The sequence below is a fragment of the Halichoeres trimaculatus genome, unplaced genomic scaffold, assembly GCF_033239565.1.
Source record: "Halichoeres trimaculatus isolate MK-OKI-2021-1 unplaced genomic scaffold, fHalTri1.1 fHalTri1_scaffold_5, whole genome shotgun sequence".
Lineage (NCBI taxonomy): Eukaryota > Metazoa > Chordata > Actinopteri > Labriformes > Labridae > Halichoeres > Halichoeres trimaculatus.
Window position 1 is genome coordinate 31,327,847 of NW_027437183.1, and position 144,179 is coordinate 31,472,025.

Below are 144,179 nucleotides of genomic sequence, written 5' to 3' on the forward strand. Positions count from 1 at the left end.
TTTAGAATGCATGTTTGGTCTGGTTCATTCAGTGTACCACGCAAAGCACAGCTCACTGGAGTATGCCACAGCAGAGAAGTGTACCATGCCCAGCATGGAACACTTGTGGTCACACTGGCCAAACTAAGTGGCCATGGGGATGAGGTGTGCATCGTATGCGCCATATGGGTGGCCAGGGTAACTGTGCTCTAAAGTCACACACAGTGATGTGTTATTAGAGCACACTCTTACAGTCATAGACCAGTGTGTTGGACTCTCCATCCCATCTCAGTCAGCAGATGTGTGCTTTCTTTTTCATTTGGCTGTTTGAATTTAAAGTATCAACAATATTCATTGTCTATCAAACATGACTTTTGTGTTGTTGAAGATTGCTGCATGACCTGCCCTGACGGTTGGTCAAAATATGGACCCCGCTGTTTTCAGTTAATCAATGACCCAAAGACCTGGAGTGATGCTGAGGTACTCACAACACTGTTACAAGAATCTTCATGCAAATTTTTTCTGTAACCCTTTATTTGGTGATAATATTACAACTTGTAATTCTGCCTCTTACTTTGTTCACTTCAGGATGCATGCACACTTAAAGGTGGCAATCTGGCTACGGCCTATGATGATGAGGTAGAGTGGTACAGAAGTTTGGTGAAACAGGTTACAGGCGGACCGACACGAATTTGGTTTGGAGGCTTTCAAATCGACGTAAGTGAATTATATCAGATTATTAATATAAAGAGAGATTAAATGAAAGTCACTGCAAAGTGTTGGCACTGGAGGTGGGCGGATCAATCCAAATATCGATAATATCGATACCAACGTCAGTACTGATATCAATACCAACATCGGTATTGATATCGAATGATACTAGTGTAGAAGGATCGATACCCAATTTTTTTTCTCCCCCATGCACTGACTGCTGCGGTTCTATAAAAGAGGTGACCTGACTGTGTCTGTGTAAATGCTGCTGAGTCACAGCGCGGAGCAGCACACTCTTGCTCCCTCTCCTGTGTATTGATGTTGCACTGTCACATGGCTCAGCGGCAGCAGGGAAAAAGTAAGCAGGCTATGCCAGGCCCGCCAACTCTCCTCTCTCTCACACGTGCTGAGGCGCCATACAGAGAGACGGAGACGCCGCCGGTGCAAAATAATAGTGGAGAAGAAAAGTAGTGCCATGTACTTAGGGACCGAAAATGAAAGAACGGCCAGCTGTGCAGCCTGTGAAAAAGGCCACAAGGTTCAGCGGGAACATCACAAATTTGTTTGAGCATATGAAAAGTAATTTGTAAGAAAACAAAGAACTACAGAAACGGAGAAAAGAGGACAGGCACCCCCTACTCCCTGGCTCTGACAGACCCAGACCCCCACCAACCCCCAGGCAGAGGTTGTTAACCCAGTCCTTTCAGTCTGGCCGAGATTATCCAGGTAGATATGAGTTGTCATCTCTGCCATTGGTTAGCATTAACTTTAAAAGTGCATGCTGACTTGAGCCAACTCAAAAATTGTGCCAAATCTTGATGAAATACATTTATCCAATCAAAAAGTGGTTTTTCATATTAGGTAAGATAATTCTTTATCCATTCTAAAATGGGAAAATGTACAAAATTACAGTAGCAAACAAACAGGTGTATAGTGCAAACAAAATGAAAATAAGGATATATAAAGATACAAGATAAGTGTTACTGTAAAGATCATGAACAGAACAATTGATCTACAAGAAATATTTACAAAACCATACACATGTAAAATATGAAGATACTGATATCATAAAGGTAAAAAAAGAATAGATAAAAAAAATAATAATAAAAATAAAAAATACACTTACTGAAATTGAAACAAATATACTAAATATTATATGGCTCAGACTTGATTTAATGAAATTACTATTTTGTGTTAAACTGTGAAATAAAGACTGAATCATTACATCCAAGTTAAAGACTTACTTTATTATAACTTTTTAAAAAATTACAAAAACACCTAAAGGTCAGCAGTTTGATGCTACATTGACCTTAAGTATTAAAAAGTATCTCCAAACTGGCCCTGTATTTTGTATTTACTTGGTATCAGATTGATAAAATTCCCAGTATCGCCCACCTCTGGTAGGCACTGCACAAAGAGGACAAAAATGCAAACTTTAGAGGATTGGACTTGGGACAACAAAATGCTTATTTTCCCAATGTGTTTTTTTTTCTCTTTTAATTCAGAATAGTGATTGGAAATGGAGCCAAGGTGTCCCCTTTAAATTCAGAAGTTGGGGCAAATGTGAACCAAACGACCAAAAGGGACCAGAAGGCTGCATGGAGATGATGCACATTAACCAACATGGCGGTACAAATTAAATTTTCATTGCTCTTTTATTGTGAGATCTCTTGGTTGAACTGATTCTAAAATGAACCATAAAAAATAATTAACTGATAAAGGATCATATTCTTTATGAGTGGTGGCTACTTTCAATGAACACTGTCATGGTGAACTAATAACTTGAGATGGTTGCTCAGCGTGGTGTCTGATCACTTGCTGTTTTGTCTGTTTTCCTACAGAGAAGCAGGCCTTCAACGATGCTCCATGTAGTGTCAAGAAGGCTTTCCTCTGTGCCCGAGACCCGATGCCAACCAACTAAAAACACATCCTCAATGATCCTGATGGCAATCTCTTCACTGCCGTTCTTGATAACATCAGTGTTTGAAGATTTTTTGACATTACGGATTATTTGAAATGTTTCAATAAATCAATTCTCAGCATTCATTATGACTCCCTTTTTGACTTCTCTGGAACGCCAAAGATCAAAATGAAGATCAGCTCAGAAGTTAGAGTTAGACAAGAACAACAGATTTAATCATTTAAAAATCAAAGTGAGAAAGTAACACCTGAAAAAAAAAAAAAAAAAAAAAAAAAACACTAGAGCACACTTAAGTAGTTTTTATCATAGAGGGAAAATCAACCTTAGTGAATAATGCCACAACAGTCCTGACTGTAAATGAGTCTGAACAAAGTGTTAGATGAACAAAAACTACAACCATTGAAACGGTGCCTTCAATTAATCAATTATCAGCATTCATTATGACTCCCTTTTATTCAGCTCACAACATAACTTCCTGATTCAATTATCAATAGCGTAAATATATTAAAGGGGCTGTGAGGACTATCTGTTTGAAGTGGATTACAGAGACACCTTTGATGGAGAATTCTTACCAAGGTGTGTGTTTGTTTTGGAAATGAATGGATATTTTTAACACTTCTTTCCTTTGTACAAAACAACTTTAAAAACAGTTATGTAGCACTGCTGTTTGAAACGTGACTTGGGAAGTTTGTACCATTGTTTAATAGCCGGCTCTGCCCAGTGGTCTGAGACATGTCTACAATTAGTGAATCCTCCTGCTAGTCATCTACCAAGCAGAGCTAACGTAACCTCACTCTTCATTTTATTGACAGACTCCCAAGTTTGAACAGACCACTGCAGAATAACTGCTGACTGTGGGTTGGAATCATCATTAGCACACACAGTTTAGCCTGTGTTAGCCATTAGCTCGTGCTCTATCACTCTCCTGTTTATCATTCTTCTGGTCTTCAGTCCTTTTTCTGTCTGACAGTTTGGCTCCAATGTCCACCATTGCTACAAAGTTACTCAGACTCAGATGTCCCTTCTTACTACTTAAGAGTAAGTCAGCTGGCGTGGTGTTGCCATAGACTTCAGCGTGCTGTAGCTAAGAAATAGTATTTTGATATAACCTTTATCCATGCTGATGATCTTGTTTCTAAGTTGTGGATTACAAACGGGCAAGTATATTTGAGGGAGGCTTTTTCAAGATCACTTAGAAAGTCCTGACAGTTCTTTTAATAATAATGATATTGATAATAAAAAAAAGCAAAAAAAAGTTAACTTAAAAATTTGACAATGACATGTAGCAACAGTATGGCAAACATTGTAACCTAAGCACTGTTCAACCTTTTCATGCAACTACAGTGAACTTACTCAAAAAAAAAAAAAACCAAAAAAAAACATCCTTTGCATTGTACATCAGTCTTTCCACAGCCTGTACTTACTTTTCAACAAGACCATTGGACTGTGAGAAATGAGGACTTGGTGTAGAATGCACAAAGTTTAAATGTGTCATTAGCAAACTGATGCCTATTGCCTGTGAAGACCTTGCTTGCCTCACCATGTCTGAAAAAAAGGCTTTTCTGACTTTAATTACAGCCTCTGCTGTTGTGGTGTTCCGCCCAGGGGCGTCACTAGGATTTAGGGACAGGGGGGGCTTCAGCCCCAGGAGATGCAAATGATCAAATGTGTAACAAACGAAAAACAACACGAAGAGTTAATAACTGCTCATCATAGAGGCTAATGCCATGACTTTTGCAGACAACACAATAATAGTTTTGTATTTTGAAGTCAGAGTGATAAAACTTTGGCACATAAGTAACTTGAAAAGATTTAGAATAGAATTTAAGGTTCTTTTATTAGTCTAAAAAAATCTCCTAAAGGTCTTGCTCTTTTATATTTATCAGATTTGCTTTTATCATTGAGCCAAGTAGGGCTCTCAGGTCATCAGGTAGTCGACTTTAATGGTACCTGAAACACTTGGAAGCCTCTTTCTATTCAATGGTTGTATTATGTCCCCCATCTGTGGAACAGCCTAGCTCAAGACCTGAGGGTAGCTCCTACTGTTCATATTTTCTAAAAGTAAACTCAAGACCTACTTTTGTAGTCTGGCTTTCAGCTGATTGTATTTAGTATAATTTATTGTTATTATTTTATTTATTTAGATCCTCTTAACCCGTTTTATTTCTCCTTTTTAGACCAGATCTATCGCTTCTAATTTTATGACCTGCTCTGCTATAGCTGTTTTTATTACCCACCGAGTTAGGCTATCTCATTTTTACCATATTACTTATTCAAATTTTATTTTATTTATTTTCAGTGTCCTACAGACAAATGACTCTATCTTTAGACTCACCTTTCCAGTGGAGGTCTCTCCCCTCTCATTCCCTGTGCTCCTCTGCCCTGACTCCTACAGATCAATAGGGATGGTGGAGTGACTATTGTTACTGTATTATTATTGTTATATCACAATAATATGATGATAACAATAATCATAAACTACTGTTAGCGGGGGGGCTGGAGTCAATTGTTAACTACCGTCAGTGATAAATACTTACTTTTTGGAAAAACTTCCTGATATCCATTCTTTATTGAAGGCTTAAATAAAGACTTCTTGTGTCTTCCTTTACTCCTGAGTCCATGACAAGAGGATAGCCTCCATCCTTTTGACTGTCCGTCCAGTAACAAGGAAGAAGAGACGGATAAAGCCTGCCCACCGCTCCTAGCTTAGCTCAAACGCTGGGAGTCAATATGAAAGTTTAGCTTGTCTCTGCCTCAACAGATAAACTCTTCAGCCCTCCAAACGGTCTTGAGTGCCCTTTGTGAGTCGATTTTACCTCATTAGTTAAGCTAGCTTCTACTATCAAAGTGTTATTTCCTTCCACTACTAAACAGAGGCTTTGTTTTGTAACTTTTGTTGTCCTAGTACCGGGATGGTTTTCGCGGGAGATGGGACGTTCTCGAACGAGTCGACACTTTTGGGCAGCGCTTTTCAGTGAACAAAAATATTTGATTCACTGCTCTGTGTCAGCCCTTTGTTTGCAGGTCATGCAATACTGAATACAAATTGCTTGCACATTTCAGAACGAACACCTCAGTCACGACTGTCAATTGGTTCTCTCCGTTCATTTGAAAAAGCTATACAAAAGACTCGACTCGTTTGCGATTTCACATCTCCCGCAAAAACCACAGCGGGTTTGAGTAGTATGTTGAAATCACCTCAAATCATTTATGGGGGCTTGATGGGACTTTAGGGGGGCTTCAGCCCCTCAAATTAGGCCTAACGACGCCACTGGTGCAGCCTACAGGCTTCTGGGTAAATGAAATAAAAGTCTGTGACTATCATGTAGTCTTGTACATCACAAACAGTTCAGCACCTACCTTTTGATATGGTCTCCTTGGCACTGGGTGTGGCTTCAGCAGCTCTGCAGGATTGTTTGCACGATATTTCAGACATTGTGCATTTCAACACCTCATTTGTGATATCCTGGTTAATCTGCAGCCAGGACATTAACCTCACATGCTCTTGTCTTACATTTATCAATCCCTAAATGGCTTCCATGTGTCCTCTGTAACATTTCCTCACTCTCTCAGGGATGATGATCTTTATTGTGGTATATTCTTGAGGCATCTGCAAGGTCCACACAAGTTTCCGTATTATCAGGCACATCCAAAATTTTCTCACCTCAGCGTGGAGACCTACGGATAAACAAGAGCTCCTCGTGTTGGAAGTACAAAAACACTGGCATTTATCTTATTCATCAAACAGAGATCAACACAAAAACTGTACAATGAACAATTTCTGGCATGAAATTGTGGCAACACTCAGCAAAGAAGAGGTATTGGTGAAAATATTGTTCTTAACAGTGTAAACAACTTTTACTCTAGTTTAATACTGTGGTAGACGTGCGTTTGCGATACACTGTCCCCTTCAAAACTGACAGGTCTGCTCTAGTCTCCCTCCTACATATATGCCTTATTGTAATCTACACTTTAAAATTAGATTATCAGCACCAATATTACAGGTTATTTCAAAATGCTTCCAATCTTGTCACGCACCACTGGTCCCTGTAGTCCGGTTTCCACCAAGCAGTCTGGCTCAGATCAGTATGGTTTGGTACGGATTGGCTTGGTTAAGCTTGGTCATGTTTGCGTTTCCATGGAGGGCAACATCTAAGCTGGATGCCGACGGCGGCATCGGTAAGATCATAGCGTGACACCATAGCAGTGCAACCATAGTCTGTAAAAAAAAAAATGGACGTCATCTTGCTCGGGTCGAAGTGAGGTCGCCACAAAAACTGCTTCCCCTGGTGACTGGCTGCAGTATAGGTCAGAAAATCAGATTCTCCAGTCATTCCAGATGGGCTGTGGTCAAACTTTAGAAAATCAATACACCTCGTAGAAATGTTTCTTACGTCCAATTGTTGTGGTGATGTGAAGATATCATTCGGCTGTCTTGTATTCAAGTCCTCTTTTTTTCTGAAAAGGTTTGTTTTCAGTAGTTACACAAGGTTAAAAATTAGGTTTCACGTAAGGTTTAACGATGACTGACAGCTGCCATTCTCATGTATTCTTTTCGGGGATTGTAAAATATGTTGGGTGGTAGAGTCAAGAAGTGATCAGACTCTCAAAAGAAAAAAACTATTATTATTTTTGTCACCCAGCTCCACTCAGATTTTCCCAGAATCCCTCACAGTCTCTACTGCGCAGACTCTGGCTGCACAACTGCTACAATGGCTGCGCCTGTGACTGCGATATTTTGGCTTCAAAACCGTGCAATGGTAAATGGCAGAGCCACACTGTCCACTCTTTGTACAGTCTTTCAGCGCGACACAGTGTACCCCGCTAATAAATCCAACAAGGAAGAAAAATGTGACACAGTTAAAAAGAGCAACGATGGACAAAATCCAGCATTTCGTCCTCTCTGTGATTGACATCTGACTCTTTGATACAAAGAACAATAAAGAACAAACAAAGTCTGTGTGCTGCCAGGAAAAATGCAGCCACCATCACAGGGTAAGTGACAATTCTTTCAACCAATCAACGGCAGTGTTGTAGCTCCACCTTCGGATCAGTGATCGGATCAGTTTAGTCTGGCACCTCTACGTAAGGACGCCAAACAGTGGGACTGATAATGCTACATACAGCCAGCTAATACATTTGCTTGAAGTCACGTTCCAAACCGTAGTGCTATGTGACTTTACTGATGAATACCTTACTTCTGTATCCAGTAAAACACTGTCTTAAACAAATAAAATTTGTTCAGATCCGATCTCCATTTTATTTGCGAAAAGAAAAAAAAGAGCTTCACTAAAGGTAATTTACGACAGTGTGCGTGGGACTCTGGACCAGTAGGTGGTGAGGCAGTCCAATTAAAATGGATCCTCCTCGTAGCATCTTTAATTCTGGTTAGCATTTCATCTCTATCAGTTGCTCGCCTGCAACTAGTGGTGTGCTTGAGATCATGTCAATAGAAGTATCAACTTCCATCCATCCATTTTCTCAACAACTTATCCTGTTCAGGGTTGCGGGTGGCTGGAGACTATCCCAGCTGTCAATGGGCAAGAGGCCGGGTACACCCTGGACTGGTCGCCAGTCAATCACAGGGCTGACACATAGACAGACAACCATTCACACACACAGTCACACCTACGGACAATTTCAAGTGACCAATTAACCTGAGCATGTTTTTGGTCTGTGGGAGGAAGCCGGAGAACCCGGGGCTGTTCATCGAGAATCCACTTGAGGCTGGCTGTAGAAAGACCAGAAGTCACGTACACAGCCAGCCATAAAAACAGACTTTAGCAGCATTAAAAAGCATTTACTTTACAGCCCGGTTAAAAAAACAGCTTGGGTCTTAAACATTGATTTCACTATTGGTACCCACTGTACGATGAATGATTGTTTTCCTATCTCTGAGGTTTAGAAGTTATTAGGATTGTTTAATTATTGAATCAGAGGCACAGCTCAGGTCATGCCACTGGCAGGCACCCTGTAGTTGTTTGAAAGGAAACTCACAGCCGGCGTCATAGCAAATGTGGCTGCGTTCGTGGATTGGCTTCATTTCACAGTTTCAGAGCCGGACAGGTGATGTGGCAGATGCTATGTCTATGTTTCAGCTATGGCCACTATGCATAGCTAACCTGGTATGTCCACAACATCTCACGTGTAGTGTTGATTTTCTGAATTCTTGGAGGACTGTTGTTCAAAGGCTTTCTGAACAGAGGGATCAGAGGCTTGTGGTCAGTTTCAGCAGTTGCTTGCACGACACAAGCTGATGGACTCTTTTACTTGAGAGAACTGTACTGTGCTGTTCCTTTTTTAGTTTGGGTAAATAGTATCTTTGAGCCTACTTAATATTAATCTGTACATCCATCCCACACAATGATAATGTGTAGCTCTAACATAACTTTCCTCTTTATCCTAACTATTGCCCTGAGGACCAAAATGTTTCAATCAAATCAAACTGTTTAAAGGGGTGGAACCAAGTTACAAAAAAATCCCCTATACAGTGTGTGCCTATGAAGAGATTATTTGTTCATCAACAACGCCGGATATGCACGCAACTTTGGTGCAGAAACAATGTGAAGTATAATGGTTTGTCAACTGATGTGGAGGAGTTAACCACCAAAAAACACATTTTTAAACTAAACATCACTTTTGATGGCCCCCAGGTTTGTGAAAAAGCAGTGAGTGGACAGAAGAGATCAGCAAGTGGACAGATATTAGTCCAGTTAGCTTGGTGGCTATTAACTCCAAAACACTGGTTGCTCTGTGACAGTCATAACTTGATAGCCGTTGCCTCTGTTGTATAGTATTGTTGATAAAAACTGACCACAGAACAACCATACATTTTTTTTCTGATAACAGGTTGAATTTAGTGTTTAGAAAACACTAACTCAACTGAATGAATGGCACTAAACGCTGCTTCTGTGGTCAAGATGCGTGCATCCTTATGATGATGTAGACTGATAATTCCTCTATAGTGAAAATAGTGATTCAGGCGGGAGACATTTTTAGTCCCAGGCTGTAAATACGTTCATTTGTGATTTGAAAAATGCCTTTCTTTGGCTTAGTGTGAGGTGTGTATATACCTTCCAGAGCCAGCCTCAAGTGGACACTCAAGAAACTGCAGGTTTTAGCCTTTCCACACACTGCTTGTGAAACACAGAGCTTTGAGAGCTCGCCATGGTCGTGCCCTTTGGCAAAAAGAAATGTTAAATGCCAATTCTGAAATAATTGGCCACATTACAAACACATTTTAATACGTGTTAACATCAATGGTTCCTTTGTGACCACATTTTATTTCTCAATGTGGCAAGTGTCGACTGTTTTTATAGCCATTCAAGTGTATAAATAAATGACATGACAAAGCCTTTAAGTTTTGCAGTGTGTTAATTTGATAATAAGTGAATAATGACACTGCAAGCACAAACATATCACCACAATTATCAGGTGACAACTGATGACTTATTCGAGTTTGTGCCTAATATGCAAATCAGATGATTATTTGGGACAAAAATACAGAGACCACATGTTCAGAAGAGGTACTATGTTGGTTTATGTTTACAAGTGTTAAGAAAAATTTTCAACTCGGTAACTATAAAAAACATCAAAAAATGGTACAATTTCATATGGACAAATCTAAGTGCACTTGAAATATTAAAGAAGACATCAATAGTGACATGACATGACCACATTTCTGACTACAATAACACTGTGACTATATTAAATACTTAATTATCAACAATGTTTCAAGTTATCTATGATAAAAGTTGAAAGAGGGATAGGGGACAGAGCAGCAAAAATTATGTGATTATGTTATTTTTAAAGGTATTATTTAACTGGCTTGAGTGGGCCAGTGGAGCACACAGTCAGGTGACCTGGAGCCTTTCAGTTGTGCTTCGAGCCCAGCGAGAGTACTGTGGAGCTCTGATCTCAGGAGGAATCAAAGGGCACTAAGGGTGCATCCGAATAGTCCTTTTTTGATAAGGAACCTTCCTAACTGAAAAAATGACCCGGAAGCATTTAAGCGTCGGCCATGATAAGTGCTGTTTGAATTCTCCAAAAGTTAAGGAAAGGAGGGTTGTTGCTTCCTTTAATATCTCCTTTAGCTTAGGAAACACCGGACCACCCTTTTCAAAAGGAAAGATGAAGAAACGCCCCGTAATGCCTTGCGGCACGTGACGTGTATAAATACGGCTCCTGTCAAAAGTTTACGGAAACTTACGATGGAGAAGGGACAGAAATTATTTGAGTACTGTTGCCTTTCTAACATTTACTAACATGTGTCTGCCTGAATGTATTTATTGTGTTCACGATGTATGAATGTCAAAAAGATTTATAACCCAAAACGTTGAGTCACTAGTGATAGAAGTAATAATGTTAATTAAAATCAATAAAAGAAGGACAAATCAGGACTTTTACAATATTCATATATAATAAATTCAAACAATGTTTATAATGATATAAGTGAATGAAACAGGGGGTATAGTGTTTCTGACAGTCTGCTGTTTTATCCAAGACAGTCCTCTTGTGTTATCAGGCTTCAGATTGTCAACATTTATAGATGCTTTCACGAAGCTCACAGCTGTGAGCAGGAAACACACACTGCATGACCACAGACAAAACACCATCACAGGTAAATCCTCTGATCATGGATTGTTAATGTTAACCGGTCACGAAACGACCCAGTGAGATAAGGCAGGGGACAAATGTGTTTCTTGTAGTTCATTTTCGGAACATTGTAGTTTGTTGTGGCTTACCTATGTCACAAGTAATTGTTGTCACATAAATATGACATCAAAGTGAAAGTGTAGTCAAATTCCTCTTTGGCCGCAGTTCTCCTTTCCTCTCATCTTTTCCCCTCCTTCCCTTGACCCTGTGACGTTTTTTATCGGGGTTAAGGTAAAGTGGATAGGAAAGGACTTAGGAAGGACTATTCGGACCCACCCTAAAAAACAGAGACGGCAATGGCTGTAGCAGTTATTTGCAGCGAGAAAAGTAAAAAAAGACAAAACGCATCTGGATGAAGATGTGCTAAGCGGACAATATGAGCTGTCTGAGCGTTTGTTGTCTGATATTCGGTCTCTTATAAGGTCTCTGATTGGTCTGATTGGCTGTTGTTGTCCTCAGAAAGAATGAATGGTGTAACCATACCGATAAATATCAAACATGTTTAAAAATGATGGAGGCGGCTCGTACGAGTCCGTGTGACAATCATGGGGCTTGAGATCGATCTGTCACCTGCTCACACTTGAAGACAATCTGGACTGAACATTGGGCCCAACTTTGGTCCCGGATCAGTTTTCTCTGGCAGTTGTCGGGAGGGCTGAATCTGAGTTAAATCCAGTTATGTGAGCCAGGCTTTAGGTGTGGTCTTTGTGTAATGTTTTTGCCATGGGTTGTTCCTGTTTTGTTGCAGAGGTATATCTGTTATCTCCCTGAGAAGTTGTCACATAAGCTAAATGCTAACCTTAGCCTCTCTGTCAATGAAAGCCACTACCTTTACCATATTTGCTAATTATCATCTAACATATTTGAGTATGATTTATGGTGCAAGCTTCTGTGTACTTAACACGATCACTCCAGATCAAAGAGTCTCCTCAGGAGCTCTTTTTTTTTTTTTTTTTTTTTTTTTTTCTAGCAGGGCCTGTTATATCAGCAACTAATCCCTAATAGTGGTTGTTCATGCCTGTGCTCTCAGCAGGGCCACAGATGTGTCAGTAGTTGGTGATTAGTGTATTGCTTGAGTCTGTTATAATTTATTAAATCTTAAAATCTCTTTCTGGTTGATGTCCTGCTGAGAGACTATGAATGTATTATTACATTATGATCCTTTCTTCTATGTCAGGTATGGCAAAGTGTACAAAAAGAAGTTCAAGTGTTCGTCTAAAACAAAGGACTACATCTCACTCTGATCTCCAGGGATTTGGAATTTCTATTTTTTTTTTTAATTCAATTTAGTTCTGTGAAATAAGCTTGATGTGGTGATCTTGGCCACCCATGTGGCCCTGTGGTGCACCCGCCAGCTAACCCTGGTCTCAGCAGAGAGCAGACCAACGTCAGTCTTTTTGGAGTGCTGTCCTCCACCACTCACAGCAGAGGCCTTGTAGAAACCAGTTCCTCACTTGGAGGCCCCGCCAGAACAAATTCCAGCCCCTCTCTCAGCTCCAAGGCTGATGCCAGTTTCAGAGCCAGTTCTTTTCTCAGCTCAAAGCCTGGCTCTAGCTCCATTGTTGGGTTTATCCTCTACTCCAAGGCCAACTCCAGTTCCAGCTCCGATCTATGATCTGTTCCGAGTAGGAATGGGTACCAAATCAGTTACTTTTATAGGTACTGTCCGACTTCTGTCAAAAGTACCTGGTAACAGTTAACGGAAAATCAAAAGGTACCATGTTTAGGTACCTAGATGCATCATTCTGACTGTGAGGGACATAAACACAGCATTGCAAAGTTATATACTGAAGAATTAATATGTTAAATTGCCAGGCTGCCAGAGCCAGTGATGTCTCCTCTCATTTCCCAGCATCAGCCAGTGTTTAAAAGAAAGGTTAATTGCACAGTCACACACATATCACACTTTCATGCTGCCTTATTAAAATTGTTGTCTCCTCCCAAGGTACTTTCTATTCTCTATCTGTCTCCAATTCAAGGCCTTCCTGCGTTTCACATCACACACAGCACACTCAGCAGTTATATTATGCCGTTATCTGCTGGAAACTTAAAAGAAACCCTCAGCAGTTATTTGATAAGTAGATTGGTTATCAAGATGGATCATTTAGCTTTTAAGCAAAGCCTTTCCTGTTAATGGTGTCCATTCTCCCTTCGAACTGAGTGATCTGTGTTCTCTCAGCAGCTCTGCTGCAAGTACACATATGATCACATGGCCGCAGTAAGCACAAATTAACATAAAGTTATTAATTAGAAATCATCTTCCTTCAATAGACTGGTTCATCATTTCATAATATTATTTTGCTTTGATCATAAAATGTTTCTGTTAAGTTTTAATTTAAGTTTTTTATTTTATAACTGCTTGCTCTGTGACCAACGTTGCCTCTGTTGTATAGTATTATTTCTGTCAACTGACCACAGAACAACCGTACATTTTGATTTTGCTAACAGGTTGAATTTAGTGCTTAAAAAACATTAACTCATCTGACTGAATGAAACTAAACGCTGCTTCTGTGGTCAAAATGTATGCGCATCTTTATGATGACGTAGACTGATAATTCCTTTATGGAGAGTTAAAGGGTGTTGTGGAACTTATAAATGTAAATTAAGAATTTGAATTCTATTACAAGGACATGTAGTAAAATAATGGGACCTGATTTCATAGCACTGATGATGAGCGCCAATGTCCATGTCGGCAGAGTTACCCCTAAATTCCACCGCACGCGTAGTGCAGCAGAGTGCCGCAGTCTTGCTCCAATTGTCAAACCCCACTGGAAGCAGAGCGCTGCATCACAGACTCTCGTGTGAATAGCGATATGACACGATCACCATCCACTCCCATAGCTTTTGATATGTCAGTCCACACCTTGTTCTTTCTGCCTTTATCCCTATAAAAAGGATGTTTGGGATCATACAGAATGTTGAACTTCTCCACTTCCAAGATCAGCTTCTCTTCATCCATAGCGTCGTGTTGCATCTGGGACCCTCTGACCGTCTGTTTACCTGATGCACCTGCCTCCAGATGTGACATATTTATAACATATTGGGCAAATTTACTTTACAGTTCGTGCATTGCGTTTTATTTTTAATCTTCTGGGTGACTTTCTGTCTAGTGCTTTCTTACCAACAGTGAATTTACAAGGTTTGGAAGCGGCCACGCAGGAAAAAAGACCTGAAGCGTATTTCACGTGCTGGCACGCGCCAGCGCTTCAGCAGCACAGGCAGTGGACTTTGCCTGATAAATTACAAAGGAAGCTAAGTGCTCCGCAGTATGCTACAAGGGCGCGGCGTTGCGCTTCACGTATGTTAAATACTCTCCTTTTTTTTTTGTACAGATTTGGGCTTTGAAAAGAAATTCAACTGTAAAACCTAAATGATTTCCAGTTTTCTAAAGTTAACGTTGAATAGGTTTCCTGTTGCGGAGAGTCTTATTGATGTTTATTGGTGGTGATGGCTGAGGCCTGACTGTGGAGCTCACTGTTCACCACTGGTAAAAGTAAATTGCAAGGTGTTGATTTAATCATCACTGAATAATAACTCTGCAGGCATTAAAGTCACAAAAATTATCAGGTGACAACTGATAAGTTATTTAAGTTTTTACCTAATATGCAAATCAGATAATGATTTGGGAAAAATGATAATTAGACCACATAATTACAGGAGGACTACGTTGGTTTATGTATATGTGTGTTAAACAGTTTTCACGGCATGTTTGCTCTTAGTTATTCTTGTTCCTAGAATCATCACAGATCAAAGTTCCCTCCAAATGATTTATAAGTGCAATTTTAACTAATAGCTGCTTTAATACGCTCATTAACGCTGATTGCAGTATCAATATTGTCCTCTGGATACCTCATAATATGCAAATATCTGAATCTAAACATCTGTCGAATGTATAAAGACTCTGCCACATCTAAACAAATCCAGTCTGATGTGATCATCAGGAAAAGGTAAGGGTTTGGTTTTAATTTACAATAATAGATGTAAACTAGAAGACATTCACCAACAACAGGGAATCAGATATTGTTAAGTTCCAGCTTCAGAGGTGATTTCTCCAAAGGGACGTTTGAGAAGTCATGCGGTGAAGCTTCTCTCAGTCCTGTCTTTCTCTCAGCTCTATTAGTTAAGATGACATTTCTCTTTCTGGCTGTTCAAATGGATCACTCTGCTCTCATGCTATGCTAACATTTAGCTCTTTCTGTTTCCTGCAGATGGCACTCACTTATCAACTCATTGTGCTCCTTGGCTTGAGCAGTGGACTGTGGATGGGAGCAGATGTAAGTCTTGTTGGATTCTTCTGGAGCTCTGTGGGCTGAGCTGTGTGCTCCAAATACAAATATCTGATCACAGATCATATTGGTCACGATAGGGAAATTTTCAGAAACTCCTCAATCAGATCTTAAACCATACATTTTTGGAAAGTGAACATGTTTATTGATGACTGTGGAAGCCAAACTCCCTCAGTGGTGACTTTGTCACGGCTTCTTTTTTCTGTTTCTTTGTTTAATGTCCTCTCCAAAAATCCCCAAGTAATCTTCTTTTCAGTTTAGCCACCAACATCATGTCTTCAGCTTTAATATTGAGAGTTAAACTGATAATAGTCTTTTTCTTGTGTTCACAGGCGGACTGTAAAGCAGGTAGGTACTGGCCTCTCTGTGTCATAATGGAGTCATATTTAGTGTCTGCAGCCAAGCATCAGATGGTCTCCAGCTGTCAAAGTGCTCTGAAGGCCTGAGCTGGTCTCAGTTCTGGTTCCAGTCTGTCCTTGAAATAGTGCTGTATAGGTTGTCTGAGCAGCAGCTGGAGATGAAGCCGTGTTCAGGCTGAGTCCAGCTGCAGCTTCCAGCAGCTCTATCAGCTGTGATGTAGTTTAAGAGAGAAAATAAAGTGGAGGGAGGAGTTTGAGGTTATATCCTCTAAAAACACACACAGGGCTCATAGAGCACACTCTCACAGTCAGAGACCAGAGGGTTTGATAACTCTCCATCCTTTCTCAGTCAGCTGATGTGCACTCTGCGTTATTTATCTGTTTGTATTTAAAGGATCAACAATTTTCATTGCTTTTCTAACTGATATTTGCGATGTTGAAGATTGCTGCATGAGCTGCCCTGAAGAATGGATAACATACAAGGATCGCTGTTTCAAGTTTTTTTACGACCCAAAGGAGTGGAGTGCTGCCGAGGTACTCATAACACTGTGTTTACTGCATGGCTTTGTTACAAGAATCTTCATAGTTATATTTTCTATAACACTTTATTTGGTGATTATATATAATTATAATTCTGCCTCTTACTTAAGACGAAATGCGTGTCCGAAGGAGGCAATCTGGCTTCACCCCGTGACGCTGAGGTTGATTATTACAGAGGGTTGGTGAAACAACTTGCAGGCAGACCAATACGAACCTGGTTTGGAGCCTTTAAAATCAACGTAAGTGAGTTATGTCAGATTATAAATATAAAGAAATATTAAATGAAAGTCACTGCAAAGTGTAGGCACTACAAATATCCACAAAAACACAGAGGCTTGGATTTGGTGTGATATTTCTTTCTTTTCTTTTCTAACTTTTTTCCCTTTCTTTTTCATTTCCCTTTTTTCAGGTTGGTACATGGAAATTTAGCAAAGGTGACCGCTTTGTTTTCACGAGTTGGGGCAAAGGTGAACCAAGTGACACCGTTGGAAAAGAAAACTGCATGGAGATGATGGACACTGGTACAAATGATCTTTTCATTGCTCTTTTGTGACTCTTGTAAAAATATTTGGTGCACACTGAATATTAAACTGTTTAAAACCTTTTATGGATGAAAAAATATCTGATCCTTCAGAAGTGCTGACCTTCAATGAATACTGTCATTATTAACTGTTAAATGAATTAAGATGATCTCTCAGAGCGTGGTGTCTGAACACTTGCTGTCTTGTTTTCCTACAGCTAAGCAGATCTTCAACGATGCTCCATGTAGTGCCAAGAAAGCTTTCCTTTGTGTCCGAGACAAGATGGCAACCAACTGAAAACACATCATCTTCATAGATCCTGATGGAAATCTCTTCACTGCCGTTCATGATAACATCAGTGTTTGAAGGTTTTTTAAGATAAGGGATTATTTGAAATGTTTCAATAAATCAATTCTCAGCATTTATCATGACTCTCTTTTTTCACTCCTCCCCAACGCCAATGATCGAAAATGTTTACAGTAAAAATCGGCTCATCTCTCTCAACACTCAACGTTTCCTTCTCTCCCTTGTGGTTTTTCTCTAATTCTCTTATTCTCTCTGATTTGGCTGAGTGGGTGTGTGGAGATGAGAGTGGCTTGTTTGGTTGAGCCTGAGTGAGTTCTTGTGAACGTGTTTTAAAACTTTATTTTAGCTTATTTTTGTGGTTATATTGTATTATTTCTTTAAGGGACAGTCCAAATAACTCAAGAATTGTGCAGCAGCTTACTTATACTAAGGATTGTCTGCAGCTTAAACTTAGCTGCCAGTTGTCCCTCCTGCCCCCTCAGCTTTGAGGTAGGAGTAAACAGAATCGTTTACAGTTTAACAGTTTATTAGTAAAGTGTGGTCTAGTGTGTGTGTGTGTGCTAACATAGCACCATATTAATAGTTGAGGCCTGTTAGAGCCCGATGTATAATGACAACCCAAAATGTAGCAACAACCTGAAAAAGTAATAAATATAAAAATAAAGAAAATATATAATAACACCCAAAAAGTAATAAATGACCCAAAAATAAAAAAATGCTTCATTGTAGGCAAAATGTCACAACATTTCAGGCGCAGATTCATTAATTTTGGGGTCAGTTATTACATTTTGGGTTTTATTAGACCTGAGGCTCAGCACTCTTGATACATTATTGCCCAGTGATGGTGCTCTGCAGTGTGGAGGAGTCCAGACTGGTTGTGGGCAAAGTGGCCAAATATGAATCTGTTAATATAGCTTTTGGGTTGAAGTGAGTTTAATGTACATATTCACACCTCTGCTCCCCAAAGAAAGTCCTGCCACCAAAGTTATTCTTTCTACTGCTCCGCCGTTTGTTAAAAATAAAATGCTGCTGAAACAACTGCCCTGGTTTGGACAAATAGTACCACAAAGTAAACAGTCTCGCTTGTGTTTAAGTAACAGAAACGGAAAAATGTTGTGTGTCACTTAAAGATCTAAACCTGTATTTTTCATTTAGGCTGGATGGTTTTAGTTACACTGTGCTTCTGAAAGCTTTAAGTCCTTAGGTTGTGGGGCGGAGGGACACATGGTTCAGTCTGGCCCAAAGAGGTACTTCTATGTAGCCCCAGATCACAGCACAAACACTCTAAGGTTGCCACTTTTATGGATCAGGGCCTGTCACAGAGCATCCTGAGGCTAAAACTAGCTCATAGTGGCGTCATTCTTAGAAGTGTTTGCACCTCTTTAACATGCTTTTTACATGAGTTAACAGGACTGAGAGGAACCGATTCAGTGGAATGGCCCATAAATAAATTACAGTTTGTTTGATCATTACTGAATAAAGATGCCACAGTTATTAACAGGTAACCACAATCATCAGGTGACAAGTGATGACTTGTTTGAAATTGTGGTTGAAAGGCAAATGAAAAAAATGATTTTGCTAAGAAAAAAAAAAAAGTGCACATGATCAAAGAGGCCCTAAGTTGTTGTCATGCTGTTGTTTAATGTAAATACCCCATATCCAAAAAGGCTGGGACATTGCAAATGTCAAGAAAAATTGAAAACAATTACACTGCCTGATCAAATAAAGTCACCACCTGGATTTATCTGAGCAAATAGGTATGAGCTTCCTGTTGGATAAATTATCTTTCAGCTGGCAACAAGTTATTCAGCCCCAAGTGGTGCAATGAGTTGCTTCTCATTTCTTCAACAACCATGTGGAAAGACACAGCCCATGGTTGTGGAAAAGATGTTTGAGAAAGGTCAAAATCATTGGCATGCATCAAGCAGAGAAAACATCTAAGGAGGTTGCAGAAACCACTAAAACTGGGTTAAGAACTGTCCAACGTATTGTTAAAAACTGGAAGGATAGTGGGAACCCAACGTCTCCCAGGAAGAAATGTGGCCCTAAAAAACCCTGAATGATTGGTGATCACTTAAACGTTTGTTAAAATCTTCAATCAAAGAAAAACAACTGAAGAACTCAGGGCTATGTTTAATATTTAAAGTAAGAGCATTTCCACATGCTCAATGTGAAGGGAACTGAAGGGATTGGGACTGAAAAGCTGAGTAGAAAACCACTAATCAGTGAGGCTAACCAGAAAAAAGGCTTCAATTTGCTAGGGAGCATAAAGATTGGACTCTGGAGCAATGGAAGAATGTCATGTGGTCTGATGAGTCCAGATTGACCCTGTTCCAGAGTGATGGGCCATCAGGGTAAGAAGAGAGGCAGATAAAGTGATCACCCATCATGCTTAGTGCCTACTGTCCGAGCCTGTGGGGGCAGTGCTATGATCTGGGGTTGGTGCAGTTGGTCAGGTCTAGGTTCAGCAACAGTCTGTGCTCAAAGAATGAGGTCAGCTGACTACCTGAATATACAGAATGACCAGGTTATTCCATCAATGTTTTTTTCTTCCCTGATGGCACAGCCATATTCCAAGATAACAATGCCAGGATACATTGGGCTCAGACTGTGAAAGAGTGGTTCAGGGAGCATGAGACATCATTTTCACACATGGAGTGGCCCCCACAGAGTCCAAACCCTAACCCCATTGAGGATCTTTGGGATGTGCAGGAGAAGGCTTTGTGCAGTGGTCAGATTCTACCATCATCAATGCAAGATCTTGGTGAAAAGATAATGCAACACTGGATGGAAATAAATCTTGTAACATAAACTTATTGAAACAATCCCACAGCGATTGCATGCTGTAATCAAAGCTAAAGGCAGTTCAACAAAATATTAGAGTGTGTGACCTTTTTTTTGGTGGCAACGTTTTTTTTGGCCAGGCAGTGTATTTGTAACCCCATATTTAATTTGTAGAAAACTGACAGCATAAGATGTAAAAAAAAAAAAAAAAAAAAAAAGATTTCACCATTTTAAGAAAAAAATAAAGTAATTTTGTATTTGTGGCAGCAACACCTTTAAAAAATAAGGTTGGGACAGGACCTTGTTTACCTGTGTTTAGCATCTCTTCACAGCAGTATGTAAACATCTGGGGACAGAGGAGACCAGTTCATTGTGACCAGTGCATTTTTGGTGGATCCCTCCCTCAACTCCCAGAGTGGCGTTGCTGGTGCTTTCTCAAACTGGTACAGTGCCAATCATCCTCCACTCACTGAACACTTTCATGTGTTATAGTAAGACATCATGTCTGTATCCAACTTCACCTGTACCCTAAATACCACATTCTCAGACAGAAAACTCAGTTTTTTGCTGTGCTATCCTGTGTTGAAATCATGCAAATATATGTTTGCGTTTACAGTGAACTGTTGATTTTTTGTTGCAGCTAGTGAGCACTGGGGAAAAAATCTCCCAATGAACTTTCTGTTCATGCTGAAACACCGAGCTTTGAGAGCTCACAGTGACTATGCCCTTTAGTAAAAACTAAAAGACAAATCTGAAAATATTTGGCACACAGCACCCAAACACGACTCTCTACCTGAACAGCATTAATGAGTCCTTTGTGACTATCTCTTATTCCTCAGTTTGTTTTATATGTTGAACTATTTAAGTGTACAAATAAATGATGAGCCTCGAGGAGTTGCAGAGTATTGATATAATCATTACTGCCAGCTTTAAAGTCACATCAATTATCAGGTGACAACTGAAGACTTATTTGAGTTTGTGCTTAATATACAGATGAAACCATGATTTGCGGAGGAAATTAAAGAGACCACACGATCAGTATATATGTATACTGGTGTCGGAAACCTTCTCAAGACATGTTTGCTCAGACTTACTCTTGTTCCTAAAAATGTCACAGAGCGAAGTTCCCTGCATTTTTTTGTATTTATTTATTTAATTTTATTTTTTTAAATTACAATCTAAACGAATGGCTGCTTTTGTGCACTCATTAAAGCTGATTGCAGTATCAATATTGTCCTCAGTATACCTCATAATATGCAAATTTTTTGAATCCAAACATATGTTGAAAGTATAAAAAGGGCGTTCCTTACCATGACTTTACCACATCTTGACAAATCCAGTCTGAGCTGATCATCGGAACAAGGTAAGGGTTTGTTTTTGTGTGGTTGTTTTTTTACCCAAGCTTGAAATGAGCTTTTTTTGATCACCAGCCACTGTGGCTGCTAAGTTTCTGAAGTTACCTGCCAATCAGAATTTCAACAAGCCACTATCTTCCCGTGCCAAAGAGACATTTTATGAGAGCAACTAAATTCATTTGATCATTTTAGTAACTAAAGCTTTAAAACTCAGGTGCATACAAACATTATCCTTACATTTATCTGTTTTCTCATTTGGGAGAGGAACTTAAAAGAGATTTGAGACAGTGGCTCAAAAGGGGGTCACATCAACGTGCATAGCACCAGGGGCAGACTCGGCAGTGGTGTTCAGGGGCAGTTCAGTGTTTTCTGACTCCTTTGAGAAAAATCTTTATCGGTGGGATGTGCGCAAACACAGACCTCCCTCTGCTATTATTATTATATATTTCCTAATGTCATCATTGTGTTTATTTACAAACATCACCTTTTAACTAAAGCTGCTGTTTGCACATTTCTTACTTTCAGTCAACATAATAAATTCAGTTAATGTGTTATTTGATTTCTATTTTTAAAACTAGTGGGGATCTTTATTGTTGTTTCTGGATTGCTTATGTATTAATTCTATTTTTTAATAATTAATTAAACCTTTTTTTGTACTGACTGTCAATTGCTGCTGTTAACACAACAATTGCCCAGTTAGGATCATAAATTCTATTCTATTCTATTCTATTCTATTCTATTCTATTCTATTCTATTCTATTGTGCTAATCTGTTCTAATAAAATGCTATTTAATGTGTTAAAAAAAAAAAAAGTCATAGACCTGAACTGCAAGTGAATAAACCTTAAATTATTTCTGCTGTGATCTGACACTGCAGAAAATAAAATCAATGAGACTTCCAGACTTTATTATGGAGCGCTGGGAGAGAATCAGGCAGGTGTCATACAGGCAGCAAAGCAAGTCTAAATAAGCAACCATACTTTAGAAAATAAGTCCAAATACCCACAACCCAGAAATGTCAAGATTTGTAAGCCACTTTACAGAAAGACAAGCCCAGAGTCAAATAAATAAGCAGACATGGCAACGCTGCAGTTCATTTGAAAAGAGGGAGGACTGGGCTACTCTGTCCGACGATGATGACGACTGACGAGTGACTGACACTTCCTGTCCCACCCAGAGAGGGGCGCACCAGTGTACACCAAGATGTGTGATGTAATACTGGAAAGCTGCGTTTCCATAGAAACCACACACAAAAAAAGTAAAATGTCTTGTTTATCACTGGCGCACCAGTGTACACCAAGATGTGTGATGTAATACTGGAAAGCTGTGTTTCCATAGAAACCACACACAAAAAAAAGTAAAATGTCTTGTTTATCACTGGCAAAGCTAGCTTGTGAGTTTTTTTCTTAAACCCAGTGAAATTAATTTTCACCCACAGTTGTAAGGTGCTGGTTGAAGCCCTCAATAGTGCGCATGTGTCAAACCACTCAGGGTGTCTGTTACCAATGCTCCTGTTTGTTACTAACTTTTTAATTAATTATCTTCTTCTTTCTTACGGCATATTTTTATCATTCTTTTCTTACCCCCTGGGACTAATAAAAGATTTCTTATTCTGTTATATCCTCTACTTCAGCTTCTGCTCCATATTATGTATTCTTGATCTGTGCCACACTATGCATATTCATTTACAATAATAGATGTAAAACTTAGAAGAGGGACTACGTTGGTTTATGTATATTGGTGTCAGACAGTTTTCATGGCATGTTTAATTAAGTGCAATTTTAACTATTAGCTGTTTTAATACCCTCATCAAAGCTGGTTGCAGTATTAATATTGTGCTCTGGATACCTCATAATATGCAAATGTTTTAATCTAAATATCTACTGAAAGTATAAAAAGAGTGATATCTTACTATGATTTTACCACATCTAAACAAATCCAGACTGATCTGATCCTCAGGACAAGGTAAGGGTTTGGTTTTTACCTTCTACTCCAGCTTCATATTATATATTCTTGATCTGTGCCACACTGTGCTTATTCATTTACAATAATAGATGTAAACTGGAAGACATTCACCAACAACAGGGAATCAGATATTGTTAAGTTCCAGCTTCAGAGATGATTTCCCCAAAGGGACGTTTGAGAAGTCATGTGGTGAAGCTTCTCTCAGTCCTGTCTTTCTCTCACCTCTATTAGTTCAGATGACATTTCTCTTTCTGACTGTTCAAATGGATCACTCTACTGTCATGCTATGCTAATATTTAGCTCTTTCTGTTTCCTGCAGATGGCACTCACTTATCCACTCATTGTGTTCTTTGGCTTAAGCTGTGAACTGTGGATGGGAGCAGATGCTGGTTTCCATCCTGTAAGGGGAATTTTAATGAAGTCTTCAATTAGATTTAAAGGTCCCATACTATGCTCCTTTTCTGCAGTTTAACATGTATCATTGATGTCTTTATGAAATGGTAGTAGCATGTTTTGGTCCAAAAAGCCAATAAATCAAGCACAGCAGCATTGTTTCCAGGCTCTCATGGCCCCTCTGTTCAGAACGCTCTGATTTTGTGGGCGTGGCCTTCATATGTAAATGAGCCACCGCTGATACCGCCCGCTCTTCAGCATCACTGAGAGCGGCAGCACGAGCTCCGAGTGCACAATGTTTAGAAAACAGCGAAGCTTGTTTACTGTAACATTACAGGCTAAAACAACAGGCTAACCGCAGCTAAAGTTAGCATCCTGAAGCTAACACAGAGACAGGGGACACTGAGGAAAAGCTCATCTGCTCCACAGCACACAGCATTTAAAATACTCACATTTCCAGGGTCTGAGGTTTGTTGGAGGATGGTTGGTAATGCGCCTGGATTCAGGACCAGTCTATTCGCTAGCCCTCTGTTGTTCTGTCCAAAGTTGGAAAAGCAGTCGGCCGTGAAGTGACTAGCACACACATGCACAGTTTTACTGAGTGTAGCTGGAGCATTTCCTGATAAATGAACTCTAGTCACTTTGTCTTGTCTTCTTCTGAGATGGGAAGCTTGAGCTTGGAACTATTAGGCTGTTTACAGCCAAAACCGGCCACACTCGTTTTTTCTCTCCAGCAGTGGGGAAAGGAGTGGGCGAGGAGGGGGTTTCGGGGGTATCCGCGCCGGGGGACCAATCAGGTCAGACTTACTCCTGCTTGGTCAAAATAGGGAATTGCTAACGTCGGCAAATCCCCAAAATCAAAAATCAGCTCCTTTTAGGTCAGAATTTTACATTCACAAGCACCACTAAGTACAGGTTTTGTTATTAAATATCACATTTTGTGGGCTGGGAGGAAAGCCAAAGACCCACAAATTTCACTAAAAGACTTTATAAAGTGATTTTTGCATAATACAAGACCTTTGATCCATACATTTTAGGAAACTGAACATGTTCAATGAAGACGGTTGAAGCCAAACTCCCTCAGTGGACTTTGTCACGGCTCCTTTTTTCCATTTCTTTGTTTAATGTCCTCTCCAAAAATCCTGAAAGTAATCTTCTTTTTAGTTAAGCTGCCAACATCATGTCTTCAGCTTTAACTTTGAGAGTTAAACTGATAACACTGTTTTTTCTTGTGTTCACAGGCGGACTGTAAATCAGGTAGGAACTGGTCTCTCGGTCATAATTGAGTCATATTTAGTGTCTGCAGCCAAGCATCAGATGGTCTCCAGCTGTCAAAGTGCTCTGAAGGCCTGAGCTGGTCTCAGTTCTGGTTCCAGTCTGTCCTTGAAATAGTGCTGTATAGGTTGTCTGAGCAGCAGCTGGAGATGAAGCCGTGTTCAGGTTGAGTCCAGCTGCAGCTTCCAGCAGCTCTATCAGCTGTGATGTAGTTTAAGAGAGAAAATAAAGTGGAGGGAGGAGTTTGAGGTTATATCCTCTAAAAACACACACAGGGCTCATAGAGCACACTCTCACAGTCAGAGACCAGAGGGTTTGATAACTCTCCATCCTTTCTCAGTCAGCTGATGTGCACTTCATTATTCAGGCGTTTATATTAAAAGTATTCACAAATGTCACTGTCTGTCTTACTTATCATTTGTGTTGTTGAAGATTGCTGCATGGCCTGCCCTGACAAATGGTTTGGCTTTAAATCTCGCTGTTTCCAGTTTTTTTACGGCCCAAAGACTTGGAGTGAAGCGGAGGTACTCATAATACTGTGTTTACTGCATGTCTTTGTTACGGGAATCTTTCTGATGTTAAGATTTGATGTGACCCTTTAGTCGGTGATTATATTTCTGCTTCTAAATCTGCCCATCACGTTTTTGTTCACTTTAGGAGGCATGCAAAAGCGTAGGTGGTAACTTGGCTTCAGCCCATGACGATGAAATCCAGATGTACAGACAGTCAGTCAAAGAGTTTGTGGGCAGACCAGCTGGAACCTGGTTTGGAGGCTATCAAATGAATGTAAGTGAGTTATGTCAGATTATAAATATAAAGAAATATTAAATGAAAGTCACTGCAAAGTGTAGGCACTACAAATATCCACAAAAACACAGAGGCTTGGATTTGGTGTAATATTTTATATTTTCTTTTTAAATTCAGGAGGGTGTATGGAAATGGAGCACAGGTGACCGCTTTGGTTTCAAGAGTTGGGACAAAGGTGAACCAAGTGACACAACTGGAAAAGAAAACTGTGTGGAGATGATGGGCACTGGTACAAATGAACTTTTCATTGCTCTTTTGTGACTTTTGTAAAATCTTTTGCGCACACTGAATCTTAAATGAACTGTTGAAAAAATATCTGATCCTTCAGAAGTGCCAACCTTCATCAAATACTGTCATGATGAACTAACAAACACATTAAGCTGGTCACTCAGAGCGTGGTGTCTGATCACTTGCTGTCTTGTGTGTTTTCTTACAGCTCAGCAGTCCTTCAACGATGCTCCATGTAGTGCCAAGAAAGCTTTCATTTGTGTCCGAGACAAGATGGCAACCAACTAAAAACACATCTTCAGTGATCCTGATGATAAATCATTTCACTGTAGTTCTTAATAACTTCAGTGTTTGAAGATTTTTTGACATCACAAATTACTTGAAATGTTTCAATAAATCAATTCTCAGCATTCATCATGACTCTCTTTTTTCACTCCTCTCCAATACCAATGATCAAAAATGTTTACAGTGAAAATCAGCTCAGAGAGTTTGACAAGCAGAACAGATCATCATTAACAAACAAAAGGGGGAAAAGTAAAAGTAAGAAGTAAATAAAAAAACAAACAAACAGTACAGCACACCTCAGTAGGCTTCATCAGAGGGAAAATCAATCTTAGTGGAAAAATGCGTTAAAAACATATATTTCCGTCTGTAACAAAGTGTTGGATAAACAAAACCTAAAATGACTAAAACAACTGGCATCTTCACTAACAGTTTACAGACACAAATATGTGCTTAAATTGTGCGTAAAAACATTGGAAGCACAAATCTGGGGTCATCAGTATTTTCTCACTTGACTTTGTTCTCACATGAATGAAAACTGTGAATTGACTAAATGTATTTACTAACCATGAAATTGATGCCTTCTCACCATTATCGTACTTGAGATGTTAAATTTTTAATTGAAAAGTTTACAATTAAGAAAATGACTTTTACCTTTTAAAAAGTCACATTTCGATGTCTCTTAGATCATGGACCACTCCTTCCAACATAATAAACACAAACAGACTGAAGACATGAAATAACTGCTTCTCCCTTGGACTCTATACATATTCTGAGCAAATGACACACACACACATACAACTTTACTGTTTGCTCGTACTTATTTGTTTGCAAAAGTACCCAGAAACTGTTTCAATGTGTCGTTTGTGTTTTAAATACCTGCTGCAGCCTCCCTCACAGCACCCAGGAGAGCCAGCTGACTGTTGATCACCTTGTAAAGACTCCAGTGAGTGGCTGGGAGAGTGGGCTGTGAAGGCAGACTTGGAGGCCGATGGCGCCTCTTCTACCTCGGCATCATCCAGGTGGACAAATAGAAACATTTATTCCGATTAATTGTTACACACAGCATTTTCATTTGAATGAAAAACGTTTGTTTCTGATTGATTTGCATGTTAATTGAAAGCAGTCGATTGTAAATCTCAACGCTCGTTAAATAAATAATCGTTCACCTTAATGTGGGGTACTGGTTCCTGATACAGAGTATCACCCAAGATGCACATCATCCATTTCTTCAGCCCGAGCTGTTAGATCAGGTGGTCCTTGTCATTCACCAGTTTCCTTTTTCTCTGTACTGCTAGTCTTCTCTAATTTATTTATGTATTTAATTTTAATTATTATTAATTTTGCCTCATTTTTCTAACACACACCCACCTTTTTTTTTTTTTTTTAACATGGTGCCTTGAGCTGATGCACTTCAAAACAGTGTTGGTTTTCTTGCCCCAACCTCTGCAACAGACACCCTTTTTTTTTTTTTTTTTTTTTTGCCTAGGTGAAATCTTTTTCCTTTATTCAACTTTAACTTTATTATCTCCTGAAGGGAAATTTGTTTTGCAGGTGGCCAGGGGAAAGAACACACAATCATATCTAGACAACACACTGAAATTGACATGTGCACAGATAACCCAAAGAATAACTGGAGGCAGCACCATCATTACAAACAAAAGCACAACAATGTTCACCTCCCATAACTTGATAGATTTTGCCTCTGTTGTTCAGTATCATTTTTAAAAACCGTATATTTTTATGCTGATAACAGGTTAAATTTAGTGTTCAAAAATCGCTGACTCGTCTGAATGAATGGAACCAAACGCTGCTGCTGCGGACAAGATGCGTGGGCACCTTAATGATGAAGTAGACTGATAATCCCTCTGTACTGTAGATGTTTAATCAGAACTACACCACAGTAATAAATTAGTTAAGCCAGTCCATTATTAAACAGCACTGTCAGTGGCTTTATTTAGCCCTTCACATATTCCATTGATAAATCTATTACCCCATTGACATATTCATCCTGAAAACAGGTAAAACAGGCAAAGAAACAAAAAAAAAATCAGCAACAACCAACCTGAGCTCTTTTTATTGTAAGTATAACGCAGACAGTATAAGACAAAAAACACAAACTTTCACAAATAAACAGAGTTTTTTTTTCTGTAAACACATTAATACTCACAGAGGTAATAACCACTGTGGACGGCATTCTCCTTTATAGTCTCAGCTGTTCTCCTTTGATTTATTCCAAGTAAAGCTCTTAGCAGGTCGTTTAAACTGGCGTCTTTGCCCGCTTTCTCCATCCAAATAGTCAGCAACTCATGGATCTTGTCCTCATAGTTAAGGTGCTCTTTGCTTTTGATGACGTTGTCAGGTAACCCGAGCTGGCGGAAGAATCTCTTATGGTAGTCAACGTCTATTTCTTCAAAATACTCAAAGCATTTCCTCAGAGACTCTTGACCTGTGAACAAATATTATTTTACTAATTTCAATATTTACGTAAATGTGAAGTTTACAAGCTTTACAAGTATTTTCAGAAACTAATGTTGATTATTGACAGTAGCACAGGAGGATCACAGGAATTCTTGTGCATCAAAGGAACATAAGGAGTAGACTTAAGATTTGAGGCAAATATAATCCATATAGATATATATTCAAAAATTACCATTCACAGGGACAAGCTTGGGAAATTCTTTATCAACCTAAATGACAAAAGAGAGAAACAGTTTTAAAACTCCTATCTGTTTTAATTGTTCATAATTTATAACCACAGAGATCACGCGTCATGTCTTATTTCTTGGCATAGTAAAACCCATGCTGCGGATGTTGAAGTACTATTATAGAATTCATGTTCAGTTGTATTAGAGGTGGATATCAACTTGATCATGAAAATCTTTCAGAAAAAAAAACTCTTAGAAACAGCGATAGTTACCGCCAGCTCTCAGCTGCTAGGCTGTTGGATGCAGTGTTTGGAAAATGGCTGTTAGTTGCAATGAGGCTCATTTGCTCATTGTTTAAGCATATTTGCAAAGGTTTAGGCACAAAAGATGCAAAATCCTACAATGACTCAGGCCCTCAGTCTTGTTGGCCATTTACAGGATGTAGACAGTTGGAACATGGGTATTGATAAAAAAAGCAAACCTCATTCAGATCATATAAACTGAGAGCAGGTTAGGAAGCAAAATGGAAGCAGGGACAGAAAAAGGGCGGTGGTCTCACCGTCCTGTGTGACTGTAGAACCATGAGGCTGGCTCGGGGTGGAGATGAGGGCGATGCAGGGGAGGACAAGCAAGTTAGACTTTGCTGGGAGTTACTGTTTGAGCTGTTAAGGCTTTCACACAGCACTTTGCACTCATCCTTAGAGGAAGGTTTGGTTCTCACAAGTTGCTCAGACAGGATCAGAGTGGAGCAGCTGGACCTTTGGGTTCCTGTTTTCCCCCTCTCCTCAGTGAGGTGGCTGTCATGGCAACGCTGAGGAAGAAAGATAAGACAGGAAACCCGAAACCCTTAATAAATAAAAACACTTGTCACCTCACTTCACAAACAGAAATTAATTCTCAAAATTAAGATAATCTATTACTAAACTTTAAGGAAACTGTATTCTTTGTAACTAGTTGCTTTGAAAGCTCTGGTTTAACTATTAGATTTCAGTTATATCTGCTATATTGTAAGTATTTACCTGTTTTTTGAGGCCAACAGGTTGATTTGAAGAGCCTAAAGAAAGAATATGAACAAAGAGTTATATCACTCATAGGAAAAAAAAAAAGTCAATGTGAACAAAGTTTATCAAGGATGCAAAAAAATGAGGTGTCACCTGCAGACCTTTGTGTCCTCTCAAACAGCCAAATTACAAAGAGCCTCTTCAACTACCCTTTTGCGAAGTTCCTTCTTTACTCCACTTTTTAATTTATTATTATTTTTTACCTAATTAAACAGGAACATTTATTTTATTTTATTCATTTATTTATTTTCAAAAAATCAATTCAATTCAATTCAAGAATATAATCTTATAATGATTCAGCACAAAGTGTGAAATATGTAAAGCTTTGCTTTCTTAATTTTTCAATGTGATGATTGTGGCTACAGTAAATAAAAACACTTAATTAAAAATCAAATTAAATTAGAATATTACATAAGAACAAAAAAATAAAACTGAAATACTGTCCTTCTGAAAAGTATGTTCATTTATATTCATTCAATTTTCAAAAGGACCTTGTTGGGGATCACATCGATACTCTCTGGGTTCAGGTCTGGACAGTTTGCTGTCCAATTCAGCGCAGTAACACCATGATCATTTCACCAGCTTTTGGTAGTTTTGGCACTGTGGGCAGGAGCCAAGTCCTGCTGGAAAGTGAAATCAGCTTCTCCATAAAGCCTGTCAGCTAAAGGAAGTAGGAAGTGCTCTAATGTTTCCTGGTAAACGTCTGAATTGACTTCGGAATTCAGGGAACACAGTGGACAGACATGCCACGCCATCACTGACTGTAGAAACTTTACTCTGGACTTTAAGCAGATTCTGAACCTCCCCACTCTTACTCCAGACTCTGGGTCCTTGATTCATGTGAGCAATGCTCCAGTTCTTTTACTTCTTAGTCCAGGTAAGAGTCTTCTGACGTGGTCTTTGGTTCAGTAGTGATTTGGCTCGAGGAATGAGAAAAATGTGGTTAAATTATTTGATTGTCTGTGCGTGGTGGATCATAATGCTCTGACTCTAGACTTAGTCCACTCCTTGGGAAGGTCTTGAAAAGAGTTTTTCTTGACAGTCCTCTCCATCTTTTGGTTTACCCTACTGTTTGTTTCTATACCACACTTTTAGAGGTCAAAAAAGCTGAAGCAACACTTGTAGTTTAGGAAACAACTTCATTTGACCAACGCGTTTCGGCTTGTGGCCTTCATCAGGGTCAACAGAAATGAATTAAAAACAGCACTTAAAAAAAGTGCTGTTTTTTTAAGTGCTGTTTTTAATGCATTTCTGATGACGTCTTCCCCACATGTCACTTCCCACTCTCACTCTGTTTCCTGCTCTATCCACTTTCCTGTCCTCTCTGAATAACTGCATTAAAGAGCCTGGAAATATAACTTTGAACACCAAAAAGGCTGGTAAAAGAGATCCTGTTATTTTAACCAGGGCCCTCATGGATATATTTATTGGGGGGGGGGGGGGGGGGGGGGGGGTATATAATATTATCTCATCCAAGACCCTGGCAAGACTGTCAGCTGGCCTGTGTTGAAATTTGTGCCAATTCCCTCCAGACTTCAGTCTTCTTGAAATTAGTGAACTGCTTTATAGTTTTGGTGTCAGCAAAGCTTGGGCCAGGGATTTGAATGCAGAGATATCTGCAGAATTTTGGGAAGGAGCAAAGTCACAGGTTCATTGTTGTTCTATTAATTCACACTGTAGGTTGATTCACTAAAACGTGATGCATAGACTGCATTTCTCAACTGCTCTCAATTGCAACTTTTGGACTTCCATTTTCAAATGCTTCTCAGAAGCATATTCCAGAGACATTCAAACCAAACACAACCTGCCCATCTTTGGGTGCTCTGCAGAGACTTGCAAACTATCCCATGATTTACAGATTGCACTGCTTCTAGAAATAGAGGTTGCTTAAAAAAAAAATAATTCTCCTCACATAGAAATCTACCTCAACACCCTAATTCTTGTACCAGCTTACAGACATGCCATATGTTATACCAATGGAAAAACTGTGTTTACACAAACCCAACACAGAGAACAAATTTCAGAGAGTATGACCTGTCTTGGCACATTGTGATATTAATTTGCTTTCATAAGATGGTTTTGGTGATCCCAAAGTTATATCTCTTCTACCATCTGCACGTCATTTACCTCATTCCTGAGTGGTTAATCTTGTGATAACAACTTTTACCGTTATAGATAGAACTTTATTTGTTATTGCAACAAGTACAACGAAATTGCATTGACGCACATAACTATGAACTGGCAGCCATGTTGAATTTCTTTTTTTTTCTTTCTTTTTTTTTGTGTGTGTGTTTGTGTGTGTCCTGTATTTTACTGTTTGTGTTTATTTATGTATTTAGTCTGAAATGTGTTCTTGGGTATTCTGTTACCAACATGCTGATTTGTAAAATGAAAAATCTGGAAAAAAAAAAATACAAAAAAGTCAACTAGTTCATATTTTTTATACATTTTTTTAAGTGGCTGTGTTTTATCTTGGTATCCTGGTGTTCTTGTTCTGTTCTCACTTACCTCTTGTTCTCCGTTTCCATACCCACACAACAATCAATACAACTAAACCCAGACAGGCAGCTGCAATCAGTATCCCAGTCACTGCCATGGATTTCTTATCTGATTGAGAAAAAAGAAGCAACTTTTACTTTGACTAAAATATAAAGGCCCAGCTGGCAGTTATTCCGTTTCAGGTGATGGATTTTCACATGTATTTATATTTAAATAACAAGGATGCATAATTTGACCACAACAACGAAAAAAACAGGTATAACAGATAAAAAAAAAAACCTAACAGGCGTACCTGCGGTGAAGCCAGGATTGAGCTGGGTTTTCTTGCACTCTGTGTTGGCTGTTGAACTGCAGTTCCTTATCATTTCCTCATCTTTTTCACACCTGGGTTGGAGGAAAGAAAAAGATTAATTCAAAGTTTGAGGAACTGAAAGGAGCAATGCTGTTTCTTTAGAAAAAAAATCCCACTTCACCGTGGGTCCATATTACCACAACACAGTAAGGAAAATAAAAAATAAACCCAAAACTCAAAGCACGTCTCTTCTCATCAGTCCTCATGTGATCTGGAGTCACAAAGACTCACCTTGAGCACGTCTTGCACAACTCACAGGCTTGGTCAGGAGCACAAAACCTTCCAGATTTGCACTGACATTCAGTGTTTTGTGTGTGGGTGCACAGCCGAACAACTTCCTGGTCTAAGAGAGAGAACAGAGCACGAAGATGACGATGTTTAATCAAAGTGTATGCTTAGAGACATTAATGTAAGGAAGTTAAGCTGAGTAACCTGAGCGACACTGGGTGCATCTGAAACACTGTGGCAGGTGGTTTGAGTGCTCAGTGTATGTTCCATCGTCACACTCCTCACATCTTGTTCTCTGTCCTCCTGTGGTGCATGGGGATGTCAAATAGTGACCTAACAACAAACAAACACAGTTATGCTGCTTATTGATCTGTCTAAACATCTAAAAGGGAATAAGAAATCACCATATTCAGACTGGGTCTGCTTCCCCACTCTGGTCAGAAAGCAGCTTGTGATGGTGCTAAAAGCAGAGCAGAATATTTGAAATGTGTCTTTGTGTGGCTCACCAGCTGGACAGTTCGGACAGCAGATGTCACCACTCAGATACTCCTCTCCTCCACAGTGGTGGTCCAGTCGAAAAGCTCTCACAGGTTTGGGAGGCCAGATCAAAACCATCCAAACCTTTGATGATAGGGGAAGAAGAATTTAACTTGAGGAAAACTAGCTGCATTGTTTCAAAACTAATGTTTTGAGCCAGAAAGCATACAGTTCATTATCGCTGGGGATGGAATGGTTGGCGAATTTGGATGTCTCTTCTCACTTGGTCAGCTCTGTTGACACTGCTAAGCTGTGTTCACTGACGCACTGTGATGAAAAGGACTTTTGGTCTATGCAAAAATAAAAAACTTAATCAAAGCACTTATTCTAAGAAATAGCATTTAGAAATAACCTTTTTTGGTGATGATAATCTCATTTAAAATTGTGGATTATGAAAAGAAAAATATATAAAAGTGACACTATTCCAAGATCACTTTAAAACTCCAAACAGGGCCTTTAATACTTATGACAGTCTTCAAGGTTTAGAATTAAATTTAAAATAAAATAAAATAAAGTATTTTCATATCTTAATCACAAGGTACTGAAAACTGCATCATTACATCACTCTTACTGTAGCACCAACTACTTTTGCTCAACAAACACCTCTATCAACATCTTCTGTCTTCTTTTGAGGATTAAAGAAGCTTGTTGATAATAAATCCAGTATTGATTAAAACATACACTAACTAAAACCTATCAGACAGAAACTTAACTTAAATAAAAGTAAGTACAGATGTGTGGGGCTCATAGGTCTTCGGACATGGTTAAGCTGAGAAATCTGTACCTGAATTTCACTAGCATGGAAAAAAATCGACTTTCATTTTTTTTTTTTTTTTTCTGTGAGAAAAAGAAAAAAACAGCGACAGGTATCACGCTGGTCTTTTGATGACCTCTCAATCTGTGACAGAGCAGGGTTAAACTTTTGGAGGACACTTACCACAAAAAGTGGGAACTTTGTCATGCTTTTGTAGAAAAGTCCAAATCCACGGGCACACATTTCATCATCATTCCCACACCTGTTTGTCAACAAATTACTTTCTTCCCCGACGCTCTACGTCCTCCTGTTCTTACGTCTTACAGCACGTGCGACGGCGTCGAGTGAATGTCAGTGACGCGTTGGGTGGGCGGGGCCACACCTTCTCCACCACAGACTGGACTCATACTAGTGATGGAAGAACAAGCTTTTTGCTGTTCAAAAATAGCGATGAGAAAACGTCAAACCTCCCTCTTCTGTTTGTCAGTTTAACTTAAAGAAACTATCAGTGGCCTGCAGCGCGCAGATATAAAACAGGAAAGAGAGACAGTAACTGAACATCCTGAGCTGGGACGTGGAAAACTTGATGTAGATGATTTGATTGACAGTTCTTAGTTTCACTTTGTAGGTTGTGATGCTACAAACACACTGGCAGACCAAGAAAAACTCCACCAGTCTCATCATCTAAATAACTTTTACAACAAATCACAATCAAATCATTGATAAGGGGGGTTTTCATTATTCTCCTCAGTGGGCTTTCATTTATAGTTATCAAATTACATTATGACAGTCCACTGTTCTTTGCATGTTGTTTTTTCTTTTATTTTCTCAGAATCAGTCTTTTGACTCGTGACATTTTCAGGAATTACATTTTGCAGTTCTCAACTGCATGCTGCAGGAACGTGATAAGAGCAGGGTGGAGGCTGAAACCCACAAGACTGTTTTACTGAGATAAGACAAAGAACATGAACAGGGTTTCTTTTTGCTCATAGGTTGCTTAAGAGTAAAGCTAAATTGAAATAATACTTAAAAATTGTTTTGCCCTCTCTAAGAAGGTCTCAAGTCTGTGAATAAAACTGAAATTGTGCTGTGAATGATTTTTTTTACTAGCTCACTTTTTAAACTCCATAGAGAGAAAAAATCAAGCACATGTTTAACAGTAAGAGCTTTGTGCTGCAGGTTTACTTTATTGGGATCTTAGCAGACACAGCCTAGTGAAAAGGGCACCAAAATATTCTATACAAGCACAAGTTAGCACAGTTGCTCTGATGAAGTCAGTAAAAATAAAAGAAGTGGTCTGAAAATAAAGTAAATTTCAAAACCTGAAATTGCTGATTTCGTCTTTTTAAATCAGGGGGTGTGGAGTGAAAAGGTACATTTAGTTTGAAAATCCTGAATATTTGAGTTTCCTCTTTGACTCTATTTTACACTTTGGAGTCGCCTCTTACATCAAGTCACAGCCTGCTGTAAGCTCAAAGTGTTCAACATGAAGTGTCCGGATTGCAGGACGGCTTGCTCTGATCAGAATCAGGTTTAGGGTCACAGTCGAGGTGACTGTGGTCAGGAAGAGGTGTCAGCTTCATCAAATCTCTGTTTCTCAAAGCAGTTATTGACCTGAAGGACCAACCTGTGAGAGGATTTGTTGTGATATCAGCATGAACAGTGTTTTCTTCTCCTCCTCTACATTAGTTCACCTGATTACTGGACCAGGGATGTCAGCCAGCTGCAGGCACACTGTTGATGGCTGTTGATGGGCTACTCAGTCACAGTTACTGGAATGAATGTAAACTGTTACTTGTTAAAAAAAGACACACAATGAAATACCGTATGTGACATCAAACTAAACCAAAGAATTATGATCTTCTCTCACCATGAGCAATAAAACACTTGGAGACAGTGCCAAAAAGAAAAACTGTCATTTCAGTGACACAAACCTCAAGAACAGGGCAAAACTAAGCCCAGCAGATAAAACATTCCAATGAAAAACTATGAAATGGTTTAACCCATAAAGAAACCATAGGGCTAAGGAAATAAAAAAAAGAGATAAAACTAGAGGTTAATTTTAGGAGAGCACAGAGTCATATGAGCGATATTTGTAGAGAAAAACATAAAGAGTTTTTGCAAAAAAGTGAGCTTCAGATGCAATGAGAGGGTTGAGCTCAAACACTTTAACACTGAAGAAAAAAAAATGTTGTGGGGAATCTGACGCAGACAGTACTGAATGGGTCAACTTTAATAATGGAAACAGAGAGGCTTTTGTGTAATTAATGGAAATAAAAACAATTGAACATGTAACCATGAAAATGATATTAGAGTCAAACAGAAGGCGATGATAATAATTGGGAAAACAAAAACATAAACAAAACAAACAAACAAAAAAACCCAGGACAAAGTGTGTCAAAAATAAATAAATAAATAAATAAAAAACCCTTTAGGAGCATAGGAAGGTAAACAACAGAAAAAAAGACAAAAATCTGACACAGAAAGGACTTTTCTCTGACAGGACCATCAGACACAGGTGAGACATCCAGACACAACTGGAACTGATCAGCATGGAGGGAAAACCCATAAGGACAGAAAGTAAAGCCAGACCAGACCCACAAGAGGCAAAAACTACAAAATAAAAACACAAGGAAACACAAAAGACTGATTAAGAAAGATAAGATTTAAAAAGAAATACACATGAGACAAACTTTATTTCATCTAGTTTATTTCATTTTTTCATTTTTTGGAGGATAGCCTGTAAAGATGCAATCCATACTTCTCACCTGTAGGTGGCAGTAATGCACTTCAAAGTTGTTTTCAAACTGTTTATTAAAACACAAAACAGAGAAGAAAAAATGACTGATGTTTCTTTTAATCTGACGATTGGTTGATTAGCCTTTGCTCACTCCCTTGTGACTGAGAGCTAGCATGACTTCAGATAAAGAGGGAAGAGGAAAACATAAATCTGTCTGTGAAGTGTTGACAGGTACATGTCCGGTTCAACAATAAAAAGCAAATACGTTAAAGAATTGACCTGAAAACCAGAAACAAGATCCAGACTAGGCTTTTACACCATGTTTAGATTGACTCTTGAGGATTGGAGGTATCTCTTCACCTGGACTGCTTGCAGACATCATGAACCTCCAGAGTCCGGCCCCAGTGTGACGTCCGCAGCTCCCCGAGTGATCAAACAAGTGAACTTCTTAGTTTGTCAGTTTTCTCCTCTGAATTCCCTCTCTCAGCCTGAATGTTCAGGGACAGAGTCCTGTGTCTGATTAGTTTGTGTGTTGGTCCTGTGACTGAGGCCATACCCCGGCTCATTGTGGGAGCATTTGGGCTGGATTTTGTCAATTTCTTCAAGGGCACTGGCAAGAGAGTCAAGGTCAGTAGAGTCCTGGTGGAGAGCCTCCCATAGGCTTAATATGACGGCTGACGGGCTCTGCTGCTTGGCAAAATAACCCAGGTTCCTGCAGAGGAGCACACACAGCTGGATTATTATGAGTGATACAGAAGGAAAGATGAAACAGTTGTGCACAGTAATTTTAGATTTTTTTTTTGGACTTTTGTTAATTTATTAAAAACAAATAGTAAACTCAGAGAGAGTTGTTTGTGTTTATTTTGGACTTAATGGCAGAGTGACTTTGCTGTCTTTGTTTAAGATTATCTGTCACTTTTGATTGAAACTTTATGTATCAAAAGTATAAGTGGTATAGGTACTTGGTATTTGTGAATACCCGAGAGGGAGTATTCTTACTGGTATCGGTCTGAAAAAAAGGTGGTATCATTTAGTAAATGGGAAAGTAGAATAGCCACTCTTTAACTAGCAGCTCACAAACATAGTAGATTAAGTCAGCTCTACTTTTTTATGAACACTTTGTAACATTTTTATTTGACTTAGCACTTATAAATGCATTTTAAGGATCTTAGAAACATGTATAAGTAACAGAAGCATTAAAATTGACTTCAATGTTCACAAAATGTTTTAGAGAAACAAAATACTTTACAAGCAACATTTTATATCTGAGGGCTACACTGACAACATCTTTTGAACTCTGGGTTTTATGACACATTATGGACACCAACAACTTAATCCCACTATAAAAGTCATTAGAGAACTCACTAAATGTGTCTTTAGACATGATACAGTCTGTGATTCTTAAACAGAAGAATTTTCAGCATGCTATAGCATGACTTTAAAGCATAAACTGGACGTAGTCTCACCGACGTCACCCGTCTGTTTCTGAAACAGAAAATGAAGCACATCGGCTATAGCTGCCATATTGGTAGTGGCAAGGGCTTTGTGTACTGCTATAGGGCACCTGTCGGTCACATGACCTGGGCTGTGCCTCCGGTTGAGCAAACTCCCAATCTTAATATCCTCTGAACAGTAGAGTTAGAAAAAAAATCATCTCTGTACAGTGGGTGCCGTTAGCAAATTAGTGACTCAGACAGAAGATGATTTTTGCACCAGGCTGTAAATGGATTAATTTCTGCTTTAAGAATGGCTTTTTTTAGCTTGGTGTGTATGTGACTTCAGGTACTTCTGGAGCCAGCCTCAAGTGGACACCAGAAAAACAGTGGATTTTAGCACGTAAGCATTGTCTCGTATTCTTAGACTGGAGGGTGGTGCTTGGACAGAAGTGACAGCATTGCATGGGGCCATAAGTAATTATATGATCCTTTAATACATTGAAAATGTTACATGTTTTGATAATTAGACAATCCCTACAAAGATTTTTATGCAGTATTTTATGTTAAGATTTACTCACACACACACAATCATAAAAATGTCTAAAATGATCATATGATTTCTATAACTTCATATGGTCAAAAGATTCACTACCCTCTGTACTGGCACAGTGTATCTGGTTTAAGGCTCTATGAGCCACCCTGTATGTAAAAACAAAGATGACACTGGGGTTAGTTTACAGCTCTGCTGCAGGGCTTATCCAGCACTGGTTGCCTTTAAAGTTGTTCCTCATAATGACCATGCGCCCTCTAGTGAGCTCTTTAAGTATTACTCCTCAGTCTCAGTTTATTCAAACACATTACACTATAAATATAAAAGATATTCTCACTGAAATACAATTACTCTCTTCTCTCGCTTTATTTTATTATATATAATTAACCTTTGATTTAACGTATCTATTTTTGTATTGCTTCTGTATCTTCACCACTGATTTATTGATATAATTACACTTCATCTGAAAAACTTGAATTATCAAGATGTGCCAATGGCTTGTTCAGTACATTTATACTATAGGAAAAGATAAAAAAAAATCCATTAGCTGTACAGTAAACGGCAGTTTGGAAAACAGCCCAGGCCTTTAAAATGATGTTAACCTAAAATTAATTTGAAGCACCTATGCTTGACTGCTTGTTAAGTACTAGAATCTAATGGTAATAAGCAGCAAATAGAGCCTACATTTCTTGTATAGCTTCATAAAACACAGTTTGCCCTATTCAATAAACTTAAAGATATTTTCCCTATTTAAAATACAGATATCTTTTAACTATTATCACCAATCCAGGGTGTACTTTCACTTGTAATATCTTCCGTCCTTTTGTCGTAGGACTGTTATCAGTCTGTGTGTGTTAACGTCCAGGTCACAGCAGAGTTGTGGACGTGGTGTCAGAGCAGACATGTATGCACTGCTCACCGGTTTAAGTTGAGTTTCTGGGCTAAGAGCTGCCAATCCTTGCCCTTGGCGTTGGCAGCATCAAAGGTGGCGCAAATCCTCTGGCGAATGGATAAGGGGATTTTGAAGGCCTCGGGCCCCGCCTGAGCCATGGCGGTGCAGTCTGTCTGGATGAAGAAAGGAAGTGATGCCTTTTCAGGCTAAATGGGGGGAAAAAAGGATGATTATGAGTGTGAAGTGATCTGGAAATCTTTTTGCTGCTTATTTCAAGCAGTCTGAAGAGCCTGACAGATTAGACTTCAATTAAACGTGATCATACAGTATGTATCTGGAAGAGTCTTTTAACACAAGAGAAAAATTGCATAAATTTACGTCAAATTCTGTCCACACATATTCATGTTTGTGTTTGCTGAGGAGGGGGAAGTATGTCTCTAGGCAACTGGGAAAAACTTCTGTGGAGGACAGATGCAGCTGTTGGTACCCTGATACTGGTGTCACATGACTGCTAAATGTGGGTCCTGCACGTTTTGGTCCAGTCCTGAAGCTCTCACTGCAGTAAATGACAAAGTGAAGCCTCTTTTTGTACTGTCAGCATCCCTTCAGTAAAATCTTTGAATCATATCTTCCCTCTTCAACAGTTTTATTTCTCAGATTCTCTGTGGCTTTTTGGAAAATAAGTAATGAAGTAATGTCCCTAAATCCATGTTTTGGTTCAGTTTAGTTTGAAATATCTTAGTGGCCTTGAGGAAGAAAAAGCACATGTGTAGATGGTTGTATTTGGGGCTTGTAAAATCGATGGGCTGTGCGTTTTCCCTCCAACAAATACAGTCATTGCGCCCTGAGGAAACTCTTCTTTCTCCAAGCAGCTGCAGTAGAGCTGCTCTGCTGCTGACAGAAGATGGTTTCTGTACCCTGCAGCTCTCAGGAGATAAAGACATTTGAAGGCTATTTGCTGGGACACATTTCTTTCTGAGCAGGTAAGGTTAGAAAAAGCAGACAGCTAAATCTGTGACTACATCAAGATGTTGTGAATAAACGCGGATCTCCACAGTAACAAGGAGAGTTTGAGTGTCTTCACTCTGTAAATACACAGTGCCAGCTCAGGAGAGCTCAGGCTTCAGTCTGTGGACACACGCCAGGAAGGTTACACAAAGGCTGAGCATGAACACAACCCCACTCACCTTCACACACCCACACATACACTCACGAACACACACTGTTCTCTCCAGCAGAGCCTCACCTCAGCCACTGCAGTGTAGACCTGCAGAATCTGCTCGTGACCTCTGACCTGGCGTACGCTGATTTTGCAGGAGAGCTGGGCAGTGGCGAGGCTGTATCTCTCCAGAGAAAAGGCACAGAACAAGGGCTGCTGGTTGGTGTGCCACACTTGGGGGAAGGAGAACTCCTGATGAGGCAGAAGTAGAAAAGAAACTTCAGGAACACAGAGCAATACACAGCAACGCTCACATAAAGTTAAACAACTCTGTTAACTCTCAATCTGTAATCTGAAAACTAAGACTGACAGTAGATTTAAGACCTGCTGAAGCGAAGTGGTTCCTGAGTCCAGTACAAGATTTCATTTTGGATGAACCTAGGAGTAGATTTGTCAAAGACTCTCATTGCATGTGGTTCTGTTTCATTCCTTCCTGACTGCCAGTGGCAGTAAACAAAGTGAATGTGTCTTCTCGCACTCCGTGCAGGTCAAGATCTAATGTAAACAAAGTCACGTGAGTGACATGTAGGCTACCTGTCCACACCTCTATAAATACCACATGGTAGCCTACTTCTGGTCTCTTTGATCTTCTCCCTGTTAACCTGGTGTGTACCACGGGTTAATCGCTCCATAAGGTCCGTAGTCCAGTTCTTAATTCTGCAGGTCCAGGAAAGGTAAGAACGATTTGTGTTTTCTTTTTGGGTGCCTGATAGTCTGCCTGTGACTTCTCGTCGGAGCGCAAATTATTGTCCTCCAAGGCGGGGGCTATCAAGCAACCCTTCCTTTCCTGCCGGGAGGATTTTACGGTAAGTACCGGACGTTCTGGTCGAGTCTCGTGGCTAACGGTCACTTTTCTCGCTCAAATTCCCCAGCTGTGTACATTTTCTTTCGAGTTACGTTAGCTTTCTAGCTGTATGCTTATACATCCACATGCAGCATATGGTTATTTATTTATTTATTTATTTATTTTGCGTGTTGGAGGTTCTGGTCGTGTTCAGTGGCAGATAGTCACGGCTCCCGCTCAGATTTCCTGGCTGTATGCATTTTCTTTAGCTTTCTAACAGCGTAGTTATATAATTTCTTAGTGATTATATATTGCATTATAGCTTTATTTTCTGGGTGCTGGAGGTTCTGACGGTATTGAGTGACGGACTGTCACAGCTCCCGCTCAGATTTCCTAGCGTCACCCTTTTTCTGCGTGTGTCATGGCCTGTACTTCGTGTGAAGCTCAACTGCATGTTGAGGATGGCCATGATTTGTGCCCCAAGTGTCTGGGTGTGGGTCACCTGAGGGAGGCTCTCTCAGACCCTTGCATTAACTGCAGCATTTTGCCTCTAGCAGTAAGAGAGGAAAGGTTGCAGCAGGTGGAGAGTCTCCTGTTTGGGGATGATCATCCACTCTCTGGGCACACGCAAAAGAGTGCTGTCTCCTGCAGTAAGCGGCATGGGAAGCGAAGAGGAGGGGCACAGGAGCAGGGGCACCTGCGCCCCCTGCAGAGATGGTACAACAGCCTCCACCTGGACCCTCGACTGCACAGGTGGGTCAAGATCAAGGTCACCAGAGGGTGTCTCACGCATCTGCACCGGGAGTGGCGGGAGAGCACCTTTCTTCTTCACGGGGTTCCTCTTGGCTTGGTTCCTGCAAGGCGGGAGGTTGTAACAACAGATGCCTCACTCCAAATCTGGGGGGCAGTATGGCAGAAGAGAACAGTCCAGGGGGTCTGGGGCCCTCGGTGGAAAAGGCAACACATCAATATGTTGGAACTCTGCACTGTCTACTTGGCGCTCAAGCACTTCTTACCCTCTCTCAGGGGCAAGCATGTGCTTGTCCGAACAGACAGTACTTCGGCTGTGTTTCATGTGAATCATCAGGGGGGAACCAGGTCACTGGGGTCTCTGAGAGAGGCCCAGAGGCTGTTGAAGTGGGCCCATTCTCGACTTGCATCCCTAAGGGCAATTCATGTTCCAGGCAGATACAATTCAGTGACCGATTACCTCTCACGCAAGACCCTGCCCCCCAGGGAGTGGAGGTTGCACCCTCAGGTGATAAAGCTGATCTGGGACCAGTACGGAGAGGCACAGGTGGACCTGTTTGCTTCAGAGAGCACAACACATTGCCCCCTATGGTTCTCCTGGGCAGAAGCCAGTGCTCCACTGGGAATGGACGCCCTCGCCAATGCTTGGCCGAGGGGGCTTCTGTATGCATTTCCACCGATCCCCTTGATAATGCCAGTCCTCCATAGGGTGAAGTTGAATGGCCACAGGGTCCTCCTGGTAGCACCCAGATGGCCATCAAGGATTTGGTTTCCCATACTCCTCAGTATGTTAGAGGGAGTCCCCTGGCAGCTCCCAGTGAGGACCGACCTCCTGTCACAGATGGATGGCAGGGAGTGGCATCCATCCCCGGGCCTACTTCAGCTATGGGTGTGGCCACTGAGGGGGAGCGGCCACTAGTTGACCTAGAACCTTCAATTTGGGAGACTCTGCATAATGCAAGGGCTCCTTCAACAAGGTTAGTATACAGGAGCTGTTGGTCTGCATTTTCTTCTTGGTGCAGAGACAGAGGGCTGGATCCTGTATCATGCTCAGTACAAGATGTTCTTCACTACTTGCAGCATTGTTTTGAGGCTGGCCGCGCTGCTTCAACTTTGAAAGTTTATGTGGCAGCAATATCCTTACATCATGGCCCTGCTGATGGCAGACCAGTGGGATCACATTATTTGGTGTCACAGTTTCTCCGTGGAGCTCGGAGGCTGCGCCCCCCTAGAATTAAACTTACAGCCCCGTGGGACCTTCCTCTAGTCCTGCGGGCTTTGAGCCAGGCACCCTTTGAGCCTATGGCAGGGGCAGCCCTGAAGTATTTGTCATTTAGACAGCCTTTCTCTTGGCGATTACAAGTGCCAAGCGTGTACGCGAGCTCCACGCCCTCTCCATTTCTCCCACATGCCTTCGGTGGAAGGCAGACTACTCGGGTGTGACACTGTTACCAAATGTTTCTTTTTTGCCAAAAGTCTTGTCCCATGATTATGTTAATCAAGCTTTAGAATTAGAAGCCTACTGTCCTCCTCCATTTAGATCAGAGCTGGAGAAGGTGGCCAATTTATTGTGTCCCATCCGGGCACTGCGCTTGTACATTGAGGCTACACAGAGCTTCAGACTCTCAGAGCAGCTGTTTGTCTGCTTCAGTGGACGAAATAAGGGGCGTGTGTTGTCTAAGCAGCGGCTGTCCCACTGGGTTGTTGAGGCCATTAAGCAGGCTTATGAGGCTTCAGGTTTGTCTGCTCCTTCAGATGTTATCTGCCACTCCACCAGGGGCGTGGCTACATCTTGGGCGGCGATGGAGGGGGTGTCTCTTTCAGAGATCTGTAAAGCGGCATCCTGGAAGGCGCCTTGTACATTTTCAAGGTTCTATCGCATTAATGTGGCTTCAGAGTCCACGCTGGCATCAGCCATACTTCCATTGGCATCTACATCTAGTCAGTAGGTGGGTCTGGTTCCTCGTGACATTGCTGGCATACTTCATCCACTTTGTTTACTGCCACTGGCAGTCAGGAAGAAATGAAACAGAACGGAAGTTACAGGGGTAACTATGGTTCTGTGAATTCCTGGATGACTGCCAGTCATTCAGGTCACTCGGAACTTTTCATTGCGAGAAGATTCTGAGAGACCAGAAGTAGGCTACCATGTGGTATTTATAGAGGTGTGGTCAGGTAGCCTACATGTCACTCACGTGACTTTGTTTACATTAGATCTCAACCTGCACGGAGTGCGAGAAGACACATTCACTTTGTTTACTGCCACTGGCAGTCATCCAGGAATTCACAGAACCATAGTTACCCCTGTAACTTTTGATAAGTGACCTCTGATTACGCTTATATGTAAGCTGGTTTATTTTCCTCTATTTATTGCTGAGAAATATATTTGTGGGGTAAATAAAATGTAATAACTGAAGATACACTTTTAGAGAATTATTTTTAAAAAGGTGTATTTTATATTTGGTCTGTATTATTTACAAAAAGTTTGCATTAAAATGCTGGTAAAATATAAGACATAATTCAGTGTCTATCCAAAATGTCAACAATTTTATTAAACATATTGTTAAAATGAACCTGTTTTCTTTTTTTTTTTTAAAGAATACCAGTAATAATTATACCTTAACATTCAATAAATAAACAAACAAACAAACAAATAAATAAATAAATTACTTAATCAATTAATAAAAAGAGGATTTCACAATAAAACACAAGAGTCAAAAATATAGATAGATAAATAAAGTAAAAGGACTTTGCAACTAAACTCAAGCATTATCAATAAAAATAAATGAATGAATAAAAAAATAAATGAATAAAAATAAATGAAAAAAAATAAATAAATACACAAATAAATAAATAAATAAACATATTACTATATTTTGCTAATTACATAGATCCACAATTAACTCACAACTGAACATACACAACGTGTCAGATGTTTATAGTGCAACACTTTGCTATTTGATGGCAGCAACACCTCTCAAAAAGCTGGGACAATGGCATCAAAAAGTGAGTGGTTTCAATAAAAACAATTTGAAGTGCATTTTTCAGAGTTGACTGGATATGTAAAGATCATCTTAGAGAAGCTGAGTGAAGGGGCCTTCACCTCAGGAGTGAAGATGAACAGTGGTTCACCAGCCTGCGGAAAACTGTCAAAAATTGGGGAACAGTTACAGAGAACTGTTCCCCAGCTGAAAATTGTGAAGACTTTGAATATCCCGACATTTACAATTCATAATGTCAACAAAAGATTTTAATAATCTGGAGAAATGTCTGTGGAAAAACAAAACGTGTGTCTCTGCAGGCAACCAGTCTTTGGTTATTTCTGACTGAAGGAAGGCTACGATCAGGGCTGACTTAAAAAAAATAAATGGATAAAAAGACAAAATTTTCTAAAAAGGAGTAAAGGGTTTTACGTTGTGGTTACCTGACATGTAGTAAAGGGTTTTATGCTCCACAGAAACTGTTGAACATCCTGAATAAAAACCTGGAGGCTGAGGGTATTCGCCTTGAAAGGCAATGTCTTTGGCTCCTCGAGGAGATGACCTCCTCTGATCCTTTCTGCCACCACCACTCTCTGGAGACAAATGAAACATCCAGTGAGGGGTGGAAGCTAAAATACAAAACACTCTGCCAAACTGATACACAGAATAGTAATTCTTCACTTTTATTCAACCTGAGAAAGATATATTAACACAGAATGAGACAGGGTGATGCTGTTGAACTAGTCAGTATAAAGATTTGTGCTTATACTGGATATTAGCTTGGGGGGACATCCCCTAGTAATATCCCTGATAAAATAAAACTATTAAATTGCAGGTATTCATCTTTCATCATTGTTATATTTCCCGGTGGGAGTTTTTTTTTATTTTTTTATTTTTTGTCAGACCTTTCTTTACAAAGAAAAAAAACAAAATACTGTTACTGTTTCTCAAAAAACAGGAAAATGATTAAAACTGTGTTAATAATTTGTCAGTGTCTGCATATATTTAATAAAAGTACTCTATGACCAAATACAGTGCCTCCTGATGAGTGTTTTATTAGTAGCTAGACTTTATTTGTTTGCTTTTCCGGTCTGCATGCAGGTTACCTGGATCTGGAAGTGTTAGTGTTGTGGAGAAGGGTAATTCCTCTGTCCTTTATTTTAAAAATGGATTTAGGGTTACAATGCTGGATGGTTGTGTTAAATGTGTGAAAATTTGTTAACCGCTACATAATCATAAGTAGTAGAAATCCTTGAATCTGTCTGTGAACAAGATCTTGTCAAGATCTTTAATAGACTTAAGCTGGCCAATCAGAGGTTAGGGGGTTTGCGGAGTGAGGAGCCTTAAAGAGACAGCAGCTAAAGCAAAATATGTTCAAAGGAAGCTGAAATAAGGGTTCACACCACCAGTGACAGAAAACTGAGTCCTTTATTGGACACACTACAGGACAAAATGAGCCAAACACTCACCTGAAAGGCGTGTGGCGTGTCATCCACACAGTAAACCCGCAGGCTGTAACTAAATGAGCCTGCCTCCATTCTTCCAAACACGGCCACTTTCAGCCTCTTGACAGCCGCTTGCGTCAGGGGCTCACCCACCAGGGCGTATGAGCCCGGCTGGTCCAGGAGCAGGTGACAGCTTGATGAGTCCATCTGACAGTAACAGGAAATAGACTCCTGCTCCACTGACATCACTCTCTGTAACAAAGGAGGGGTGATGATGAGGGTATTGTGAGTGTTTCAGACAATAGCAACTGCTTTCATCATTATTATTATTAATCATGCGGCTCAAACCAACAGAGACAAAACACATGAGACAGAGAAGAAGAAACCCTTTTGCCATGAGGAGCCCAGAGCCGTGCTGTGACACAGTACAGCTGAGCAGTGTTAGTTATGTGTAGACCACAGCACTCACCTCCCATTTGCTGTCCTGGGTTTTCCTCTTGAGCTGGACGTTCCAGTTTTCAGCATCTAACTCGATGCAGTGAGCGACGGTCATGGCCACTGGGCAGAAGAGATCCAGACTCTGAGGACCATATGATACCTCTGGACCCAGGAGGATTTCACAGCCTTCATTTGTTTGGACACTGAGCACATTAGGAAGGGAGAGGAGCCACATTTAAAAAAGATTTAAAAGCTTTCATAAAGTGACAGGTCAAAAGATTGACTCAATGGTATCTTGTTGATGCACTGCAACTGGTGTGATTTTTTTTTTTTAACTGTTTTTGATTTGTCAAATCAATAAAAAAAACAGAGGACTGCTTATGAAACACTTAATGAGCACTTGTTTCCTGACTTTTTAACTGATCTTTTAGGCGTTTGAGATACTTAATTCTTATTGGTCAAAACTCCTTCATGGCACTTGTAACCTAGCTCACTAGAGACAAACTGATCACGTCATGTTTAATCAATCCACAGAACAGAGTTCAGGAAGTTTAGCTTTTGTTTTTCAACACCACGAACCATGAAGTGAGGTAATACTTTTAGCTTCTGTTAGCATTGTTTCGCCAATATGTTTGAAATATTAGTTCAGTTAGCATCATATTAGTGAAAGGATGTGGCTGAACATTTGTTTCCTCAATCACCATATTGGTAAACAATATGGTTAAATGTTAGGTTAGTGTCATACTGGTTAACAATGTGGCTAAACTTTAGCTCTTACTAGAATAAACTTTATAAACAATGTGCCTAAACAGTAGCTTATATTAACATTTTATTTGTAAACAATGTGGCTGAAACATTTGTTTTAGTTAACAACATACTAGTAAATAGTAAACAAGCTTATATTAGCACCATATTATTATTATTATCATTATCATTATTATAATTATAATTATAATAATAATAATAATTATTATTATTATTATTATTATTATTATTAATATGGGTCAAACATTAGATGAACAACCATCCAATCAAAAAACAAACAAAATTAAACAAACCAACAAAAACAAACAAACAAAAAACAAAACAACAACAACAAAAAAAAAAGAAAAAAAAGAAGGGTACCCCACCAACAAAACTGAGAGCATAGATGTGCAAGTATTTGGGATTAAATGCTGCAGCACCTCAATCTTCTCCTGTTACTGTTTAAAGTTTACAAAAAGATGAGCTTTATATTATTGGAAATAACAACATAGAGGTATGATGATATCATTTGTTTACCTGTAATGTTTTTTTTTTCTCAGATTGATGATATATTCAGTTAAAAGTGATGGATTCATCACCAAGCAGCAATCACCAGCACACACAGTATCTACTCATGTTGCTGCTGTGGGCTATTTGTTCATAGGCAACATGATTGAAAAAAAGAAAAAGAAAAAAAAAGTGTGTGTTTACTTTAACTCCTGCATTACCTTTCCTCTCCCTGATGAATCTCCATGTACACCTCTTGGGACATTTTTTCAGCCACAGCTCCATGAGGCACGAGCAGACTGACTCCTGGAAAACAAAGAAATCATGTCAGCAATCAGGGTAAAGCAGGTCTACAGAATGTTGTCTTTGTAAGAGGATATGTCAATATCTATGTGTGCTTTACTTTATGTATCCATATGAGTGGAAAGGGCTTTAATATAATACAAACTTATTCAAAGTGTCAAAATAAAACAATGTAAATGAACTTTGGTGAGTAATTTGATGAATTTCTGGTGGTGTCTTAAAATGGATTAGCATCTATCTTTGAAACTAAATGATTTTCCTCTGAAGTTATCAACTTGAGCTCAGTTTGAAGAGAAGTGAATGTGTGCTGTTATCTAAAGTGAAATGACATGCACGCCTCAAGTAATCTCCAATCGTTATGCTGTCATTTCTTGTTTCATTATAACCTTGAGGAGCAGCCATGTTTCTGACGAGTATGTTCATCATAAAAAGTGTAACTCAGACACTTCAATTATGTAACCCTGGGTAAGATACCATCATGACACACATTTATAAAACCTGAAATGAGAGTTTTTTTTCCATTTGATGGTAATTTCTAGCTTTTTTTTTAATCTTATTTAACTGGGTTGATCTGGTAAACATTTCAAATTACAAATCACTTTTTCAAGGGTGATATGGCCAAGACAGCCAACAGCAGAAGAACACAATATTACAGATGTAGAACAAAGAACAGATGGCAAGAACTACAATTTACAACAATAGATCATCAAAGAGTCTTGAGTGTAATCAGTTTGATCAAGGTCTTTAATTCTAGATTAAAAGAAATTTAGTGACACCAGCTCCTTGAGTTTCAAGTTATTCTGCAATAAGTTCCTGGCCGAGGGTGCAGGATACCCAAAAGCCCTACCTAATTCCCATTCTAGCTTTTGGGACTGGGACGTAAAAAAAGTCTGGAATTCAAATTGAATACTGTTCAGCGCTTTTCCATGTCATAAAAACTCACATATACTGTATATTTACCATAGTAACAGACTGCAACCTCCATTTATAAATGAGTGTGTACCGATGTATCAGTCTACGGGTTGTCTGAGATGGATTTCCATCTCGGGGGTACAAATCAAAGCGGTGAACTCTACACTTGGTGATGAATATCATGGATGCAATGTAAGCAATCATTTGAAGACTGTACAGAGGTGTGCATGGTCAAACATCACCATGATCCAAATTAGGTGAAAAGAAAGTTCCAGCAAAAGGATGCTTTTTCACCATATAAATAGAAACATGAAAATAAAAACTCAAATTTATCCTCAGCTTTTTTTGTGAAACCAGCAGTCAACACCACTGGTGTACTCTGGGACTGAGCCTTTAGCCCCGTTTCCATTAAGCAGTTCGGTTCAGATCAGTACGGTTTGAAACGGGTTGGCTCAGTTAAGTTTGGTCTTGTTTGCATTTCCACAGCCGACCCTGCCCCCTTGTGGTAGGCGGTGCATAAGCTGGATGCCGACAGCCACATGTAATGTGATGCCATAGCAGCACAACACAGTGTACCTCGCTAATAAATACAACATAGAAGAAAAACGCGACACAGTAAACAAAGAGCAACAATGGAAGAATTTGTCTTCTTTGTGATTGGCATGTAGCTCTTTGATACAAATTGCAATCAAGCTTTGTTTCAGAGAAGACTGTGTGCTGCCAGGAGAAATGCAGCTGATGTTGCACGGTCAGTGATGATTCTACCAACCAATCAAGGGTCTACAGCGTTGTAGTCGCCACAAAACGTACGCCATATACCAAGACAAACCAAACCGGTCTGCTTGGTAGAAACACGGCTTAAAAAAGGTCTAAAAATATGAGCTCATGTAGAAGTGCTAAAATCTGCAGTTCATCGAGGTGTCCACTTGGGGCTGGCTCTAATGGAAACCACATAAACACTGAGTCAAAAAGAGAATTAAAAAACAATATCAAGACTGTCAGTTCACCCAATCAGAGGAACAGCTTAGCTGACTGGCAGGAGGGTACAGGTAGTGAGGACGCTCAAAGCCCAACCCATTTCCAATATGGCCCCTGTTGACAATATGCTTCTCTACTTGGTTCCAGAAACAGACGGATGATGTCACGGAGATGACTGAATTTATTATACTTATCTGCATTTAAACAAGTTACAAATGGAGCAGTTTACTTTAAACACAGCCAAATGAGCAAGTGCTGAACAGTGTTATCAGTAGCTTTGGATTAAAGAGTGATAGTGGATTTTCACTACTGTCTCATCCCACTCCCACAGAAAAAAAATCATGTCTCATACCACTCCTGGTAAAATGACTCCCACTCCTGTACTGCTCCCATTTTTCCCCTTCTTTTAATTTTTAGGCAATAAATTGAATTTCATTTGATTTTTCCCCCATTCTTATAAGTTTACGGTTGGCTTCTGGGAAGTGTAGTTCTTTTCACTTGGGTTAGAGAGTAGGCTTACCGAAAATAAAATAGAAAATAGCGGCATATGTCACAAATTATATTTTGCCTTGTCCTGATTGGTTCCCACTCCAGCTCCATACATTTTTTTATCCTGTACCATCCCAATCCCGGGATTAATAGTAAAGTTTAATCCCATACTGTGAATCCTGTGTCCCACGGGATCCCCGAAAAAATGTCAACCTCTACTTTAATTACATTTAGCCCCAGATTACTTACATAATTAGTAAACAAAAGTGGACCTAGCACAGAGCCCTACAGCACACCTTTATGGACTGAGATCATGTCAGAGCATCTTAACTAGAAAACCAAGAAACCACTTTTTCTAACAGCTCTATATTCTTTAGTCTGTGTTTTTAAGACACCAAGGTCATCTGCGTCAGTAGCTTTTGACAAATCAAGAAAGAGTACAGCTCAGTGTTGCTGCTCATCTAAAGCATTCCATAAAGTTTAGACACTAACTTTTCTTTAGAAACTCAGCTTCAAACAGATTTGGTAATAGTTGGGATCTCTTTGATGTTGTATGCTTTAGCTCTTGACATGGATAGTTTTGTCCTGCACTGACCAAAGCATGCTGGTCATTACTGCTTGGAAAACAGAGACCAGGACTCTTTTTCTATTACAACACATTTTAATTTATATGAGGAAGGTGATATCTTAGACCTACCGAAAGTTTCCTTTAGTAATCAGACACGGAGGATTCGTGGCAGTTGTAAATACTTGTGTTTCATTTAATAAATGTTTGAATATTTCCATTTAGTTAAGGTTTTATCAGATTATCTGATTTCAGTTTATGTTGTCCCTCTTTACCCTGGCATTAAAGCTCTCATTATGGTGACTGAGTGCACATACTGTGAGCTCTTCTGACTTTTTATAACTAAAAACTAAGAATCATGCAGCACTTTTCAGCTAAAACTTAGTCTGAGTTTTCTAAATAAAGTTCACCTGTGTTTGGCACCATCAGCCGTCCTCCTTGACTGCCAAACGCACTGCTGGTCCTGAGGTGCTCTCTGCCTGTGCTGATGGCTCCGTTGAGGGTGAGTAAGCCTGTCTTGCAGCTGGCAGAGGTGCTGTTGTAGTCCTGGATCAGGTCATGTGGAAAGGTCTTGGCAGGGACTGTCGCGTGGAACTCTGCCTGCTCAGCCACACCGAGCGAAACCACAAAGGAGCTCTGAACTTTCACCTTGATGTCTGGCAGGGGGTCAAAGAGCTCTTTCTCTGAGCTGTCCTGGAAGCAGAGGGCAGTGCTGTACGTTCGGCCCACTGTGGAGTCAGGCTGTTTGGAGGAGGTGAGAAGCAGAGGGTTGCCTGCAGAGATGGAGAAATGGCACAGTCATGCAGTCACCTTGAATCACTTCACCTGGGAGCTGTGTTGTGCAGAGATGGGGTTCAATTAAAAGTTGAAATCTCCTTTCCTGACTACCTAAATATAAGGCATAATAAAATTCAGGTGTGTCCCTGAGGTTATTCAAGTTGTTCAGGGTGGCCCCCTTTCTTTCTTTCTCTTTCTTTCTTTCTTTCTTTCTTTCAAATTACAGTGTGGATGATCAACAGACTGAAAACATGGCCTTTTTACAAGGTAACTGAAGAAGTAGAAAAAAAGTTATTTTTGCTTTGATGAAACATTGTGAAGGGGTCTTTTTTTTTAACCTCACCATAATGCTATCATCACTAAAATTAACACAACAAGCCTCTGCAGTGAGTATTCCTGAAGGTAAGAATCTCAAAATTGTAAATAAAAAAAGACTGTCCTTAAATAGTGACACTTGTGCAAAGATAATCTACTGTAGAGATGTCATGTTTGATGTTCAGGCTAATTTTTTATTAGAGAAACAAACCATAAAAAAACAGCAGTAATCAAGATGAGGGTATCACTGCCAATTTCACTCACATATTTAACAATCATCCTTCCTTTTTTGAGCAGTAGTTAAGATATTTTCCCAGATTTAAATGATACATGTACCTAACAAAATAGGTCAGACATATGTTTACCTATAAATATTTTAGGACAAACAGCTAGGATCACTATCCTCTTTAGTGAGTGACTCTGCAGTGGATCATTCATTCAGGGGAGGAGATTATCAGCGGCTCGCTGCCCTCCCTGCAGAGTATTACTATCACTTGGATCCTCAGCAAAAATAATTCGGAAGAACTAACACACCCTCACCACAGACTGTCTGAGCTGCTTCCCAAATGCAGGGCAGCAAAAACAACTAACCAGGCTGAAAGATTTTATTTGTTTGTTTTTCTCCGACAGCACTGAATTCACAGTTTGCTGAGAACCATAATGGATTTCAAAGACTCTGTAATTACTGTGAAGGTGATCTCTCGGCAATTTAAAATGAGGTTATCTGCCCCCCCAAAAAATTGGTCATTTCCAAATGACAATTCTCAGTACCCTTGTTCAAACTGACCAATCCATACAACACGTAAACATAGTAGGGATGCACGGTATTATCGGCACAATATCGGTATCAGCTGATAAAAGCTTAAAAACATGTTTATCGGTATCGGCAGATATGAAAATTTCTGCCGATAGTCACAGCCGATAAGGTGCTATTCAGTTAGGATTATTATTATTTTCCATCTGAAAAATAAGCTCCTTAAATAAAATGTAGCACTTCATTTATTTGCACTGCAGAGCTCTGTGTCTGTCACCAGGTTGTTACAGTAGCTCTAAAATAATCAAATGCAACTTGGTTATGTTTAAAAATGCATTGTACATTTAAAGTTCATGTGATCTAAAGAAATTATGTTTCTGTATTTCAATAATGAATGTTTTGAGTTTGAAAAAATAAATACATTTCTTATTTATGGTAAAAATCAAAGGTTTTTTGTCTTGTTTTATGTGTGTTTCTTAAACAAATAAGACCGTCACAATAAGAGTAACATATCAATTCCAGTACAGGATAGACTTAGCTTTCTTTACAGTGAAAAAAACAAACAAACTTGTGATTATCGGTATCGGTAACGATCAAAAGGGATTTCGATATATCAGCAAATCGGATATCCGCAAAAATCCAATATCGTGCATCCCTAAAACATAGAGTCCCTTTGATGACACTCCAGCTGCAGCAAAAGTTTAGCAGTGAGAAGAGAGATCTGTGTTTTTCTCTGCTGAAAAGGATTTCTTTGATTGATTTTGTAGTAATAGTGGGCATTGGAGCTAGACTGTCAAAAAGAATCAACTAATCTCATTCACACACATTCACACACCAACAGGAGAAGCATTTTGGGGTCAGTGTTGTTCTCAAGAACACTTCAGCATCAGACTGCAAGAGCTGGAACTGAACCCGGGACCTTCAGATTGAAAGACAACTCTACCACAGAGACTCCTGCTTTAATGCCAGATGTAGAAGAATGAATGTAGCAGCTACTGAAGGTCTCCACATGTCATATGCTGAATGTTACCAGTGTGTGTCTGCTGTGATCACCACTCATAATGATGGCTCAGCAGTTATTCGTCACTATCAAGTGGCAACCAAAAGAAATGAAGCCTTACGATCAAGATAAAGTCAAGATAAATCTGCAAATCTCCAGAAAAAAAAATATATCTCTATGGTCATGTAAAACTTAATCCTGGTCACAAAAGGTCTAAAGATCATTTTTCTGTATTCGTTTTTCACATTAAACCGCTAAATCTCAGCATCAGCAACAAAATCATGTCCAGATAGGTGAGCTGTAAGTCAGAGGTACGGGAGCACAACCTGGGCAGAAGGTCCTGGGCACAGAGCCACGGTCAGAGCGTTGGACTTAATTACCAAGCACACACTCACACACACACAGATGGATCTCTATCACACATCTGCTGGAGTCAGCTCCTCTGGTCTGCCCTGTGGGAGGACAGGAGGTTAGCGGGTGTAGGTGACTGCTTTGTAATTGAAAGGAAACTTTCAGCTCTCGGCGTAGACCCCACAGCTTCTGGAGGGGGTCTTCATCTGTGACCATCAGATGTGATGACACTGCCAGTTGTTTGGCAGACCTGTGTCCCTGAACGAGCTGTGCCAAGATAACAGTCACTGAGTCCTTGCTGCCAAGCTGTTGGGTGGCGGGGCGCGAGGCAGGAGGCTAATGTTGGTTCATTTTTTGGAGGGATATTTATTCTGAGGAATTGAGTTTCTGATGGGCATTCTTGAACTTCTACTGTTGATTTAGTCTTCCTAACAACTTGAATATGACAGAATTATCATCAGAAACGTATAACCATTATAACAAATCTGCAACTTATTCAAACAATTACAATAAACAAAAACATTGATAAAAAAATTACTTGTCTATTATTATTTTTTAATCCCTTATTTTTCTCTAAATTGTCTACAGAGGGATTTAAAAAAAGAAAAGTCTGTGTCAGTCTAATCGAGATCCTAATTCAACAGCATTCACCACTGTTTTGTTGACATGATGGAAGAGACAGAATCTCTTTTAATGTATCCACCATCTCCACCCGCTTTGTAGACCTGAGGGATTTTTACATACCTCCAGAAACATGCTGAGCATGCTGCTCAGGGGAAAACTCAACAGCAGAGCCATCAGGCCAAATCTAACTGGATAGTAAATGGTTGTGTGTATTAAAACAGTATTCCTGGCTGATGCGGTATCATGAATATTGAAGGGGTATTATTGATTTCCACATTTCAAACATATATGTCAAGCAACAATACTGGATGTTCATATGAAACGTGTGGAGATTTTTAAACCTCTCCATACTCATATGTTGTAGATATCCCTGAATCTCTCTGTAAACCGATCAAGATGCTCTGCTCTAAAGATTTCACATGTTTTTCACAAGATCTTCTTGAAACTTGCTGAAATGATGAAGATGTCACACCAGACTCTCCTAACTGGCATCATGTTGTAGGGGCTGGGCCTCAAACACCAAGGTCTGCCCACAGCCCCGGCTCCAACAGGCCTGTAGAAGGCTGGCCAATCAGAGTGAAGGGGGTTTATGGAGCAGGGTGCCTTAAACTGTCCCTCTGGTACCCCTGTGTTAACTTAACTTGATTTACAGCTAAAAAAACAAATCCCTATTTTTCCTCTGTTTGGGAAAACCCTTATTTCAGCCTCTGTCTGAACTTTTTAACCCTTGTATTATGTTCGTGTCACCCCCCCCTTACTTTGATGTTCCCGGTCAAATTTGACTGGTCTGGTTTGACTTCTCTTATATTAACACAAAAAACATAATTCAAGCATAATCATCACCAGATTTTATTTAACACCCTTCCAATGATGTAAACAATATCTCCAACTCATAGTGAAAATTTATGAATGAAGTCAATATACAAAAAAATTGACACTGAACATTAGAAGAATTATCCAAACGGACCAAGTTTTTAAATGTAAGATTACCAGGGTGTCTGTGAAAAGATGTGATAAATTGTTTAGTCTGGAAAGTGTGGTTTCCGTGGAGGAATAGCCACATAAGCGCGGGAAAGAGACATGTTACAGAAACAAACACTTAATTGTTTTGTTTGATGTGCCTTTGAACAGGTATGATGCATTCGTTTGGAAAGTGGTTCTCGTGGAGGGATAGGCACACAAGCGTGCAAGAGAGAGACAGGCTCCCATAACTGCCACCTAATTCTTCAGCCTAAATGTATGTGTGTGTGTGTGTGTGTGTGTGTGTGTGTGTGTGTGTGTGTGTGTGTGTGTGTGTGTGTGTGTGTGTGTGTGTGTGTGTGTGTGTGTGTGTGTGTGTGTGTGTGTGCGTGAGGGGAGAGGGGGTGGTGGTTGTGGATGTGTGTGTCTGCATGGATGTTTTCCCATCTGATGGATGAACATAATATAGTATTACCCATTCATTTTCTATGCCGGTCAATTTTGACCGGGAACACCACAGGTGTTTCAAAGTTGATTGGACCAGTCAAAATTCAATGAAAGTGGTGATCAGCAATTTTATATGTTCAAATGCCTGGTGTGGAGGATATCATGAGACCTTGATGCGATCAGAGGAAAAATATTTTTTTTATGTTTGAATGAAGTTGTAAATCGGTCTGATTTGACCCGAACATCATAGAAGGGTTTTAACTCCTGTACACAGGTTATTGTGAATTTGCGACAGACCCCAACAGGTCTTGATGCAGCTGAAATGACCTTTGTATGCTGCTATTTCCTATTAATTCATATTCTGCACATACCAAAGATGATATCAAATCCACCATGTCACAATATTCTGATCGGAGGGTGAACTTATTATACCTATACATATAGAATAACTTAATAACTACTGTGTTTGCTATATCAAAATTTAAAACTTTTATATATATATATATATATATAGTCGATAACAATTCAGGCAGTAAGGGGTTTGAAAGACTAAAAAAGGGACATACCCCCTCTTTAAACAGAAGTTTCAGCTGCCCACTAGCTACTGCTAACTGTAAACAGATCATTGGACACTGAAGTTGAGCTTACCGGACATTAATATTTCTTAATCAATAGTATCGTATTGACCTGAATATAGGACAACCCTGATTATAAGATAACCCCTCTCTTTTCTAGACCAATCTTCAGAAAAAGACACTGACAACCTTAAGTTATTTTGTGACTACTTTTAATTGAAATTCTGAGAAAATCATTGAAATTATTGTAACAGATTGCTTTAATATATGGCTTTAAATACAACCAATAAGATCTGTGTTTCAAATGTAATTCTGATGACAGCTCTTGTAACGGACCTGCCTTTGTTATTTTTCTAAGTAACAAACTCATACACCTTCTTGTCAGTCCACTGGAAACTGACACTATGAGAACCATTATAAGTTTTTCTTACAGTTTGCATTTTTCTGGTGGTCTTTTTGGATGCCCAATCTTCAGGCATTGCACTCTGTAACTCCATATTTTTTGGCTGCTTGACAGGTCTTCCTGGTCTCTACTCCTGGCCATCATTATTTTAGAATTAGCATCCTAACTCCGCCTAAGCTGTCAGTTAACTTTCCCAACTTTTGGTCCATTCCACTCTGGATAATCACCTCTTTACGTCTCATCTCCTGTCACTGCGTCTCTGCTGTGATTGACAAATGACCACAGCCACAGTTAGGTCACTGGTTTTACAAAAAGCGGGCGTTTATCGTACCTAGACGACCATCAGCATGTCTCAATAGTTAAACCTTGATTATAAGACGACCCTCCCAAGTTTCACATTATTTTCAACAACAACAAACTTCTTTTTCATTCGGGTTAATACGGTAATTTTTATTGTTATTATTTTTTAAATTTAGGGTTTTATTGTTCATCAGTTGCTTATTAGAGGCAGTGCACCAACAGCTTTTCTGAGGATGATCAGGCTCATCTTTAAGAATGGCCCAGGAGAGATTTAAAAGCAGTGGTGAGACCAGAGAATCTAGAAATAAACCTCTGATTGGAAACCAGGAGGATGGGTAACTTGGTAACACAGACTTAGGTCTGGTTTAAATTTGAACCCACACTTTTTGAGTTTTCTGGATTGGGTAACGACCCATTCATTACAGCAGAAGCCAAAATAACACTTTTGCTGCTTCCTTGGGAATAAATTGGGGCTGATGGAGTGTTCAACATGTTGTTGGACCCCTGGCTGGGGCATGGGAAAAGAGTGATTGTGGCAGATGGAGGGCACAGCGGGCAGTCTGCAGGAAGAGGTGGCCTATTTAGACAGAACTGATGACCTGCTGCATCCACTGAAAACCACCAAGAGCTCCCACTCTCACTTGACTGCCTCCTCAAGCCTTGGAAGAAAGGAAAAGACCCTTGTGCTCGTGATGTCACACCCTTATGACATCAACCACGCCTGTAAACTTTAATCATAAGTATTCAACCATGATTATCTCCTGTTGTACAGTGGATTGTATTACAACAAGGCTGATAAATCTTCAATCATACACTTAAAAAAAAACAGAATGATGGGAGAAGTGAATCACAGCCATACAACTGGGGCACTGGCTGCAGTTTTTATCTCTGTTACAGCTGTTGTGTTAGCATCTGCTTTAGTCACAGGATTCATCCCACATTTACAAACATAAAAAAGCATCTTTAAGGCCTCACCTTGTGTTTGTTGCTGCTAAAATCACTGCATTGTGGTGATTGCTTTGTTTGGATTAGTTGTTACCTCTGGAGGATGTTTTTGTGGGGAGTTTTCCCCTCTTTCCCCTACAGAGATTTGTGTAGTTCACTCCTGCAGTGGCTCCTCTGCAAGTCGTCTGCAGCTCAACAGAGCAATCACCACCAGCACTTAAGCTCTGCTCTGTGTCTCCTGTAGTGCCACACTATTACAGCCGGCTCTCTAGAGTTTCTCTCATGCTGGAAGTATTCAAGCTTCCTACTTTATAAGTGCCTCCACAAGTCCTAGTGCAACCACCTTATCTCTGCCACGCTGCCACAATCTCACCGAACACTCACCAGCCTCCAACGGCCTCACACCTTATGCCCTCTTCACACCCCTGACACTGGATTTCTCCCCTCCACCCTCCTTCTCCGTCAACAATAAATTCACTGAAACTGCTGGTTTCAAATAGAGGTGTGAAACAATATTGATACAGCAATAAATTGCGATACTTGACCACAATATCAATAATTAAACTCTAAATATTGATTTTTTGTCAAAATAAAAAAATCATATTTTAGCCAAATTGGAAGTAAAATATGACTTCCACACCTCCACTGTGGTGGATGGTGCTAAAGAGCCACTCTGTTGTATGTTGTCCGTAAACAGTATAAAAAATATCAAGTCAAAGTAAATTTAAAATATTATCATAACAAGTCAGTTTTCTATTGACATTAATGTTTTCTTATGTCCTTATAAATTTGAAAAAAATTGTGTGATTTACCTTAAAATCATTCATTCATTCATTTTCTGAACCGCTTATCCTGTTCAGGGTCGCGGGTGGCTGGAGCCTATCCCACCTGTCATTGGGCGAGAGGCGGGGTACACCCTGGACTGGTCACCAGCCAATCACAGGGCTGACACAGACAGACAAACAACCTTTTACGCCCACACTCACACCTAGGGACAATTTAGAGTGTTCATTTAACCTGATGAGCATGTTTTTGGGCTGTGGGAGGAAGCCAGATGGACCCGGGGAGAACATGCAAACTCCACACAGAAAGGCCCACCGGCCAAGCTGGGGAATCAAACTAGTGACCTTCTTCTTGTGAGGCTGCAGCACTAACTGTTGCACCACCGTGCAGCCTTACTTAACATGTGCAAATAAAATTTGAAAACACAGGTGGAGTCAGATTTGATCTCATTAGTGAACAAATCTTGTATCTGAAACAAAAGTGTCATGCTTCTATTTAAACACAACAACCACTAAAAAAAAAAAAAGACACTGGTTAAAGAAAGGAACGGCAGGGCCGTACCAAAAATAGGAGGTGACACAGGTCTTTGTAAGTTCCAGTTTCCCATTTTGGGAGCACCCTTGTGTTGGCTCACCAAAGACTGCCAAAAGATTGTTGGCATTAACCCTGATGATCTTGGCCGTGTTTACCAAATGCCATTGCACAACTACAAAGGACTGTGGTACTGTTCACATGAAGAGGAACAGGTGTGTCAAACTCAGAGGACAGGTCTGTTTTTGACTTTTGATAGTAGATCTTACAGACACAGAGAGGCTTCAGGCTCTGTGTGATGTAAACACACCATCAAACATCATGACGCCCCTGTGGCTCAGTTTTTTAACAGAACTGCTTTCGACCTTTGATGGCATGTCTCAGAGTGGGGATAACGGCGCTCTCTCTTACCTTGCCCTGTGGTCTTGAAGCTGAAAGACTGAAAACCTCCTGCCAGCGCAGAGGGGTCGATGACGTCCACGCCGTACTCGCTGTGGTTCTTCCTGTAGAGCATCGCTGCCACGATGAGGATCGCCACTGTGATGATTCCTGCTCCCAGACCTGAGTACAGAGCTACTTCACTGGGGCTGTCCAAACCTGAAGCACAGGAAACACATGGGGAAGACAAGCCACAGGAACATGTGAAACTTAAACTTTGGGTGGAGTTGGCACAGAAAAAAAGACAGATAAATTTTGGAAAGAACGCTTCTTAAAACAGGTCAATTATAATGTAATTGTTTTAGTCCTTGTTGACAAATTTTAAATATTTCAAAACAGGAACTCAGATACTGACACAAAAATGTCCATTTTCCTTTATTTTGATAGGAAATGTGAAAACATTTGAAAATAATTTATTTCAAGATCTACAAGGAGATGATATTTCATTCAAATTAACTGCCTTATGCAGTTGCTGGATGTCTGGATGTCTGGAAGGGTGCAGAACTCAGATCAACTAATCACTTGTTTAGCAAAACATGTCACTGTAATTTTTCCAAAGTTGTTATTAAAAAAGAAAATATCTAATCAGGATCAGATCTGGTCATTTTTTAACCAATAAAAGTTGAGGCTGTAAAATTCAAGGATTAAAACAATCAATGCCAATCCTGCTTACAAATAATGCAATTCTGAATGACTTTAGTCATTCAGAATTCATTCTTTTTCTGAACCGCTTATCCTGCTCAGAGTCGCGGGTGGCTGGAGCCTATCCCACCTGTCATTGGGTGAAGGGGGGTACACCCTGGACTGGTCACCAGTCAATCACAGGGCTGACACATAGAGACAGACAACCATTCACACACACACACACACTCACACCTATGGAGAAATTAGAGTGTTCAATTAACTTGATGAGCATTTTGGACTTCTGATAAGCACTGAAAAAAGCTGTGTTTAAGTCAGGAGAAAAAAAAAACACGCATTATGTCTTAGGGTGATGAAAAACAAGTCCATGCAGGTTTCCTCCAGGTTGGACTACTGCAACTCTGTTTCATTCAGCCGTCCTAACAAGTCTATGAGGACTCCTCAGCTGGTTCACAACGCTGCAGCTCAGGTACTGACGAGGACCAGGAGTAGAGAGCACATCTCTCCAGTGTTAGTGCACGTCTCTACACTGGCTTCCTATAAAATCTAGAATAGAGTTTAAATTCTTGTTCTGACTTACAAAGCTCCTAATGTTGATAAACCATCCCGTCTTTAAAAGCTTGTCCGTCTAGATCACTGCGTTCTCAGTATGCACATTGCTCATCACACATACAGCCTCTGAAAGTAGTATGAGAGATCAGTCTTTAAGAGATCAGGCTCCTCTTCTTTAGATCACCTACCAGTCAGGGTTGGGGAGCCAGAAACCATCTCTACTTTCAGGAGTAGACCCCAAACAGTCCTTTTTGATAAAGTTTACCGCTAGGGCTGGATCAGGTGTGAACCATCCTTCAGCGATGCTGCTATAGACTCAGATTGACTGACCTACCTGTCTGTCATTAACTTTTATCTAAATGTCTAAATATAAAGTTACTGACCGGGGATCTTTCTGAAGGCTCATTTTCTATGATTCTTTGCTGTAGATGGCCTGCTGCTGCTGTCCCTTTATTTTTCTTCATATTCATCTCTTGCTCTCTTTAACCCCATCATGGTCTCAGAAGATGTCTGTCTAACATGAGTCTGGTTCTGCTCCAGGTTTCTCCCCTTTAAAGGAAGTTTAATAATACCACTATAACTTAGTGATGTCTGTAAAAGTCTCTAGTCATGGTGGGTTAAGATGAGGTCAGACTTCTCATCTTGTCTTGATGTTCAGCTCGACTCTTGTTTTTTGAAGAGACAGTCTACTTGGTAAAACCAGTAAGGTGACTTTCTATTTCAAAACACTAATTAAAATCTGGAAGAATTTTTTAAAGTTATCTTAATGAAACAAGGGACTGTTTTCACTTCTTACCTCTTGAAATGATCGCTGTATCATAAAATGTGATGTGTGAAGCTCACACAGGAGCCGCTGTGCTGATCTGAAATGTGAATCTTTTTTTCTTATAAATGTCCTTTGTGCTACTAATGATTTTTTATGTTGTGACTGTGATTAAAGCGTGTGATGGTGTAGGAAAAATATGACAGGGATGATTTTACCAAAGAGAAATTAAGTCTTACTCTGGGTACAAAGTCCATCTGTGCAGTCCTCAGTGTCCTCGCTGTTCCCCTCACACATCCTCCCTCTGTGTCTGGGTGCTGGGGAGCTGCACCCTCTGCTCCGCTGCCTCTTGCACTGGCTGCTGCACACCGTCCAGTCGCTCCACTCATCCCAGCCTCCATCAACTGTAACAGTACCGAACATGTAATTATTAACAGGAAGGACAGCAACGTGTATCTATAGGAACATTTAATCACATAAATGAGTCTTGGGTGATGTCTTGAAGTTTGAATTATGTTCACTAAGCACACAACTAAATCTGTTACTCTGAACTACATCGCAGAAAGAGCTACAGAGACTTTACTCAGCACGAACCCCTGAGCCTGTTTATGTAATGAGATTTAATGTAAGACCATGAAGCCCAGACAGCCTGATGTATGCTAATGCTCATGACTCCTCCACCTGCTCTGACATCTGATCAAGGAGGAGCTCGCCGTGCTTAGCATCACACACCTCAGGAGACAAGAACGAGAAACAAGCTGCCTGAAAATGTGTTGACTAAAGATCATTTGGCAGGAGGTTGCAGTGCTCAAAGTACAATGATGTTTTTGGTAGATGAGAGGAGAGTCTGTACTTTTTTCGTGCTTCTGTTTCGGTCAAGAGTGTAGTTCAGCATCATGTCTGAGGGGACACCAGCCGTGGAAATGAGTTCTGTCAAAAGCAGTACTCTGTGACTGACAGGTGTTCGTAAGTAAAAAATCTAGACATGAGAAGGATTTTACGAGCTATTCAACACAACTCTTGCTGAATCCTCAAAGATCCAACCAGTCGATCGCGATAGACGGGTTGGCGACCTCTGCTCTAGAAAGTGCCCCGATCCCTTCTGCTTTTCCAGAAATAACCATGACACTCATTCAGCGCTGCCTGCTTTGATCACTTGACTTCTCTTTTTACACAGCGCTTTCTCTCTTCAGCACAAGGATAAAGCTCCAAGATCAAGATGTCTACATGATTCTAAGGATCTGCTTCTCGCACATCTTACAATCTGTTATATTTGTTGAGACAGCGTTATTTTACCACATCAACCAAATTAAGTCATTTGATTTTAACAACCTCTTGGACTAAAAAAGTTAAAGTGTGATATGATGAAGTCATCTTTCATTCCTATACAGGATGTCATGCCATTGGGAAAACTGAAAAGCAGCAGTTCATCAACAAAACAAAGGAAATGATGGTTGGAATATTAACTAACAATCATAAATGAAACACACACACAAATATATAAACATAAAGTAAGCTTATAGCCGATACTAACTTGGACAGAGAGCGTTGCAGGTGATCTTCTGTACAGACATGCCGTCACAGAAAGCTCCTCCATTCAGAGGCGCCGGGTTAGTGCAGGTCCGAGAGCGCTTCTGGACACCACGTCCACATGACACACTACAGGCTGACCACTCTGTCCACAGAGACCAGCCACCGTTCACTAAAGAGAGTCCAGCAGAGTGTGGGTGAAACAGTCAGTGACACAGTGAACTATAACACTGTGTTACACTACAAACATTAACAGCAGCAGGAAGGAGTGCTCACCAAAGACCGTCACAGTGGCTGTGGCACTGCGTCTCTTTGCCACAACATTACTGGCCAAGCAGGTGTAGTTTCCTGAGTCAGAGAGCCGGGCCTCGTTGATGATGAGGTTATGGTCTGCTCGGGTGTCGATGTTGTCATCAGCCAAGGAGCTTAACAGTTCTTCATTTTTCAGCCATTCCACCTGAACAAGAAATAAGAGGTTTTTACAAAGAAAAAAAAACACAGAAAACTAAAGTGATTGTCACAGTGCCAGTCATGTTTGAAGTATATAAGTTGTGTTTAACTTTTATTTGCATGGGTTTGTTTGAGTGGTTTGATTTGCTGTGTTGATTATTATGTGTTTTTTTTGTTTTTAAGGTTTTGCGGTGGACTTGGACACAACTAATCACTGCACCTGGGACTGATTAACTGTGCACCCGTGACTGACCACGGAGAACACACCGAACTAATGAAAGAGGACTCTCAGGTGTGACGGGAGGATGAGACGAGAGGACGCGAGCTGGAGAGGTGAGGAGAACGGAGAAGGAGCAGAGGAAAAGACACAAAGGCACAAAAAGAGAGCCGGCGGTAGACGGAGGATTGAGAAGGAAGAGATGCAGAAACGGATACAACACATTAAAAGAGATAAGTGAAGCTGCCGGTTTTAGTGGAGCGGGGGGACGAACGCAGACTGGAGCAGGCTGCCGGACGCACAGGGAAGCATTCTCCCAGCCAACGCTGTTGCACAGGGGAGCAGCAGTGAGGTGGCCAGGGAGGTACGGAGGCCCAAGGAAGAAACTGTGCTGCTTTAAGCCAGATTTGTTTCACCTGCTCCTAAAAAGAAAAGACTGTGAACTAAGAACGAGTTTTAGATATCTTCGGACTTTTTTTTTTTGGGCTCTTGCGCATGTTTTTTTTTATTTATTGTTACAAAAAAGTTGCTTTTAGCTGGAAGAAATACCCCAAAGCCCTCATTTTAATGAGACTGATCCTCGTTGAGCTGGGATGATTGATTTCTAATAAACCTTTTAAACTGATATTGCTGCAGTAGTTTTTTTTTAACAGTGGAAAAAATAAATTTTGCTGGTACAAATGAGACCTGAGGGTATTGTGTGACATGATCACAGAGGAGTCAGGCAGCACATCTGCACACATACTCTTTGAATTGAGCTCACAGTTATCAGTGCTGCTGGGTTTTTTCTGTCTGTCTCTGTTATCAAACATACAGAATTGAGTGCATCCAAAGTACAGTAAATACTGAAAGTCTTCCTGCCCAGATGCAGATGGTAATCCAATAAATCCAATAATGAATTCAACAGATTAAAAACTATCAAAAAAAAAAAAAAAGACTTTCTGGAGTCACATCTCACATTCTTGCTTTTCAACCGAGCAGGTATAATAAGGTAGAGCAACCAAAAAGGCTCCTTATCACCGAACTGCATTACCAGTGACAGCAGTGATTAACTCTGCATAACAACAGCTGTAGAGACAAGCAGTCACATCTCACACGTCAGATTAAATCAATCTGTACCGAAGCTTTCTGTCGTGTTTCAGGCTGGAGCCTATCCCATCTGTCACTGGAAGCTACCAGCTGACCTGACAAGCACGCTTTTTTTGGGGGAGGAAGCTGTGGAGCATGTGGTGAGAAGCCACACATTTACAGGGTGAATATGCAAACCCCACACAGAAAGGCCCAGCAGAGGATTGACAATCTGAAGCATACTCACTGTAAGGTTTAATGAGACTGTTGGACAATAAACCCAATGTCTGAGATAAAAGTTTCAGTGAATATAGTCAAATTATAACACAAGTTGCCCCCTTTTTTAATATTCCATGTGGTTAGTGTACAGTTCTGTTTGTAATCACTGCCATCTTTGTGAGCTGTAAAAACAGGCACCATACAGTTGATGACTACCCTCTCACTAGAAATTGCGGCTGTTCCTTTGAAGGAAACTGAGAGAAAACTAAAGAAAACTCATGCTGCACTACCAGGGAAAAGTTCAACAACACCGCAGTTTGAAGAATACTGTGGGAGTCGTTTTTGATTCTGGGTGCCCCTCACTCTGTCACTCCATCAAATCACAGACCCTGGATCCAGCAAAACAGCCCCAGACCATCATGCTTCCTCCTTCACGTTTGCATTTGATGTTACACACTGAGAAACCATCCTTTCTCAAGAGATTTAAACTTTTGATTCATTAATCCACAGCTCCATCTTCCCATCTTCAGTAGTCTATTCGCAGTGTTTGATGGCCCAGACAAGACCAGACAAGTTTTTCTATCTGTTCGTGTGTCTGTCTGTGACGACCAACCCTCAAAACCTAACAAACAGATCTTGATGAAATTTTCAAAAAATGTTCAAAATGGGATAGGGAAGAAGTGATTAAATTTTGGAGGTGATCTGGATCACAGTCTGGATCCAGGACTTTTTTAAAGGAATCTTTATCATGGTGAGATAGGGCTGTTTTCACCCTTTGTGTATATAACTCCGCCATAAATGGTTGGATTGCTTTGCAAAACAGTACAAGACAAGGTCACCATAATTTCTGATAGATGTAAAAGTACGATCCAGATCCTGCCAATATTCTGGATACTAAAATCTGGAATATGAAATGTGTACTGGGCCATCATAATTTTCAACACTGTCAGGAAACAAATTATCGTACAAACCTGCAACTAACACCAAATTGTAGCAGACAGTCTGCTGAAATGAAGTATTGTAATGTTCTCTTCATCATTAGTGTATTTTGTGTTCAATTCCTGTTTTATTTTGTAAATCCTGTTGCTTTGTGTGATGTCTAGTTTTACTTCCTGTCTTTGTTCTTTTCCCGCCCTTTGACATCACTCACCTGTGACTGATAGAGTATTAGCCTCACCTGGGTATATATGCTTTGTCTGTTCTCCAGCTTTCTGTCAGATTGTCTGAGTTGCATCATTGGGTAATGCCACTCAGCCTAAGAGTTTTTGTTTGTCTTTTGGGGGTTTTGTTGTACTCTGAAGACTGTTGATCTTCTTGTTTGGAATTTTGGAACAGACCTTGTTTGGAGTTTTCTTGAGTTGTTAAGTAAAGAACTTTTGCTTGGATTCCATTTTTGTCCTGTTTTTTCTCTGCGCCTGAGTCCTTTTTTTTTTTTAATCCTGGCAAGTATAACATTAAAGTAGGACTTAAGTGTTTGTGACAATAAATATTCATTGATAAGTTTGTTATGTCTTTCAGTATCAAATCATGGATAACAATATAAGTCGCCAGACCTTGTATGCAAGGGTTGGAGATTGGAGCATACGAGTGCTTCAACTGTTGGGACGCTCTGTGAGGCAGAGGAGAGCGGACAGAAGCAGAAGGAGGTGGCAGGAGCAAGAAATAAGGAGTGCACACCGAATTGTCTCAAGCACGGCAGAGGGTTGAAACCGTGGAAGCATTATTAGCCTTTCACAATGATGGTAAGTATCCGTAATGTGTAATAGAGAATTTTCATAAAGTGTAGATTGATAAGATTGCAAAAGTGACATTAGCTTACAGGCTGAACTGAGTGGCCCTTACGCAGAGCCCATTGTCCTTTTAACAGTGGCTATAAGAACCCTGCTAGGGTTATGAATGAACTGTAAGATAAAGCTTGACTTTAGATGTAAGATGATGTGTATATTGTGTGGTAGGAAGGTAGTTTGTCTTGTAATGATTGTTTCATGTTGATATGTGAAAAGATTGAGTATGCCAGAATTTGTCATGACAATATGCCTTTGTGTGTTACTCCTCAGAAGACAGTAACGGATGGGAGGTGGTAGAGGACCAATCCACCCTACAGAATGTCGGGCATGACAACGGGGTCAATTCAGAGGCTGCTGATGAAGGCAACGAGTGGCCACAAGAGTTGATTGGTGAAGCACATAATGATGTGGATGTGGAAGAAATACTGGTCCTTCAGTATGATGGTAAATATGTGTAGTTTGTTTTTGGGAAGTTTCATGGATCATGGTCATTTATGCTATGATTTAAGGTAATATGAAATGATTATGTAGAATTTAGCTTTTTAAAAGTGGTGAGCATGATAAATCGGCAGGTTAGAAGGACCACATCGTTATTATACAAGAAATAATTCATATAGAAATGATTGTTCATTAATGTCATTACAAAATTGCCATTTGCTTACGAGTGAAAGTGGAAGATTGTTATGCAGGGTCAATGGTCATTGGTTTTAGTGCTAGGTTAAAGAATTGAATAGAAAGCTTCAGTTTTTACATTAGGTGCAAGATGTGTATTTTTTGTGACTGGAGGGTAGTTTTGTTTTGTATTGACTGTTTTCATGTTGAATTGTGAAATGATTGAGTATGACACATTATGTTATGACAATATGCCTTTGTGTGTTTTTGTTTAGAAGACAGTAAATGCAGCAACTTGTTTGGGGATGACCAAGAAGAAGAAGAAGAAGAAGGAGAAGAAGAAGAAGAAGAAGAAGAAGAAGAAGAAGAAGAACGGCAGGTTGTAGCAGAGGCGAGGTCTGAGCTTTGCTTTTCTAGTCTGACTCTGTTTTAGCGATCAATGTCTTTCCTGCAGTTTGACCCACCAAATCTGTATCTTAAAGTCTTCTCTTCACAGTAACCGAAACTGAGACTGCAACACTACTACATCTTTGAAACTGTGAAGCTTGAAGCCGCTGAATTTTAGGGTCTTGTTTTGGCTTTGGCTCCGCCAGACCTCTTTTGTCGGAGTTTCAAGTCCTAGTTTCTGAGTGTCTTTGGATGCTGAAAGAGACTGGACTGAGTTCACCTTGACTTGCTTCACCTTCATTTCTCTGGAGGAAAGACCTATTTCTTGAAATATTCTGATACTTCGCCGGTCTTTCATTATGAATTGCCTTCCTGCTCAGTTTTAGAGCATTAAACTATTTTCTGCAGAGCAACACAGTTGAATAATGCTCACTGATGATGGTCTGTAACCACAGTGTGTTCAGCTCTACTGTTATACACAGAGATGATTGGAGGGAATCAAGAAAACTTTGGACACCTGCAAGAATTGGTAACACCAAACTTACAATGCTTGATCAATCTGCATTGTTGCAGAACAGCTCTCAGTTGTTAAAGGGCCTTTTTGTGTAATTATAATATTCATTATTTTTTCAGTTTTGGGGAACCTTACTTTTTTTTAACCTCTGGCAGCTCACTACTTACTTTTGTACTATTTAAAGCTTTTTATTGGACTCAAACTGCTGGAATTTCATTTTAACCTGGAATATGGGCATCTGACAATAGCTTCTTACATTTAGATCCACTAAAGGTGCATCTAGAGGACACTTTTTAATATCCACCACAGGGACTTGCAAGACGACACTTCTGCTGTGTTTGTACAGACGTGCGGGCACCATGGGGAGGAGGACTGTTGGTTTCTGTAAGCCTGGCTTTTATCCAGTTGCTGTGTACAGAGCACACATTCAGGGTCAAGGGCTCACCAATATATCAACACCCCTGTCACCTATGGTACATCCTCCACTAATGCAAAACAAAGGCCATAGCAACGAAGATGCTGAATATGCTGGACCAAGAAGCCAAAGAAAAGGAGATGCCAGAAGCCTGTGAGACAATTTTTTTTTCTAAACTCACAAAAAACATGTGCCTTTTTTACGAGAAATGTTATTCCATGGAAACAAAATCACAGGGTGACAGGAGCTGGAATTTAGAAAAAAAAAATCATTACCACACAGTTAGGAGACTAAGGTGAGCAGGCTGTGTTAGCAAGATAGTTGCAGGCATTTTTTTTTCAATGTAAAACAGACATGCTTGATATTTTGGATGACTTCTTGCCCAAAAAATCTTTCAGTTTTTCTTGATAACAGCATCGGTTTGCAGATGACAAATAGAGTGTGTTCAGTCCTCGTGATGCAAAATAAAAACCCAACACACGCTGCTGGTATGCGTGACCAATCCAACCTGTGCTGAAGCATTAATGTCATTTGTAACAATGTGGCACCTCGTCACCCTCTGCTGAGCAAAATAACACGACAAAGGTTTAGCTGTCGATGAAACAACCAACAAATACAATAATAAGATTCCACTGCATGACTTATATTTTCAGCAGCTGTTGGTGGATTCAGACTGAGGGACAGTGCCAACACATTTCCCCAACAGCCAATCCTTCAAAATCATTTCCAGAAGGTAACTGGACTATTTATGTCACAGTCTGAACTCAGGATACTTACAAAAAATATGAGAGCTTTCAGATGAATTTCAGCATCTCTCAGAGTCAATCATAGAATCTGAGGAGACGTTAACCTAGTGATTGATTTAGAGTGAACATCTTCATTACTGATCATTTAAACTAAGTGATATTTCTATAACTATAGCAGTGGCTTCTTCTTCTTTGTTTTTAGTCATCTTTGGATTTGCAGCCTTTAATTATTCTTTATGGCGCATTTGTTGGTCATGTACACCAAACTGGTTACATCTACAGGGAAATCAGCTGTTAGCAGCCCAAAGCACATCGATGGACTGGTCCTTGTGAGCTGAGGAGAAGGAGACAAGGACGATGTGCTAGTCCTGCAGTGTAAAGTAAGAAGAGAGGACATCGACTTGTCCTTCCATCCACTGTTACAGGCAATGCAAGATCTATCTCCAATTGAGGGATGAGCTAGCCGTGACAACCCAGCAACAGAAATAACACCAGAGGGTAGAGCAGCATCATGCTATTCACAGAGATTCATGTGGCCAGTAGAGCTGACACGGGACATGAACGCCACATGAGGGAGATTTACCTTCTGTGATCTAACAGAACAAAGAGCAAGGTTGAACAGACTGCAGACTGAACAAGCTCTATCCTAGGCTGCCCTCTGGACTCTGTGGACCCTGGGATGGGTAGGGATTGAATAACTGAGATTTTATCATTAAACAAACTTATATTTATTATCACATAAACACACAAAAGTAGCGGAAACTGGTACCATTGAGGACCAATACCGATTGCAAGATACTGGACATGGGTACCAGTTCATTTCAGATGTGAAATGTACCCATCCCTGCTGTGAACCCTGTGGATATGGTGGCTGACAGAGAGCGATGGCAAAGCTGTCATCTCTGGAAACATGTCCCACTCCTTTGAGAAGACTCCTTACCTTTGTGCTATACACTTTCTTGTTTGATGGACTCTTCACTTTTTATTGTATCTTAACTCTATCAATCTTTAAGAGACTGCAAGGCCAAAGTTAAAATCTTCCTAAAAGCTGCTCTTTCAGATGTGGGCAACATCAATGCACATTATTAGGAGCATTCCTAATCCTAGGAGACATCTGGGGTGTCCACCTTACCTCTGCAGCGGGCACTCCCTCTGGAGGGCGACAGTGCAGAACAATCATCCCATGAATCGGCACCTCCTTCCCCTGGGGGTCCTGCTCGAAGTTCTTTCTTAGGTCTGTGGAGGAAAATGAGAGGAAAATGTCAGGTGTTAGAAATCTCTGCATGTTCACATCCTCAGAAACAACTACAGTCACAGTTGAATAAAGAGAATCACGACCCTGTGCTGTATTGTGGGTGTTCATGTGCATACAAATGTGGGAAATGCTGTTTTTTTCTTTCTCATAAAGTGACCTTGGACAACCATTGTGCTTCTGCTTTTCATTATACGCCTTTAGACACGTGATGCCTGGGCCTTATTTTTAAAGGATTTTCACTTCTGATGGTTTGCCTTGGGTTTAAATTAGGTTTTACACAGTGATCAATGAAATGGAGAAATTTAAGTACAAGTACCCATTTTATTTACCTAATACTGTGCATTGTGTAGTTAGTATTAGTATAAGTAGAGTATGGGTGTTACACTCTAATTTTCAATGTTTAATAAAAAAACCTAAAAGATAACTGATTTATGCCCCACACAGTTCTTGAGTTGAAGTGTGTCAGCGTGTCTCACAAACAGAGAATCTGCAGTTTACGCTCATTTATCCAACATGACAGAGACTTTGGAGTGTGCAATAGTTTGACATTATGGTTAATGAAGTTTAGGAGCTATTATGAATCAGCCAAAGAGAAACGATGACATACTGAGGGCAGGATAAGGTATGGCAAAAAGTATAACAAAAGAGTCCAGGGATGCAAAAGGAGTTAAAGTGGCAGTACAGTGTAGTGAAACATACTGCTTCATTTAAAGAGGGGTATTCTGCTTTCTCTTATCTTTAACATAAAGGAACAATGCTGGATGTTCAGACTAAACGTGTGCAGATTGGCTCGCATATCTCTCCAGCTGCCTGCATGTGGAATAATATTGAATAAAAGCACATTGTTATGCAAAGCACTTAAGAGTCACGACACTAAAGCATCATCCTTGAAATTACATTTTGTCTAAACCTGATGCATTGGATACAGAAAGTGGGTATCTAACCACCGATAAATCTGAGCGCTTTTATTAAAAAACTTTTTTTAAAAGTCATGCTTTGTCTTGCTGAGTTCCTGCGATGTCTCATGGTGTATGACTAAAACTACTGATGTCCTCAGGCGAACACCAGAAGCTGTGCTGGGACCTATGACTCTGGTGTTCCCGTACTCACAGGAGATTCGGACTGTCGCCTTTCGACTCTTTGAGGTACCCAGATGGCTCCAGGCCACACACAGACACCAGTAGTCCTCAGGGCCGTGGAAATCCTCCACCTGCTGACGAGACACGTTGATCATCACCTCTCTAACCTTCAGTCCTGGATCACAGAGAGGATCAGAAAATCAGTACTCAGGTGGGGAGAGACTGCTATGATGTACAAAGCTTTGGAGAGGAATGCTGGATAAACTCACCGGTGTTAAGGTCCTTATAGTCCTGGGAAAAGTGCTCACTCTGGTGAACCCATTCCCCATTGCATTTGAAAAAGATCTGTAAGGCCGGTGTCGCCAGACAGCGCAGCTTTATTGGGTTGCTCTTAATGATGTAAGCATCCTCTGGCTCCTGAATGAAACGTGGCAGAGTGCTCTGGGCTGAGGCTTCAGGCTGAGTATCTGCTGAGGCACCTAAAATAACCAACACCTCCATTAGCTCATCACTTTTATTATCAAAGAACAGTATTCAAAGTAAATTTCCCTCTGTGGACTTAGACAAGTTCTTTGGATGATTTGACCAAAATACACTATTTAACATCTTGAAACACATTTTCCACTAACACCACTACAGTAGACTGCTCTGAACAGTATTGACATTTCCAGTTCTTATGAAACTTAGTATTTATTTAACATTTTCAGTAAAGCAGTTCCCCTCGTGAAATCTGGACATAAATGAACTCTCAGTATGCGAGGTGGAAAAGAAAGAAGGCAATCACCTAAATTGTCACTGCGTAGATGAAATGCGTCTCACCATAAACACAGAAAGAGAGACAGACGTTGGTCCACTACACATTATTGTGACCCCAACATAAAGGGCAACAACGCCACCAACTTAAAGAGAGGTTATTTTACTTTTACTGTTCCCCTGGTCCCAGTGGCAGATCTACATGATTTACAGCTGAAATGAATCTCCGTTTTTCTCTCAGTGGTGTGTTCAGGAAACCCTTATTTCAGCCTCTATCTGAAATGCTTTGCTTTGGCTCCCTGCTCCACAAACCCCCTTCTTTCTGATTGGCCAGCCCTCTGAAGGCCTGTCTGGGGCTGAGCTATGAGCAGACCTTAGTGTTTGAGGCTCGCTCTTCAAACATGTCAGGGGATCCTTATATGATGATCCCCTGATTTCAGCAAGTCTCGTGAAGATCTTGTGCCATTTTTAGAAAAGACCAATTTTATCAGTTTTACAGGGATTTCTACAACACATGACTATGTAGAGGTTTGGAAATCTGCATGTTTAGTTTGAACATCAAGCTTTGTTACTGTATATCCAGGCAGTAGAGTTGAAACCAGATAAGAAAGAACTGTCATTCTTTTGTGCAATTAAAAACTTGAGGGTAACACTTTCATATTGCTTTTTTCAATATGTCCACCAGTGCTGTTCCCTTACATTAATATGTTAGCAGGAATCCAGTATAAAGGGTAAACAACAAGATTTTGATCCAGGCCGTGGTTGATCACCTCACCTCCCACCTCATTTATAAGCAGTGTTTCCCCTGAATTTACAGCCTTGTGGGGGGCGGTGACATGGTGGGCAGCGGGGGGGCCAAGCACGAGTAATGCATCTTCACGGAGAAAGCATTGGAAGATGTTTCTTGTGGTGGTTTTCCCAGCTCTCTGTCCACTACACAGAATGAGCATGTCTGTGTGTGTAAATGCATGCAAGTCTGTGCACTAGAAATCATGTGCTCTTTCATGCACGGGGAAGTTCCATGAGGAGAAATGTGAAGCCAATGATGTACAAAATACATCCCATCATGAAACTTAGATAAAGAACAAGGCTTTTTAGTCTGTTAGATTAGAAAAATAAGGTTGAGACCTGATTTATGAAAGAGGAAACTGTATATCTAAAGCCATTACATTTCTACATTCAGAGATAAATGAGAAAAAAATTCATTCATTTATTTATATATTTATCTATTTTATTTGTGTGGTTTATTGTAGTTAGTCTAGATATAAATCTATGCATTTTCTTAAAGTTTGGGATATGAGGGTTGTTTTGAAATACAGTCAAAAAAATAAAAAATAAAAAATGGACGTCTGCTTGCTCCACAAAAAATCTTCCCCTGGTGGCTGGCTGCAGTATAGATCAAAAAATCAGGCTCTCCAGTTGTTCTAGATGAGCTGTGGTCAAACTTTAAAAAATTAATACACCTTGTAGAAAAGTTTTTCACGTCCGATTATTCTGGTGATTCGAAGTAATTACTTGTCTGTCATGTATTCAAGTCCTCTATTTTTCTGAAAAAAAGTTTCATTTTTATTAGTTATAAGAGGTTGACAACAAGGTTTTACATCACATTTAATGATGAATGACAGCTGCCGTTATTGTGCATTTTTTTTCGGGGATTGTAAAATATGACCGGAGGTAGAGTCAAGAAGTGATCAGACTCTTGGAAAAAAAAAAAAAATATATATATATATATATATATATATATATATTATTGTTGTCACCCAGCTCCACTCAGATTCTCCCAGAGTCCCTCATCGTCTCTACTGCACAGACTCTGGCTGCAATTCCTGCCAATGGCTGCACCTGTGACGGCGGAATTTTGGCTTCAAAACCGTACAATGATAAAAGGTGGAGCCACACTGCCCACTCTATATACAGTCTATGGGCAGAACTTCTGAAACTCTAATCTGGTTTGCGTTTTTAAAACCTGACTTTAGGATAAATTTGGGCCTCACATACCAGATCCCTTCGAGCTCTAAAGGTTTAGACAATAAGGGCAAAAGGTGTCCATGTCCATTCCATCCCTGTGACCCTCTCAGATCATATTCCCATCACTGCAGCTCAGCTAATAAGCTATTCAAAGCAGTAAAAGCCTGAGAAAGCTATTATGGTCCTCCATCAAATCCAATTCTGCCCCCTTGAATCAAATCAGCCCTCTCACCCACGCGTTCAGTCAGTGCTGTCCTTGTTAAACAGGTAAATGAATGAATGCAGGTGTAAAAAGAGGCAACACATAAAACAAACAGGCAGAAGGGAAATAAATGAAGAAGTACGCTGACATCAGCAACCTGCAGGGCAGGTGATGTCAGCAGACCTCTTCAGGATGCTTTTATGTTACTGTCGATACATGACCACATGTTTTTAACAACTCATGATGCATCATGTCTGTTTCTCCTCCTGTACAAATACTCAGCACATCTAAAAGGAGCAGATTATTGGATAAAGCTGACAGGTAGTTTCCCGTAGTTCTGACAGGTGCTCATAAATATCAGCCTCAATAAAGAAAACGACTCGATGCAAAGCATTCATTGATTTTAACACTGCCTCTGAAAGTCTCTCACCCTTTTTGCTGCTGCTTTTTTCCCCTGACTGAATAGGAGTCTGTGCAGACGACCTGCAGCTCATAAATGGCCTTAGTATCATTTCACAAATACCATAGAGACACAGATGATATGACAGTGGTACGAACACTTTAGGACTGAGGTAGTGCGAGTTTTACTGTGTCAGTCACTGAGCCTGAAAGAAAAATCCCAGACCTTAAAGTTGACTGTCTACGTCTTCTTTAGAAACAAGCTTCATGAACCATGAAAATTGACATGTCAAACACATACTACCATCATAACGTATTATTTTTAAGTAAGTTCTTGGGTATTGGGCAATAAATGAGCTCAGCCAGTGGCAGACAAAATGATTTGGTAACCCATTACAAGGATTTTTATGTTCCACTTTTGCCATATTGAACTGCACAAAAAAACAACTGCTCTCAGACAAAGTACTACATCAATAACAAGTCAAGAGTGATTCAGGTTGGCTGTGAGCAGTTATATGTTAGTTCAAAACAAGCTCAAAGTTCAGTTCACACAGATTTTTAAAGACTTTATTTTTATTTCACTAACTGTACTTCATTTTTCACCAGCATTAAGACAATATGCTGTAAAATAAAGCTGTTTCAACTGTTTTAAACAGTTTTAAGTCCAAAAAGGAACTAATGCAGCCTTTTCTCACACTTTTATTCATTTAAACATCACCTTATTGTGTCTTACTGAAGAATTGTTGCCAGGCGCCGCCCCATTGTGGCTGCCTGTTGCAGCAGCTCTTCCTTCCTTGTCAGTTTCTTGTAAGTTTTTCATCTGTTTTTTCATAATTTTTGTGTTTAGAGTGGATCATTACTTTGTATGGTTAATTTGGTCGTCGTGGTTGTCTATTTTTTCTTCTGTGTTTGTCTGGAGATCCTATATGCAACCATGGCTGCATTGTTTACATGTGAAACAACCTGTTAGTAGCCTGTAGCATGTCAATGCTAACTGATACAAGGCCTGATGTTTCCCACAAGGTGAGGAGAAGGAGATGAGGACGACATGCTGGTTCTCAGGTGGTGTGATTTAAGAAGTGACGACATCCACCTGTCCTTCCATCCATTGTTACTGGGAATGTAAAGTTTATCTCCAGTAAGATGGACAAGCTAGCCATGCTAACCCAGCACCAGTGGAGGCTGGCCGACTGGAGAATGATGGACAAGCTGTCATCTATTTTCTTATGGACATTTTTGCACTTTCTATACTGTTACGTTTCTGCAAGTCGTCACATGAAGGACAGGGGTCACGGACAAGGAAACTAACAAAAAGAAAATCTGCACCTTTTTCAAACATAAATAAGCCTCTGGGTTCTAAATGGTGGAGTGGAGGTATGACTCCCCACAACCACCCACTGATTCTACCAAAAGAGTAGACAAACGTAAAAATAGGCTTTTAGCAATAGTGGAGTTGCTTGGTGGGGGGTTAACACTGAATGAAAAATTCTCCTAAGAGATTAAATCTCACAACTCTTGTATTAAAAACACTTCCCTCAAAGACGGACAAACACACACCCTCTCACATCACTCATCTCACACAAACCAAAAGAAAACCAACTGAAGGTGTTGGCTCTTTGGTGTCACACACTAAAATGAGGGAAAGAGCCTCCTTTTAAAACCTACCTCGGCTGATGAGCACCAGCTGGGTGCACTGAGAACAGGTGAGCTGAGTGAGAGGCTCGTTAGGAGTGCTTGAGGTCAGAAACTACCTTCTTATGTAACACACTTTCTTACTTTTGTTTTTTTGATTGCTGCTGTGACTCCTGTATTTCTCCCAAGGATAAATAAAGTATTTTCTGTTCTATTCAATTGTAATTTATTCCCTAGTAACACAGAATATAAAGAGAACGTTATCCTTTGGGTCTCTAGAGGTTTGTTAGAACCAAACTAAGATCTAACGTTTGGAGAATGTTCTCCATTGGTTACACAAAAACTTGTTGAAGCTTGACGTTCCCTATACCAATACGAAAAATTTTCCAGCACAGGTGCTAAAAAAACAAAAACAAGCCATGGCTTGTTTTTGTGGTGATCGTGTGTGCTGATGAGGCTCCTTTTGCATTGATATTGAACACTTAGGGCTACTAATTTGCACGAAGACTATGCAAAGTGCCCGTTTAGGTGACAATTCAAGGCTAGATGGGAAATTCCATACAACTGTGTTCCTAATTAGAATGGCTTCAGAAACTGATATTTACAGTTTCTGAAGCCACACACACATCAATATGATGTGTGTGTGTTAAAGATCTTTAAAGTAAATATCTTTACTTTAAATTTAAACTCTACCACAGGCAACCTTTAAAGGAACCATTTTGCCTCATATTTCACCTGGGTTGGTTATGTTTTGAGGAGAGTTTGTCTGTTTGTTTTAACAGCCTGAAACAGTCCGTACCAAGTTGCTTCACCAGGAAGCTTAGGAACTTGGAAGAAGTGGACTGTTAAAAGGCTACAGAGCTGCACCAGTTTGCCCTGTACACAAGAAAAATTGTGCTCAAGGACATCCTCTCCAGGCTGCTTTAAAGGCACTTCATGGCTTTCAGTGTAGCACTGAACATTTGGTTTCTCCCAACCTGGTAAACTACTTGGCACAGCTGAAATGTCTGGTTTGATCAGGAAGAAGACCTCCTATTCAAGTTGCCGAAAGGCTCTCTGAGATGAAACAGGGTCCTAGCAGCACAGTTCTGGCGCCAAAAAAGAAGCTCAAATGACCAAACAATGTTTACATCGTGTCAGGTGATAAATGCTGTGAGGCCATCAAGGAGAGGAATGACTTGGTTTTGTGCAAGGTGTATGAGAAGGTGGACCCTCTTTTCACAGACACTTGTGACTCAAGAATCATTGGGTGCTCCAGAGTCAAAAGCCGCGTTTCCACCAAGCAGTCCGGGTCGGTTCGTCTCGATACGGTGCGCTTTTAGCGGCGTTTCCACCGACTCACCCCGTGACGGATCCCTTAAAACCGAGACGAGCCGTCCCACTTTTTTGGGACCCTTTCGTATGGGTGCCAGACTGAACCGATCCGCTCTCGGGAGGTGGAGCAACACACTGCAGACGGTTGATTGGTGAAAAGAATCGTCACTTACCCCGACAGCGGCTGCATTTCTCCTGGCGGCTCACAGACTTCTCTGAAACGAAGCTTGATTGCACTTTGTAACAGAGAGTTTCATGAAAATCACAGAGAGGACGAAATGCTGCATGTCTTCCATCTGTGCTCTTTGTTTACAGTGTCACGTTTTCTTCTTTGTTGGATTTAATCGCGGGGTAAGCTGCTACGGCGTCGCGCTATTGTTTACCAGCTGTGGCTTCCGGCATCCGGCTTACACGCCGCCCACCACGAGAGGGCACAGTTTGCTGTGGAAACGCAAACGGGATGAGACTTAACTGTCCCAAACCGTACTGAACCGACCCAGACTGCTTGGTGGAAACGTGGCTAAAGAGAGAGATTGTCCCATGAAGCTGGTGCCAAGATGTGAACTCACAAAGCAAGCGTTGATGATTGAAGAGCCACATAAAAACACCAATGTTTTCTTAACAGTCCTGCATGATTTTTAGGACTCAGACTCAGATATCATTCTATTTTGGCAAAGGTAAAGGGGCTTACTGTGCCCACCTGTTAAAAATTATACCCTGCTAATGTGTGATTCTTGTGTTTAAGAAGTTGACTGACATTGCTATGGTTCTGTTTTTTTTCACAGATCTAAAGAAAAGTTACTTCTCAGAAGCACCATACATTGTCTGACTACTTTCATTAGTGCAATCCCTATTGCTCTTTTTGCCCTGTTTTTTATTTCTTTTTTTATTTTGCCACTGTTTAAAAAGTGTAATCCATGTTGCTTTATTTTTACTTGCCAAGCATCCTAAGGAAGCTAGACTCATTAGAGGCCTCATTCCTTACTTACACCGCCAGAGCTGACTCTGAGGCACCTGCTCCTCCGGGAGAAGATTTGCTTAATTCTCCTTGTATGACAGTCGGGGAGCTGGAGGAGCTGGACCAGAGTCTTGCTCAACCTGAGAGCAGGAACAAAATGGTAATTATATGTCCCCAATGATACTGAGCAGATGTATTCTACAAGATTAGAGTAAAGGCACTCTTAATTGTGTTTATTGTATATTTGTTATTACAGCAAGAATCCCTGGGGACCTTGGGAGGGTCCAACCTTGGGTCAGCCATCCGACGTATACTGCGTCAGGTGGCAACAAATGATGTACTGAGCCAGTACAGCCTGCGAGGAAGGCGAGCTAAAAAGGCCTTCCAGCAGCTCAACCTATGTAGGATTATAACAGGCAAGTGTTATTACTTTGTTCACATCACCTTTATACCAAGCTTGACTGACAAGGAAATGATGTATAACTTAACATCCCCTTTTACTTCTACCTTAGCGGCCTGTGTAAAAAAATTCCCCAGCCGGAAGGTGGCGGAAATCGAGGACTGCATTGGGCAGGTGCTCAAGTTCGCCCCCCACAGACGGTAAATTGGAATCTGTGTAAAAAAAATTCTTGTTGGTAAATGTTCAAAATACTGAAATGATTTAAAAAATAACCTGTGGTGATCACAAAATGAGGGATGGGAGTATGTTTTGTCATGCTTTTTGTGAACTTGTGCTCAAGACTATTTCTTTCATCTTTTTAGGCCAGCTGACAAAGAAGGAGACCCCCCAAACAAGTCACCGATTTTTGCTCTTTTTCCCTTTTAAAAAAAAAAAATTGATCTCAATAGCTGAGATGTTTTTGCTTATTTTTTTAAATTATTTATAATATATTTTTCTATCTTTCAACCTTAAATTGTAATTTTAATTTTTTTTTTTTCATTTTGGTATTTAGATTCGTATTGTTATTTGTATTTTATATTGTTGTTTTTATTTCATATTGAAATAAAAAGTGTTTTATCAAATCTGCCAGCTTATTCATTTCTTACAATGTGCTCATGTACAGTTAGGTACAGTTAATAAATTTGTTATTAAAAGCATAATAATATAACAAAAGGTAACCAAAACATTCCCCAAAGGTTAGGGAAAGGTTCTAAAAAAATTATAACATTGGGCAAACGTTGTAGGAACCAAAAATGTAACCAACACAGTACGTTTAAAGAATGTAATGCAAACTTTCCATGGGAACGTAGGGGCAACCTGAAATCAAACCCAAAGACACCCTTCAGGGAACGTCAGAGCTTTTGTTCCTAAAGCATTCTGGGAATGAAAAATTTGTTAGTAGGATTGTATTCTATTCTATTCTAACCTCCAATGCTTCAATTCCATATTAACTAAAATTTTATCAGTCCTAAAAAACTCTTGGCCGATTGCAGCTACAACAACAACGCGTTGGCACAGCAGACCATTAGTGTGTCCCAAATCGCATACTTCCATACTGTGTACTCAAAATTTTCAAATTGAGTGTACTAAGCATACTACATACTCACTGGCTTAGTGCGCAAATTTTGAGGGTGTAGTGCTGTCCCAAATCGCATACTGCCGAGCGCCGTACTTACCGGGAATGATGACATGATGTCGACCTCTTCTTCTTCTACGTCTAATTGGGACCGGCTTCCAGCGCGTCTCCGCCAAACACCGCCACTATTTGCCAGCAAATTTTCAAACCCTTTTCAGTAGTATATCAAACACTGCTAATAACACGATCAGCGGTGTAGAGTTTATTAATGGGGGTCGGTGCAGCTGACTGAAGCTACCAAGAGAGCTACCGGGGCGCTGTGGCAGTTAAAATACATCCACAAATTAAATGTCTGAGTGGTGCTTCTGGTCATGTATTCACTGTGCAGGGTCTAACCCGCTTGTTATTATATTTACCTGGTTCACCGGGTAATGCTAGGGCCCCGGTAACTGTTAGCCTAATGAGCTTTGGCATTTGAGATAGCTGTAAGCTCAACTAGCATTAGCATAGCCCAGTGTTTCTCAATCCTGGTCCTGGGGACCCCCTGCCCTGCATGTTTTAGATGTTACCTCACTCCAGCACACCTGATTCAAATGAATGGCTCTTTATCAGGCTCGAGCAGAGCTTGATGGCGAGCTGATCATTTGAATCAGGTGTGTTGGAGTCGGGTAACATCTAAAACATGCAGGGCAGGGGGTCCCCAGGACCAGATTTGAGAAACACTGGCAAAGCCTATCATTCGCAGAACAAAACAAACAAAAACAAGTTACACCACATACACAACGTCAACAGCTGATGGTGCTTGGTGGAAACAACACGTGTAAAAAACAACATCAATAAGTTACATTTATACATTGCTGCCAGAGGAGGAAATGAGTGCGTTAAGTGTCCACAGCTGCATACTCAAAATCCGGGCCGATTTGAGTACATCATCCTGGTACTTTTGCATACTCATTTCTTGCATACTATGCATACTGTTTTTCATTTTGACGCAGTATACTCAAAATTTTGAGTATTTGAGTATGGAAGTATGCGATTTGGGACGCACTACATGTGTACGAGTTGGAAAGAAGAAGCTGAAAAGGGGCAAGAGGGCAAGAGGGCCGGATGGCTAGCTCAGCTAAATCGGTGGCTAGCAAGCCACTGATTCTGTCCCTCTTTCTGCCCAACATTTAGTCCCTGGATGACAAAACAGACCTGCTATGCCTGAGATGAGGAGCTGCTCTATGCAGCTTTAGTTTCACTTTTTATTTTTATATTTCAATGTTCAGTTTTATGTTTTTATTTTTACATAAGATCTCTTCTTTTATCATTGTTTATATATTTTTCTTAAATGTTTATCATAAAAAACATACGCATAAAAACGGGACCTTGAGGGTGCTTTGGCTACCCATGTGTAAACGTGTGCTAGAATGACATTAGAGCTTCTTGAGTCTTGAATCACTCCTGAACATCAATGAACTATAGGCAGATATTCAGTTTAAAGGCCAAAAAAACTGCAATCAGACACAATAACAGACCTCCAAGCCAGATACAGAAACCTGTCATTCATATCAAGAACAACCTGCTAAAGCCTGAATGATCCCTACCAGGAGAAAACAGCTGCAAATGCAAAAAACAATGCATCTTTAAGAATTCAAGCAATAGCCAAAAGCAAACACAACAATGAAAACATGCTGCTAACGAGAAAGGAGAGCCGAAATAACTGTGTCAACAGAAGACAGGCTCTAAACACAAAAATCGTGCAAAATCAAAACACATAAGATCAAATCATCTTCAAATTGAAGCTGGAAAACAGGAGCACTCCAGACCTATTGGGGGGCGCTGGGTAATACAACATAAATTGATGATTGAGAAAAATAAGTTGATAAATTTCAAATATTCATCTGTAAGATGAAAAGTTAAAACCTCTGGTTATCTGTTGTTCAAATAAACCAAACAAGTTAAATTGAAAAATAGAGTCTGACTGACAGGTTGCTTAATGGAAACAAAGAGTAAATGAAAAGATCTGCCTAAGGGGCAACAAAAATGCCTATGTAGTTTGTTTTTAAAATCTTTACAACCATTTGAGACATAGCTTTTGTCTTCTTATATCTCTTAAGAAGACAGTTTTATGGTCTTGAAAGGTAAATGTGGCTCATAGCTTGTAAGACAAACACAATATTCACAGTGAACTGTTTGAAGGTCACTGAAGATGAACTTACACAGTTGAGATATAAGACTAGTAGGAGTAGGAGAGATGTCAGGCTCAGTGATCTCCCCAGCTCTGCAGACCAGTGTGGGGGAGTCAGTGAAATCAGCAAGAACTCCACTGGGCCACTGTGAGTAGCTTCAACCAGTTACAGCCAGGAAGCTAGTGGCTCAGCTAGGCTAACACTATAGAAAGGAGTTTTCTACCTGGCTGACAGGCACAGATTTGAGAGGATATTTCCTTTATTAACTCACCGCCTGCAGCCACACAGGAAAAGAAAAAGTTGTTTGCTTTAAGCCAACATCCTGTAAGAGTGCATGCTTCAGAGTAAAACTTGTTACAATACTCCTAATTAATCTTAAAGGTTGAACAATAAGAGTTGTTATGCTACCTCACGTGTTCACCGTCAGACAGCTGGTGAGGCTGCAGCTTTGAAGCTGAGCCCCTCTGTGATTACAGAGCGTAGATCTGGAGCTATGTCAGTTTAAGGTGGTTTCTGTTAGATCCTCCTGTTACACCTGATTCCCACGAAGCCTTACAAGCCTGATCGACTGAGACAGCTTGTATCTGTTATTGACAGACTGCTGCACACAAATGTAGGGATAATGAAGAGAGAGAGAGGGAGGCAGAGGAGAAGAAAATCCTTCTGACAGGTCGGCTCAGTTATCCTATTTCTGCTCAGTTGGAGCTGGGTTGCTACGTATTATTTGAAGATATTTCTTGTTGCATTAAGAGCAGATTTTGCTGTTCATTTTCCTTCCTGCATCAAAACAAACATTAATGTAAATAGTCGATGGACTGTTGTTATATAGTGCTTTCTATAATCATCTGTCCAATGGAGGCACCTGTTGGATTACACTGCTCATGCAGCATTCACACCACATTCATGCACGCAGGGCATGTGATCAAACCCTAAACCTTTTTGCTGAGAGATGACCAACTCTACGACCAAGGCAGAGCTGCATCATCCACCCTTTATAACCTCAAACTTCCATACATACTTTTATCCAACATCAAGTCTAATGTTGTATAAAGGAGGATTTCAAATGTGCCTTTAAGATGTTAGTGTACACAGACAGGTGAGCACCCAGTCTGTAAACAGACCAAAGGCCTGGGCCTGTATGCAAGTTCAGTCATCAAACAAACAGGGCCATTAGTCCTAAGGATCTGTTACAGAACGGCCCGTTTGCCCGCAGCGTTAGTCGCTTGCACGACTGCAAATAATCGGCCAGTTAACTAATTACACCATGAAACAGATGCAGGTGTACATTACGTCATAGTTAAGGGGAACCTACTGCTCCTGGAAATTCCATCAAACAAACTCAAACTGCGCATATCTACCTCATAAACAGCAATAAACCTGACAAGTGGTAACAGTGTGACTGAGGGAAGATCAAGAAAAACACTTTTTAGCTGGAGAAATTGAGATTTTATTACAAGAATACACAAACAGCTGTTATCAGTGAGTCAATCATGTAAACAAAGAGAAAGAGAAAGTTTGTCCATCTTGAACAGAGTAAATGCATGTGGTGCTTCCGAGCGCACAGTAGAAAACCTCAAAAATAAAACCAGCAATATAAAAGCTGTTTGGCAGAGCAAGCGCCATAGCAATGCCCCAGAACCTTGATGAATAACTTTTAAAGCAGTTTATGAACCCCAACATTTCATCACACACACATTTTGAAGGACCCAGATGTATAAAATCAAACTTGTAAAACTGACGGCAGTGAGCCTTGCTGGTTTGGGACTTCGATTGTCTCCCTTATCTCATCTGTTTGCTGAAAAAATGTTGTGTCTCCTAAATCTTTCCAAAGGATTGTCAGCTGTCATCTAAAATGGCAACACATTGCACCATGTCTGCCTTTAAACAGCCGAACAGGTGCTGTAATCCTGCCGTTAGTGCCTGTAATTGTGGGGTATGCCTCTATTAAATTTAACGCTTTTCCCAGCTGTTAACCTGGCCCATTCATACCGCTAATCAATTAGTATAACCGGTCCGTTTTCTGGCTGGTCATGCATATGGGCCCTCACCTTTTACAACATCCTAACTTGTAAGGATGGGTTGAGTTCAGAATTTCCAATATGGCTCTGATATGCTTCAAAACTCTGTATGAGAAAGCAATGGGTGACATCATGTATTCTACATCCAGATGTTAAAAATCATGTTCTGACTCTGGCCCAACACTATGACCTCCATATCATCGGATTGATTGTCCTCTTCCGTCCAACAGAGCTAAACCCCTGCACCACCCTCCATGCCTCTAGAGACCTCAGTCACCTCCACGCCAGAACTGATCACTGCGCCTTCACAGCAACTAACCACTGTGATGCCCTCCTCTGTTGTCACCAATGTTCAGGGGAATAAATCCACAACTAGGACAGACAAACACATCCACACAAACAAAAAAAACAAACAACAAAACAATCCAGGATCATTTCATTGGTGTCTGCAAAGATCTTGAAATTGGCAACACAAAGCGTAGCTTCTCTGTCCCAGTACACATCCAAAACAAAACCAGGCTCAATAAACACAAAGTACAGTACGAGCTGGAGGAACTCAGACACTATCACTCTTTGGCAGTAAGAGGAGGATGATCATCCAAACACTGTGAGCACATCTGTTCCCTACAGCACTGTGCTGAGACAGCAACAGATTAAATCTGGACTGTAATGGTGGAGTTATAGGTTTTTAGGAGGAATGAGAGTTTTTTCAAAAGACATAATACTGACTGCTTTCAGACACTCCTTAACAGCTCTGCTTTTCTATCTATGAGCAAACTTTGAGTCATTGTATCTGCCATAGAAGAGTCATGGTTACCCACAACAGAGCGGACAACACATGATGTTGTCCTTGAGCCAGAACAAAGCTGTCATGCTTACACTAAACAATAGCGAACAACATTTATTTGAAGTCCAGTTACTGAAGTGGTAATAGTCAGGAAAAGAGATTTTCTTCAGCGGTTCATTTTCATCTGAACTTTGGGCAATTTCATTTTATCTCTAGAAGAAAGTAAAAAAGATACATGTTCTACTCAAGTCCAGAGTCTTGATTTTGTGAATCCAGATGCAGTGCTCCCTCGAGGTGTGCGTTCTGTAGGTGCATCATCATCGGGGAACACAAACCTGATTAAAGACAACAGGCTGGTCTTCTACTGCAGCAGAGTGTTAAAGATTTGAATGAACTGATTAAGTTCTGGAAAGTCCATCGGTCAACTGGGCTTTGAATGGCATCAAGAATCCACCTGGCTCCATAGCAGCACACCTGATCACAGGAAGGTTGCAGGCAGCCATACTCGATCGTTCTTCGAGCAGTACTCTGGATAAACTAGATCAGACAAGGGGAACTCTCCCTTCAGACCTGAACTTGGCTCTACCAGGGAGAGGTGGATGGCCAAGTGGGCAGGACAGCTTAGGTAACAATTAGGTTACATTTGCATGCTCCTCCATCATAGAGGACTTGTGTCTAAAGACATGTTTGACACCTGGCTATGAAGACTTATAAAGACAAACTAAAGCTTTAGCAGAGCGACCATTCCAGTTCACTTCCCACCGTAATGAAGGAGATAAGTAATACATCAAAAATAAATCATAAAATCCTTTACAAAATGTGTGATCTTGCACATGGAAGATTTACTTTAAAATGTGTGAATTACTTCCTGTATTACATGGGCGTGACTAGTTGTTACCTGAAACACAGAGAAGGGTTAGAAATATGTTTGTTGCTAATTGTGTGCTGTTCTAACAGATTAAAAGTTATAAAGGTCATGTAGCAATCTGACTTCTATTCCTCTTACAGAAGATTTTAGTTTCAGTGATTACTTTTTTTTTGCTTTGCATATTCCAGTTAATAAATTCACATGCTGACGCCTACAAACACGAACCAGCCCCAAAATGTGAAGAGAAATGCATGATAATGTTGTCACATTGCTGACAGATCATTGTTTCTCATCACCATGGTGAAATGACACAGGACCAGAAAAATAAACAAGAGGATTCGTGTAAATTACATGTCTGCTGGTAAGAAAAACTAATTTGGACACAAAGTGTTGTTTCCAACCCTCCTCCTCCTGGATTTTGTCACTGTGTCAGATTGATGCTGACAAGTATCATGAAAAATGATGAAACTGACAGAAATCTCCTGTAGCGTCACAGAATTGACCTCATCTAACCACTAGGGGGTGTGAACTACAAGGCAGATCTATTGCTCTCTGTTTCAATTTGATCACTTTGCTCTTTGGAGCTGTGAGCGTGACAGTATAGATAAACTGGGTCACAAGGATGGACCAAATCCCTGACCTTCAAATGGAAAGTGGATTCAGCCACCACTGCCCCACAAGAGGACATATCTGGGTTACGGTGGTGATGAATGCCCATCCAATAGTCACATCACAGCATGTGTGGTATAAATCACACAACCTGTAACCCAGAGAGGAGCTACTTTTTTGCCAATTAAAGGTGTGTTATTTTTTAATCATTTAGCACAGTCTCCTGTTGTCGAAATGAAATGTTCTCACCATGTTTCAGTCTAATAATATTTGAATAAATCTCCAGAGGAGGTGTTAAACCAGCTCTAAACCGGTTTGTTGTGATTTCCCGAAATCCCAACAAACCCTCCTCACCCTATCCCTCTCTTCTGCCAGGTGTACCGACACAAATAAAGCATCATGCTACACTAACAACTCTTGAGCATCCCAGAAACATGGCTGACAGCACAACCCAGCTATTTGTCTGAACCTGTTTTTCATACTGTTACACACCACTCAAGGCAGTCCTGTGATGTTAACAGCTATCCACAACATAGCAGTAAAATGACAGGAAAAACCCTTAACAACCAAAACACAGAAGATTTACCAAGACAGTAAGCAGAACATGGAAAACTTAAACTGACACAACAGAAAAGGATCAATTCCCCAATAGGAGACACAGCAGGCCCTAACAGTCAATGTACACCAGATGTGCTCTGTCATGACATCAGATCAGGCAAGTTTCTATCCAAATCACTGTGTCAACTCACACTGGATCCACTCTGTTGTGGTCCCGCTGCATCCCTGCTCCAGCAGATCGCAGCAGATATGCAAGCATCTAATTTTGCTGGATGCTGGTGACGCATCACTTACAAAAATTATATTGAGCAGGACAGGAAGTAGCTCACGGAAACCACCTAAAAACAGCCAGTGACTTTCAAAATAAAACAAACCATGTCAAAAACAGATCACTTTTAGCTTGACTACAACAACACACTGACATGAGCACAGCCAGGCCAGGAGTCAACAGGTTTGAGGTTTTATAGCCCAGTATGAACAAGGAAAAGATTAAGGAGGGAAGCGTGGAAACTCCTTTTCTTGTGATACCAGCTGTCCAACAGACCTGCAACATGCTGGACTGAACAAACAGCTGGTGTGAGTAGATGGGAGAGCATGCAGTCAACACGTAATAGAGAAGAGCTGGACAAGAGACTCATCTGGTGTATTACCAGTGTTAAAGGTCCAATATTGTCACTTTATCAAAAATTCACTGTATTTAATCTTTTAGTCAAATTTGTGGGTCTTTGGCTTTCCTCCCAGCCCACAAAATGTGATTTTAATGACAAAACCTGTGTGTAGTAGTGCTTGTGAATGTAAAATCCTGACCTAAAACGAGCTGTTTCGATTTTGAGGATTTGCCGACGTCAGCCATTCCCTTTTTTGACCAATCAGGAGCAAGTCTGACCTGATTGGTCCACCGGAGCAGACAGCCCAGAACCCCCTCCCCGCCCACATCCCTCCCCGCTGCTGGAGAGAAATCTCTCCAGCCACATAGTTCCATGCACAAGCTTCCAATCTCGGAAGAAGACAAGTCTAAGTGACTAGAGTTCATTTATCAAGGAAATGTACCAGCAGATGTAAGAGCTTTTCCTCAGTGTCCCCCCTGTCTCTATGATAGCTTCAGGATGCTAACTTTAGCTGCGGTTAGCCTGTTGTTTTAGCCTGTAATGTTACAGTAAACGAGCTTCGCTGTTTTCTAAACATTGTGCACTCGGAGCTCGTGGCGCTGCTCTCAGTGACGTGGAAGAGCGGGGCGGTATCAGCGGTGGCTCATTTACATATGAAGGTCACGCCCACTAAATCAGAGCGTTCTGAACAGAGGGGCTATGAGAGCCTGGAAACAATGCTGCTGTGCTTGATTTATTGACTTTTTGGACCAAAACATGTTACTACCATTTCATGAAGACATCGATGATCCATATTAAACTGCAGAAAAGGAGCAGAATATGGGACCTTTAAACAAAATGTGACAGGCAGTGGTAGGCTTTGAAGGGACACAAAGCAGGTTGTCTCAACAAACTGATTCACCTTAACAGTGAACAAAGGAAGAGGGAGAAAAGATTCAGAAAAAAAGAGTAATGTAAACCAGCCAGTTGCTCATTTAAGTCTAAGATCTTACACCACTTTACTGAAATAATGTCTTTGATTTTCATGTAACCTAAATGTGTGTTCGACAAATTACTCTCAGATCCCAAATATTCAATACGATCTCATTGAGGTGATATGACTCAACACTTCAGAGCTACATCCATGACTGGAGGCAGATTCTTGCAGTATTCTGTAACAATCTGAGACCTTGTTCCATCTGGCTCTGACCATTATAACTTTTTTACCATTAATTCTCAGCAGTGGTATGTCAAGGTCTCTGGAGGAGTTTGATCACAGCTTTTCTGCTGCAGCCATAATTAGTAAGCTTTTCACCTGCCCAGCAGGGGACGGAGCCAGGAGTCCTCTAACTGCCCGCTACACAGGCCATGAACCTGCAGCTCTAGACTACATCCCTCATGTTCACCATGATTTCTCCTTTAAAGATGAAGCAGATGCAGAAAATACTTCAAGTTCATCAACTGTTGAGTTTGCTCTGCAAGGAGAAAGTTGAGAGTAGGAGGAAGACATCTTGACAACTCGTGAACTGCGAGACCAGAATCATCTACATATGTTTGTCCATTAAATGAAGGCCAATCAAGCAAGCAGCCAGGAGCCCATCCACCTGATTAACATTATTGCGTAATGAAGTTCAGCCCATCAAGGATGTAGGATTTCAGGTGGGCCTTTGGTTTTGACCTGTCTTGGGGAGCATGCTCCCTGGGGCTGGTTGGACCTTCCAGGCCAGTGACACTTTGATGTATGAGCCCCAGTTTTTGCTCCCTCTCCCCCTCAGCCCAGAGAAGCAGGTGTGCTGAGCAGTGCCACTTGATCTGTCAGCTGGACGGGTAAAAATAGCCTCAGAGATTGAACAGAGAGCAGGACTCACTTTACTCTTTGGTGGAAAGTCAATTGACTTTGAAAGGCTCTTTGGATGTTCTCAAATAAAGTGAATTAGCCAAAGTCTTCTCAAGGTCCAACATCTTAGACGCCCTATCAGCTGCCTGTCCAGAAAAAGAGAGGCATACCTTAACATCCTTAACACCAGGTTTTTGTTCTTTAAAAGTAGAACTGTCACTAATTTAACAACACATATGAAATAACCAAGCGTCAATCCCAGGCTGTGAGAAAGAAAGTCTGTGTGGAAGTGCTAATAACTGCACTTCTTAAGAAGTCCACTTGAGGCTGGCTGCAAAAATACCAGAAACCACAGACACATTCAGCCAAAAACAAAAGGCAGAAACAAACATGCTTACAGCCTGGTTAAAGAATGGTTTGGGTCCAAACAAATAAATACTACCTCCATATATTATACAGTCCATGGACCGAACAAGACACTTAATTTCCCCCAGGATAAATAAAGTATTTCTGATTCTGGTGCAGATAAAGCCAATGATCTTCAATAATTCTTGTAGATCCTTCTGCACAACCATCGTTTGAATCCTCTGGGCTTTTCATAAACAGATGCTTGGTGATGTCCTATTCACACTGTGCGGTCCATGTCTATTTCCACTATTAGTCTCTATTTCAGTGTTTTACAGGTGCTCCATCACTGATTATGTTTGTATATTCATATCAGCATTATGTTGAGAGGACCAGCTAACTACTCATAAAAGAGTTGATTGTGTGTTTTACATTTCATATGTAAACTTGTCACATTAGGCGCAGGGGCTGCACAATTTTTGAAAAGAACTACATTTTAACCATTGCACCACTGGTGCACTCCAGTACCATCAACAAGAGCAGTATAGACCCCTGACCTAAGAACAAGTTTCCTTGATAAAAGGGAAAACAATGTTTAGTTATATATGGACACATTGGACCTAGGCAAAGTTAACTATCAGTGTTGTAAAAATGTTAACTTACAATGTTTTAGGGCTGTAAAAAAATTAAGCATTTATCAGATTAATCGCATCATCATGATTAATCTGATAATAAATTTAACACAGTTAACTCATCTGTTGCACAGAATGACTCAAATTTCCTGAAAAGTCACTGGCAATGCATTTTGGGCAGTTTGTCCAAGTAAATTTCAGTGCAAAAAAGACAAACAAAACAAAAACAAAAGAAAAAAAAACAAAGACAAAAACAGAATCATCACATTCATTCATTTTACCCAACGGCTGACTCATAGACAGGCAACCTTTCACTTACACCTACGAACACTTTAAAGTTACCGGTTATTCTGGTGAGCATGCTTTTGGACTGTGGGAGGAAACTGGGGGAATCCACACATGCACGGGGAGAACTTACAAACTCCACAGAGAAAGGCCCACCGGCCAAGCAGGGAATCAAACTGGTGACCTTCTTGCTGTGAGGCTGCGGCACTAACTGTTGCACCACCATGCAGCCCAAAACGGAATAGCTGACCAACATAAAGTATTGTGCACACTCTGCAGGCAGGAGGTTTTTTCTGCTAGCACTTCGGTTAGTTTGACACCCAGTTTGCATCAAACCACCTTCAAGGAACGTCTGAGCCTCAGTAAGTCTACCTTGGACAAATTGACACAAATGCCAAGTGGATTGCAACAAACTCTAGATCCATTAACATGGTCGAGGATGCAGTTTTTACAAAGGTTTTGCAAGTTGCCTCTCAAGATTTATTGTACAAGGCTCTCTATATGTAGACTTTATATAGCCCCAGGGCAACGTGTGATTAATCATGATTAATCACAGAACAGACATTTGATTAACCTGAATTTTTTCTTTTGATCACTTTTTTTTTTTTTTTTTTTTTTTTTTAAGTAAATGAAGTCCAGGAACTACCACAGCTATCTGGTTTTTTTTTGTTGTTTGTTTTTTTGCTTTTTCTTTTGTTTGTTGCTGTTGTTTAGCAGATCGTGGGATGGTCTTTTCTTGCCCTTTTTGTTTGCTGTAAGATCTAAAAATTGCACTACTTAGCAAATTTTCTCTAAAAATCCTTATAAGAAGAGACAGAGAGCATACGTTCATTGCTGGTAAGCTGAAGAGACTCAGTAAGTGGTTTGAACAGCATGTGATCGTTACACCACAAGGGTACTTCTCCTCTTTGTGTTATTTTCTTGGTTCTCTGTGGTACCATTTTTTTTTAGATGTTATTCAGTTTGACATCCAATCACAAAAGCACCTTACAATGTACCCTGATAGGTTTAAACAGATGTTTTTTGACCATGCTTCCGTCAGCTGTACCCTCTCAGTCTCTAAAAGCCCTGGTGTGAATGTGCATGTCAGAAAGTCCTTTAACCCTTCAAGCGAGTGAGTTTGTTGCATCATTACTTTGTGCACATTTGATGAAAGATCTCCTGCTCCTCTTCCACCTGACATGTTATCTAATTTAATCAGTGGTACTAGATGAGGTTCCCTGGAGAGGGCTGGTCTATTAGGAAACTGTGGGTGTTCCAGCAGTGACCGCCACTTAAAGTGCTGGAGCTGTAATTATGATCACTCTCACCATTAAATCACAGCAACAGGCTGCTTAATGTGACTTTCTGGGTGGAAGTGCAAGATCAGATCAGAGTGAGATGAAGCAGGTGGCTTGGTCCTGTGTTAGGCTAATAACTGCACAGCTCATAAATAAAATATGCTGCTGTCTAATGCAGGTTAAGCTGATGGATGAGGGCAGTAAGCATCACAGTCTCAAGCCTGCTGAGACTTTACACTAAATCAGGAGTTAACTGTTCCTCACTTCAAGTGCTGACTCACTCAGTTTCTGAAGTGTTCATTCATAACTTCACAGGCCAAGCTGAACCAAACTGAACCAAACTGAATCAAGAAGATCAGCTCAGAGGATCAAAATCAAGACCAGACATTCCTGATTTCTTTTAGAGAAGAACATGTGAAAGAAAAGGCTGAAGGGGTTTGACTGGGACCACGGCAGAGGGCAGGCAAAAACAATGTCTGGTCAGGACCACTAAGGGCCTGAAGTCATTTTGGAAAAGACTGGAACTTAAAGTTTTATGGAAGAAGTCAGGGCCGAAAAATGCTTGTCAGTTTTGAGAGAAGGGTTTGGGTTATACTTTTACATTCTTCATCTAAATGAAGAATAAATGAAGAGTGAATAATGATCTATGAAGTCTAACACTTCGACAAACTACTGATATTCTGATGGAGACCAATACTATGTGCATATTATTGATTAAAATGTTTATTGATAAGAATCAGAATCAGAATCAGAATATTTTAATGATCCCCAAGGGGAAATTTCATTTCAGTTTCATCCCTTCCAAGACATATAAGAAGACAACCTCAGACATGGGAAAACAAACAGGATTTGGTATTAACCTAGGAGCTGCCAGCTACCCAGCACTCCTTTGCAGTAGGTATGAAATAACAACATTAGGAGAAGAGAGGGGGGGAAAGTTTCAATTCCAGACTGTTCCCCAGCAGGGGCCTTGTTTGAGATCAAGAAAAAAACACCTCAACATATAAGCGCAATGGTAACAACAGACAAAAACAGTTGTGTGTGCCATGTGACTGCATGTGTGTATGTGTAAGCCCATGGGCCTCATCCCCGCCCAGACTCAACAATGTCAGCCGTCTGATGGTGGCCGTGGAGACCACCCCTGACCACCTTTTGATCCAGAGACAAGTTCACAGGAGGAGGGTGTGGTGGGATGGGAGGGGGTATAACATCTGTCTGCATACCATCCAGGAGAGTATGGTGCTTATCAGCCAACCAAGGCCGACGCAGAGGAGCCAAAAAAGAGATAAAAATTCCCAAAACAGTAGCCTGCGTCTTCTGAAGTTTGCAATAAATCAGGAACCGCCAGCTCCAAACAGCAGAAAGCCGTTATCCTCAATCTAAATATGTGGAAATCTTCAACATCCTCGACGCAAAGGATCGACAGGCATATGGTCCTCCAAGTATCCTAGGAGTCAATCGTATACCCAGCTGCAACCATTCCACAGGGGCAGGCTGGCTCCCCTTTGCCCAGTTTCTTGTTGAAAAAATTTGATCAATTGCTTTGAGAAACCAGTCGATCAAATCCATGATTTTAGGTTTTGGATGGGATACAAAGAGAGGCTCTGATAGCTCAGACAAAGACAGACCAAGAACAAGCAGGGCAGATAGGGAGGAGGGAACTTGAGGAAAAGTGTCCACCTTCCTTGAGAGCAGAAGATATTACCTCACCTTCAAGCAGAGAGCAGGGACTAATTAGCGAAATCAGCTGGTGGAGTTTTTGGTTGGAAAGACAACCTGCAGCTTCTTAGCCCTTGGAGGCACGAGTTTAAAATCCCTGTTTTCGGGGATCAGCTCCATGTTACCACAGTCCAAGATTTTGGAAAAAAATATCTTAGAAATGCAGAAACATTAGGCTGTAGAAACACAAGGCTGTTGGAGCAAAGGCACACTCCCCTTTTCAGAGGGCTTCAAACAGTCATCAAATGTAAACTGTTCAAGCTTAATTGAGCTCTGTCTACCAGAGTCAAACAGGTCCAACAGTTCCTCTTAGTTTATCAGCGTGCTAATGAGCTCCCAGTGTGATAGCTTTAATGAAACTAATCAAAGTCCTGTGCTACTGCGAACACCAAAGTAAAGAAAGAGGACTGCTTTTGTTTGTCCTCCTCCTCCTTCTGTTTAATTTGCCTCTCCTGCAAAGAAATGACAGGAACCTGCTGGCGAGTGCGTCACTGGATTGTGCTGAAGTTAAATAAAACACTGGATGGCTCCTGGCAGTGGACCATGTTTGTTCAGTTCTGATTCAGTGTGCCAGAAAATGGGACAAACAAATACAACAGCTGCTGTTGCTTCAGAGCTTATAGCTTAGCGGCTCTGCTGAATGAATACAGCAACAGGTAGCGGTTCAGAGCCCAGGCTGATATCGAGCAAGAAAAACATTTGTTTTGTTGGTAGGACTGTAGAGTAAAAACATGATGGGGTGACTGAACTTCATAGAACAAAGAGGCAGTACTTAAAGGTAGAGTCTGCAGAAAGTCTCCCAAAAAAATAGCATGTCAACTTTCACAGGAATAATCCTGCTTAATTGTCACTTCTGGGCCTCTATACATGTGTGTCAGTGCATGTGTCTGCCTCCAACCCTCTCCTTGGCCTGTATGTTGATGTTTTGGTTGTATTGGGACATTTTTGGGCAGACAGTAAGCGCGGTTACATCAGCCAATCACAGTGCACCCAGTGTGCAAGTGACTTTGCGTGTTGATGATCACAAGCGGATGAAGCTATCCTGAGCGGCTCCAATAACAGACGTAGCATGGAGGAAGAAAAAATTAGACCAAAGTGAAACCATTTTTTTTCCTGCTTTCTGTCAGAGCAGCATCTTAGTCCTGTGGATTCTGACTTAATCGGTTTTAATTTACTGTGGACAAGAGTGCATCAAGGTGGAAAGTTCAGAAGTTTTATGCTTGCGCGCTTGTTTTTGCTCTTTCATTTTGGGGTCTTCAGAGTGCAACAAGAGTCGTGATAGTTTGTGTCGACTCTGTAGACTAATACGTTTTCAACTCATAACAGTTAAATGTCAACATTAATGAGTAAAGTGCTTCACAGCTCTTTAGAAAGTTATTAAAACAGTCAGGCAGCGGTCAGTGTAATCTCCAGTGAGCAATGTCCTGCAATTAATGGGGACACAAGTTTTTGATTGTTTTCCCTCTGGGCTATAGAAAGTCATTCAACAACGCCAGAGAGAAAAACAAAAGGCCATGTCTGGTATAAAGTATTAAAAACGACAAAAGGATGACTCAGAGTTCCTGCATCTAGTGTGACAGGTCATTACATCAGGTGGAAGCATTTGCAGTGTTTGACGATTCATTAATGTCTATCTCTGACTGTAGTAACGTGCATTCCACTAAAATAAAACAAGGAATTCGTTAATGCCTTAAACTTTTGAGTGAAAAAAATAATAATAATAATGACCCATGTTGCATCCAATTAGCATGCTATTCAAACCTTGAGCAGAGGTCCTCACATCAATGCAAATGCTAACAGGAGTGAGTATGTTTGTTTAAAAGCACTTTGCACAAAGGACTTGCAACGCACTACACAAGTACTTATGATACATTGGGTATATATACATCTGTAGAAATACCTGCTCCTGTATAAACACAAATATATATATATATATATATATATATATATATATATATATATATATATATATATATATATATATATATATATATATATATATATATATAGGCATGCAGACTGTTTTCACAAACATTGTACGATCGTAAAAGACTAGGCCGCTCCGTCATAGGATGCCACCTGTGCAACAAATCCAGTAGTGAAATTTCCTCACTCCGAAATAACCCACAGTCACCTGTTAGCTTTATTATAAGAAAATGGAAGAGTTTGGGAACAACAGCAACTCAGCCATTAAGTGGTAGGCCATGTAAACTGACGGAGAGGGGTCGGCGGATGCTGGGGCACATAATGCAAAGAGGTCGCCAACTTTCTGCACCGTCAATTGCTACAGAGCTCCAAACTTCATGTAGCCTTTAAGTTAGCCCAAGTACAGTACACAGAGAGCTTCATGGAGGGGGTTTTCATGGCTCTAAGCCATACATCACCAAGTGCAATGCAAAGCATCAGATGCAGTGGTTTAAAGCATGCCGCCACAGGACTCAAGAGCAGTGGAGATGCGTTTTCTGGAGTGATGAATCACGCTTTTCCATCTGGCAATCTGATGGACCAGTCTGGGTTTGGAGGTTGCCAGGAGAAAGGTACATTTCAGACTGCATTGTGCCAAGTATGAAATTTGGTGGGGGAGGAATGATGGTGTGGGGTTGTTTCTCAGGAGCTGGGCTTGGCCCCTCAAATCCAGTGAAAGGAACTTTGAATGCTTCAGGATACCAAAACATTTTGGACAATTCCATTTTCCCAACCATGTGGGAACAGTTTGGAGCGGGCCTCTTCCTCTTCTGACCTGACTGTGCACCATTGCACAAAACAAGGTCCATAAAGACATAGATGACAGAGTCTGGTGTGGATGAACTTGATTGGCCTACACAGAGTCCTGACCTGAACCCAATAGAACACCTTTGGGATGAATTAGAGCGGGGACTGAGAGCCAGGCCTTCTCCACCAACATTAGCATGTGGTCTCACCAATGCACTTTTGGAAAAATCATGAAAATTACTATAAACACAGTCTTCAACCTTGTGGACAGGCTCCCCTGAAGAGTTGAAGCTGTAATAGCTACAAAAGGTGGACCGACATCATATTGGACCCTATGAGCTAGTAATGGGATGGCACTTAAGTTCATATGTGAGTCAAGGCAAGTGAGCAAATACTTTTGGTAATACAGTGTTTTACACACACACACATATATATATATATATATATATATATATATATATATATATATATATATATATATATATATATATATATATAGATAGATAGATAGATAGATAGATAGATAGATAGATAGGTAGATAGATAGATATACAAAATATATTTACAAAACTGCAGATTACCACAATCCTCTCATAGGAGAGGAAAAAAGTGATTTTCTTTGAAAGGCATCTAAAAAATTGCTATCAACCTTTTTCTGCCTCAGCTTTTCAGTTAAATTGCAACATGAAGTTAAAGACATTTTCAGCCCTGTTCCCAATTTACACCCTTTTAAATTCAAGATATTGTACTTCAGGAAGTACACTGCCATGAAATTCACTGTGTACACTCCACACTTCCTGGAACAGTGCACGAAATGTTACAGTGTCAAATCAAACTCTGCAGCATTGCACTTACTGGAAACTAGGATTGCATTTCAAAACCCTTAACTGCAGTTTTTCTGCTTTTCGCTAATTACATCCATCAACCACTGTTTGATTCACACGTAACCTATACGTCGACCGTTGGGTGTGAAAAGTGTCCACCTTTCCACGCTCAACTTTTAGACTGTTTTGCAGGGCCGGTCCTTGCCCAGGGCGCCATCTGCTGGTGGGGGCGTGAATAAACATTGGTTCAGTGTTCATTTGCTGGCGTGAAATGCAAGACAAGGAGGAATGTCTGACCGATGCCGTCTTGGCCCCTTTATTGCTGGACTTGTAAGTACTTGTTGATTGTGTACCATCCGTTTACGGTATTCTTGAGAACGTACCAGTATGTAGATTTGTTTAGACCTATTTCAAGTGTGTGATATTGCCAGCTCATGCTTGTCATTACTTTTATTCACTTCATCGCTTCAACAGGACGAGCAGAGGGGCGACTTCACGATAATAAAACCAGTTGAACTTAGCGATTTTAAACATCGTCATTTTGTCAAAATTAAACAAATTACCTATCCATCATGTAAACAGCCACTGAAGACAGAGGAATACGTCTGAGGGGCGTCCTGGCTTCTGTGATTGGCCTACAAAACAAATGCATGTGACCGGCAGATCTGTACCTTTACGGCAATATGCACGTGCTAGCGCTCATGGGTAGTTGAGTTCTCTTTCCAGTCCGGTTTGCCTTGGTTGTATTGTTTTGTTGATTATTTTAATGACAGGAAGTGGGATGTTACCATGTTGTAATAGAGAGAGAGGTTTTTGGAATTGCACTCTTACCCCCCCAGGGACTTTTGCACTAAACTTGGAAGTGTTATTTAATTTTATCTATTTTTATTATGGTTCTAAATATTCCAATGATGTGCATTTTTTTGCTAATTGCACTGTTTGATTTGCTGTATTGTTTTCATTTTCACAAAAGTTTTGTTTGTAAAGTTTTAGTGTGCATTGAAGTAATAAAGAATGTATTTATGTTTATCTTCACAATTTTTAATGTATTTATTTTATTGTATGTATGTTTGCGTGTTTGCCGCAGAGGGTGGAGGGCAGGGGGTGGCACGTTTTTTTCTTTTTTTTTCTGTCAAAGTGAACACACTTAAAAATATGCACCCAAAATAGTAAGTGTACGTGCAGAGGTTTTTGGTTATGGACACAGCATTTTTGAGGCAGGGCTTTTAGACTCTTTGCAGACTGCTTCAGGGTGCCCACCTGTCAACCAGTCAGTCACCTTAAGTGGGCAAAGTTTAATAACATCAAAAACACAATGTATTAAAAATTCACCACGTACAGAACAGTGTGTGCTGATGTTATTAGCTGTTTCATTAAAAAAAGCTCAGTATTTCAACTACATAACACCATTTATCTCATCTAGCAGAGCAGCCTTTTGTGCTCAGCTGTGCTTGTTCTGACCAGGTTGAGTGTGCACCATGAGGGGCCCCTGAGAATTACTGCCTAGGGCCCCAATAAAAAAAATTTCCTCTCGATAGGGGAAATGACCTGAGGAAGAATCTTATTTTGGCAGCACAACCTGCTGAAGGACATCTATTACAGTAATAATGTCCCACAGCAGGAGCCCGTGACACCTCCTCTTCATCATTATCCCCTCATTGATTTTCTCCAGTGGTGGTCTACCCAAGCCGGCATCTGAACCGCCAAATTGGGAGACGTGAGATATCTGCCCATCTATTCAGTTTGATGTTTTATTCATAACAGAGACAAGGAGGAAAAAACAAAAAATATGAAATACAATACAATACAAATACAAAAACAAATTGGCTCAACTTGGAATAAAAGCTCAGGTCAAGCTCCTTTTAAAGAGTTTCAATCCTGTTGTTGCTGAAATCATTTTTATAAGTGTTGATCAGACTGATCAGATTAGTTAAGATCAACTCAAACAGTTATCTGTCTGAGCTTTTTTAGATTGAAAAAACCTCTCTTTACCAACAAGTCCTGCTGATACTGGTGCTAAGCAATATAAGGAGATTCATATCACGGTATTTTTTAATTCAAAGAGGGATTGTCACAATATTTCTCTCATTCAGTGATTTACCCTAAATATCCATGTGATATCAAACGGGATGCCAGGGGTCTGCCGCTGCACCACGTTCCCTCCTCATTTCTAGTTGCATTGGTTGTTATGTTGAAATAAACAAAGGCATTCTGGGTATGGTGTGTTAGCTGTAGCTCAGCTAAACAGCTGGAAGAGGTTAAGCACACTGTGAATAAAAAAAAAATTGAGGAGGATAAAAAAAACAGAGTGCCAAGCGACACATGGCAAGAACATGTGGCCAGGAGAGGAGCAGTGTCCTCCAGCGGGGCAGACTGAGGAGGTACTTGCTTGTTGTTCTTGTCATACGCCAGGCCTTGAGCAAATGCCCCCAGCCCCTTTTGCCTCATTTCACCTGCGTTCACACAGGTGAAATGAACAGAAATGGAACATCACTGACCAGAATCAGACAACCATAATGTCAAACATTTGACCTATTTTAAAATGAACCTATTTTCAATTAATGTCAGATGTTTTACAACCAGAAACCTTGGTGGTGGTGGTGGTGGTGGTGGTGCAGCGGCAGCCTCTGATGTGCCTCACAGGGGAGCCAGTCTGTGCCTGTTATGGTAAACACACGTCAGCAACACACTGGTATGGCGGTATATGAAAAAAATGGAACTGTATAGAATAGTAGGGATGGTATATCACACACACCATTAGAAGGGTTCATCATCAAAAGTCCCTGATAAACTCCAGTTTATTTAGAATCCAGTTCCTCATCCAGTTATTCTATTTCTTCTTCCCCGAAAGTTTAGCTTTTTCTTGCAGTGTGCTATGCTAAACTGCTAGCCACAGTAAGGTATTGCTGCCAAAATGCCGTGTTGACATTATCTACCAGCTGTGATCATAGGCTGCAGCCCATCTAAACAAATGAAGCTATAGCGTAAGTTCAGTCAGGAAGACTGTCTGGGTGTTCCTTTCATTCATTCACTCTCTCATCAGCTGTCTAGGAGGAAGGCGTGCCAGTTCTTTCTATCCAATCACAACTTCCCTGCTTCATTGGTTAGCCAATCATCACGAAGCTGTCAAATTTTAAATTTTGCCTTGTCTGCTGTCAGTTGTCTTTCAGGCTCTGTGCGCTTCCCACCTCCTCCCCATGCACCTCCAGGTCACGTCCCTCCTCCTTCCGACGCACCTTCAGGATCTTCCTCACCTGTCAGCTCACAGCTCTATGGTCTTCATCGGCTCTCCAAGTCCCATTCTCTCAAGACTTTGTACCACCACCAGTGTCTAGGCCCCATGGGGGGATATTCATAATTTGTCATGAGTTCTGCTCCTGTGTACATTTATCATTCACATGGTTGATGGGGTCTAACCGCCAAATCTGTTATTATTATACATTATATCATTAAACCTGTTCATAATCCTTTCTGGTGTAAGTCTCTCCTGATTGAAATAAAAGCTGTGGTCAGATGCTCCTTATGGAACCCGATGGAGCCTGAGGGGAACTGCAGAGAAGAAAAAGACAAGCTGGACAAAAACAGGTTGACCAAGCTTACAGTGGGATTGGCGTATGCTTGCAAAAATAGACTTGCAGAGTGGCCATAACAGCCACTATGTGAATGCACTGATTGATTAAAGAGGCATCACAGCACAGCGTAATGTGTGGCACTGACAGACCACGGCGCGTACAGTACATGGAATTTGGGGGTTTCAGCCTTTGTCTGAAACACTTTTTTTCTGTCTCTTTAAGATTAAGGGCTCTAATTTTGTGGCGCAGCGCAGGGGTCGCAAGCCTGGCGCACCCTGCGGAGTGCTAATTTCGTGCGGCACACCGCCATGTGCTGCCAATTTGACAATTTGGTAGACCGTCTGCGCAGAGGTGGGTGTGACGGCGCACCAGGGGGAGGTGTCAGCAGATTCATGTTGGCGCAGTGACAATTTCGTGCCAAAAAAGTGCGCTGAAAGCTCGCCAGCTCCAACCTGGTCTATCCTCGGCGCAAAGCGGAGCGCACCCTGCGCAGCTGTAATTTGGTGACAGGCGCACATGTGCGCACATGTCATCAAAGCCTCAGAGGCAGGTTTCCAGAGTGTCAGGCACATTTTAATGCAGTAAACAATCACAGCAATCACTATTTAATGTAACCGTCTGAACCAGCATATACATTTATATCTATATTAACTGTCCCGTCACATCTGATGTCAGATGAAAGCCGTTTGTCATAATGGAAAGTTAACCTGACGGCAGCTGGAAGTTTGATGCACATCTTACAATTAAACAATAAACAGCCTTAACATCTGATACTGAGTATATATCTGGTTGTCTCATTTCATTCAATTCAAAGAGAAGAGGGAGAGAAAAGACCAAGTAAAAAGAGACAAAATAAATGTATGTCACTCAGGATTTACCCGTGATTTCCCATATTTCTCTGTTTTAGTCTTTATTTTTACTGTGATCTAAAAAGATGGAGTACATTATTGTAAGGAGGATGAGGTGGAGACACTGGGAGAGTATACAGTATATCACCAAAGGTATTGCTATTTGGCAATGACAAACCAGGAGTGCAGGTGGATCAAAAGTATTCTGAATGGATAAGCCAGCTGTGTAACTGTCTCTTCATTTTGTACTCCTATTAATGACAAAGGAACAGATCAAATCTGTCCCGGGAGCTGGCCCACAAGGTGACGAGCTTCGTGTCTGATGCGCCCTGCTGTCCTTTCTCCTGCTGCAGCCACAGCGGCTCTGACCGTCTCCACTACCAGCACTCTCTCCGCAGTGCTGGGGATCACTCAGACCAATCAGATGCTGCGTCTCGGCCGCAGGGCATTTAAAGGCGAGGAGAGGCGCTCATTTGATTGGTGAAACAGCGCTCGGCTGTGTTTAACCCACTCACGGCTTTTCTCCTCCCTCTCTGCCATTTGCGCAGAGGAAGGCGTGGACTGCTCTACAAAATTAGAGCCCTTAGTATTCAACAAACCCTCTTCACTCTGAATGGCCAGCCCAATGGAGACCTATCAGGGGCAGAACTATGGGAAGACCTTGGTGTTTGAGGCCTGCGCCTCCAACGTTTCATGAACCAGTTAGGAGATCAATGTGATCATCTTGTCATTTCAGCAAGTGATGTGAAGATCAGGTGATATTTTTTAGAACAGAGCATTTTGATCAATTCATGAAGGGGGAACAAGATTACTTCCAGTTTAATGTGAATACTTGTGAGATTGAAATTTTTCTATACCTGCATAATGAAAAAAGAATGTTTGATAACTCGGTTAATTATCTGTTCAAATAAATATGAAACATAACCTAATATAGTCAAAATAAAGGACTGACAAAACTTTTTGGATTCTGTAATTTTTTGTGGATAAACAGCTGTTTGATTCACTTTCCAGTCCAGGCACATTTTCACCCAAAGCAGCCTTGCTATGAAGACTTATTCTAGGACTGTCAGGAAAATATGAGAGAGTCTCTTTCCTCTGAAAGAAAATTTTACTTTGACCTTCATCATTTTTCATGAAAACCCTGAAATAATAAAACCACTTCAGAGAGTTGTGTGAATTTTTTGAACTGCTGTCCTGATTTCGTCTTTTTCCAACATAAAGAGAAACAATCAGCAGTAAGGTCAGGGGTGAGCTCAAACCCTGAAGACTTGAAGAGTCCACACGTCAAATGAGTTTGCAGCAACAGACGGAGAAGCACTACACGCCATGTGGTGACGGCTGCATCAGTGACACATAACACAATTTAGTGTTGCTGTTTGGTGCTGACGGGTATCCACGGCTAGAGGCTGTGTGACATCATGGTTTCTGCAGCAGGGCAGACACCAGCAGCCTCAACATTTACACATATTCCTGTTAGCATTACCATAATGAGACATGGCCGAACAGCATGTTGACATTCTGGCAAATTAACAAGGAGACATGATGAAAACCCAATCAAACATCAGTCTTTACATGAAACTTTACATTATTCAACTTGTTTTTTATATCTTTATTTTTTTTTAATCATTTTTTTGCCAATCTCTGCAGCTTTTTGAGTAATTTAATCGATTACACCGTAAAGCCCAATTAATAAATAATTTATCCAAATAGGTACAAAAGTTGACCTTATAGGATAATGTTTCCTGTGACTTCAATTTCTTAAACTTTTTTTAAAAATTCATTTTATTTTCAGGTTTTTAGTTTTTTATGTCACTTTATCATTGATTTATTTAATTTCTTTGATGCTGGAAGGTGCAACATTTAAGATCCCTTGTCTTAAACCTCTGACCACAGTGTTCTGTCTCTCTCCTTCACCTTTCTTTCAAAATTAGCTTTAGTAAATTTAGTTTTATACCATAAACTGGCATTTTAAATAGACATGCACCGATTGATCAGTGCTGATTTCCTTATTTTTGGGGGAATTGGTGATTGGCCCGTCCTTACATATGAAACTGATCTTATAAACCTCCAGCCAGCCATTGTTGCTTTTTGCTCTGAGACCTAAAACTCAGGACCCTTTATTGGTTGTTTAAGTGAAAACATTAAGATTTTATTGTTCACAGGTATTGATCAATAATTTTCACTAAAATAAGATTGGAACATTGAAGGTATATGCTGTTAGTTATAAAAAAAAAAAAAATTAGTATCAGCCCAAATTAGCATCGGCAGATCAGGCTTGTTAAAATCAGTGATAGGCCAGAAAATTGTGATCGGTGCACGCCTACTTTTAAAGTTCGCTGAACTTGTCTAGGCATCATTAGCTCAGTTCCATTACACTTTTTTGCAAAATCTGATGGTGCGGCCACACCAAACGTGAATTTGCGGCGCGATTACATACAAAGTCAATGCAAAGACGCATTTAGCCGCCGATTCGCCTCGGGGCGTTTGGTGCGGCGCGTTTGGAGCGTTCACACAGTCACGTGTTTGGGCGGTAGACGCGAATTTGCTCGAGTTCAAAATATTGAACTTTTGACGTGAATTCGCGTGAAGGCTTGCCGTGGCCACCAATCAGCGATGACATTCCCCCACGATGTCATTGTTTTGATGACGTTGGGGGCAACCGCCGCCTGCTCCGGCTCCAACTCCGCCGGATGATGGAGGAGAAAACAATCTGTGCGGTGTGTCATCATCTAGAGTTCTACGATACGACGTGTGTACTCTACAGAGACCAGAAAAAAAGGATCAGGCTTGGTTGAAAGTCTCTGAGGAGACAGGTTTTGAATGTAAGTTCTGTAAACATTCGTTCCCTGCTGGATCTGCCTGCACGGGCTATCACTGAGTCCGACTGTGTTTTCCTCAGCGGAGTTTTGAGCCTGATAGAGAGGAGGAAAGAGAGGCAGGGGCAGAGCCAGGGAAAAGATGGAAGTTCTCTGCGGTCCTCTCTTTCCTTCACCTCTTCATTATCCCCAGGGAGACCTCCAGGAACATGGGTCGGGGGTTCGAGTGGTCGGGGGTTTGGGGGGTCGGAAGTTCGGGGGCGGCGCGTGACAGGCGATTCGCGGGAATAAATTTGCGTGTTCGCGTTTGGTGTGGCCGCGGCATAAGAAATACTTCTAAATTTATGATAAAGTACAACTGTGTCCTGCTGGTGTTTCCATTGTGACAAGAATTGAGAGATTAAATTTGAGAAATGCAGAAGTAGGAAGGGGGACTGCAGACGGTGGTAACCATGGATATCCCAAACATTCTAGGAGCCAGAACTGACATTTTGATGGGTGTTAATGTTGTTGGACAAGAGTGTTGAAATAAAGTAACATCTGTCCAGATGCTGCAGTCATCATCTCCAGCTCACCTACTCTTTCACTCACACATAAACACGCCCCTCAGCCCCTCCTCCTGCTGCACTATGTCCCACTCACAGCCTTCCTGATACCTTCACTGATGGTGAAAATACCATCATCTGCACTGAACATGTAACTGACAGCAGAGCTTTTACAATATGAATGCCAGAGACTGTATGTGTGAAAGTGGCTGCATACAACAGACTTCTGGTAGTGAATCGTGGCCGAAGGTGAGAGCGATACATCTATTATTCACGTCTAGTTACATTTTTTCTTCAACACTGAAACTTCCACCTATGAGAGCGTAAAAACTTTGAATCAAATTGTTGAAGGTTTTTCAACATTTTGGTGTTTCCATTACCTTTTTTTTGTTTGTTTGTTTGTTTTTGCACAATTCTAGTTGTAATGGAAGCAGACTAGTATGCTTGTAAAGTTTTACTTGGTGATTGCAATAATAAATTTGTTTCAACCCTCAGTTGCAGCCTTGGTCCACTGATGAAATTGCACACCCATAGACCAGGCGGCTCAGGTTCACTTCAGACCTGAGGCCCTTTTCTTCCTGTCATTCCCCGACGCTCTCACCCAGTTTCCTGCTTCATCCAATGTCATATACTCTGAAAATAATGTTGAATGAACCCAGAAACCCACTGCAGGAGAAGTCCTTGATTGAGTGTTGGGGTGAGGAAAGCAGGTCACTGTTATTACTCCCCTTATCAAAATCCCAGAATCAAGTCGGCTGGCTTCACCTTTAGGAGCAAGCTGCTCAAATGCAGCGGCACAATACAGTGATAACACTTCTACCTGATAATGTCATGCAAACTGTAATTCATGCTCAAATGTCAAACTACCTCAACAGTTAAATGAATAACAGGAAACATTTCCCAACAAGACAACAACAAAACAGAACTCAAATATCCATCCACCAGATGACATCAGATTCACCATGGAGATGAAACACTGAATTGTTTTGCCCTCAATCCAACAGAGGACTTTATACATCCATGCTCACAGGAAGAAGAGTGTGACAAAGCCATACTGCTGTGACCTCAATCTATTCCTGAACCCACTCTATCCACTGGCTGACATGCAGTGAGTGCAAAAAACACGACCCCGGTTTCAAAAGCATCGCTGCACAAACTCAGCGCTGACCTACAGTGAGTACACGACAGGATACGTGTGCAGAGAAGGACGAATATTACCCCAAGCATCAAAGCATCACAATAAAAAGGACTTGGAGGTTAGTTAACATGTTGAGCAGAGGGTTCCAACATTTTCACACATTTCCACATTTGATTTTGTGGAAATGAAAGCAGCTCTTCTTGACATGTATTAACAGTAAAGTAACACATGAATGCTCTTTTAGTGAGCTGTTTCTTTAGTGATTTCTGTAAAGATCAGTCTGGGTGTGGTCAAACACCCTTGTTCCATCATCTCAGACTGATGAAACCAAACCTCACCTGTCCCCCAGGTGTCTCTTAATACCAGATGATCAGTGGTCAGTTTTCTGCAGTGTTACGTGCTGCGTAAACATCAGCAAACTCTGCTTCTGACCAAGGAACATGTTCTCCAATAGGGGGCGGTATGAGGAAAATATGTCAGGATGTTTTTATGTAAGGATCAGGATCTGGATTTATCAGGATTGTTTTTCAAATTCAGACTATTTTAACCCACAAACAACATTTTTAGCCCAAAATATTTTAAAACCTGTTTGATGAATTATTCTGTTTCATTTCATAACTTTAAGCTCATCTTGTGTCCTACAATGCATTTACATATACATGCATTTAAATGCATCAGATGTAAGAGTTGTTGAGTTTCTGCAGCGTGTACAGAGCTTTAGCTTTATACAATTAGCCTACACACAGTACAAATGTAGTTTAGTGAGATCTTAAGGCTGGTACACATTACAGGATTATCCAAAACGAGACACATTCAGGGAACACACACTTGATGAGAACAAAAGACACATCGCACAAGATTTCTCTCTCCTGATCTTACAGTGTGTGGTCTGCACTCTGACAACACCCAACACCAACAGATTCTTCAGCAGAGCTTCAGTTTCTTCACGCTCAATGTTCCAAATTTTGCGTAGTAAAACGTGACTTTGGTGAAAACTAACATGACAGACGTACAAAAAGCAAAGATGTTTGTTTCCGGACTCTAGAATTTCGAAAAACACACAAAAGAAAAAGGATAATGGAAAAGGTTGTGGAGACGGCAGGGATACGGGCTGTATGAACAACAATGCGAGTTGGAGGTGAGTAAAGGGGCTTTAAGTATTACCAGCGTTCCCACTCTTTTCTATAGATTTTTTTCCAGGACATTTCAAGGACATTTCCTATACTTTTCCAGGACGTTTTTAACCCCCCTCCCCCGGACACACGCACACTTTGCAGTGTCCTTTTCTAAGGTTGGACCATAGATTTTGTACAAGATGTTTGTTTACAAGATGTGCAGTCTATGGCTGCTATCATATATTTCAAATAATCTCTTACATTCATAGAAATTATGACAAATTAATAGTAGAATAGGGCAATCACATCCACAGCTTCCAGTGACACATAAACAACTTAAGTTACAATTTTGGTTTAAGCAATTCTCACCTCAGCTTTTCATTTTCTCCCCCCTCCTTTCCTGTACTTACTCTACAGAATATGTTTGGTTTTTAATAATCACCAAAAACTGTTTCCTTTTTTTCATCTCTGTTTAATGCAGTTGCTTTTGAACATCTTATACCTGCATTTCCAAGGCCAAAATACTTCTAAATTTAATATGAACTTGCAGTGTAAAAATGTTAACATAAAACAAACCAATGCATTTTAAAAAAAAATGTTCCTCCAAAAATAGTTGTTGAATCTGTTCCTGACTCTCCTGCAGGTTTTCCAATGTTTTTGCTAGAGTTTGCAGCTCTTCTTTTTTCTCTGTCACTCTTCTGTGAAATGCATTTGATTTAGTCAGTAACGTGAAGTGGTTTTTTTTCTGCATTCACTGCCATTTCATCTGCCTCTTTTGGCAGCTTTTGTGTGGTGTCTTACTATTATAAATGTATGCTTTAGAGTTATAGTAATTTATTTTTTTATCTTAATTTAATCTGACTTTTTATATCTAGATTGTTTGACTTACTGTTTAAGTAGCTTAGATTGTATTTTGCTATTTTTTATTTTTATCACCATTTCATCTATCTATCTATCTATCTATCTATCTATCTATCTATCTATCTATCTATCTATCTATCTATCTATCTATCTATCTATCTATCTATCTATCTATCCATCTCCAATAGATAGATAAAGGTACAGGGGAAAGCTATATAAATTTCCAGGACCATTCAAGCTTTTCCAGGACATTTTACGTTTTTTCTCATTTTCCATACGTTTTCCATGACTGAAAAACTGGTTGATCATTTTCCAGGTTTTCCAGGTTTTCCAGGACGCATGGGAACCCCGATTACAGATAGATTTCTTACTTCCTCTTCAGTCAGTCAGCTGAGTCAGCTCGCGTCTTGATTGGTTTTGCTCCAGTACACGTGACATTACACGTTGTACCTGCTCGGCTCCTCTCAGAGCACCCCACACACTACAGGATTTTTAGTAGCAAATATTAAACATGCTCATTATCTATGATCTCTCAATCGGAGGCCTTCAGAGGGCCTCTGACTGGACAAAATTGCTCTTAACACACCCCACACCACAGGAAAATCACACAAGATGTCATCAGACAATCGAGCCTTTGCTGGCTTTGATTCTGAAGGGGGAGATCGGGACAAAAATCAGCCCCATTATCCTGTAGTGTGTACCCACCTTTACTAGATAGAGTGGTTTGATTTGTGACCTTGACAAAAAATATAAATGTACACATCATTTTAAACATGATTCATTTCAAGGATAATAAACACGCCACAAGATGAAAGATGGGGGCCGAAAAGTGGTTTGCACGTGTTGAAGTGGTTTGCACGTGTTGGCAGGAGGCACGGTCACCCCCCTTTCATGGCCCAAATGTTGAGAAACTCATACTATAGTGCCCACTTTGGAGCCAAAACACCCAATAAAGAGCCCTTTGAGGCCAAAAATGCAGTCAAAGTGCCCTCTCGGGAGCCAAATATGTGCCTAACTGCCCTCTTGGCTGGTTAAAACATGATAAACATGTCTAAAGTGCCCTCGAAACCATGTGGTATGTGCCCTCTTCAATGGCGAGAAGGGTCTGTATTTGTCTTTTGTTTTTGTATTTTTTTTTTTCACCCCTGCCCTTCAAAAAGCCTGTGCAAGCCACTGGGACCATGTAAAAATGAACCCCAGGTCTGGCTTAAACCTGCGTGTTACTCACTGCCTGAGTATGATGCTGGCATAATGAGGCTCATGGCTGATATCTTCATAAACATCCCCCTCTGGACTCTTTGTTAGAAAATGTGAGTAAAGTAGTTTATGTTCTTCTAAACTGCATTAGTTAATGGATTTATAGAAATCAATCCGACATCATATTGATATTCACTCATCAAAGAATCAATCAAGCAATAAATGTCTAAAAGGTTTTGTGCAGTAGAAGCAAATCCTGTTGTTTTCTCAATGGACTTGTCTATGGAAAGTGTCCCACACTCTAATTCCTCTTCAGGAAATGAAAGAAAGAAAGACGCCCTTACACCGTCACTCCCACAGAGAAAAATCCATGGACATGCCTGTTGCACAAGTGTACCTGCACCACAGCTTTCCCTGGATGCAGCCTCGTCATAAATTTCTAAAGTCAGCAGAAGCACATCGAGAAACACTGAGGGGACTCAGGGGATCACAGAAAATGTAAACAATGTGTGAACTTGACAGTGTACGGTGTGGTTTAAGGTTTAACAACCACGTTTTAAAAAGAACAAGGAACCATAAGTCAGTGAAGTTAACCAACATCCGCTGAAATTTCGCCATGTAACTTCAACAAAACCCTGAAACAAAAAACTAAATCTGTAAGAATAAAAAAGGTGACAGGGTTCACGTCAAGGGTGGCACAGAAGAAGGCGTCTGAGCATCACAGGATAAAAACGTTTCTGAGCCACTGGCAGCGAAAGCAGCCATGCATGAAGGCGCACTGAGTGCTTACCTTTCCGGATCACGGTCACGGCGCAGTAAATCAGAATGAGGAGGGCTGTCGTGGGGAGGTAACGTCCTTTTGTCAGCGCACCCATACCCGCGTGTAGCTCTTTGAGAAAACGCTTTCGGTGTGAAGATGCTCCGGGTATCTGCTTCCTTCCCTCGCCTCATCCGCACTGTGAGAGCATCAGCGCAGTGTAACTTCTTCCAGCAACAGGGAGGGTTATTGATTTGCTCTCAGGCTGGAGAGATGAAAGGAAGGAAGGGATGAGATGTGGAGGACAGTGGATCGAAGGGGAAGAAGAGACTTCTCCTCGCGATGCGTGTGTGCGCGCAGCGTGAGAGCTGTGCGCAATGTGTGAGAGTTCCCCTCTTTTCAAGGCGGCTTCACCCCGCAGCCTGCATCGGGTTTGACCAATGACGAGGGGCACGGACAGATGGAGGGAGAGAGAAAGGCTAGACGCACTCAGTCGATACCTTTGCAAAGACTGTTAGTGTCGGCAGGGGCGATTTTAGGGTCAGACTATCGGGGTGCTCAGCCCCTGGAGAGATTGTGATGAAGGAGTTTCTTGTAACATTTCCTTTTTCCTCCCCTGAACCACACAATTTAAAAAAAAATCTCTTCAGCATGTTTCTATTCACAACAATAATAATCTGTAACTTCTGTTTTGCACCACACAATCAATCTTATCTGTATTGGTGCCAAATCATGATCTTTATCTCATGACACTTTCCAAAAATCATTATCAGGTTGAGACCCGTTTACGTTAATAACATTTTATTAGCAGAAACACAACACCATGTGTAAAATGAGAAACATTCAGATGAAGAAAATGATGTCTGAATGAAGAAAATAAATATTGGCTGCTTTGACATATTTTCTAGAACTGATGAAATATTTCAGGAGATGGTTTAAAGGTCAGGAGACACAGTCAGTCGAACACTGTCCTTACACACTTTATATATTATCAGAGGTTTTCTTAGAATTATGTTCTGTTTTACAGTCATATCTATAAAATACAGAATTCCCTGTCTCATCTGAGAAACAGATGCTTATAGGTAGGGCCCATTATTCACGTTTACAGCTTTAAAATGACTTTTAATTCAAATTGACAGTAATGATAAATACAAAAGTCAGTGAGTCACTCATTTATTACTTTATTTGGTGGCTGGAGTGAGAAATTGTATGTGATCATAATGTGGAAAGCTTCATTACTCATCTTTTAAAGAGAACAGTGAGGGCTAGCAGTCCAAGAAAATCGACCCAGATGTCTCTCACTGTCTCCAGCATCATCTTCTAGTTCCTCTGAGGAGTGCTGGGGGAACCCAAGGCGTTCCCAGGCAGGGAAGGAAATATAATCCTTCTACCTAGCTCTGGGTCTGCCCAGGGGTCCCCTCCCAGTTGGACTTGCCTCTAAAGGGATGCCCGAACAACCTCAACTGACTTCTTTCGCTCTACCCCAGAGTCTGTCTTAATGTCTGAGCCTCCTCACCCTCTCTTCAAGCATGAGCCCAGAAACACTTCAGAGGAGACTCATTTCATCTGCCAGTATCCGTAAAGAGAGAAGAGAAAGGGTGAGTAAACAAACTGACTGAAATCTGTCATCGTGCAAAGATAAACGATTGGTAGAGGACGACAGACAAAGATACAGAGAAGAGAAAAATAGTTTAACAATGGAAGCCTGAGTTAGATACCACTTACAAACTAAAGTAGAGCAAATAAACTTATTTCCAAGGCCTGGTCTGTTATTGTGCTGCTGCTGTAGGTTTGAGTTCCTCTGTGTCAGAGAACGTCCCTCGTTTACACAAACCATCAATCCTGTGTTAGGAATAAATAGAAAGGCATGTTTTTATTAAGGGAGCTTCACACCGCTGCGCGGCAACGCGCCGCCTCCAGTCATTTTAATGAGGGTCGGGCGGCAGGTGGCAAGCGGTTTCGGCGGTTGGACCCAGAAGCGGTTGCCGTCCACGTGCACGCGCACAGATTTTCCCCTGCCGCCTGGAGTCCAGCGTGTTGAACTTTCTGGCGGCAGCCGCCTGGGAACAGTCAATCACATCGAAGGAAAAAGAAAACCCGGAAATAGCAGGCTTCGCGGGGCAGAACGAGCAATGGAAGAGCTAATACTGCCGGTATCTGAATATCCAGAGCTCTACAATAATAATAAAATCTTTTGTATGCACATTATAGAGTGAACAGAAACTAAAAAGTACTACTAGGGGGTACGTATTTTTGAGGAGGGAGTGTTGTGAAGGACTTTTGGGCGGGCTCTGCTGTAACGTTCGCCGAATCACCTCTACGTCGCTGCCGCCTGTTACCCCATGCTCATGCCACGGCGGCAGGAGCCGCTTTGAAAAACGCTCTGCATTTCAGGGACCTCTACCGGCAGAGGAGCGGTTTTCGGGGCGGTTACCGCGGTGTGAAGGGCGCTTTAGGATTAGGAAAGCTGTGAAGAAGTCAAACCAAACTCGTTTTTGAAATATCTGCCAAATTCACAGGTTGATTTAACTTGAAAAGGCTCATGGTGTCATAATGTGCAAAATCCGTGCTGTTTTGTTCAAATAGTTTGTTCTCAATTTTTTATGATGTAAACTGTTTTCTTAATTAGAGAGAATTACCATTTAAAAGTCTTTCTCTAAATTTATGTCTTAAAGGATGGGGTCATCCAATAGTTCAGGTCATCTTCTATTCAGGTCAATATGGTATTTTCCAGAAACTCTTTCCTAAACCCTCAGTACACCCTCTGTTTGGAGGTTCTTCAGGCTTTATTTGTACATCTATTACGCACTTTACTCTGATGCAATACATGTTCACAGCCTGCAGCGGGGATCAGCTATTTGGGTCTGTGGGTTTTGAAAGAGACTAAAATAAACTAAACCAGAAAATCAGAGATCTTGACGGTAATGCTGGTTTGTCATCTGCTTTGAGGAGACACAAACAAAAGAAGAGCGAGACTTAATGGACCAAAGGAGGGAGAGGAGGAACCTTGTTAAAAGAGATGGAGATATGAAGTTACCCGGTGGTGCAGGTGTTGAGATTCAGAGAGCTCCAGCTGTAAGGAGCTTGACTTGGTGACAACATGAAGACCTCTCTGAATTAGAGGAGACCAGCAGCTCACATGTGACTGTAACCTGCACCACCCACCATCCACAGTTTCCTGCTCTACCAAACGCTGCTGTTTCACTGACTTTTCTTGAATTCTCAGAGGATGAAGAAGCAGGCGAACATTTAGCCCAATCATTTACAGCCTGAAAGGAAGAAAACACTGGAACTCATCATATTTCAGGGACAAACACATTAAAAACTCAATCAGCACATAGGCTGCTGCTGCAGGCAGAGAAGTGCAAACACAAAACAGCGTCCTCACAGCAAAATAAAGAGCTGAAAATGCTTTAAATACAAGAGCAAGAGCAGGTTTTTAAAATTAGCTACAGTTCACGGTAGAGCTGACCTTTCATGTCTGCAGCAGTTGAAAACAACAAACGCAAAAGCACAGAAACAAACACAAAACAAGAAATGAAAACCCAACCTCAAAGTAGATCATGTAACAGGGTTTAACTACAAGCAACACAGACCAATACTGCAGCAACAGGGAGCAATGTAAATTGCTTACCATGGTTTAAAATGTGTCCTCTAATTCTTCTTCTTTTTGTTCCTTTTTTTTTGCAAAGGTAAAAAAAATAAAAAGTTGTATGTAGAATATTTCTTTTGATCTGTTATTTTCTTTAAAGAGTTTTATTTTTTTTTCTGGCACTGGTGTTTTAGAAAACCCTAACTTCAGCCCCTGTCAGAAACAGGTTATTTTAAACTGCTGTCTCTTTAAGGCTCCTCCCTTCACTCTGATTGGCCAGCCCTCTGGAGGCTTGGGGGGATTGGCAACCTTTGTATTTAAGGCCCTTTTAAACATGTCATAAACCAGTAAGAAGATCTTAATGTGATGACCTCTCAACAAGCCTCTCAAAGATCTCAAGCTTTTTCTAGAAAAGACCATTTTGATTGGTCACAGACAGATTCAGAGATTTCTACAACACATTAATATGTAGAGGTTTGAAAATCTGCATGTCTAGTATGAACAACCAGCGTTTTTACTTGATATCCATGTTAAGAATATGAGGTAGCATTATACTCCCTCTTTAATGCTCTAAAACAGAGAGGATCTAATTTACACCAAGTGGCCTCTCAGCAATTTGTTCTGTAAACTCATTCTGCTTGTAAGATAAATAGCAAAGACAAACACTCAAGTATTACCAGCTCAACTTGAGAAAAATGAAGTTAAGCTCCACTGAGAGCTGTCAAACACTTCCAAGGACTGAAGCTGGAGACTCATCAATTCCTGTCTGTTTGGCCTCACTTGGTCTCTAAAATAATTCGCCCCTGTTTACACTTGATGGCTTTTGAACTACAGGTTCGCTGGATGCACCAGAGCATTCTTCTTCCTTAAAGATATGACAACCCACTGTGGATGGCAAAAAAGAAAGAGGGGGGGATATCATTCATCACAATCACAGTTTACAGCTTCCACCAGCACCATGCAGAGGCAGAGGCTTTATAAGGAGGACATTTCCCAGCAAGAAGGTGGTACACAGTGTTCACAAGAGCTGCCTCGACGGTGCTGCATTTAAGATTTGTTCAGAGGATCATTGAACGAGCAGTGGCTCTAATTTCAGACACATCATCAGTGTAAGGTAAATCAGACGTGACTGGCGTTAATTACCAGCTTAACTGCACTGATTTGAAATGACTGGTCTCATAAACACACACAGGTGTTGACAGAAGTGACTGAATTGATTTCACAGCGCGTCATTGAACATGTCTTTAGCTTGTCAATAAATAAATGAATATATAACTTCAAAAAGTAAAGAAATTTATGGGCTGTGAGTAGTTTTTAAGTGATCTTAAAAAGTCTCCCTTCTAGATATATGCCTGATTGTAATCCACACTTTAAAATTAGATCATCAGCACCGATATAGGTGAATTCTGACACTGGAACCGGACAATCGAAAAGAGAGAGGATGTCAGAGTTGAATGAAACCAGACAGGAGAGTGATAGTGCACATGCTAAAGGCTAACACCGGGGCTAACACAGGGGCTGCCAGATGACTGGCAGGACATAACCAGGATTTACTAACATGACACATTACAAACATGTCCCAGAGCACTAGGGTGCCAGTAGCACTAGATGTAGCCCACTATAAAACTATGGTAGCCACTTAAGTTCCTCAACAATAACAATCTAGATAGTTGATACCATGACGCAGGTTATCACCAAGGAAACCCAACCCAGGTTTGTCTCATCAAGAGCCATGAATGTGTATGTACAGGGGGAGGGCTCAGAGCCAGCTGACCAATAGCAACCATGAGTGCCAAACAGAAAGAGAAGTGCAAGGAACAGAGTGACAGAGACCCTACTTTACATGTGAAGAACAACTTTTAATTCTGATTAAAAATAAGGATGAGCAAGCCAAAATCATGGTAAAGGGAAACACCCTGGCAAAATGCATGACAACACAGGGGACTGTTTTCATGCATAAGTGACTCAACAATGGCTCCATCTGTCACTAATCTAATGCAACAATGTACTTAGCAAATCATTTGTGTTTATTACAGTTATCCCATTCCCCTAGCTGTATTCCCTCAGGAGTGAAAAGGACGTGGGGGCAGATCAAAAATAAGTACAAAAACATCATTGCATCTGGTAAATTGGTCTATATTATGTCATAACATGTGCAATGAAGCTCAAAGTTGTTGCCACAACATACCGTGTCAACATACCCTGTTGATGTCTGACCCACTGGAACAATTTACAAATCAGGAGCTGGACTAAAATACGCTCTCTCGCTTTAAAGAAACACAGCTAATGAATAGTAGGAATGACACAATGGAATATTGTGCTGTTGTATGTTAGCATTACATTCTTTTTATTTGTCAAGTACTTTGTGTTACACTAGAGTGAAAGGGGCTAAATTTTGATTGCTTTGATTACCCCATCCTTGCATAATTTACCCCTAATTATATGATACATTTCGTATCATATTAGACAATCACTACTCTAATTCCACATGGGACGACTCTATTGTTACCACATTCCCTCTTCTGATTAACACTGTTACAGCCAAAAGGATGAAGAACTTAAAGAAACAGACAGGGCTCAGTGGTCCCACCCAGGACTCCACCCCTGCAGAGGAACTGGCTCTGTCGACCAACAAGGGTCACACTCTGATAGATTGAGTTTCTACAAGCCCTGGAACCGAATGGCAGTACAGGTATATGCGAAGTATGTATGTGTCAAGCCTTGGCAAATTTACCTCATATCATTTCCCCACTAACACAGGCCAATCCACTTTTCCCACAGTTGATGAAAGCACTTTGGTGGTGTCAGAGGAGGCAAATTCAGACACTGTGTCTCAGCCGGAAGTCTGTCACACACTAATTGGCACATGGTGAGGAGACATCTCCTTAACTATCTGCACAGGTGGTGGTGGACTTCAAGGGCTTATGGAGGGACACTGTCAGTGCCCTCGAAGGGAGCTGTGGAGGTACAGAATCACCACCGTTCCTCAGTAGAGTTGAACCTACCCACATCAACATAGATGGTTGGAGTGTATAGATCTGGCTATGAGTGACTGGTGATGGTCTGCACATGGAGTTGGACAACTACTTCAAATGTTCAATACTAAATAACCCATTGTTGCCACTACTATGTTGCTAAAAGAAACAACCCCCCAAACCCCAAGCCTCCACATCTACTGGGGACAGACCCAGCAGATGAAGAGACCACACAAAGTAATATCAACCACAACTGAAACAACAGAGTTTTAGTCTGTATATATATCACAGTTTGAGCGTGTTAAAACAGCATAGGCAGTGCTTCTTATCGTACACTTCACTCAAATACTATCCATAAATCAAACCATGTGCTCTACTGTATATTTGACTTGGACCTGCCATCCTGGATGTGCTCATTATGAGGAGTCTGAAGAGTCAGTTAGCACTTATTGTATAGCAGGCCATTTGGACAACTGCCCAGGTGTCTGCCCCAGCAACTGGCAGACCACATTTGGCTGATATGGCCCATGTGGTAGGGCAACTTCAAGCTTGTGTTCCAAATAAATAACCTCCCTGGGCAGGTGATATGGTCCAAGGGCCACAGCAAATAGTTTAATGTCTGGGAAGCAGATTCCTGTATCACGAGCATGCACACCTTGACACTGTGGAAGTCATTGATGGTGTCATGGTGGTTGGGGAATATCCTGATACAGCCATCTCTCTGTTGGACACACCATACTGCATTTAGCAGACTCTGACTTTTGTTAAGCCCTGTTAGCTCATTTGTGTTTTAATGCCAGAGATCATACATTACCTGCATTGAGAAGAGGACATGGGTCATGTCTCCTCTCCATAAGCCTCCCTTGTTTTGCTTCAGCTCCCCCCTCTCTTGGTTTTTGCCTCTGACTGAGTCCAGGTATGAACATATTGGGGTTGCTGTGCAACTGCATCAACAACAGCATCAGAGTGCTGTCTGAAGTGATTCCACCTTGAAAAACTGTCACAGCTATCTCCAAACCCACGGCGAGAGAGGGAAAGAAATTCCAAAGAAAATACCAGAACAAACAGTCTAACAGGCATCACGCACGGTCCGAGCATGCACAGTGTAGCATACTTAACTAGATGGACAACAAACCAACCTACTTGTTATTTTTAGTCAAAATTGTGGCTATTGGCAGGTTTGAACATATGTTAAATACAAGTATGTAAGACATTACATTACATCATATCACACATTTTATTATTTTACACCTACAATATTCCGAGATTCAAACTTATTCTCAACATCTGGCTTCCTCCCTGTGGCGTGATGGAAATGAGATGTTATATGTTTCACCAGAATAACTTAAAAATGTATGAATCTGACTCCATACATGTCTCACCTCTGTTATAAATTTTTGTAATGATTGATGTAATTTAGCATTTTAATCAAGTTATATGCTGTGATCAGGGTTGAGGTATATTATATGACAGATAGAAAGATAGCTTTTGTCTCCAGCTTGTGTCTGTGAGGTCTCTTTGACCTTGTGTTAACTTTCACCCAGTCTACTGGCTCCATGCTCTGATTCAACAGTCAAACACTTTGATAGCACATCTCTCTGAAAACTGACACCAGCTGTGGATTGAGACAGTTGTGTCAGTCGTGTTTTTTGGCCAATTACTCTTGGGTGTTTAGTTTCACTCAACCTTTGAATAGGTGTAGCAATGATTGTTATAAAATTGTGTTGCTCCTGGATATTGAGGCTCATTCTTTTGGGACCAGCGCTGTAAACCTTACCTGTGACAAGAATGAATGCTGAACTGGGAAATGGATCCTCTTCCTGTGATCTTTGGGAGTTGTTCGACTAAAGAACAGAGACCTGCATTCCTCAGCTGGATATAAAACCATGTTTCCCTGTCCTCTGTTAATCTATCCTAACTCCTTTAAAAGAAACATATGCCTCAACTCTACAAAAGCATATTGTTGAATTCAGTTTAAATTTACATCCAATGAATTATTTTTGATTATTTGGCATAAGCCTTACTGTGGTGATCCCTGTTTTCATCCTCCTCTGGAGTTTCCCCTTCCCTCTGAGTTTGGGCAGCTCTCCCCCTACCTAGCTCTCCACCTGTGCCTCATGAGCGCAATCAGCACCTCCTCTTTAGGTCTGCTCTGACTGAAGACAGGCGCCACTTTATTCCTGCTCTCCAGGCGTAATAGTGGTCAAACTTAGCTTGCTTTTGAGTGAATTTCTGGTTGTATTTGGATTAACTGTGGACTTACCCCTGTCTCTTTTTCCGTCAATTCCAGTGCCTCCTTTACCCTCCTGCCAGAAGCCCAAATTATCATTCACTGCCGCTCCCTGCACCTGGACTTACCTTTTAGAGTGCTCAATAAAACTACCTCCCAACTGCTTCCCTGCTTCCGTCTGCTTTTGGGTCCTGTTCAGTATTGTAACCTCACACTTACCTTCAATTGTGGTCACCTCTTATCCTTATCCTGGGTGATCTATAGCCTCCCAGGAACTTTTAACCTTCCATTAAGGGTCCAACAATATATATTACCCCAATGAGCACATTTATAGAACATTATTAGCAAAACACAGGTAAAAAAACTATAAATAATAACATGAGCCACTGTGGTTCAGTTTTGTCTTTCACTCAGAAACTGTTCTTGGGGGAAACACCAGGGCCTATATGCATGTCCAGCCACTTGACAAACAGGACCATTATTCTTAACGTACCCCTATGGAACGGCCTTAGTGTTAGCTGCATGCTTGACTGCATGCATACAGCAATAAACATTTTTCAGCCAGAGAAACAAATGTTTTGTAACAAGAATATAGAACTGACAAACAGCTTTTAACAGTCCAACTTCAAAAATAACAAAGAGAAATGGAACTTTTTGGATACACATCCTGAACAGGGAAAATGGGTTCAATGTTTCGGAGCGCAGAGCTCAAAGATAAAACAAGCAGATTAAAAGCTGCTTTGTAGAACAAGCACCATAGCAATGTCCATGTAACTCGATGGATAACTCAACAATAACTCAACTAGTTTGGTCAACTCCAACATTTCACCAACCACATTTTGAAAGAACCTAGACAAAGAGCAAAAAAAACTTACAAAACTCACGGCATTGAGCCTTTTCTGGTTTGAGACGCCTCTTGTCTCCCCTATCTCATCTGTTAACTTAAAAATGTTGTGGCTTCTAAATTTAAACTTGCTGTATAGCTCCACATTGTCATACTTCTCCAAAAGGTTGGTTCAATTCCTACATATTTGCTCCCTTCACACATTTTGTCTCAGACAGTAGCACAACATCTGCCATCCTTTAAACAGCTTAACAGGTATGTTGGGACGGGTACCAAATTAGGTACTTTTATTGGTACCAAATTCCTTTTATAGTACTGAGCACTGATTCACTTAAAATCAAATGATACCCAGGTACCTAAACGCATCCTTGTTATTCTTAGGGAGTGGAGAAGTGAGCGATTTTCCATGCTAGATATGAACACAACATTACAAGTTTATAGACTGACAAATAAGTGTTAAATTGAAAAACTTTAAGATTTGATTATTAATCCATTTAATGTTTATTATTACCACATAAACACACACAAAAGTACCAGGAAATTGGGACTGATAACTATCCATGTCGATTGCCAGATACTGGGCATCAGCACCGTATCCTTTCAAATGTGAAAGGTACCCATCCCTACAGGTGCGGTCATCCTGCTGGTATCTTCCTTTAGGGTGGGGTCTACCTCCATTAAACTTAATGTTCTGTTGAGATGTAAATCTTGCTCATGCTAATCCATTTTATTTACTGTTTAAACAGTCTGTGTTCATCGCTAATGGCTGTATGTGCATACAGACACAGACCCTGTATTACTCATAGTAGCAACAGCAGTGAACAGATATAATCAGCTAACACTGATGAGTGCTACACATTAGCTTTGGCATGTTGTCAAATAAAATCTGGAACAGCTGCACACATATGATTTTATATTACTCTATCATGGCATCACAGGATGGAGAACTTTAATCTAAGAAGGAATCAGTGTACACACGTTGCACAAGCATTGTACAAAACTGACTGTGATGAGGAGGCTGTGGCGATGAGGGGGATAAATCTGTAGATATGCTCTGGAGGTGTGTGATCACCAGCGAGCTTACTGCAAAATGTCAATCCTAAGACGGAGGAGGATCTTAGTATTCAGAGAAGAAAAACAAAAAGCAGGGGGTCTTTGATGGGATTAGAGTCAAGAGACAAACAGTGGGTAGAAAAAGCGAGGCGGCTTTATCTTTGCTGTTTTTCAGCGACCACAGCGCTCACTTTGTACACCTGGTAATTTCATGATAAAAACACATCTGTGGCTGTAATTAAAGCGTCTCCCCCATCACTTTCCTACAAACTGCTCAACATTTCTTTTTGCTCAAAAGCTCCTCTTGGGATTGTAGTCACATGAAAATCTATTAACTCAGATCACATTTGAGGGCATGAACTTGAGTTTGTTCTCACAAGGAGGAATAAAAGGAGCAAAATAAATAACAAGGCTCTTGTGAGCCACCTCTGTCCATTCCAAACCCATCCTCACACCATGCAGTGAGCTACTGAAGCCTTCTTCAACCTAAACAAAGAGAAGGGATCGTAAATCAGGCCCTGGTGATACAGATTTCACGCTGTGCTGGAGATGGTCTAGTCTGCTGAGCCCCCAGCTGTCTCTCTCGGTTGATCTGAACCTCCATCTGTGAGGACCACCAGGCAGCTCGTATCAAAGCCAGCTGATGTCTCACACAGTGAAAAACCTACAAAGCCTTCAAGTCCCTCTCTGAAAGTGACCTTTTAGCTGTCTCTCAAAAAAAGTGTGAGGGGCATGTCAAGTGTTTCCTTTCAGAGCTGGAGTAACACGATGCTTTAAGAGCTGCTTCAGTAACATAAAGTGTATATGATGCATTTACCAGTTCCAGAGGAAGACTGATAAAAAAGAGCTGCTGCATTTTAATATGCAGAGAACAATGGCAGTTTAAACTGTAAACAACCGCTTGAAGCTTTGGTTTAAAGAGGGGATATTGTCATTTCTTCACCTGATTTTCACAGACAAGCCTCAAACACCTAGGTCGACCCATAGCCCTGCCCACCGGCAGGCCTCCAGAGCTGACCAACCAGAGCAAAGAGGTAAAGTGGGGAGCCTTGACTCATTGACAGCCATTGACATTTATAGATGTCAGTTATGTTACTCAATGGAGCAGGCTGGAGGACGGTGTAGTGGAGCTTTTCCATCAATATCGGGCTTGTAAACTTGGGTACTGTCACTGCCCGCTCATTAGCGGGGCCTGCTGTCTGTGTTTGTGTTTCTGCAGGTTCCTGCTGGGCAGAATTCCTCCACACCTGGGCAGACGTGGCCAGTCTCCCAGGTGTAGGCTATTTAACTCGAGATTTTCCATCAGTCCATGTTTTCACCGTCATATTGAGAGGGGCGTATCTTGGGGATGACCATGCACTCCTGAGTGCACAAAACAAAGAAGGAGCAGCATTCACTGTCCACCACAGCCTGCCCCATCTCTGGGTAGGCCATTCATCCCTCGAGATGCCAACATCTTTGCGCACCTTGAATCTAAAATTCTGCAAGACATTAATTTGGTGAGCCTTATTCTGCCTTCCCCTGAGTGCAGCAAAAAGCTTTCTTTGGGGGAAAATGTCACCGCAATAATAAATAATGCTGATCCACGATTAATTAGACACCTTTCCATTGGCAAATTCCTGGTAGCTTTTGGTATTTACTTGGACATAATTTGTTCAGTTTTTCCAGAGAGAAAGGAAGAGCTTGTCTCTGATCTGGCTGTGATAGGCGACCTGAACCTGAAATACAGCAGACTTTCCTATCAGTATCACAAATATTTCTCCAACAAAGCAGCTCTTTTCATCACTCACTATAACACTTGCCAAGACTATTTGGTTCTGGACACGAAGCTCTTGGTTTTGCTTGCCGGAGGATTGCAGGCCATGACATGCAGTAGCTGAGGTATTGAAGGTCTTTCTGCTTCCCTGTGATCGTCTGTACCGTTCCAGTCCCCTTTCCCTGCGGCCCTCCCTCTCACGTCCCAGTCACCACCTCCTTCCATGGGTACAACCGACACCCATGGGTGGCAGGTGCATCACTTTAACAACATTACCAACTGTAATAATTTCAATGAAAATGTGTTGGCCTACCCAAATTGCATGTCTCTCCACATTTGCAGCAGTTGCAAGGATGCTCAACCCCAGTCAGTTTGCCCCCAGCGCAGCTAGGACTCCTGGATTCCTGCTCGACAGCAAAACTGCGAAGTTCAAAGACTTTATTAATAATCACCTTTCTACTCCAGTAAGCTTGGCACAATTAGCAGCAGAACTGTCCCTTCATCCTGATCCCTTTTCAAAACACCTTCTTACAGGGTAATCGCAGGGGTTTGAGGTAGGGCTCCCCTCTTCTACTTTTGTGGTCAGTAATCTCCAGTCAGCTGTTTAAGATCCAGAAACAGTCACTCAGTTCTGGAGAGAGAGGTGGTCAAAGGTTATGTCGTGGGCCCCTTATAAGTCACCTCTGTTCTCTGTTTTCTGCACCAGTCCTTTAGGCGTAGCTATGAGAAAATACTCAGGGAAGACAAGATTGATATTTGATCTGTCAGCGCCTCACTTTGGCTCCGTGCCAAACATTAACAATCTCATCCTTCCCAAACCTTTCCTCTGCATTACGCTTCAGTCGATCATGCCATCAATTTATCAAACTTGCAGAGCAAGGCACATGGCCCTCTAAGGCAGACATCACAGATGCTTTCAAAATAGTTCCCATTCATCCATCCTAGTGGCATCTTTTCCGGATCAAGTGGGGGTCAAAATTTTAATTTGCTGTGCTGCTGTCATCCGGGTGCAGAAGTAGCCCCAGTATCTTTAACCAAGTGTCCGAGGTGTTTGCTGGATTCTGCTTAACAGAATTAGAGTCCAGGCAGTCCCCCATGTTTAGATATATGAAGGCTGCCTCCATTAGTATTATTTTTTTCTTTTAGAAAAGGCTTGGCAGCTTCTACTTTAAAATCTTGTGATTTTGCCTGGAAAACTTTTTGCTATTGAAACGGGTGACCTTTGGAGCACCCCTGGCCGCTGTGTGGCACTGTGCCTGTTTCCCTTGGGCACAAAGGTGTTGGACGACAGGCGCCTTTAAAAGAGGGCTGACACCATTCTGCCCCCCTTTCTTCTGGTCCTGGCAGACAGCGCTGGTATCGTGATGGGGCAGAAGCTGCATTATCTTCAGTGTTGGACATTGCAAGTCTGCATCTTGGCATCCCTTGATAGTGTTGTTCATGTCTGGCTAAAAAGGTAAGTTACTCCTCGCAGGAAAGAACAGATTGTTCTTCCTCACTTCAGGACGTGTCAGCCTCGAGGAGACGGACACTGCTGTTTAGGCTGCTGTGAATACTGTTTATAGTCTTTTCTTTTGTTTGTTGTGTGGTTTAATTATGATTCAGTTTTATATTAGTTTAAACCAGTTTAATTTGTTGGGTTTTCTTTTGTTTTAAAGTTTACCTGTTAAAGGACAGTTCAACTTATTTCTTTGTTTTCTTGGTTTGGTTTCTTTTCGATTTTGTTTTCTTTCCTACCTTTGGATGCATTTGATTCATTTCCCTGGGTTGCTTTAGATATTTAGTTGTAGGTTTCTTTGCTGGGGTTCTTTATTTACAATCTAGTTTGATATTATATAATTTGGGTTATTCTATTATTTTGTTTTGACATAAATTTACCCATGCCAGGAGTTATTTTAAAACTTGACAGGGCAGTCTGCCCAACTGTGATTTTATAGGGACTGGGGAAGACAGCCTTTTTATGGTTCAGTTTGTTCTTAGTTTGGCGTTTCACCATTGATTTTGATTACTGTTTGTTCTTTAGTTCTGATATTTCCTGGGTTTAAAAGTTATTGATTTTGGTTGGTTGAATTATTTCATTAATATGAACTTTGGACCTAGTTTACATTCTTTTCTTTACATATAAATTAGTGTTTCGTATTTTGAGTTGAAAATATTGGATGCACAAGAAGGGAGGCAACCATAATGTTTCTTTCTATTTCTGTTTTACAGGTGCTGTGGGCAGAAACAAGCAGCAGTCCCCTTCTTCGGTGGTGTTTTTCACAAGTTACTCTTTTGTTGATTTACAGGTGTTCTTTGGTTTAGATGTTTCCTCTTTGGCTGTCCTGCTGCTGTGGTAAGCCCCAGCTCTGATTTATTTTGGTTGCCTCTCCCTTGTGCATATTTTCAACCACCTTTCCCAGAGCTATCAAGAAGAGACTTGTGTTTTAAAGAATAACAACAAAGTTTGTACAATTTTATTAATACAATCACCTGTGTGAGTTGATTTGCTATAGAGTTTAGCAAAACAAAACAAAATTTCTGGGGGTGAAACTCCCCCAGGTGGCATTACCAAGCTCTCTTGCTCACCATAGCCCTGCCCTACTATGTTCTGCTTTTCCATTGATGTTTCCCCCAAACCATCCTACCAAAGACTGTTTGTGCATTTATTTGTTATTGTATGGATGTTTGTCAGACGTTTCAATCCTGCATTTCTCAGTATTTTCACTAATCCTGCCATTAAATTATTGCTAAAAAGCGTATCTAAAGCCTCTCCCTCTGCACCTGACCTTAGTTTGCCAATCGCTTTGTCCATCATGCATAAAATGCTCTCAGTTCTTAGGACAGGTATCCTCTCTACTTATATTGATGCTATGCTAGAGTCTTTATTTTATTTTGGCCTTTTATGTTTTTCTTAGAAGTGGTGAGTTCACAACAACTTCCAAAGTTCATAATCCCAGACATTTCATTTTCCGATCTGATGTTTTTCCCCAGCCAATACAAACTTCATCTCAACCATTCTAAATGTGGCGGTGCCTGTTCTGTCATTGTTGCTTGCACTGATTCTATGGTTAAATATCTGAAGCTCAGACCAAATACTTGTCCTTCTTAAACTCTTTTCTGTATTCTGAGAAACTTTCCCCTCTCCAAGTATTGTTTAAACCATCACCCAGAGAAGGTGCTTATAAAATGCAGTTTATCCCCCAAGCTCAGGGCATTTACTTAGCACAGGTGCTGCTACTTCTGCTACCAATCAAAGTTTTTCAGCTACCTCCTTGCAGCGTCTGGGGCAGTGGTCTTCATCTGCTTATGCTTCATACATCCGTCCAGACACCGACACTATCATTGCAGATCAAAGATCTCTGAAACCTCATCCGTGGTAAGCATTTAACTGGTGGTAGTTGGATTCACCAAGTTAACTTATTTGTCACTATACATTCATGGCTGCTTGGTTAAGGTCATTGCTGACTTTTCACATAGTGATGGGCTTCTGTACTCTATCATTGCTGACATTAAAGTTTGTCAGGCCTTGGTTACTGTGTCATTGCTGACATCAAGGTTATCGGATCTTAATTACTCTGTGATTTCTGACATTAGTGGTCATGAGACCTCAGTAACTCTGCTATTGCTGATATCAAACATCTCCAGATTGAAATGAAGCTTAGTGAAAGTTCAGTCAGGAAGACTTTGTGCTTACAGTCTTCTGTTCTTTTTCGCACTCTTCCCGCTTCTCACTATAAGCTGACTGGGGGCATGCCAGCTTTTTTCTCTATCCAATCACATCTTTAAAGCTTCAATTGTAAACCAATCAACACATAGCAGTAAAAGTTTAAATCCCGTCTTTTCTGCTTGTCAGCTGTCTTTTAGGCTCACGTCTTAACCCTCCTCCTCCTCAGCACCTCCAGTCTACATCCTTCAGTTCTCTGCTCTTCAGCCCCGCAGTCCTCTCTAAATTTTTAAGATCCAGCCTTCCCAGCCTCCTACCACCACCAGTGTCTACTTTCCATCAGGGGAAATGTTCATAATTCATAATGTCTTGTCTTGTACTCCCTGTATTGATTATTATGCTTAACGCTTGATGGGGTCTAATCAACAGACGTTTTTTTGCATTTATTCTTTAAATCTGTTCATAACTCTTTGTCGTAGAAGTCTCTTCTGATTGAACGATTCCCAAGAAGTTATTACATTGATTCAATTGCTTATCCTTCTAAAATCATCTATTTGCCAAGCTTTTCACTAAAAGTTGCCCTTCTTAAATTTGATAAAATTAAATTATTGATTAGTGTTTGTTATTACCCAGCTCTTCTGAGCAAATAGACCCCAGTGTGAGACATGGGGTCTGGTCACGCCTTGAAGGGATTCTATTTCTCATTACTATCTGTTCACTTTTGATGCCACCCTTCATACATGTTTATGTTTATGAGTCATTTCTCTTGTGTCAAGAGTTGTGGCTGAACCAAAAAGCAGATTTTAGGTTTGTACATATGTAGCCAGACACTTTCCAAAAAAAAGAAAAAAACTTTGTCCACATGCACTGGGAAAACATGCTGATGAGTGCGGCTCGAAGCATGTCCAGCCCATAACTGGCAGTGTTTTTTAGATGTGAAACCTCTGCCAACCAATGACAATAAAACTCCATCATTCAGCCATGGCGTTTGAGAACCAAACACTCCATTTCTTGGCATACATGACACCATGAAACCAGAGTTTCCAAAATCTTCACTTTGGGGGAAGTTTTCAGAAAACATTGTTTTCAGTGACGTAAAACTGCAGCTTCGTGTTTTGGTAGGTGTAAATATATATGAAAATATATGCATGGCTTCAGACAGGTCTTGTTTCCAAACATTTCATTACTAAGAGCAGGGAAAGGGATAGCTGGTGGGGACCCTAATGTGCTGGGGGTGGGAGCCAGACAGTAGTGAACAGTCAGATGAGTGAGGAAAGGTGGCAGAGCTGGATGCTGGTGGATCCTGGAGATAGAACAGGTGTCAGCTGGGTTGAAGGCAAATCGATAAAACTGGCACAAATTGACAGAAAAGTTCTCTGAGTTAAAACTGGACTCATCCACTAAACAGATAAAACGTGTGGCCTTAATGAACTGGCAGGGCCTGGATGTCAGTGCAGTGGTGATTGGATGATGACCGGCAGGAGTGGGGATCACAGATCCAGTCCAGGTGTGCAGAGAGTGATGGAGACTGAGCAAAGGAGAGGACAAAACAAAACACACCAGGAACTTCTTTCTCACTCTGAGACCGAAATTTAACAAAAACACACCTGTACAGGCACACCGAGGTCACAGGGAAGGAACTGCAACATAAATAGTTTGGATTTTTGATAGCAGTGTATTCAGGCTGTTTTTGGCTGACTTGGCTGTTGCTGTTCATGCTGCTGATACTTCCTGTTCCTTTATAATAAAGTCTATTCTGCCTGGTCCTTCACACTGACACTGGTATGATAGAATTTCAGCCTTGGTTTAAGACTGCAGTCTGTAGAAACCAAACAAGCAAAACCACTCAAAGTATCATCAATCAAAGTGCATTAAAAGAGGAATACTGTGATAAAAGCTCCAGGCTTCATTCTCCACTTTCACGCTCTAAACCTTTTTCTGGAGAAACAAGAAGACTGCTGGCTTTTCTTATTGAGGCTGGCACCCCGCTGAGCCACCAGCAGTTTTTCATCCATCTGGAGATGGATACAGCAGAGACACAGTATCTGCCAACACCTACTCAGCAGGATGTCCTGGAGACATTAGTCTGAAGTTAATTTGGAAGGCTCTGCGCAGCCTAATGGGCAGGTGCATAAAACCACAGGATGAGCGTTACACAGAGGCACATTTCCTCCTTTCAACAGCTGGTCAGCCGATACTATCCAGACACTAGAGGTGGTTTGGCAACATACTTAAAGACATTAAATCTAAACTTTGAATAGTAAACTTAATCTCAAACTGTAAATTGACAAAGAGTTATTCCACCTCTACCAAAGAAGATGAATGCCAGGGTGTCTGTTATTTACTGAACCTCAGAGCTGGGGGTTATTAAAAACCAAGCACAGGTAATAACTTTACTTTCTACATGATGACTATATTTACTCGCTGACCTTTAGAGCTTAAGGAGCGAGTGCTGTACTGATCTCTCATTGAAATGAAGCTGTAATGGAGAGCTCTGCATTAATGATGAACGGGATCTGCTCTGAATCTCGCTGCTGCTGCCAGAGCTGTTTGCTGATGTGACAGTTTATTGTAATATGAGGCTGTGCATTGTTGGCTATACATGCTCTGTGAGGAGCCTGAAGGAGTCAAGTCTAAATTTGACTCTTTGAGCATGCTCTGTCGTTTTGTGACGATTGCAAAAGGCATGTAATCTTTTGGCAAACCAGGTCCAGAGTACTTTGAAAAGCAGTCCATTCCTACACTGCTCCCAAAAATAAAGAGAACACTAAAATAACACATCCTACATCTGAATGAATGAAATATTCTCATTACATTCTTTGTTCTTTACATAGTTGAATGTGCTGACAACAAAACCACACAAAAATATCAATGGAAATCAAATTTGTTAACCCATGGAGGTCTGGATTTGGAGTCACACTCAAAGTTAAAGTGGAAAAACACACTATAGGCTGATCCAACTTTTATGTAACGTCCTTAAAACCATAAAACCAACGGGTCGGGGATGAGATCCTGCCCCAAGTGGAGGAGAAATCGGCAGGTGGATCGGCAGGCGGATCGGTGCGGCGTCTGCAGTAATGCGGACTCTGCACAGGTCTGTCGTGGTGAAGAGAGAGCTGAGCCGGAAAGCAAAGCTCTCTGCCTACCGGTCGATCTTCGTTCCCACTCTCACCTATGGTCATGAGCTTTGGGTAGTGACCGAAAGAACAAGATCGCGGCTACAAGCGGCCGAAATGAGCTTCCTCCGTAGGGTGGCCGGGCTCTCCCTTAGAGATAGGGTGAGAAGCTCGGCTATCCGGGAGGAGCTCGGAGTAGAGCCGCTACTCCTCCGCGTTGAGAGGAGCCAGATGAGGTGGCTCGGGCATCTGATGAGGATGCCTCCCGGACGCCTCCCTGGTGAGGTGTTCAGGGCATGTCCCACCAGGAGAAGACCCCGGGGCAGACCCAGGACACGCTGGAGAGACTACATCTCTCGGCTGGCCTGGGAACGTCTTGGGATCCCCCCAGAAGAGCTGGACGAAGTGGCTAGGGAGAGGGAAGTCTGGGCTTCCCTGCTTAGGCTGCTGCCCCCGCGACCCGACCCCGGATATGCGGAAGAAAATGGATGTATGGATGGATGGATGTCCTTAAAACCAGTCAAAATGAGGCTCAATAGTGTGTGTGGCCTCCACGTGCCTGTATGACCATCCTACAAGCCTGGGCGTGCTCCTGGTGAGGTGGCGGATGGTCTCCTGAGGGATCTCCTCCCAGACCTGGACTAAAGCATTCACCAACTCCTGGACAGTCTGTGGTGCAATGTGGTGTTGGTGGATGGAGCGAGACATGATGTCCCAGATGTGCTCAGTTGGATTCAGGTCTGGGGAACGGGCGGGCCAGTCCATACCATCAATACCTTCGTCTTACAGGAACTGCTGACGCACTCCAGCCACATGAACGCTAACATTGTCTTACATTAGGAGGAACCCAGGGCCAACCACACCAGCATATGGTCTCACAAGGGGTCTGAGGATCTCATCTCGGTACCTAATGGCAGTCAGGATACCTCTGGAGAGCACATGGAGGGCTGTGCAGCCCCCCAAAGAAATGCCACCCCCACACCATTACTGACCCACTGTCAAAGCGGTCATGCTGGAGGATGTTGCAGGCAGCAAAACGTTTTCCATGGCGTCTCCAGACTCCGTCACGTCTATCACATGTGCTCTGTGTGAACCTGCTTTCACCTGGGAAGAGCACAGGGCGCCAGTGACAATTTTTCCAATCTTGGTGTTCTCTGGCAAATGACAAACATTCTGAACGGTGCTGGACTGTAAGCACAACCTCCACCTGTGGACATCGGGCCCTCACACCATCCTCACTGAGTCTGTTTCTGACCCTTTGAGTAGACACATGCACATTTGTGGCCTGCTGGAGCTCATTTTGCAGGGCTCTGGCAGTGCCCCTCCAGTTCCTCCTTGCACAAAGGCAGAGGTAGTGGTCCTGCTGCTGGGTCGTTGCCCTCTTACTGCCTCCTCTGCGTCTCCTGATGTACTGGCCTGTCTCCTGGTAGCGCCTCCATGCTCTGGACACTACGCTGACAGACACAACAAACCTTCTTGCCACAGTTGGCATTGATGTGCCATCCTGGATGAGCTGCACTACCTGAGCCACTTGTGTGGGTTGTAGACTCCCTCTCATGCTACCACAAGAGTGAGAGCACCGCCAGCATTCAAAAGTGACCAAAACATCAGCCAGACAGCTCAGGAACTGAGAAGTGGTCTGTGGTCTCCACCTGCAGAACCACTTCTTTATTGGGGGGCGTCTTGCTAATTGGCTACAATTTCCACCTGTTGTCTATTTTATTTGCACAACATGTGAAATGGATTGTCAATAAGTGTTGCTTCCTAAGTAGACAATTTTAATTCACAGAAGTGTGATTGACTTACATTGAGTTGTTTAAGTGTTCCCTTTATTTTTTTTCAGCAGTGTAGAACCACACATCTACCTTCCTGGCCTGTATAGAGAAAAAGAAACACAGGTTATGTATTGGTGTTTGGAATAATCTACAGAACTCCTCTGATGAACTGTAATCTACATATCCAATCACATTATCCCCTGCATCAGGATGAACAAACAGGCTGATATAATCTTCTGTTATTAAAGAAGGCAGAGGTGCATCACTCACAGCAGTAGACCTGGAAGACTGTGAGTTTCCAAAAGGCTGTGGCAGCAGTCAGAAAGCCGTCCATCCACAGTGATTTGGCCGTTCACCAGGCCTGCTAATTAAGTATTCTCTTACAATATTAAATACAGAAACCTCCTGCCTTGTTGGGGCTTGTCAACAGCTCTGAGGACAAGGTCATTGTGCTGAACATGATCTCCCATTATTCCACCCTGCTGTACGTGGACATAATCTCATGCATCTTTAATCCTGTGCTCAAGCTTAAGGAACGGATCGGATGGAGAACTCAGAGGCTGTTCACGGCTGCATACTTTCAGCTGAAGCTGCTGATTCATCAGTGACTGAACTGCCAATAGCATCTGTAAACCATTACACGAGCCAGTAAACTCTACTCCTGCGATTATGAGAAGGTTAGACTCAGGCAACATTTTCATAAGGTAAAGATCTAATTATGACAATAATGTGTCATGTGATATTAGTTACTGCCTTTTATCTGAGTCTCATTATCAGCATTCACACCTTGTCTGATTTTACAGTTACAGGAGCAGTAAGAGCATGTATGACGATCAAGAGTGGGGTCACTTGTACTGAAACAATTATGATTATAAAAGGAGAAATCCTACTCCAACATGAGCTAAGTGCTTTTTTATTATTTATTTATTTTATAAAAGACAAATATGATTTTAACAATCATTTGATAAAATGCTTCAAATGCAACCTTAGTTTCTAGAAAAGGAACTGAAAAAGGAACTGTAAAAGCGTTGAACCCTCAGGGGGATTCTGGGGCCAGGCATTGAATGGTTCACAGACCCTAAAGTAATCTGGATTGTAAGGGTCAGATGAACTGAAATGGCGCCTTGGTATTTTTGCACTTAGTAAAGTAATATAATAAAATATTGCATGCTTTGCTAGCAGTGGTGTGCAGTCAGGGGAGGCAGTGCCTTCCCTAGGCTAACAAGAAAAAAAATATTTTTTTTTTAAATAAAAAATATATTTTTTTCAGTTGTTCATAAAGCTACAATTTGTCGTAATTAAAAAATAAAAAAAGGGAATTGCTGATTTGCCAATAAGAGGGAGGCTAACAGAGGGGACAGACAGCGTTTTGCGCTGGCTTCATGCTTGTAATGTGCGTCGGAGGCAGAGACTCAGAGAGAGAGAGAGAGATAGTTTGTTAGTGCAGACGTTTGATAGAGTATACCGGAGGTGCCTGGCCTGTGTTCTTGTGTTGTTGAGATACGAGTTATTTTTGTTCATATTTTGCTCTTGCTCCTGTGATGTAAATCCTGTAGAAATGCAGGTGAACGTATGTTTTGGGTTTTAATTGGCATTTTGTCTTGTTAACTCCGGGACTTCAGTCTGTCTCTGAACCGTAGATGGGAAAGCTGATTAACATTTATTTACTTGGCTCGTTGCTGGCAACCGGTGTCGAGGAGTCCAGGCCAAAGTGAAGGAAAAGACTAAAGAGGAGGAAAAAAAGGTGCACCTTCAGCACAACCGCACATTTATTGAGGAAACAAAGACCAAAATAATGTACTCCCGCCCCACACACACCATGCATGCACACACACACACACACACACACACACACACACACACACACACACACATGCACACACAGCACAGACTGTCACCGCGTTAAAGGGGCAGGGCTGGCCAGTAACAGTTTGTATTAGCAATTGTGAGCAGTGCACCGTATATATAACACACACAAAGAAAAATTTCAACTTTAGCTGGCTGCCTGCCTCCCTCGTCATGGACCTCACTGCATTGTACTGTTTTCTAGTCTTTCATTAAAGGTCCCATATTGTGCAAAAATCACTTTATTAAGTCTTTTAGTGAAATTTGTGGGTCTTTGGCTTTCCTCCCTGCCCACAAAATGTGATATTTAATGACAAAACATACACTTAGCAGTGCTTGTGAATTTAAAATCCTGACCTAAAATGAGCTGTTTGGATTTTGGGGATTTGCCGACGTCAGTGATTCCCTATTTTGACCAATCAGGATCAAGTCTGACCTGATTTGTCCACTGGAGTAGATACCCCAAACCTCCTCCCCGCACACTCCTCCCCTCGCTGCTGGAGAAAAATCCCTTTAGCAGCAGCTGTAAACAGCCACATAGTTCATGCTCAAGCTTCCCATCTCGGAAGAAGACAAGACTAAGTGGCTAGAGTTCATTTATCAAGGAAATGTGCCAGCTACACTCAGTAAAACTATACATTTGTATGCTAGTCACTTCACGGCCGATTGCTTTTCCAACTTTGGACAGTACAACAGAGGGCTAGCGAATAGACTGGTCCTGAATCCAGGTGCATTACCAACAATCTGCCAATAAACCTGGGACCCTGGAAATGTGAGTATTTTAAATGCTGTGTGCTGTGGAGCAGATGTAAGAGCTTTTCCTCCTTGTCCCTCTGTCTCTGTGTTAGCTTCAGCATGCTAACTTTAGCTGCGGTTAGCCTGTTGTTTTAGCCTTTCTTGTTACGGTAAATGAGCTTTGCTGTTTTCTAAACATTGTGCACTCTAGCTCGTGGCGCCGCTCTCAGTGACGCTGAAGAGCGGGGCGGTATCAGCGGTGGCTCATTTACATATGAAGGCCACGCCCACTAAATCAGAGCGTTCTGAACAGAGGGGCTATGAGAGCCTGGAAACAATGCTGCTGTGCTTGATTTATTGGCTTTTTGGACCAAAACATGTTACTACCATTTCATGAAGACATCAATGATCCATATTAAACTGCAGAAAAGGAGCATGATATGGGACCTTTAAATCCTGTGTTTATAATCGCAGTGTTTATAGGAAATAGTAATATCAAAAGTAAAAGTAAAATGGATCTTTCAAATGAAAAAAAATTGTTTGTTGCTTCAGTTGCAAAAACATATCTTTATGCAGTTTGGGCTTTTTGAATCCTCAACACTGTGTTAGTATCTGGCTTATCAAAGGACATATTTTCCATAAAGAAAAGGCAAACAAGCACTGCTTGCATGAAAACACTAATTAAAATCCAAAAAGCACAAAATCTATACCACCAAAACACTTTCAGTACATTTCAGCACTAAATTGGACAAGTTTTGCATGGGAAACATTTTCTGAAATGCAAAAACAAATGTAAGAAGTTATTTCAGACAGTGTTTCCAAATATTTTTTTTCAGGTGACCCACATTTTTGGGGAAACAAGCCACAACGACCCAATCAGAAATATGTCATCTGTAAATCAATTGACAGGATAACTGTGCAAAGATAAGATAATTCTTTCATCATGTTGCTGCATCATCTTACATCTTTTCTACCAGCTAACAGGCCTAACATATTTGAGAAATGAATCATAGCTTTTTTGGGCTTGCACTCTGAAAATACTTAAATTTTTACTAAATGGGCTAGCCTGCTTGGTTTTCAGAATTGTACCCCACTCGTGTGATACTGATGCGATGAGATGTTCATCCAGAATAAAGGTAACAACATCTGTCTGTGTCTCTTTCTCAGCGTGACGTCACTGCACAGCTGTAACAACCTGTAACGGCTCCGTTTCTGCAGCTGGTGCTTGTCCAAGATCCAGCAGTGACTTTGGACTTTCAAACTCAAAGGTTTTGAATCTGACTTCAAATCTTTCTTTTGGAAACTAACGGTCAAAGTAATCAATGTATCAGCTCTTTCATATGTGTGATGGTGACACAGTGACAGTGTTTTCCTCTGAGTGCTGGAAAACAGTAGAAAACATTCAGTGGTTTGGCTTTGGTTGTTTGAGTAGAGCTAGCTCATGGCTTCAGACTTTTTTAAAACAGTCACATGTTTCCAATTACAGTAACCATTGTGGCGATGACCCTTCACAATGAAAACATAACCAGCTATGACAGTGTGAGGAGCCAATCATCAGTAAACAAATCAGTGAGGGGAGACTTCTTCTGGTTAAGGAAAGCATGAATTTCGTGTAAACATTTTGTGACCCATAAAAAATCTCTGGCGGCCCATCTTTGAGAATGATTGATTTAATGTACTTTTTTTCTATTAAGGGTGCTTTTAACTTTAAGACTTAGGCACAAAAACAGTGCAACTCGATTTCAAGGACTTAAAGTTTCAAGTCTGATGTACAACACAAGTCTTTGGACCAGTGAGCAAAAACAGTTAGGGAAAGCACCAAAAACTTGAGTACAGTATTGGATCAGTGCATTTTAGGCTCCACCTGCTTCCAGCTGCTTGTGTGTGTATCTGTTGTGTGTGTGAGCAGTGTCACAGTGTTTTTGTCATTTCTATGCTGTGATTCCTAATCCTTTATTGAGTCAAAATTAATATTTCAACCACACCTTCTTTCACTTAGCAGAAGCTAAGCAGTAGCAAGAGGTAACATACAGAACGGCGACATCCCTCATGCTGGGTTTGAAATACAAACCATTTTAAGGGACAGGGTGAAGCTGCTTCAGACTGGATATTTCTGTTGTATCCGGCTCTTTTAGTGGATGTATATCAATCAAGGTGTCTGTGCAGCTTCAGTCACCAGCCAATCTTTACTGGACCACAATGTGAATTATACATAATTATTAGGTATGCACAGCATTTACGAGATGAAAATAGAGCAGGTTTGACAGATTTAATCATAGAGGAGAGTGCAATAAGGACCATAAAGAAGACTAACACTCTCTTTGGAAAGGAAAGCGAGGATTAGCTTCAATGCAGATTGCCACCTTTCTATGCTAATGATAGATCATAAATCTGACTATTGCTTCAAAATGAGACTCCATTTCTGCAAGGTTTAACTTTTTGGAAAAAGAAATAAGACCACAGCTGACCTAACTCAGACAAATCTATTGATACTTTATTTTGCACCTTCATGAATAATACATAAGAGGAAAATACACTTTCATCCCATTCTGAGTTAATTCAAACCCAGCCTGCAAAGCCAACATTGCGTTGTTTGTCTTTATCGCTGTCTTCTTTAAAAAGACAATCAAGTCAACAAGTGAACAGTTTTCTCAAACACAACACCGTGAAGCAGATTTTTTTCCCTCTTATTTCCATAACTCATTTGACACCGTCTTCTTCCCTCCTCCCACAACCCTTTTAATCTTATGAGCCAATAAAACATGCTAGGCTCTCTGAGCATGTATTAAATCAAGTGGTTGTTAATCAAATCAGTGCCTGAGCATGTACTGCGACCATCGCAACAGTTAGGGCGGGAGTACAGAGTCCCCAGAGAGCGCGAGCTGATGATATGCTAATGCTCTCTTCACATGTCTGTCAACTGCAGCTTGAGTACCTCTGCAGAGAAACTAATCTCACTTTTATTGGTCTGCCAGAAGGAATTTATACATTACTATTAAATTACAAGGGTTGGCAGCTGTACAGTCCTCAGAACTAACACACTCACTCACAAATTTTGTGCATAATGAAGTTGGGTGGAAGGAAGCCAGGGTGAGTCCAGAAAACATGCAATGTTAATAACACCATGAGAGGCCTATTAGTCTGTCATGGCTGCATTAAAGGGACTTTGAAAATGTGCTATTTAGAGTTCTGGGCTGTGTGGTGGTGAAGTCGTTAACACTGTTGCCTCACATAAAGAAGATTTCTAGCTTCTGTGTGGAGTTTGCATATTCTCCTTTTCCTCTCCAGCCTCCTTCTAGAGTCTATCAGGCTGATAGGTGAAAGAATGCAGAGCTTATGTATGCATGCTTTTACTAACAATATTATACAGATGTGTTTTAACTAACTTTGTTGTACAGATGTGCTCATTGTGGTGGTATGCATTACAGGACTCTTGAAGGGAGCTGGGGCTCCTGGGGTTTCACAGAGCACCCAGAGTAGAGAGTGACCACAAGTGAAGTTAATGTTTATGCCAAATAATGGAAAGAATCAATTGTGTGTGTGTGTGTGTGCGTGCGTGCGTGCGTGCGTGCGTGCGTGTGTGAGTGAGTGACTCTTATTATTCAAGTAAGTAATGTAGTGTTGTAGAGGTTAGGAGTATACAGCCACTGTCACACGGTAAGTGACTTTTAACTATTCTTTCATTCTAAAAGAATAGTTAAAATTCTTTTAACTAATCAACTGTGTGCAGTGTTTATAGCTCCACCTTCTGGGATTGGATCAGTTTAGTCTGGCACACCAATGGCAGGTTCCCTATAAGTGGGGTTGTTTACCTCAGTTATTTGGCGATCTGTCCCAGGATTTTTCAGTGCAAATGTGAAAATGTGTGCTGTACTGAGATGATCTGAACTTAACAGCTTGGTGGAAACAGGGCTTTATGATCTGATTGATTTTATTTTATTCTTGGACTGGTTTTACTTCACTAGTGGGTTGTATTTTATTAACTTTCTTTATTATGAATTATGATGAGTGTTGGATGAGTCTGTCTGGTCTGCAGTCTTGACTGCATTTGTCAACTCACACCAGCTATGTGTGTTCAGTCCGACAAACTGTATGACTGACAGGCAGCTGGGGTCACAGACCGAGGAGTTCCTGTGCTTCTGTAATGGTGGTTAAATAGATTGAGATTAAAACTATTTTAAAAATTCTGAACTGGTCCTTTAAAATCAAGTGGTGAGCAGCAAGTTAAACCAAGGAGACGACAATAAAATGCTGTTAAAACCAGATCTTTTGTTTAAATTAAAAATAGTCATTTTTTGTAAAACACAAGCAGGTGGAGCAGATGACTATCCTCAAGGGATGCAAAGTCTATTAAAAAGGATTACAACGCCAGCAGACAGTTAGGACCCTTCCTCTCCTTCACACCTCCAGTGGCGGACAGAACTTCAGCCTAAAGCCCCTGTAATTAAAAAGAAACACAGCGGCAGTGGGGGTGCACAACACAATTCAGCCAAATGAGCTCTTCCTCCTAAGCCAGAGTGCTACTACAACGAAGGATACTTACGCGGCAGGCAGAGTTCCTCACTCTGCCCCTGCTATAAGGAAGTGTCGTAACACTCTGGACTTTCCTTCTCAGTTCGACTCTGCTCTGCCGGGTTCGGCGACTGACTGGTCTGCGGTACTCGGCGGTGCTCGGCAGCTGTCTGGTCCGCTGTGCTCGGCTGCTGTCTGAACCACTGTGCTCGGCTGCTGTCTGATCCACTGTGCTCGGCTGCTCCTCCGTTGTCCTGTCTACACGTGTCACCCGTTCTGCTCCTTTCGGCGTTCTCCTCCCTTCCAGGTGTGCCGCAGGTAAAATCGTTCCCTCGGTCATCTGATTGGCCACAGACCCACTCTGTTCTCCCGCCTCATTGGACGTCTCTGGGGGTAGTAAAGTTCTTCACAGGTGCAGGTTATCAACATAAAGACTGTCTCGGCAGGAAGTAACTAAAACATACTAAAAACCATGCCTTAAATAAACTAAAAACAGTAAAAACAATCACACAAAATATAAAACCATGCAGAATAAAAAACTACAACCAATACCTCTGCCATACGACACTTCCCACTCCATTGATAAGTCTCTCTTCACTCATGTTGGGCTGTAAAACCTCAAACCTGTTGACTCCTGGTCTGGCTCTGTTCATTATGTTCGCTTATCATCGTAGTCGAGCTAAATACAAACTGATTTTGACATGGTTTGATTTATTTTGTAAGTCACTAGGTGTTTTGGGGTAGTTTCTGGTCACTACTTCCTGTCCCGCTCGATCTTCCCTACGCTGAATTTATGCATCATAGCCCCTCGTTCATCAAACATAGGATGGCTGCGTATTACTTGCAACATGATGGATCAGCTACGAAGACAGGCTGCAAGGGAATTAATCCAGTTTAAGTCAACAAATTAACTTGAATGGAAACCTATTTGATCCATTTTCCATGACATAATGGAGACGTGCTACAGACACGTGGTGTATTTTAGCTGTCAATCTTCAATCTACCAGAAAAGCTACCAGTGTACGCGTATGCAACCACCCATACACACAAGCAAGAATCCAAGCTATCCCTCCAACAGTGTCAGAGAAGAATCATCTTTTTAATATTTTAATGAATTTCTGAAGGTTTTTCCCCCTGGTAGAAGCAGCTGATCAAATATCTTGTTTCAAACAGCATGCTTTTGTTATTTATGCAGTCATTCTGACAGCAGACTTGTTTTGGCCCTCGCTCATTAACGTTACTGCTCGTGCTGACACAGTACTCATGCAGGAGATGTTATTGTAAGGGCCACCTTCAAGGCATCAACACCCCTTCATAACCCTCCGTCTGTGAGGGCTTTGGGGAAAAGTGGGGGTGCTGGGTGCTATCAAAGATTGAGAAACGAACCAACTGTTCACAGATTGTCAGCATGCTCTATCAGCAACACTACGAGATGAATCACACATTGTGTAGCTGCTAGTGTATAAATACACAAGCAGGAGGTCTAACACATCCTGTCAGATCAGGCTCATTGTTGGTTGGGCCGAGCTTGTATTTCATAGCCTGGGCAGCCCTGATGATGGATGGCCCAGTGCTTGGTAATATTTCTTCCATAGCCTCGGTGCAGACAGTCTGTTGAGGGTGCAGGGAACAGTCCGCTGAGGAGGGAAAACAGAGCTGGGATGAGGAGCAGTTCACTCTCAAACAACCTCATTATTACTTCGGCTTAAATTAGATTATTCATGAACACCTGTTCTGCTTGGATTGCTCATCAAGGTTTTTACCTTAAAGAGGTGGTATGTATCATGATCTTTTTTTTTTTTTTTTTTTTTTTTGAAGGGTTCATAATCTCCCTCTGGAACCCTTGTTGTAGCTTTTTGTGATTTACAGCACAAAAAGTCCCCATTTTCTCACACTGATATCTAAGGAAATCCTTACTTTAGCCTCTCTCTGAAACACTTGGTTCCTGCTGCTTTCTCTTTAAGGCTTCCCTCTCAAACAACTCCCTCCCCTCTGATTTGTCAGCCCTCTAGAGGCCTGTTGGAGATAGAGCTATGAGCAGACCTTGATGTTTGAGGCCCACACTCCCAACATGTCTTGAACCAGTAACTCTTGTGAAGATCTCCTGGAGACCTTTCTGATCAGTTTAAAAATAGATTCAGGGATTTCTACAACATATAAATATTTAGGGACTTTAAAAAATCTGTAGACACATAGGGCTCTAATTTTGTGGCGCAGCGCAGGGGGCGCAAGCCTGGCGCAGCCTGCGCAGTGCTAATTTCGTGCGGGGCACCACCGTTTGGTAGACCGTCTGCGCAGAGATGGGTGTGACTGCGCGCCAGGGGGAGTTGACGGCGCACCAGGGGGAGATGTCAGCAGATTCATGTTGGCGCAGTGACAATTTCGTGCCAAAAAAGTGCGCTGAAAGCTCGCCAGCTCCAACCTGGTCTATCCTCGGCGCAAGGCGGAGCGCACCATCCACAGCTGTAATTTGGTGACAGGCGCACATGTGCGCACATGTCATCAAAGCCTCAGAGGCAGGTTTCCAGAGTGTCAGGCACATTTCAATTCGATAAACAATCACAGCAATCACTATTTAATGTAACCGTCTGAACCAGCATATACATTTATATCTTTATTAATTTCCCTGTCGCATCTGATGTCAGATTAAAGCCGTTTGTCATAATGGAACGTTAACCTGACGGCAGGAAGTTTGATGCACATCTTACAAATAAACAATAAACAGCCTTAACATCTGATACTGAGTATATCTGGTTCTCTCATTTCATTTAATTCAAAGAAAAGACGAATAAAAAAGAGAAGAAATAAATGTGTGTCACTCAGGATTTACCTGTGATTTGATAGTCTTTATTTTTAACGTGATCTAAAAAGATGGAGTACATTATTGTAAGGAGGATGAGGTGGAGACACTGGGAGAGTATACAGTATATCACCAAAGGTTCTGCTATTTGGCGATGACAAACCAGGAGTGCAGGTGGATCAAAAGTATTCTGAATGGATAAGCCAGCTGTGTAACTGTGTCTTTTGTACTCGTATTAATGACAAAGGAACAGATTAAATCTGTCTCGGGAGCTGGCCCACAAGGTGACGTGCTTCGTGTCCTCCAATGAGCCCTGCTGTCCATTGTCCTGCTGCAGGGACAGACGGCTCTGACCGTCTCCGCTACCAGCACTGTTTCCACGGTGCCATGGATCAGTCAGACCAATCAGACGCTGCGCCTCGGCCGCAGGGCATTTATAGGTGAGGAGAGGCGCTCATTTGATTGGTGAAAACAGCGCTCGGCTGTGTTAAACCCACTCACGGCTTTTCTCCTCCCTCTCTGCCATTTGCGCGGAGGAAGGCGTGGACGCGCAGCTCTGCGCTCCTCTGCGCCTCTCTTGGCACTGCAGGAAACTTGCAAAGTGCGCCGGTCACGTCCTGTCCGCACGGCTGGCGCAGGGCAGGTGCGCCTGGTCTACGAAATTAGAGCCCATAGTGTGAATCCAGCATTGTCACTTGATAGTCATGTTCAAATATGGGGCAGAAGAATATCCCCTCTTTCAGTGACAGCATTATTTTCACCACAGAATCTGTAACTAAAAAAAACTAATTTAAACACATTTGCCCTAATTTACCAAATGTGCGTACAACCAAAAAATGGGCATATGCTCATATCG

General features: G+C 41.1%; 4 protein-coding genes across 5 annotated transcripts in view; 1 reads left to right on the forward strand and 3 right to left on the reverse strand.

Annotated features, from left to right (window-relative positions):
* Nucleotides 1-16,246: 16,246 nt before the first annotated feature.
* LOC141789995 (galactose-specific lectin nattectin-like) lies at nucleotides 16,247-17,280 on the forward strand. The gene is made up of 4 exons (XM_074669616.1): nucleotides 16,247-16,445; nucleotides 16,562-16,690; nucleotides 16,861-16,972; nucleotides 17,190-17,280. Exons 1-4 carry the CDS (start codon nucleotides 16,362-16,364, stop codon nucleotides 17,267-17,269), a joined length of 405 nt encoding a protein of 134 aa, XP_074525717.1. The 5' UTR covers nucleotides 16,247-16,361; the 3' UTR covers nucleotides 17,270-17,280.
* An 11,013-nt stretch (nucleotides 17,281-28,293) lies between these two features.
* hdr (hematopoietic death receptor) lies at nucleotides 28,294-34,781 on the reverse strand. 2 transcript variants are annotated; one of them, XM_074670577.1, is made up of 10 exons: nucleotides 34,629-34,781; nucleotides 33,661-33,775; nucleotides 33,359-33,487; nucleotides 33,158-33,269; nucleotides 32,867-32,958; nucleotides 32,584-32,682; nucleotides 30,034-30,068; nucleotides 29,736-29,825; nucleotides 29,020-29,056; nucleotides 28,294-28,815 (listed from the first exon to the last, which is right to left on the reverse strand). In XM_074670577.1, the coding sequence occupies exons 1-10, from the start codon at nucleotides 34,686-34,688 to the stop codon at nucleotides 28,526-28,528; spliced, it is 1,059 nt and encodes a 352-aa protein (XP_074526678.1). In that variant the 5' UTR covers nucleotides 34,689-34,781; the 3' UTR covers nucleotides 28,294-28,525. The 2 variants fall into 2 exon arrangements, with proteins under 2 accessions (XP_074526678.1, XP_074526677.1); XM_074670576.1 differs by having other exon boundaries at nucleotides 28,295-28,815; nucleotides 29,574-29,825.
* Nucleotides 34,782-37,157: 2,376 nt separating this feature from the next.
* unc5db (unc-5 netrin receptor Db) lies at nucleotides 37,158-112,910 on the reverse strand. The gene is made up of 16 exons (XM_074670332.1): nucleotides 112,478-112,910; nucleotides 73,887-74,096; nucleotides 73,649-73,792; nucleotides 72,416-72,519; nucleotides 65,145-65,325; nucleotides 64,873-65,040; nucleotides 63,578-63,742; nucleotides 61,355-61,540; nucleotides 52,589-52,951; nucleotides 49,153-49,237; nucleotides 47,712-47,883; nucleotides 47,267-47,494; nucleotides 46,241-46,390; nucleotides 41,310-41,474; nucleotides 40,091-40,269; nucleotides 37,158-37,897 (listed from the first exon to the last, which is right to left on the reverse strand). Exons 1-16 carry the CDS (start codon nucleotides 112,560-112,562, stop codon nucleotides 37,669-37,671), a joined length of 2,814 nt encoding a protein of 937 aa, XP_074526433.1. The 5' UTR covers nucleotides 112,563-112,910; the 3' UTR covers nucleotides 37,158-37,668.
* Nucleotides 112,911-140,518: 27,608 nt separating this feature from the next.
* Nucleotides 140,519-144,179, reverse strand: part of LOC141790123 (uncharacterized) — a 9,738-nt gene continuing 6,077 nt past the window's right edge. Inside the window, 1 exon segment of the mRNA XM_074669782.1 lies at nucleotides 140,519-140,927. Within this exon segment, the coding sequence (XP_074525883.1) occupies nucleotides 140,519-140,927 (409 nt within the window).

Bases quoted from the DNA above. Each gene is read 5' to 3' on its own strand.
- LOC141789995 (XM_074669616.1), top strand. From the start codon at position 16,362: ATGAGCTGCCCTGAAGAATGGATAACATACAAGGATCGCTGTTTCAAG. The intron at 16,446-16,561 runs GTACTCATAACA...CTCTTACTTAAG, and splicing joins AGGAGTGGAGTGCTGCCGAG to ACGAAATGCGTGTCCGAAGG. The intron at 16,973-17,189 runs GTACAAATGATC...GTTTTCCTACAG, and splicing joins CATGGAGATGATGGACACTG to CTAAGCAGATCTTCAACGAT.
- unc5db (XM_074670332.1), bottom strand. From the start codon at position 112,562: ATGGGTGCGCTGACAAAAGGACGTTACCTCCCCACGACAGCCCTCCTC. The intron at 40,270-41,309 runs GTGAGGCTCTGC...CCCCCCATTTAG, and splicing joins TCTACACTGCAGTGGCTGAG to CCTGAAAAGGCATCACTTCC. The intron at 37,898-40,090 runs GTGAGCAGTGCA...GCTCCTCTGCAG, and splicing joins CAGAAACTCAACTTAAACCG to GAACCTGGGTTATTTTGCCA.
- hdr (XM_074670576.1), bottom strand. From the start codon at position 34,688: ATGTGTGCCCGTGGATTTGGACTTTTCTACAAAAGCATGACAAAGTTC. The intron at 32,959-33,157 runs GTGAGTCTTTGT...CCTCCAACCCAG, and splicing joins TTGTGCAAGACGTGCTCAAG to GTGTGAAAAAGATGAGGAAA. The intron at 28,816-29,019 runs GTAATTTTTGAA...ATTTGTTCACAG, and splicing joins CAAGCTTGTCCCTGTGAATG to GTCAAGAGTCTCTGAGGAAA.